Raw genomic sequence first — 144,179 nt, forward strand, 5'->3', positions numbered from 1 at the left:
CTTCGACCATCATCAGTTATTTTGCTCCCCAAATAGCAAAACTCCTTTACTACTTTAAGTGCCTCATTTCCTAATCTAATTCCCTCAGCATCACCCGACTTAATTAGACTACATTCCATTATCCTTGTTTTGCTTTTGTTGATGTTCATCTTATATCCTCCTTTCAAGACACTGTCCATTCCATTCAACTGCTCTTCCAAGTCCTTTGCTGTCTCTGACAGAATTACAATGTCATCGGCGAACCTCAAAGTTTTTATTTCTTCTCCATGAATTTTAATACCTACTCCGAATTTTTCTATGGTTTCCTTTATTGCTTACTCAATATACAGATTGAATAACATCGGGGATAGGCTACAACCCTGTCCCACTCCCTTCCCAACCACTGCTTCCCTTTCATACCCCTCGACTCTTATAACTGCCATCTGCTTTCTGTACAATTTGTAAAGAGCCTTTCCCTCCGAGTATTTTACCCCTGCCACTTTCAGAATTTGAAAGCGAGTATTCCAATAAACATTGTCAAAAGCTTTCTCTAAGTCTACAAATGCCTTTCCTTAATCTTTCTTCTAAGATGAGTCGTAGGGTCAGTATTGCCTCACGCGTTCCAACATTTCTACGGAATCCAAACTGATCTTCCCCGAGGTCGACTTCTATCAGTTTTTCCATTCGTCTGTCAAGAATTTGTGTTATTATTTTGCAGCTATGACTTATTAAACTGATAGTTCGGTAATTTTCACATCTGTCAACACCTGCTTTCTTTGGGATTGGAATTATTATATTCTTCTTGAAGTCTGAGGGTATTTGTCCCGTCTCATACATCATGCTCACCAGATGGCAGAGTTTTGTCAGGACTGGCTCTCCCAAGGATGTCAGTAGTTCTAATGGAATGTTGTCTACTCCCGGGGCCTTGTTTCGACTCAGACCTCTCAGTGCTCTGTCAAACTCTTCACACAGTATCATATCTCCCATTTCATCGTCATCTACATCCTCTTCCAATTCCATAATATTGTCCTCAAGTACATCGTCCTTGTATAGACCTCTATATACTCCTTCCACCTTCCTGCTTTCCCTTCTTTGCTTAGAACTGTGTTTCCATCAAAGCTCTTGATATTCGTGCAAGTGGTTCTCTTTTCTCCAACGGTCTCTTTAGTTTTCCTGTAGGAAGTATCTATCTTACCCCTAGTGAGATAAGCCTCTACATCCTTACATTTGTCCTCTAGCCATCCCTGCTTTGCCATTTTGCACTTCCTGTCGATATCATTTTTGAGACGTTTGTATTCCTTTTTGCCTGCCTCATTTACTGTATTTTTATATTTTCTCCTTTCTTCGATTAAATTCAATATTTCTTCTGTTACCCAAGGGTTTCTACTAGCCCTCGTCTATTTACCTATTTGACCCTCTGCTGCCTTCACTATTTCATCTCTCAAAGCTACCCATTCTTCTTCTACTGTATTTCTTTCCCCCATTCCTGTCAGTTGGTCCCTTATGCTCTCCGTGAAACTGTGTACAACCTCTGGTTCTTTCAGTTATCCAGGTCCCATCTCCTTAAATTCCCACCTTTTTGCAGTTTCTTCAGTTTTCATCTACAGTTGATAACCGATAGATTGTGGTCAGAGTCCACATCTGCCCCTGGAAAAGTCTTGCAATTTAAAAACTGGTTCCTAAATCTCTGTCTTACCATTATATAATCTATCTGATACCTGTTAGTATCTCCAGGGTTCTTCCATGTATATAACCTTCTTTCATGATTCTTGAACCAAGTGTTAGCTATGATTAAGTTATGTTCTGTGCAAAATTCTACCAGACGGCTTCCTCTTTCATTTCTTAGCCCCAATCCATATTCACCTACTATATTTCCTTCTGTCCCTTTTCCTACTCTCAAATTCCAGTCACCCATGACTATTTAACTTTCCCTTCACCACCTGAATAATTTATTTTATCTCATCATACATTCCATCAATTTCTTCGTCAACTGCAGAGCTAGTTGGCATATAAACTTGTACTGCTGTAGAGGCGCGAGCTTCGTGTCTATCTTGGCCACAATAATGCATTCACTATGCCGTTAGTAGTTGCTTACTGGTACTCCTATTTTTTTATTCATTATTAAACCTACTCCAGCATTACCCCTTTCTTTAACAACTGGAAAACTAAAGGTTTTCATACATGTCTTTATATGAACTTTTTTCTTGTTTTGCCCAGAGTTTATAAAGGAATTTTTGAAACACCCTGCATTTTGAAAGAAGAAAAACATTTTCGAGGTGTCGAAATCTTAGAACATCTTTAGAAATTTGTTGTTCGGCACTACATAATTTTCATTTGGATAAGGGAAACTCAACTAACTGTTGCATAGTTTTTTTGCCAGAGCCAGTAAGGATTTAGAAAAATAAACTGTTTCAAACAATGCTATTTATTTAATATAGAACAGATAGAGATTTTTCCTGTTCGTTATGTGCTCTGTTTCGGAGGTGACAAACTAGCATTTCTATGATATCTGAGTAGTTAATTGCAACTGTATACTTGAACAATGGAAGACCCATTTTAATGTGTGATTCTAATCTCAACTTACAGCAGCTAGATTTCCATGCTACGAAACTAAGCAGCATTTCCACGCAGATCTCCACAAAGAAACCCTAACGAACAGAAAAGCATGTATGTACGACGAGCTGGATGCGAGGATAGAATCAGCATCTATGGCCACACGTCAATTGTTGTCTGGGCTCCGTTAAAAAAAAAAAAAAAAAGGATAAGGCGCCCGTGGGTACAAGGCAGATACGAGTGATATTTCATAAGGATTCTGACGGCATAAGACAGATAAGATTGTTACTTCACGTTTTAGTAATGTCAAATCAAGATTGTTTTCCAAGAAATCTCCCCAATAAATTATTTCTGTATGTTCCTATATTTACTATAGGTTTATACAGTTATTACTTACACACCTTCCTGACTCATCTGATAGCCCTATTTTCGGCATACGTTTGGAACTTGACCGTAAAAGCGATAAAGTTCCATGACAGCTTCAACTGAGAAGAAACCTCAAACAAAAAGACAGAGAACAGTTTAAAATGCCAATGAAATCCACAAATATCACACCTAAATCAACGTACAGACATAAAGCACCGTATGAAACATACACAAACGTCATATCTGCAGCGTTATTGCCCAAAATTTACACAAAGAAATCAATCATCAAACTGTAACCCACGTCAAGCATACCTGATAGAATGACTGCGGCCAGAGACACGTGCGTTCGATGCTGTGGAAATGGAAATGCCGTGTGGCTAGCGCCTCCCGTCGGGTAGACCGTTCGCCTGGTGCAAGTCTTTCGAGTTGACGACACTTCGGCAACTTGCGTGTCGATGAGGATGAAATGATGATGAAAGACAGACAACACCCAGTCATCACGAGGCAGAGAAAATCCCTGGCCCCGCCGGGAATCGAACCCGGGACCCCGTGCGCGGGAAGCGAGAATGCAGTAGAAAGATTACTTCTTCTTCTTTTTTTTGAAGTTTAATCTCTTTCCTAGCTTTTTTGTTTGAATGAATACGTTTACTTGTGAGGACAGTAAGTTGTCAATTGAGCTTCGCTGTATAATATACTCTATTAACATCTATCGATATGTAATGTGCCTTGCAAGGGAATTCTGCCAAATATTATAGTCGAAACGCATTGAAATCCTAAGCAGTCGGAAGTAACAGACAATAAATAAATCAGCTGTTAAGAATATGGCGGCTATGATGGAGCAAAGATGGACAATGGCGCGCGGATCGTGCACTTGGTGCGGATCAGAATATACAGGCGGGTTGTCCATAAACTCGGCCTTCGCTGCCTATTGCTATAATGGTGATGGCTCTAGCTGTAAAAGAGTGAAAACTTGTGCTTGTAGGCGGCTTATGGCGAACAGAGTGGTCCACGACCAGGAAAATGACCGTTGACAATATAGCCAGAACTCGTGTATATTTGGCTAATAGTCGTGCAGGCAGTTCCACGATTGCCAGAATTTGAAAACGTTATGAGTTCAAAATGTCACGGTATCAAAAGGTGATCATAAATTGACGACTTTACAATAGTTTCTGTACTGTCACTATCGTAATGATGTCAGTCAAATTCAATTGCAAGACGATTTTCCGTTTCTTACCACCTTCGAAGCAGGAATATTTCTGTAATACGGTGAAGTGGGCTTTTAAATTCTTGACTACATCGAAGTACTGTTATTCTGTTCATTTGAGAAGTTATGTGTATAGAATCGTTTCTTTTGTTGTGTGTATAGCTAGTTAACTTCAGCGTGTTGCTTGACATTCCACGTTTGTACATTCGGTACAATCTGAAAGTGTGACTTCTGATTGGCAGAATTTATGTCAATTACCAAAATATTATATGAGTAGATGACTGTCTGTGTCTAATAGTTATTCTTGATCGTATGGCTAGGGGACCATGCACATACTTACATTGCTGTCCTTCAGAAGCGAAAAGCAGGGACGAGAGATAGAGAACCCACAACCCCAAAAGTCACCTTTCACTCACAAAGCCCGTATCTAACTGTTTTATTACTATCGTTATTTGATGCATATTGATTTGTCCGCTACAGTAAAATAGTTACCACACATGATGCTTAATTTATATTGTATTTGTAGTGACAAAATAATTTATACATTGTAAATCATTCTAAAAATATAAGTCAGTCCTGTAGTACATAGCAGTACCCTAAAAGAGCAGTTCATATATTATCACAGCCTTTAATTCTGTTATCTCCTTTCACTGTCCTCAATTACTTATTCATTTTGCCACTAACGTTTTCGTGATTTTCCCCGCTACGAGTGATCTGATACAGTTTCGTTGCAATTTACTACACCACTTCTAACAGTTATTTCTGATTTCAAATAAATTCACGTTTCATTTAACGAAGCCTGGGTTCACAAAGGGACATAAAAAATTAGAGCTTTATAAAAAGCTATATTTCCAGAGTGGACTCATAGAAAACGCAAGTGACCGTGCTAAACAGAAATTTTGAGGAAGTGAACTTTACCTCCGATAACCGTCATTCCAGTGGACGATTGGGGTGTTGCATGAATGTCTTTGAATAAACAAAATGCCAGCAACAAAAAGAAAACGTTGCGTCCTTCAATAAGGAAAATGAAGGCAACAACATTATCTCGCAGTAGTAATATAAGTGATCCATTTCTCATATTTCGCTAATATGTCATGACGTTATAATCTATAACACTATCATAGTCGGAATCTGTGGTGCTGGTTGTTTTGAGGCTGACAGTTTCAGTCACGTCTTTTTCTGTCCTGCCAGTTTGAGAGGTATTAATATCAGAGGTAGTATCTACAGGACTGGAAACGGTTATGTCAGCAGCTGCACTGTTGTTGGTGTCATTTGTTGTGCTGTAAGTAATCCGCCCAGAGCCTTGTTCACGAAGATTAACTTCGTAGTCTGGGTCTAGAAGTGTGTCCGGTTTAGTGCTAGATTCTAAAGGACTGAGACTCCCAGAACCTCCACTTGCTGGACTAGTGTCTGTGTCACCGCTTCTGGTCCCTGACGTATCAGTTTCGGAAGTCCCAAGAGGGTCAAATTGGGAGTTACTGATATCTGGGGTTGTAGTTTCACTATAAGAAGTACTAAGGGTTTCATTTTCAGTACTGCCAATTGTTGAGGTAGCTGTTTCAGAACTGTAGGTCACAGGGGCACCGGTTTCAGAGCTACTAACTTCGGAGGTAGTGGTATCAACATCAGAGGAGTCAGAGGCACTAGTTTCACCGCTTCCAGTCTCTGGGGTTGGAGTTTCAGGACTGGAAACATATGGGGCGCCACTCACAGATACGTCGGTCAATGAAGTAGCCGTTTGAGAGATGTTATTACCAGGTCTCCAACCTACAGCACTAGATGTTGCACTTTTAGGCAGTGCGTCACTAGAAATTTTATCGAAAGTTGTTGAAGAAGGGCTATGAATAGCACTGGAGGTTGTAGCGCTGCCGGCACTGGACGTGATGGAGATGTGACACTGGGAGACGCCTTCTTCGATGACGAGCCGACGGTCGTCATGGTCCTGGTAGCAGAGCGGTCGCTGCTGGAACCAGCGCAACTGGCGCACAGAGGCGGCCTCCCTGAGCACTGGCTCCAGCGAGCAGCCGCAGCGCCACCTGTTGCCGTCCAGCCAGACTCGCGACGAGCCGAACACACCAAAGTCCTCGACGGTCTGCAGGTGGTTCTCCCTCAGATCGAGCGATATTGGCCGCTCCGGCAGAGTGCCGGAAGGTGGAACCACGCGCAGTCGGTTGTCTCTGAGCAGCAAGTAGCGCAGAGACGTCACATTGGTGAACAGTCCTGGAAATACAAGGCGATCGTTGTATGTAAGTGCAGAAAACGAGGAATAACGAAAATTAGAGGAGCACGATATAATAACGCTTCAAGCCGCTGGGTCGGGTGGTATCAGATGTGTTCGTTCCTCTAGATAAGTACAACTCGATAAGAAACTGTGTTCTTAAGTGTAGCAAAAACTAACTAGGTCATATTGCATTTCAAATTACTATGCTTTGTTTCATTGAAATAAATCGTTTAAAATGTCTTCGTGCTGAAATATTACGGCATGCCCTTAAATTTATTGACGTTTTGAAGAACGAAAGAGCATCAGCACCGACAGCCCATTCGATGGAATGTCCCTAGTGTTATCGTAACAGAAGACGAGGCGCGAAGTGGAAGGATAGTAAAAAGCGACTATTACCCTCAAACGCGAAGAAGAAATGTGCTCAGCACAAGTATACCACTGACGCTAAGCATAAGTGTGATGTTAGGAGTTTATATAACATTACGAAGAATCTAAGGAAATACTAAGATTATGAAAGCTTAACAGTTTTAGTTGTACTTCATGGTTAGCAAAGATCGGAAAAAAACATCGTCTGATGGATTTTCTTTTAAAAAACACAACATCAAATTAATGGTTATGTGTAACACGACATAAATTAGCTATTAGAGAATATTACAGTAGATTCACCAAAAAAAAATTGCATATAGGAATCCAGAGAGCCCGTAGTGCACTCTTGGGCATAAATAAGACGATATCTTCATTCTAGTGGTGTCAGACATCCTTTACGAGAATGGGATGGCCACACACACACACACACACACACACACACACACACACACACACACACACACACTGTGCGGAAAATAAAAAAATACATTTTCAAATATTCAAACACTCATACCATTATATAGTCTGATAATCTGCGTGTAAATAGGATTTTTGAGGAATTTCGTGGTACAAACTTCGTTTATTAACACTTCCTTTGCGTGTTTACTTTTCTGAATGAAATTATTGAAAAGTGCGATCATTGTACTACTTACTGTTAAAGAAACGATGTCCATTTTTGCTCCATTTTGTCGACTACTCAACTTCTGAGACTGTGCTGACACACATATTAGCGACTGAAACTGTTCCGGTCACCAACTGCATCTGTGTGCTGTGTGTATTCTGCAGACCAGATCTAGTTTTCTATAAACCTAGCCCCGCGGACACACACGATTATTTGAGCTTCTTTGTGGGCAGCGGATTTCTTAATTTACATGTGGAAACGTCAAATTGTTTCAATCGATTAGAGAGTTTCTTGAGTGCTAAATATCGGCTACATGTACGAATAGCAAAGAATGGACAATATTGAACGAATCGAAATGAGTAACAAAGAGTTGGTAGGCAGACTTCAAGTGATGTGTGATGCTGCAGCAACACTTTATCTCCGCCAACAGTCTCGGCTGAAAAACTTTCACTCCATCAGCAATTGTTGATCATGGGGCTTCGTGTTTCAGTATAGTGTCTTCCACAATGAATTTGTCTATCTCGGCTACTTCGGCTATTTTCGAAACTTTTGTAGCGTAAACAATAATTCACTTATTGCTGCTAGTAAAAGTCAGAAATTGTCCGAGCAGATCAGTCCAATTAGCTGGAAAGACATTGCAGCTGATGGAATTAAGACCCTACCAGGTGGTTTCTGAACAGCCGCCTTCCTTCTCTGGCACTCTCAGCAGTGCCGACACTTACGAAGAGAACACGTCAAGTGCCATCAATCGATTACCCAGGAACTTCGCTCAGTGGAAGAGAGGACAAAATAAGCGAACACGTGTCTCGGCTTATCCGTAGATACTAAACCGTTTATGGAGCAACAAAGGTCAAAGTTCTCCACGTAGTTTGGAGATACTTTATGTGTCCTTTGTCCTGCGATATCCTCAGACGAAAGGGTGGCACAGTGTTTAAGGTCGCGGCTTCTTAACTTTGCACCCCGTGTTCGATATTGCCTTGCCGCAGTGGATACACCGGTTCCCGTGGGATCACTGAAGCTAAGCGCTGTCGGGCATGGCCGGCACTTGGATGGGTGACCATCCAGCCACCATGTGTTGTTGCCATTTTTCGGGGTGCACCCAGTCTCGTGATGCCAATTGAGGAGCTACTCGACTGAATAGTAGCGGCTCCGGTCAAACAAAGCCATCATAACGACCGGGGGAGCGGTGTGCTGACCACACGCCCCTTCTATCCGCATCCTCAGCTGAGGATGACACGGCAGTCGGATGGTCCCGATGGGCCACTTGTGGCCTGAAGACGGAGTGCCGTGTTCGATATCAAATTACTATTTCAATGTATTTTATTTGATTTGGATTGTTTTCATATACCTACTCATAGTTACTACACAAATGTTTCTTATTAAAGAAGGGAACATAAGGGCGTTATACTAATTGTACAGTTGCAACTAGATTTCAGAGTAACTGCAACACATTTATTATACAAGTGTGTATGGTATATTGTGGGGTTGCAATTTTTTCAAATTTTCATATTCTGTTATTAAGCCTCATATCAATTCTTATACACTCATGTTCAGAAAAAAACGGAACATCTTGAACAACTAGAGACAGAACATTCATACTTATAGGACATACACTTAAGTATATTCTGCAGAAATGATTCGTATTTGAATCATTCGTCCCGTAGGTTCAAAGTGAACATCGATATTGCGACACCACACCACCTACAGGTAAAATGTGCCTGAGGCTCTCGTTGTCTCTATAAACCGAAGGTAATGGATCAGTGTGACTTGAGCAGACGTTTAGGATGCCTCGCAGATGTATGCAGGAACCCTACCGTCCAATAAGTGAGTTTAAAAGCACGCGCATTATTGACGTGAGAGACTGTGATGCATCCATTCTGGAATATGCTGCTCGTGTGCGAGTTTTTCGGCAGTGCAGCGAGTATGAGCAGAATACTTCATGGAAGGTTGTAGAACACGACGAGATGAACAGGTCGCACCACCCAGACCACCCTCTGAATAGATCTACACCTCGCCCGAACGACATTTCAGGGCAGATCTGCGTCGTCTTCGACTTTGGCGCAACAGTGGAACCATCTGACACGTCGTACACCTATCAGGGGTGAGAGTCCGACGCCGTTTATTACGCATGGGTTCATTGTGCGTCGTCCACTGCTCCTCCTACCTATGACGAGTGTGCAGAAACATGATAGACGACAGTGGTGTATGGAACGACGACAGTGTGGGCAGGAATGGCATCCGGTAGTGTTTTCGAACGATTCCAGCTCCTGTTTGTTTGGAAATGATGGCCGCATATTGATTCGCCGCAGACAGGGCAAGCGGACTCATAGTCACTGCTTTCCCAGAACACTTTCAGAACCAACTCTAGGCTTTATGGAGTGGGGAGCTATTGGATACAACCACAGCTGACAGTTGGTGCGCGTCCAGGGCAGTGTGACCAGTGTGACCTACGCGAATGACATCTGCGACCGGTAGCCATATTCTTTCTACACAACACTCCAGACGCCATTTTTCAGTAATACAACGTATGACCACTTGTTGCTGCATGAACACGTGCCTTCCTGGTGTCACAGGATTTCAGCTCTTTGGCCTGGCATGCCATATCACCATAATTGTCGCCAATCGAAAATATGTGGGATATGGTGAGACGAGGGGTGCAGTGCTGTGACCCAATGCCAAACACCACAGATGAAGTTTGGAACCAGGTGAATGCTGCTATAGCACGGAACGCCATTCGCGCATTATATGCTTCGATGCCATCACGCATGGAACAAGTTATCAGGGCCCATGGCAGACCTTGTGGCTACTAGGCAACTGGACACATGGTGAACCGAGGTGACTGAAATACTAATCATTTCTGCAGATCATACTGGTGTACTTGTTCTGTCAATATAAACATCCTGTCTCTAGTCGTTCAAGGTGTTCTGTCTTTTTCTCAACATGAGTGAATTTTATTTACGTGTTTATTCTTCAGAATAAGCTTGCACAGGATAGAGTAGCATGGAGAGCTGCATCAAACCAGTCTCAGGACTGAAGACCACAACAACAACAACAACAACAACAACAATTCTTTAGAAAGTTTTGGCGCATTCCCTTGGATGGCACCGATCGTAGATACATTCCAGACACACGTATTCTGAACGCCACGAGCAACGCGCGAAGGCGGAAAAGCCACGGTGTCACTTCCTCTTATTAATCTCACTCGGAACAGAAACGTCGTTAACATTGGCGGAGATTTCGCGCATTAGCAATAATTTCTTGGCAAGTCATGCACACCGGATCATTTTTCCGAAAACGAGTTCTTGCAATTGATTATGAATGAAAATACAGTATAGGAATTTTACCGGAAACAATTTCGAATTTTTTTCTTTTTTTCAGTCAGTCATCTGACATGCAATTAGTAAACGAACAAGGACAGCTTTGTATCAACATACATTGGAAAACGTTAGATCAGTAAACTTCTACAGACATGGGTATGAAAAACTAAATAAATGTAATAATTGGGTTTCGAACACGGGGCACAAAATTAGTTACCCGCGACGCTAACCACTGGCCCACCATTTCGCCTGAGGATATCACATGGTAAAAGACAGATAAAGTGTCTGGAACATACCTCGAAAATTTTGACCGTCGTTTTTCTCAGAGACGGACGAATATTTACAGACAAGTCAAAACAAGTTTTCGCTTATTTTAATCGTTCTTCCCCTGAGCAAAGTTTCTGAAAAATCGGATTATGGGACTTCTAAATCTACATCAATACTTTGCAAATTACATTCAAGTGCCTGGAAGAGGGTTCAGTGAACTGCCTTCACAAGTCTCTATTATTCCAATCTCGCATAGTGGGCGGAAAGAACGAACACCTACATCTTCTCCGTATGTAGGTCGGTATCAGCAAAATACTTTCGCATTTGGAGGCGAAAGTTGGTGATTGGAATTTCGTGACAAGATTCCGTCGCAACGAAAACGACTTTCTTTTAATGATGTCCAGCCCAAATCCTGTATCGTTTCAGTGACGCTCTCTCCCGTATTTCGCCATAACACAAAACGTACTGCCCTTCATTGAACCTGATGCGGATTCCAAGCCGCAGAGCTTAACTCCAGGATAGGGCGAAAGAGCTTGGTGTAAGCAGTCTCTTTAGTAGACCTGTTCAAAAAAAGGTTCAAATGGCTCTGAGCACTATGGGACTTAACATCTGTGGTCATCAGTGCCCTAGAACTTAGAACTACTTAAACCTAACTAACCTAAGGACATCACACACATCCATGCCCGAGGCAGGATTCGAACCTGCGATCGTAGCAGTCGCGCGGTTCCGGACTGAGCGCCTGGAAGACCTGTTACACCTTATAAGTGTTCTACCAATGAATCGCAGTCTTTGATTTGCTCTACCCACAACATTATCTATGTGATAGTTTCAATTTAGGTTATTTGTAACTGTATTTGTTTTTTGTATTGAGTTGAATTGTCAGCCTTCAGATTTGTGTGACTTATCGCGTAATCGAAATGAAGCTGATTTGTTTTTAGTACTCATGTGAATAACTTCACACTTTTCTTTATTCAATGTCAATTGCCACTTTTTGCACCATACAGATATCTTATCTAAATCATTTTGCACTTCTCATCAATTGCGTGGGGACTTTCCTCAGGCCAGAAACGCTGATTACCAAAATCAACGCTATCGCTTTTGACTCCGCCTCATCAGTAAATGAAATTTATACATAAACAATGGGTCGGCACCACTAGTTTTCAGCAGCCATTGATCGAACTAGAAGATCTCAGTGTTGTAGTACTAGGGGTTGGAGTCATTGAGGTACCGTCTAGATAAGAAAGAGGTTAGCAACTGGTAACTGTCGCGTATGAGGGCCAGTAACAAAATTTTAATCATCGCATCGTAGGAATCCAGCAGCGACCATGAAATTTGATAATGGAGTTGGTGCTTCTCTACATCTTTACCCTTCAAACTGACAAATTTTCCATACGGCGGATGACTTGCTTGAGATCTTTCTGGTAGATGTTCACATTTTGGCTGCTCAGGAAACTTCTCATTGCGAAAACACCTTTTCCTCATTGTAGACGTGCCTACCACGCAATGTTGTCTTTATCCGAACAGAGATAGAGGTCACTATGTACCATGTCACACGTTAGGGCAGTACAGGGATTCTGATAGCCAAAACAAGTAGAATGTGTGCTGCGTCCTATAGAGAGCTCTCGTGGAGAAAACAACGCCTTAAACTCCTTCCCCGATGCTTTCTCTTCACAGCCTTCCGTAACTTCGACAGAAAGTTTTGGTTGTATGCCCCTGTGACAGTTTTCCCCTTACAAGCACAATCTATTAGTCCAAAATCCACTAAGCATCACCATATCCGACGACGATCTGCGCTTTTATCGGAGTTGGTGATTCCAAAGATTCCCCTGTTTGCTACTTTGTTCCTGGATTACAGCGATACCCGCAGCACTCAGTCGTGTTGCCTAGATGGCAAAAATATCGCTGTGTAGGACTGCCCCAGCTGCAACCGGCCAAGCTGCCAAGCTTCGGACGTCTTTTTCAGTGGGTGTGTGCAATCGTAGACCTAGCGGAAGGCTGCTTTTGTGATATTCATAATTTCATCTAACATGCTTAAAATTGATCCAAGACTCGTTGTCGGTATTCTGATTACACCACTATTTCAGCATCAGGGCCTGCTCTTCTCTTGTGGTTCTCGGTTCTCCGCGGAGAGATGGTCTGTCACAACGTTCTGCGCTATTCAGAATGTTTGCCCACAGTGGAAGTGTATGCGTCACCTAACCACTGTGACATATGATAGCGCATTGTGGTCGCACACTTCCACCAACTTAGCATCTATTGTTGCATCGTTGATCCCCTTCAAAACGAACTACCGCACGGTACTACACTCTGGCCCAGTGGTTCACAACCTGAGGGGTAAAATGAAATTTTCTGAGGAGTAAAAACTAAACGATTCGATTCTGTTTCAGTCACGAAACTAAATTATTTTAAAAAACTTGTTACTATTATCATAATTTTGCAAGACTCTAATACTGATTACTACGTCATCAATAACTACTTTTTCTCAATTAGCGTCATTAATGCGATGGAGGTTACGGGTTCCTCACGTAGTCCGTCGTCTACACACATACGAGTATGCTGTGATTTGTCTCGTACAATGCTGACAATAAAAGTGAGACACATACGTAACAAATGATAAATATTTCAAGAAAATGTCTTCTAGCTGTAGATAGTACCTGCAGTAGTCTATAAATTGTTTCATTAATCGCTTCAAAACAGATAAATGAATTAATTAACAGCACGACACGGCAGTAACTACATAAGGGCTATTACGGCGCTATACACAGGTTTATTATTATTACTATTAGTGACTGTGGTCAGACACAAAGCAGCAACAGCCTGAAGACTTCCAATTTCTGCCAGTTCATAAGTAAGGAGTATAGCAGTCAAGAGATTTACGAACAGTAAATATAATGGACACCTTTTAACTTTGTTGATTTTAAATGGGTTTGTAGGTGCACGTCAAAGCAAGTGCGGCAATGGAGAGGTGTGATGCAGGGGAAGTATGTTTTGTAACAAGTGTTTACCCTCCTTACTGATGGTTAGCTTTCTTATCTGAGAAGGATTTGTCGATAGCACTTGCTATGCATAACCAATTCCTCAGTCATTGATTCTAACACACACACACACACACACACACACACACACACACACAAACTATCACTCATCAGTCATCATTTTAAAAATAAAAGTGTTCCTAAAAAAGTCTTTCATTCTACAGTTTAATTAGGTGCTAAAGTTGGTGATAATGTGGGGAAGAGGAGGAGTGGGGCAGAAACGGCAAGGGGTGGGAGTTCTGCACAATGTCTAGTTGCGCTCAGGAATAATGGCCTAAGAAGGGTTGGGAACCATTGCTCTAACCCAAGCTTACACAACTGAATCTAGAGCACAGTACAACTAGAGGCACACATATGACTGTAGAATAGACCTAATGAATACCTAGTCCACTGAGGTACCGAAAGACGTTAAAACAAATGTTTACACTTATCTCACAGCACCAATACAATGATTGTGCTCATTTCCGCAACTAAACTCGTTCAAACCCCTCTTCTGCTCAAGAACTGAATTTTCAGAAAGTACACATTTGCGGATCCATTAATAATAAGCTTGAATGTTTTTGTTCTTTATTAGTACTACCACCTCTCAACAGTCAAATTTACTAATCCACTTTAGGCCTATAATACCTCATCTTTTCTCGTAACTTAATATGTGGGGCTGGCAAAGCAACACAATGTAGTTAAAGGCACAGATGTGAATCAGTCAGTGTGCAGTTACAGTGCCCGGAGACAACATTTGTATGGCTACACGCGGGAAATATTCGTCGGGAAACTGGAAGAAGAAGCGTTGTTTCACGTGCATGGAGAGCATTTCGAACCACAGACACTGCTGCTCGATGGAGAGGAGGTGGCCGACTGTCAGCTACAGCAGCAGATGATCGCTACTTTGTGAAACAAGCCAGAAGGAATCACCTCAAACAGCGGGCTCCATTGCAAACACATTAACAGGACTGCAAGTCACGTAGTCCAACGTTCTACAGTGGCACGGCGACTGCATGGGGTGGTCACTTTGCCTGAAGACCAGTACGTTGTATTGTGTTGACACTCACAAATCGCCGCCATCACTGGCGATGGTCCCAACAGCATAGTGACTGGACCATCAAGGAATAGGATCACATACTCTTCTTGCATGAGAGCAGATTCAGTGTGAGTTGTGATTCTGAACGTACTCCCATATGGTGAGGTGGGAAGACCTTAATGCATCAAGGAACATTGTCCAACATGATTATTTTGACGGTCCAGACGTTATGCTGTGGGGAGGCATAATTTCGCATGGGCGGACTGACGTCCACATCTTTGAACACGGTACGCTCAACTGTCAATGTTTTTGTGGCACTACTCCCTTTCCCTACGTGAGTCTTTGCGGGGAATCATTTGTCCCCCACTTCATTTTTATGCATGACAATGCGAGGGTGACTCGAACAACGCTGTTGGAGGAGATCTTAGAGGATTTTGCCTCCCCACTACTTAAACCCCATCGAGAACGTGTGAGCCCCGTTAGGGAGACGTGTTACAGCACGGCCTCATGCACCAGCGTCCATGCAGTAGTTGTCAACCGCGCTGGTGGAGGAATGAAACACACTACCGCGAAAACTCGATAGCAACCTTGTGATCAGCATGGGAGCATGTCATAAAGGCATGCACTACCGTAAGTGTTGATCAACCACACTATTAAAAACCACATCTCGCCTTTTGTGATGTCCAGGAATCACCATAGAACGTAGTGACTTGAGCGTAATTTTTGTATTTCAATAAAAGTGTCGTTCCTGTTCGTCTCATTGGGCATTTCTTTAAGTAAACTACTATAGTACACTGAAAAGCCAAAGAAACGGGTACATCTGCCTAATATCGTGTAGAACCCGCGCGAGCACGCAGAAGTGCCGCTACACTACATGGCATGGACTCGACTGATGTCTGAAGTAGTGCTGGAGGGAACTGACGCCATGAACTTTGGAGGGCTGTCCATAAATCCGGTGGTGGAAATCTGTTCTGAACAGCACGTTGCAAGGCATCCCAGATATGCTCAGTAATGTTCATGTCTGGAAAGTTTGGTGGCAAGCGTAAGTGTTTTAAATCAGAAAAGTGTTTCTGGAGCCACTATACAGCAATTCTTGACGTGTGGGGTGTCGCATTGTCCTGCTGGAATTGCCCAAGTCCCTCGGAATGCACAATCGACATCAATGGCTGCAGGTGACCAGACAGGATACTTATGTACGTGACACCTATCAGAGTCGCATCTAGACGTACAAAGGTCCCGTTTCACTCCAACCGCACACGCCCCCACCACTATAGAGACTCCGCCAGCTTCGACGGTGTCCTGCTGACATACAGGGTCCATGGATTCATGAGGATGTCTTCATATCCTCACACGTCCATCCGCTCGATACAGTTTGAAATGAGACTCGTCCGACCAAGCAACATGTTTCCAGTCAACAGTCCAATGTCGGTGTTGACGGGCCCAGGCGAGGCGTAAAGCTTTGTGCCGTGCAGTCGTCAAGGGTACGCGAGTCGATCTTCGACTGAAAGGTTCTCACGCTGACATTGTTTGATGGCCAAGCACTAAAATCTGCAGCAGTTTGCAGAACGGTTGCACTTCCGTTACGTTGAACGATTCTCTTCAGTTGTCGTTGGTCCCGTTCTTGCAGGATCTTTTTCCGACCACAGCGATGTCAGAGATTTTATGTTTTACTGGACTCCTGCTATTCACAGTACACTAGTGAAATGGTCGTTCGGGAAAATCCGCACATCAGCGCTTCCTCGGAGATGCTGTGCCGTGCGCCGACTATAACATCACGTTCAAACTTACTTAATTTTGATCACCTGCCATTGTAGCACCAGTAACCGACCTAAGAACTGCGCCAAACACTGGTTTTCTTATATACGCGTTACCGACCGCAGCGCCGTATTCTGCCTGTTTACATACTCCGTGCCGCGCCTGGTAGCCGAGCGGTCCGGGGCGTCTTGTCATGGTCCAAGCGGGTTCCCCCGTCGGAGGTTCGAGTCCTTCCTCGGGCATGGGTGTGTGTCTCGTCCATAGCGTATGTTGGTTTAAGTTAGATTAAGTAGTGTGTAAGCTTAGGGACCGATATAATCAGCAGTTTGGTCCCATAAGACCTTACCACAAATTTCCAAAAAAAAAAAAAAAAATGGTTCAAATGGCTCTGAGCACTATGAGACTTAACTTCTCAGGTCATCAGTCCCCTATAACTTAGAGGAACTTAAACCTAACTAACCTAAGGACATGACACACATCCATGCCCGAGGCAGGATTAGAACCTGCGACCGTAGCGGTCGCGTGGCTCCAGACTGTAGCGCCTAGAACCGATCGGCCACTACCGCCGGCACAAATTTCCAAATTTACATACTCTGTATTTGAATACGCATGCCTATACCAGTTTCTTTGGCGCTTCGGTGTATACTGTAGCATTTCTTTCTACGTATGGTCAAAATTCCAACGCCCTATGTTAGCTGATAGTGACACTTAATGCGAAAGTTACTTCCGTTGTTAAGTTTCGCACACCACTGTGAGACAGACAAAAGGACGCATCACGAAAGAATTGCACAAACGGGACGGAACACGTTCCACGTACAGACAAACAAATGAACAGAATTCCTGAAAAATTGGATGATTTATTCGAAAGAAAGAGCTTCTCAAACTGAGCAAATCAATAACGCGTTAGTCTTCGTCTGGCTCTTAGGCAAGCAGTCATACGTCTTGCCAATGACTAATAGAGCTGTTTGGTGTCCTCCTACGGTATATCATGCCAATTTTGTCCAATTGGCGCATTATATCCCGAGCTGGTTGGAGGGTCCCTATAATGCTCCAAATGTTCTCAATTTGGGGAGAGATCTGGCGACTTTGCTGTCAAAGACAGGGTTTTGCAAACACATAGACAAATTGTAGAAGCTTCAAGAAGTGTACGTCTGCACAAAATATGCACTTTCTATGTATTATCTTTTTCTTGGCTAACAATACGAAGCCGTGATTACCAATGCATTCTGTGAAACAGAATTGTAAACGGCAGATGGCAGGACTTATAGAGATAAGACATTTTGCTGCATGTTAAATCCTTTCAACTTTTATAGCCACGATATAGAAACAATATACTTTTAATGCTATTCGAAAACTCCTGCAAACAGTGATATAATGCTTGTTAATTCTGTCAGCTAACCGTTTTCCAAAATCATCCTAAAAATGTGCTAAAATTGGAAAGCAAAGCGGCCAGAATCTGCTGTTTCGGTGTGAAGAGAGCCCAATGGGGATCTCTTGCGAGACGTCGTTATAGGCTGCAAGTTCTTGACCCTGCTTTATGAAATATAGGTACAGGGTCGCATATACATGGGTCACCTGCGGTTTTTTTTTCTTAGCTGGATGTACATTTTAACTATAATGATGACTGCCAGACAACGAGAAGGCGCTTCAGAAAATATTTCAGATATGTGTACATGCTCACGTTTACGTGTACATCTTTTGTGGAAGCTTGATACAACGGCAAAGCCTGTCAGGGGAGTCCCACTCAGCGATGTCTTCATCAGACTAGTCCATTCCGGTTGTCTTGGCCAGCATATTTAGCGCATTTCTAGAATAATTTTGAGAGAAATTTCAACGTCAATATCACCAACCTATGTGTGACTGCACTTGTGTTTGCTAGAGTTTTCGAATGGCATTAAAGAAGAGTATATCGTGCGAAGTACACGCTATAGGCAGTGCTGGATGTGACTACCGAGCAACTTAACACAATGACACATCCTTCTGTCCTTCTTCGCAGTGAATAACGCACTCTGCCTTATACGCCGTATAACAGGGGCCTATGCTACCGCTAACCACAGATGAAATTTAGCATGCAGTATTGTTTCTCCAGAATTTTGAGCTCTTTGTACGGCAGACGCGATGATAAACCCACGAACCGTACATGAGGTACGTGTTTGCTTACATTTGGTACAACAGAGCGGGCGTTTGAAGAAACTCTTCTACTGACGACGGGACAGTGGTTTATGGCGCTGTTATGTCGATACTATTCGAGAAAGTGCCATACATGTTATGTAGTGGAAGATCTTTTGAAAGCTTTCTCCAAAAGGCACAGGAAAAGGTATATAGTTCCATTACAAAAAAAAAGAGAATTGTTGCTGTCCTGATTCGGCGACTACAAACATTAAAAATTACCTGTGAACGTCATGAAATTCGGCCTATTGCCCGCTATAACTTAGCGGAAACGACGCATCGATATATTGTGATACTTCGGGTGGTGGCCTTTTTCGCCGACACAGCGCCTGCGGCCCAGCAACGGGGAGAAAGCCGGACTCCGTAGAGAGAGCGCCAGAGACGTATGCTGCAAATCCGCAGGGGGTAGCCTGGCGGATGCCCTAGCCCCTCTTAGGACGGGACACACTGCAAAGAGCTTTCCCGATGATGCGAGTCGTGCAGATAACTGAGATGCCGCTGCAGAGAGTAGGATAGAGCACAGACATAAAGCATCAAAAACTCGTGCAGGGAGACGTGTGAAACTAAAGAACTGCGGAAGAAGTCATCCTGCTTGGAGAACAGTAAGGAAGTTGTATATAATCACGAACGCCAGAAGATTCTTAGACAAAGCACAAACATGAGACAGTGTGGACCTCACGCAGAGGAGATAACCCTCATAAAGAAGCGTTGCATGGCTGCTCTCACACCAACGAAGGAAAGCAGAAAAACATCGGAACAAAACTCTAGGAACAGTCTTGACAGTGAAAACGTGAAAAAGACGACAATTCTCGAGTCACACGCCAGCCCACACAAGACAGAAAATTTCCATCATATACTGGGAGGCGTGGTCATGTAACCGCGATCATTCATTGGGCGGAACTGCAAATTTAGTTCGCCAATGATAAAAGCCGAGAGGAGAAAAAATTCGGTGAGCTTATAGAGTGATGAGAAGAGGACAGTCGGGGAGACTGTGCGGAAGAAAGAGGGTACGGGAACTCTTCCATCCGCCGCCTGCATTCGCCTCGTGACACCGTGATATCACAGCCCACGGATACCTGTCAACGGGGAGATTGATCTAGACGCTCGCTACACAGCCGCATAACACCCGTCCCGATCCAGCGCCTGCCGCCGTCATCACCACATGACAAATGATATGAAGAACGATGACATGATTCATTCACCCCCCCCCTTCCCCTTAATAACTGAGTCATATCCACGCCATTCTCGGCCCTGAGATTCATAACTTTTCGTGTGTAGAAGGTACTAAAATTAATACAGTCATTTCAGTCATGTTGTTGTTGTTGTTGTTGTTGTTGTTGTGGTCTTCAGTCCTGAGACTGGTTTGATGCAGCTCTCCATGCTACTCTATCCTGTGCAAGCTTCTTCATCTCCCAGTACTTACTGCAGCCTACATCCTTCTGAATCAGTGTATTCATCTATTGGTCTCCTACGATTTTTACCCTCCACGCTGCCCTCCAATGCTAAATTTGTGATCCCCTGATGCCTCAGAACATGTCCTACCAACCGGTCCCTTCTTCTTGTCAAGTTGTGCCACAAACTCCTCTTCTCCCCAATTCTATTCAATACCTCCTCATTAGTTATGTGATCTACCCATCTAATCTTCAGCATTCTTCTGTAGCACCATATTTCGAAAGCTTCTATTCTCTTCTTCTCCAAACTATTTATCGTCCATGTTTCACTTCCATACATGGCTACACTCCATACAAATACTTTCAGAAACGACTTCCTGACACTTAATTCTATACTCGATGTTAACAAATTTCTCTTCTTCAGAAACGCTTTCCTTGCCATTGCCAGTCTACATTTTATATCCTCTCTACTTCGACCATCGTCAGTTATTTTGCTCCAAAAATAGCAAAACTCCTTTACTACTTGGAGTGTCTCATTTCCTAATCTAATTCCCTCAGCATCACCAGACTTAATTCCACTACATTCCATTAGCCCCGTTTTGCCTTTATTAATGTTCATTTTATACCCTCCTTTCAAGACACCGTCAATTCTGTTGAACTGCTCTTCCAAGTCCTTTGCTGTGTCTGGCAGAATTACAATGTCATCGGCGAAACTCAAAGATTTTATTTCTTCTCCATGGATTTTAATACCTACTCCGAATTTTTCTTTTATTTCCTTTACTGCTTGCTCAATATACAGATTGAATAACATCGGGGAGAGGCTACAACGCTGTCTCATTCCCTTCCCAAGCACTGCTTCCCTTTCATGCCCCTCGACTCTCGTAACTGCCATCTGGTTTCTGTACAAATTGTAAATAGCTTTTCGCTCCCTGTATTGTACCCCTGCCACCTTCAGAATTTGAAAGAGAATATTCCAATCAACATTGTCGAAAACTTTCTCTAAGCCTACAAATGCTAGAAACGTAGGTTTGCCTTTCCTTAATCTTTCTTCTAAGATAAGTTGTAAGGTCAGTATTGCCTCACGTGTTCCAACATTTCTACGGAATTATTCATCTAAAAATCTGTTCCATTCGCCTGTTAATCCACTAATCTCATAAACTTTTGCTTTTCGATTTCACTTAATTATTGATGACACTTAATTTTTGGCAACCAACGAGGGGCGATACAATTAGTAATCTGCATGTCATTGTATGTAAGAGATCAAAGGATTATCAATTCACGACAATATTTGGGGTGACCACTCTTAGTTGCTCCACCATGAATGTGCGATTTTAACTGTCGAAAGCTGCCATTTGTTCGAACCTGACGGTAGCGACGTGAGACGATTGCTGGAGAGGTCGACGACGCGCAGCTGCTGGTTGCCCTGGAAGGCGGCGGCGTCCACGCCAGCTACCTCGTTGTGGTCCAGCCGCAGGGCGCGCAGGCGGGGCACCGCGGCCAGCAGACCTGCTGGAAGCCGCGCCAGGCGGTTCCCCGACAGCCACAGCTGCCGCAGCCCGCTACACTTCGCCAGCAGCTGCTCCGGAATACTTACGAGCGAGTTTCCCTGCAAGAACAACAACAGTGTATTAAATGCCTACAGCGGCACCTAATTTATGTGCGACTGTGATATAATTCCTTCCCACACGAACCACACGGAAATTGAAACTGATTTGAAATACCCCTGTATATGCTAACACGGTCATTATACAGAATCTAAGGCTGTTAGAAGTTATTAGACGGCAGTTTACTCAACCGCACCCCATGTTAACAATTCGGGTCTGCCCCTCTGATCATCTTCAGCACTGTCCTGCTCACCATCCTCCTTGAGTTTTGAGAAGCTACGAAGTGGTTTGAACTTTTTTTTTTTTTTTTGAGTCATTAGTCTCCTGACTGGTTTGATGCCGCCTGCCACGAATTCTTCTTCTCCTGTGCCACCCAACCTCTTCATCTCATAATAGCGCTTGCAACTTACACCCTCATTATTTGCTGGATGTACACCAATCCCGGTCTCTTCCTCCACAATCTTTACTCTCTACAGCTCCCTCTAGTACCATGAAACTTATTCCGTGATGTCCTAATATATGCCGTCCCTTCCTCGTTTCATTGTTTTCCATGTATTCCTTTCCTCTCCAATTCTGCGGAGAATCTCCTCATTTCCTACCTTATCACTTCACCCACTTTTAAACATTACTCTGTAGCAACACATCTCAAATGCTTAAATTCTCTTCTGTTCCTGTTTTCCAACTATCCTTGTTTCAGTACCATGCAATGTTGTGCTCGAAACATACATTCTCAGATATTACATTCTCAAATTAAGGCTCATGTTTGATAGTAGTAGACCTGTCTTGGGCAGGTATACCCTTTTTTCCAGCGCAAGTCTGCTTTTTATGACCTCCTTGCTGCACCCATCGTGGGTTATTTTGGTCCCTAAGTAGCCGAATTCCTTAATTTCGTCTGCGTTGTGGTCTCCAATACTGATGTTAAGTTTCTCGCTGTTCTCATTTCTACTACGTCTTATTACTTTCGTCTTTCTTCGATTTACTCTCAATCTATATTCCGTACTCAGATTGTCCATTCAATCAGCAGATCCTGTAATTCTTCTTCATTTATACTGAGTATAGCAAAGTCATCTGCGAATTTATCAATGAAATCATTTCACCTTGACCTTTACTTCCACTCTTGAAAGTTTCTTTTGGTTCCGTCATTGCTTCTTCCAAGTATGTATTGAACACTAGGGGCGAAAAACTACATACCCGTTTTGCACCATTTTCAATCTGAATACTTCGTTCTCGCTCTTCCACTCTATTGTTCCCTCTTGGCTTTTGTACATACTGAGTATTACGCATCTTCCCCTATAGCTTTTTCTCACAATGTCAAACATCAGACATTGCAGAAAGCTTTTTCCGCGTCGACAAATCCTATGAACGTGTCTTGATTTTTCTTCTGTCTTGCTTCTATTATCGGCCGCAACGTCAAAATTGCGTCTCTGGTGCCTTTCCCTTTTCTAAAGGCAAACTGATCGTCATCTAACATATCATAAATTTTCTTTTCCATTCTTCTGTATGTTATTCTTGTCCGCTACTTTGATGCACGAGCTGTTAAGCTGACTCTGCTATAGTTCTTGCAGTTGTCAGCTCTTGCAGTCTTCGGAATTGTGCGGATTATGTTTTTCCGAAAGTCAGGTAGTATATCGCTAGACTCGGAGATTCTACACACCAACGTGAACAATCGTCTCATTGCCACCTGTTCCAATGATTTTAGAAATTCAGATGGGATGTTTCGTATCCCTACTACCTTATTCGATCATAAGTCTTATATATCGACCCCTGTTTCTTCTTCTATGATCGCATCACACAACTCTCACAGAGGCCTTCAACATAATCTGTCCGCTCTCTACTATGCATTTAACAGTGAAATTCTCATTGCACTTTTAATGTTACCGTCCTCGCTTTTAATTTCAGCGAAGGTTGTTTTCACTTCTGTACATACTGAGTCAGTCTTTTCCGATTTCTTCCCACATCCATTATAAATAACTTTCCACTTTTTTTCTTATGCGTAGACAGGGCCTTAGCTGGACGTCACATTGAGCCCCTCCTGCGTACAAGTCTCAACCAATATTCGTCGCTTTCGAGCCCTTGGTTATTGAACACTAAAAGAAAACGTCGAGTAGCTTCGAACGCGGTAGACAGATTAGCAGTCCGCTAGGTGAAACTAAGTAATTAGCGTACAGCTGGGGCTCGCGTACTATAGGCAGCGTCACTTGGATGTTCTGTCTTGGTGGTCCGTGGCCACTGTATTTGAAAAACCTCACCTGTGCTGCGCTCTTTCTGCAAACGACTTAGTCACAGTGACAGTCGCGCCTGAGACGTGTCCCTCAACTGCTGAAATATGTATTTGACGACACAGTTAAGGATTTATTTAAGCAGTTTCATACGTCATCGTATTTCCTGCTTGTTGGAGAACATTTGAAACATCACCTCCAGCTGCCAACAGTCTGCTCAAGAAGCACTTTGAGGACATCACCCTAGACACAGCGAAGCCGTCTGGTGGCACGAACGTGAAAAGCAAGGGCAGTTATTGAACCGCATTAACATCATCCATGACCACATCATGTTTACATCACAGGTAGAGACGGATGCTGCCTTTCCGTTCCTTTATGTCCTTGTCTGCTGAAAAGCAAGGTGTCTCACCCTCGATGTTTTCCAGAATCCCACACGCAACCCCACAACTAACGGTATCTACACGCTTCCAGCAACCACCACCCACCACAGAAACGTTTTCTTATGAGGATCGTGATTCATTGAGCGGTTGCAGTTTCAGAGACTGAAAATCTGCCAGAATAACTGAGCCACTTACGGTAAATATTGAAGGAAAACAGCTGTAATAAGTAACAAATTCCGGAAGCCGTTTCACCGGAAACATGCAAGCTGAAGATACTCAAGGAGGATACGAACGAGCTTAAGTTTTTTTTTCTTATGTAACACAGTGGCAGGATGGCTATACTGGCTTCTAAAGGGGCATAAAATCCATTCATTCTTCAGGCCTGCAACAAAAATTCGACAACTCATGGAGCCGATGAAAGATAATGTAGGCCTCAGAACGCTCGCGATATACAAAATACGTTCTTGATGTGGAAAATGTTGGACTGACTGAGCGTACAGTTGTATAGCGACATATACAAAACGAGAAGCGTACACATCGCCCGTCGCTCTCATTATTGATTATTCTATTTTATTATTTTAAGGTAGCTTCAATTTAGATGAGATAAGTCGTAACATAGCATTCTCTCAGATTAACAAGAGGGTCATATGGTTTAAAATCAAAGAGGTTTCGACAGATACTCCTCGTCCATTGTCACGTGGTGACTTTCCTATGGGTGCTGCTGCCGGCGTTATGTAGAAGCGCTGTCGCCTGTTACGTCACATCACACGACGGTCATCACTTCACAAGGCCTGATGGGTACCCTTTCGAAAGCTCGTGGACTTTAGGCCCCTTATCACGGGTGGAAGCCAGAGGAAATTTTGTAAAATATTTGTCGTTCGTCCTCCTTAAAATAAATCCAGGGATATTTTTTTTAATCACACTTAATCACAGTCAGTTTGTTTCTAGTGTAACAAGCAGTCGCCTTGTGTAACTATCAAATTGGCTACAAGCCTCACCATTTCTGTGAATTTTGCCGACCCACATTTGGTACTGTTATAATCATCATTTCTTCATCCTAGTTTGTGCTCAGCAAGTCTCTTCATATCTGTATAGTTACGTCCACTTGTAGCTGCTTACTGTAGTCAACCTTAGTCTTCATCTATAAATTTTACTCCCCTCACTGACCCCCCATTCGCCCCTCCATTACCAAATGAACTGTGCCTTGGCGCCCCAGTATGTGTCCTGACCGGCTGTTGAACTATCCCTTCTTTTAGTGTTTTCCTCCAAGATTCAGTACCATGGTTCAGCATCTCTCCGCTCCATCACTATTGGACTTCATTCGATGGCATTCCATTGCCCTTCTTTTATTTTAGTGACATTCATGTTATAGCCTGTTTACATGATACTATCAACTCCGTTTAACTGATCTTCCTAGCGCTTTGGCGTCTGTGCCTGACCTGCAGTGCCATCAGTAAAACTTAAAACTATTATTTTTTCTCCATATACTAATTCCGTTTTCACAGTTCTTCTTCGTTTCTTCACTAGTTGCGCAATTCGCTAATTAAATAATATAGTCGGATAGGGCTTTCGCTTCATGTACTTCGACTTTTAAAAACGTAATCTGATTTATGGACAAACTGTAAGTAAACTATTTTGTACATCATGACAACTTCAGAATTTGCGTAATGGGGCTGAACCTTATCCTACCTTAAAGAAGTTATTAGCTAATGTTATTACAATTTATATTACATAGTCTCTTCTGATTTCGTTTTTACCTTAGTGTACATCATAGTGTGTGTGTGTGTGTGTGTGTGTGTGTGTGTGTGGATGTTCCACATCTCTTCCTGAACCCTGGACTGATGTCAACCAGATTTGGTACACATATCCCACAGTGTCAGTTATGGAAATGGAAATGAGCGTTTGGGGTCATTGGCCGGGAGGCCCATTACGGGGCAACAGTGTCTGGTAGTTTCAGGCAACCATCACTGTAGGGGTAAGAACCACCTACCTGTCATACTTCAAAACATATGACGTCACAATGAGATGCGTGAAAAACTGCTGCATCATACATGACGTTTATCACTTCTGGGCTACTAACTATATTCCCAATAAATTCCACAGGCAATGCCCACATTTGCTGACGGTACCCACATATGCCGTGAAGTGCACTTACAAAATAGCATGGGACCACAAATAATTCAGGAGACATGACGTCATGAACACTTAGATGCGGAAGAACTCCTGCATTGTGCTTGACATTTAAGCTTACTACTTCTTTGCTATTAATTCTGTTCACAACACACTGTGCAGGCAGTATCCACATATACCGCTGGATCTACTTACAGAACTATATCACTATATGACAAATAGATGTGGAGATATAACGTTGTTGCGTAGAAAACAGTTGCATCGTGAATGGCGTTTAAATTTATTACTCTGATTACTTTCGCAGTTGTGGATGGTTGTAGAGGCAACATTGCTCAATATTTCTGCAGGCTTTCTGAGTCCATGCCACGGTGAGTTGCTCTACCACGCCGAGCCAGAAGAGGCACGATGTTAGGAGGTATCCCATGACTTTTGTCACTTCAGCGTGTAAATAACAGTCAATTCTGGTCGACTTTAAGCAACTCCCACCCCAGACGAACAACCAGTGAAAATAAAAAAATTAAAAAATGTGCCAGTTAACTTATAGGTCTTTTCATTATGGCACTGTGGTCATTATCCAGAAATGTGCACATGTATTAAATGCTGTTTGTAGCCTATGAACCGTTTTTCGGTTACGCGCTCACAAAATGCGAAGTAGGTCGAGAAAAAATAAACCTATGTTCACATAGAGCGTACTATTGTTTTCTCTGTAAGAAATGTCACACAGCCCTCTTTTCACTTCAAAAGTAAGAGTTGCATCGAAGATGGCCGCACGCGAAATGGCCTTCAGGCTCGTTACGTAGCCTGAAAAGTTTTACCTCTCTCCTGTATCATACTACTCGCTTTTATGGTTCTCATTATCGACCTTCTTTTGATATATAATGATCGCTCCACACTTGCATACCAACCAGTATAATGCTTTACACTTTGGCCAGGTACTCATATCTGCAGCATGCTTACCTGCAGGTAGAGCTCCTCAAGCTGAGTGGTCGTCTCCAGAAATGTAGGTGGCAGCTCCTTCAGCCGGTTATGACTCAGGTCCAGTTCCTGCAAACATGACACAAAATGTAAGGATATATGTTTTCTTTCCTTTCTTTATCCCAGAATAGCAAAGTCACCCTACGCTCTACCCCTACACAAGTATGTTTGATATATTCCAATCTCTGCCTCCTCTTGAGGTTTCTATCCTCTACAGTATAGGACCATGAAATTTATTCCTTAGTGTCTTGAAACGCGTTTTATCACGCTGTGTCGTCTTCTTGTCAATATTTGCTTTCTTCACCGATTCTGCGGAGAACCTCAGGATTCAGTATATTATTATTCCATCTGACTTTCGACTTCCTTCCATAGCACCACATCTCAATCGCTTCGGTTCTCTTCACTTCCGTTTTCCCCAAAGTCTAAAATTCGATGCTAGAAATGCTTTTTTCCAAATGTGCATTCTCAGAAGTTTGTACCTCAGACTAAGGCTTGTGTTTGATACTAGTACACCTGTCTTAGCGAGGAATGCTTCCTTTTGTCTGGGACAGTCCGCTTTTAACGTTCTCCTTGCTTCTGCCGTACCAACCGAGGTGGCTTAGTGGTTAGCTCACTGGACATCCATAGGAAAGGATGACTGTTCAGATCTCCATCCGACAATTCAGATTTAGGTTTTTCGTGAGTTCCTTAAACAACTCTAGGCAAATTCAAGGATGCTTCCTTTGAAAAGAGCACGGCCACTTTCCTTCCCCATCGTATCGTAACTCGAGCCTGCGCTCCGTCTTTAGTTACTGCGTTGTCGACGGAAAGTTGATCTCTAATCTTCCTTCTTTCCTTCCTTCTGCTCCTTCCATCAGGTATTACTTTGCTTCCGCGCTAGCAGAGCTCCTTAAACTCATCTGTTTCGTGGTGAAACATCCCTAATTTTATTTATGATATAGTTAGCGGTCTACTTACATAGCAGCCTAACCTTTACTTTAAATGACCGTGACCTAATGCGTAAGCACTAATCGGCTTTGACCGCCAGGTGAGATGTCTCAGTCGGATTTTGGCTACTCAATAACACTATATTCAAACAACAGGAGTTTTTCCATTAATCAAGGTCGCGAAGTTCGTACTAAATAAAGCTATATGCTTTCATTAAAAACAAGCGGACACAATCTCTGCCATTGTCATACATTTCTCTTCAAGGCTAAGCTCGACACATGTCAAATAGATTGAAAATACTGTCACGTATTGTCGTAACAATTTTCACACGTTATCCTCATTGCAATCCATTGGCCGGCGTGGTTGACACGAACACGTAATATCGGCACCCCATATTTGTTATCACATTCACGTAAAACACTTTATTACAGTTCGGTATGCATTTTTACGATTTCCCGGTGCTCAAACCGCGAAGATGGAGACGCAGACTCAGCCAGTACAATATTCCTCCTTCCGCTACGCCGTTATAGCACTCCTCAACTGCATCGCTCGCTGGGCATACATGGCACTTGGCTATCGATCCTTGGCCTATCCTCGACCTGTGGGAGTAAAATATGCTTATCTTCAAATAAGGGACCGCGGATCCCTTACAGTGGTCACCACTTCTGATGTCGAGTTTATAAATAACCTCACTTCTGTTACTCCTTGTTACATTCGGCTTGCTTCAGCTTAGTCTGAATCCATCGACTGTGCTCATTGCACCCATAATTGCATTCAACACCTTCTTTAATTCGTCCTAACATTCGCTGAAGAGAGCATTGTCATTAGCGAATCGTTGATGGTTCAATGTGATTGTGCGACAATTCTCGAACTTACTCCCATTGCTGTCTTCGAGATTATGTGTATGATATTTTTCCAAAAGTCTGGTGTTACGTCTCCAGTCACATAGACTATACACACCAAGTTCAGTAGTACTTCGGTCGCCACTTCCCCCCAGTGCTTAGATAAATTCTAATTATCTATTCTCCCTGATTTCATCGCGTCTTCCAAATCTTTGTTAAGCTCTAAGACTGGCCCCCTACGATCTTCCATATCGACTTCCATTTGTACGCTCGTCACGTCATTATATATTCCCACTCCCTCGAAAACGCCTTCATTGTATTCTTTCCACCTATCACCTCCCTCCCTTGCGATTAACATACATGTTCCCGTTGCACTCTTTATGTTGCCGAACTTGCTTTTAATATAACCGAAGGTTGTTTTGATTTCCCTATCTGATGAATCAGTTCTATCAGTCTATATCTTCTCCTGCTTATGCCTTGTTATCCAATAACTGAGTTTGTAATCTGTGTCTGACGATGATGTAATGCTTTTGCAATCTTCCAGTGTCCCAGGGCCTTTTCCAAATATACATCCTCGTCTTGTGGCTTTTGAACAGTGTATCTGCTATTACTAACTGAATTTATTGCAGAACTAAGTTCGACTATGAACTACATATTCTGCGTGACGCTTGTCTTCTAATCCTTCTCCCTTCTATTCTTTCTCCTATAACCGCATTCCCATTCCCCATGGTTAACTGATTATCTTCTCCCTTCACATATTGAGCGTCCATTAGCCTCTCTACCACTTCACCTACTGGTTATAATCTTAACATGAACCATAGTTGTCACGCAATTTCATTGTAATAGCAATGAGGTTGCATAATACACACGTCCACGAGATCAAATAGGATTTTTGTCTTCCAGAAGCACAGTGAATGCAGTTACAAATACGCGGAAGGATCTATCTACCGCTTATTCACTGTTTGCGCACAGGGATTAACTGTAAAATTGATGATAATGGCTCTTATAAACTGTGACTATTGTTAGTATTGAACATTTTGTAACTGATGAAATGAGTTTCCTACGAGATAAGTACACTTGCAGGAAAGAGGGAAGCAACCACACAGCACGGTAGTACCCATTAATTCAAAACGACGCGAAATCCGAATTCAGTGCGGGTTAATTCTAGTATTTCCAATGAATGGTAGGAGTGCAGCTGCTATTGCCGTATTATTTCGCATGCGTTATTCAGTGAGACATTTATTTCACACGCAGGTAATCATGTGCTGATTGAAAGTTCCGCAGTCACACAGGAGATCACTAGAACTGACTCGAAGTAAGGCAATGTCTAAAAAGAGCAGTCAAGTATCTAGGAAAAATATCGATTTAACTTTAATCATAGTGAATAAAGACACTATGCCAAAACTTACAAGAATATATTCAGGAGCCAGAATTAGTCCTTAAAGTTTTTCAATAAAATGACGCGAGTCTTTTATATATGACTCAGTTTTCCCACTATATGCTTGTAAACGAATTGCTAGATGTCTCGCTATTTCATACGTGGGAGAATTGATGGCACTAACTTTGTGTCTCAAAGGAAAATCAATTTTATGAATTTTGGGTACACCATACAGTCTAGAACACAGCTTCACTCTTCGACAAAGCTCTTTTATCTTCTTTTTGAATAGAGTTAGATGACTTAATCACATTATTTGTTTTCCTCAGTACGCTGGCTGAAGGGTCCTTCGTAAGTTTTTTGTACTTTCCTGAGGTTAAAAGTTTCAAAATTTTGCTTCGATAATCCTCTGTATTAATAACAACAGTAGCATTCCCTTCATCAGCAGGGATAACCACTATCTTTTCATCTGCATTTAAATCTCTGTGAGCCTTCCTCTTGCCTTTTGTTAAATTACTTTCCAGGGGTTTACTGTGGCGTAAGACCCTGGTGGTTTCGATTCGTATTGCATTTGCAGTTTCCTTTCGTATACCTGCTTCTATATCCGCAATAATATCTTCAACTAGTATTCTGTTACGTGTTACAGCGTCATTTCCTGCTTTTCCAAGGACAGATATCTCGTCTTGAGATAACACTCTCTCCGACTTGTTAACAACAGTATCAGACATCGCCGAAATGATTGTGGCTGCTACATCAGTTTGTAACTTTCCGAATGTTTTCTTGTGTTTACTAGTAGTCGTTTCCATCATCGCTCCCATCGATGTAAACGTAGGGGTATCTATTTTATTCCACAGATCTATCTGTACCTTAATATCAAGGAAGAAATGCAGTTTCAGTAACTTACGGTCAACAGAATATGTTTATCGTCTTGTGTAAGGTATCCTTTCTCGGATTAATGATCTTTACGCACAATCACAAATACGATGCACCCGAGCTGCTTAGTAGGCAGATACGCTAACGAGTACCCAACCCGGACACTGTGGTCACCGCACGGACTACCCTAGCATGCCTCTCGTCAGACCCAAATTCTCAACTTGCATCACGTACTACTGAGATAGTGCCTCTAGTCATTGGCCTAATTACTCGCGGCATCTCACATATTCCCGTGAGAGTTTGAGGAGATAACGGTTGCGTTATAAATGTTGTGCTACACAAAAATGTCGAAGATTAACTGGATAAATCTAGTAACTAAAGAGGAGTTACTGAATAGAATAGGGGAAATATGAAATCTATGACACAATTCGACTAAAAGAAGAAATCAATTGATAGGACTGGTCACATCCTGTGGCATCAAGCAATCGTCAGCTTGGTACCGAAGTACAGTATATGAGGAATGTATATGAGGAATGATGGCCGGAAGAAGAATTTGTGGAGAAGACCTGGGTTTCAATATACACTCAAGCGTCAAAGAAACTGGTATAGGTATGCTTATTCCAATACAGAGACATGTAAACAGGCAGAATACGGCGCGGCCGTCCGCTACGCCTACATAAGACAAGTGTCTGCCGGAGTCGTTAGATCGGTTACTGCTGCTGGAATGACAGGTTATCAATATGTAAGTGAGTTTGAACGTGGTGTTATAGTCGGCGCACGAGCAATGGCACACGGCGTCTGCCAGGTAGCAATGAAGTGGGATTTTCCCTTACGACCATTTCACGAGTGTACCGTGAATATCAGGAATCCGGTAAAATATCAAATCTCCGACATCGCTGCTGCCAGAAATAGATCCTGCAAGAGCGGGACCAACGAAGACTGAAGAGAATCGTTCAGCTTGACAGAGTTACAGCCCTTCCGCAAATTGTTGCTGATTTAAATGCCCGGCCATCATCAAGTAACAGCGTGTGACCTATTCAGCGAAACATCATCGATGTGTGTTTTCGGAACCGAAGGCCTACTCGTGTACCGTTGATGACTGCACGACACAAAGCTTTACGCCCCGCCTGCACCCGTTAACACCGACACTGGACTGTTGATGACTGGAATCATGTTCCCTGGTCGGACGAGTCTCGTTTCAAAATGCATCGAGTGGATGGATGTGTACGGGTATGGAGACAAGGTCGTGGATCCATGGACCCTGCGTGTCAGCAGGGTGCTGTTCAAGCTGGTGGAGGCTCTGTAATGATACGACTCAGACAGGTGACAGTTACGCAAGCATCCTGTGTGATTACCTGCATCCATTCATGTCCGTTGTGCACTCCGACGGATTTGGGAAATTCCAGCAGGACAATGCGACATCCCACAAGTCCATAACTGCCAGAGAGTGGCTGCAGGAACGCTCTTCTGAGTTTAAACACTTCCACAGGTCACCAAACTCCCCAGACACGAACATTATTGAGCATATCTGAGATGCCTTGCAACGCGCTGTTGCTAAGAGATCTCCACCCCCTCGTACTGTTATGGTTTTGTGGACAGCTCTGCAGGATTCATGGGTTAATTGCAGCACCGCTTCAGACATTATTCGAGTCCATGCAACGTTGAGTTGCAGCACTTCTGCGTGCTTGCGGTGGTCCTACATGATACTGAGCAGGTGTACCAGTTTCTTTCGCCATTAAAATTGCTACACCAAGAAGAAATGCAGATGATAAACGGGTATTCATTCGACAAACATATTATACTAGAGCTTACATGTGATTACATTTTCACACAATTTGGGTGCATAGATCCTGAGAAATCAGTACCCAGAACAACCACCTCTTGCCGTAATAACGGCCTTGATACACCTGGGCATTGAGTCAAACAGAGCTTGGATGGCGTGTACAGGTACAGCTGCCCATGCAGCTTCAACACGATACCACAGTTCATCAAGAGTAGTGACTGGCGTATTGTGACGAGCCAGTTACTCGGCCACCATTGACCAGACGTTTTGAACTGGTGAGAGATCTGGAGAATGTGCCGGCCAGGGCAGCAGTCGAACATTTCCGTATCCAGAAAGGCCCGTACAGGACCTGCATCATGCGGTCGTGCATTATGCTGCTGAAATGTAGGGTTTCGCAGGGATCGAATGAAGGGTAGAGCCACGGGTCGTAACACATCTGAAATGTAACGTCCACTGTTCAAAGTGCCGTCAATGCGAACAAGAGGTGACCGAGACGTGTAACCAATGGCGCCCCATACCATCACGCCGGGTGATACGCCAGTATGGCGATGACGAATACGCGCTTCCAATGTGCGTTCACCGCGATGTCACCAAACTCGGATGTGACCATCTTGTTGCTGTAAACAGAACCGGGGTTCCTCCGATAACATGACGTTTTGCCATTCGTGCACCCAGGTTCGTCGTTGAATACACCATCGCAAGGCGCTCCTGTCTGTGATGCAGCGTCAAGGGTAACCGCAGCCATGGTCTCCGAGCTGATAGTCCATGCTGCTGCAAACGTCGTCGAACTGTTGGTGCAGATGGTTGTTGTCTTGCAAACGTCCCCAGCTGTTGACTCAGGGATCGAGACGTCGCTGCACGATCCGTTACAGCCTTGCGGATAAGATGCCTGTCATCTCGACTGCTAGTGCTACGAGGCCGTTGGGATCCAACACGGCGTTCCGTATTACCCTCCTGAACCCACCGATTCCATACTCTGCTAACAGTCATTGGATCTCGACCATCGTGAAGAGCAATGTCGCGACACGATAAACCGCAATCGCGATAGGCTACAATCCGACCTTTATCAAAGTCGGAAACGTGATGGTACGCATTTATCCTCCTTACACGAGGCATCACAACAACGTCTTACCAGGCAACGCCGGTCAACTGCTGTTTGTGTATGAGATATCGGTTGCAAACTTTCCTCGTGTCAGCACGTTGTAGGTGTCACCACCGGCGCCAACCTTGTGTGAACGCTCTGAAAAGCTAACCATTTGCATATCACAGCATCTTCTTCCTGTTGGTTAAATTCCGTGTCTGTAATACGTCATCTGTAGCAATTTTAATGGCTAGTACTGTAATAAGCAGCTTCAGATAGATGTAGATTGCAGTAGTAATGCAGAAATGGAGTGTAATGTACAGGACAGACTGAAGATCGTAGATACAACTGAAAAGAAAAGGTGATGGATGTATTCTGGTGGTTGCAGATGTTAGCCTATTTTGCATATGACTTGACTATAAGAACCAGTTTTCCGAGATTACGAATGAGGCGTGCCACGGTCGACGAGTCAGATACGTTGACCACTTGGCGTATTTGCAAGCGGGCTGCGTAGGGCTTAATGTTTTGGGGTCTCACGGACGCCGCTGTACGTACCTGCAGCGAGGTGGCGTTGTGCAGCAGCCGGGGCGGCAGGCTGTCCAGGCGGTTGCGGGAGGCCTGCAGGCGGCGCAGCCTGGAGGCGGCCGACAGCAGGCGGTCGGGGAGCCGCCGCAGCGCATTGTGGGACACGCTCAGCTCCTGCGGGCATCAGCACACCAACATCACTCTGAAGGCCTTATCCCTCCTGAACGGAGTTTACTGCTTTTCCTGATATGGCCATGACGCTGACACAAAAAGGTATTCATATAACTCACAAATTAAAAGATCTGTGGAAAGGCCTTACTAAGTAAAGAAGGGAAGACTGGAATGCGAAAGGAGTATGTGGCCAAAAGTGGCCTTCACGAGACAAACAAATATAATGGTAACATTATGTACACGCAAAAGGAAGCGGAAGATGATGGGATAGGATATATAACACAACACAAAGAATTTAACATAGCTCTGAAAGACCTTACATCTATATTTACATGGATACCCTGGCGGAGGGTTCATCGAACCACCTTCACAATTCGCCATTATTCCAACCCCGTATAGCGCGCGGAAAGAATGAACACCTATATCTTTCCGTACGAGCTCTGATTTCCCTTATTTTCTCTTGGTGATCGTTCCTCCCTATATAGGTCTGTGTCAGCAAAATATTTTCGCGTTCGGAGGAGAAAGTTGATCTTTGGAATTTCGTGAGAAGATCCCGTCGCAACGAAATACGCCTTTCTTTTAATGATGTCCAGCCCAAATCCTGTATCATTTCTGTGACACTTTCTCCCATATTTCGCGATAATACAAAACGTGCTGCATATCTTTGAACTTTTTCGATGTACTCCGTCAGTCCTGTCTGGTAAGGATCCCACACCACGCAGCAGTATTCTAAAAGAGGACGGACAAGCGTATTGTAGGCAATCTCCCTAGTAGGCTTGTTACATTTTCTCAGTGTCCTGCCAATAAAACGTAGTCTTTGGTTAGAATTCCCCACAACATTTTCTATGTGTTCCTTCCAATTTAAATTGTTCGTTATTGTAATATCTAGGTTCTTGGGGGAAGCAGTTACGAAAAAAATATTTTGCCACTGTTGAAAGATACACGGGTTCTTGGGGGAAGCAGTTACGAAAAAAATATTTTGCCACTGTTGAAAGATACACGACACAGGGCGAAATACCCTCACCTCAAACAGAAAGGAATTGTTTCGATTCAAAGAAGGCACACTCTGACAGGCGTGAATATTACCGAAATATCAGTTTAATACGTCTTACAGAAGATTGAAAGTACTGGTAGAAGCCGACCTCGGGTAACATCGGTCCATCTTTCAGACAAATGTGACAACGTCCGATGCTTTACTGAACCTACAACTTGGACTGATGAAGGACAACATACATTTTAGCGTTTGTGGATTTATTGAAAAATTTGACAATGTGACAGGAAGTTACTCTTTGAAAGCCTAAAGGTAGCGGCGGAAAATATAGCGACCGAAAGGTTATCTACAACCTGTAAAGAAACCAGACTGCAGTTATAAGAAACATATAACACGAGAGGGAAGCAGTAGATGAGAAGGAATAAGGATTGTACCCCATCCTCAGCTGTATTTATGCGTAGAGTCGACAAACAGTTCAGGAAACCAAAGAGAAATTAGGACATGCCATTAATGTTCAATAAAACTGTTATTTTACCACAGACGCGAAAAATTTAGATGACCAGTTCAAGGTAATGAATGGTGTCTTGAAAAGAGATAATACGATGAAAATAAACGAAAGGCCGGTCGGGGTAGCCGAGCGGTTCTAGGCTCTACAGTCTGGAACCTCGCGACCACTACGGTCGCAGGTTCGAATCCTGCCTCGGGCATGGGTGCGTGTGATGTCCTTAGGTTAGCTCGGTTTAAGTAGTTTTAAGTTCTAGGGGACTGATGACCTCAGAGGTTAAGTCCCATAGTGCTCAGAGCCATCTGAACCATAAATAAAGGGAAAATAATAGTAATGGAAGGTGCTCCAATCAAATCAGGAGGTACTGAGGAGACTAGATTAGGAATTGAGATAGTAAATGCAGTAGATGAGTTTTGCTAGCCGGGCAGCAAAACCACTGATAATTGTCGAAGTAGAGAGTATATAAAATGCAGACTAGCAATAGCAAGAAAATCCTTTATGAGTAATAAAAAAATTTTAACAAGTAATATAAATTTAAATGTTAATAAGATTTTCAGAAGTTATTTCTACAGAGTGTGCATTTAAATAGAAGTGAAAAATGGACGATATACACTTCAGATAAGTATAGAGGACAAACATTTGAAATTTGGCGCTACTGAAGGGTACTCATGGTTAGATCGGTCTATTCGATAATTAATGGAAAGATGCTGAATCGAATTGGGCAGAATAGATATTTATGGGGTGACTTGGAAACCTCAGGAACCATGGAATCGTCAATTAGATGGTGGACAGAAGTGCATCGGGTTAAATTTGTAAAGCGACAGCACAGAATGAGTACTGTAGTCAGGTTCAAATGGCTGTAGGTTGCAGCAGTTAAACAAAGATGATGGAGATCAGCTCAGAACGGACTAGCACTGGTCAAACCAGCCTTTTGGACTGAAGTGCAGAACAACACTAACAACTACGTTACAGATATACTACGACTAGCTAGTTTCAAACAACTGTTCATACGTCAGAAACAAGCAAGGAGTCTTCTCAGTGGATTAGGATCACATCTTCCAATACCAGGGGTTTCCCAACAAAATTGGTACCTTGTCATATCACAGTATCAAGTACCTAAAAAAGGCAAATTAAGAGTCTTTTTTATATGTTTTCTATTTTCGGTACTTAGAAAAAAATGACATATTCATTATTGAAAAAATATTGAGCGCCCAAAACAAAAAATCTGTGATCATACGAAATATACTTAATATATTTTTTATTGTAACAGCATCTTGTGGACCCCTCTGGCACAGATCGCGGACCCCTGGGGGTCCGCGGACCACCTGTTCGGAACCACTGTCCTATACCATTTATTATTTGATAAAATACAAGCAACCTCATTTTCTGTTCTATTTGATCCATGCAAATATATTTTAATATTTTCCTGGAAGAACACTTGTGTACGACCTTCGTCATTTCTGCTGTCATACCCAATGTTCGCTACACTTCTTTTATTTGTACCAAGCGAGATGCCGAGGTAGTAAGACTTTGGAAGTGTTTATCCACTAAGATTTAGTTTTTTCCTAATTCGCTCACGACGAATATAGAGATGGTTCCTTTCAAAGTAGTACTCAAAATTTTCTTACCTAGCCTTTCGCAACACTACTTTCTGCTCAGTGTCAGAGTGGACTCATATTTTGGAAATGTTTATCCATTCAGATTTAGGTTTTTCCTTAATCACTCATGGCGAATACTGGGATGGTTCCTTCAAAAGTAACGCAACACCACTTCCTGCTCAGTGTCAGAGGACACCGTCGTCGACGGAACACTAAATTCTAATTTTCCTTCTTCCTTAGTATTTATATTTAATTTTTTTTTTTTTTTTACGTTTTCATTTAAGTCCCTCATCATTATATTACAGAGGCCATTAAGTTCTGCAAATCTGTAGACAAGTCTTCCACCCCCTCATTATAATAGAGCTTGTGGGTGTATATGAGCGCATGTTCTATTAGCTGTGTGGCACCATTCATTTCCGGCAACGCAGGACTACCCAGCTGCAGAGAGAATTTTTTCTGCTTCAGAAACGCCAATCAGAACAGGCACAAGATAAGTGATTTAGATTTTCTCCAGGGCGACCCGAGAGGTGGGACAGGTATGTAGTCAAAACAGATTGTGGCCGTTAAACAGCACGATTACAACTCAGAATGAAGGAACTGCTTGAAACACAAAGTGATACTAATGGCTAGGGACAACACTTTACAGATATCGAAGAATGGATTAATTTAAATTAGTCGTTACTGTGTGGCTTTTGGAGGAATGGCAGCTTGCAATCACCAAAACTAATGCAGCATCTGATGGACACATATGATTATCACTAACAACGTGTCACTCGAGAACTCAAGAGCAAACTGTTCAAGACATAGCCGAACAGTCCGCTATCATTCGTAAATTTCTGAGAGCTAGAAAACGCCACTTGTTATGTCCATAGCACACACTTCGCACATGGTAGCTCAACACCATGTTGTAACCAGTAGTTTAATCTAAGTTTTCCAGGCTGGGCACCAGACTTCGACTAATTCCATTCCTGAAAGAACCTGTCCATGTTCTTCGTTTCCTTTCTCCGGTGACACCGTACTTGAGCCATTAGACCGACCAACAACTAAAAATAATCCTGAGCAAATATGGAGCTTCATGATGGATACAAGGATTAGTGACCACAATGCTGTTGTAATTAGACCCAATACCGTAACATCCAAACCCACCAAAAATAAACGCAAAGTACATCTATTTAAAAAGGCAAATCAATCTCCGCTTGACAGCTTCTGAGAGACAGTCTCCACACCTTCCGATCTCTGTAAGCACAAACCAGCCAAATAAGCCAAATAAATTAATAAGTTATGGTAAAAGTTCACATGGTACACAAAACGACTGAGACCACTATTGCAGAATCAACGAGAAACCATGTCAAAATGAATCAAGATCGGCGAAATTTTACGGAAGCTCGAAACATAGCTTTAAGTTCGATGTGGGGTGCTCTTAATAGTTTCCACTACGAAACTATGTCTCGAAATCTGCCAGAAAACCCAAAGAGATTATGATAAAGTACACAAGGGGCAATACGCAATCAGTACCTTCACTGAGCGATGACAATGGTGATGTCAGCGATGCCAGTGCTACTAAAGCAGAGTTAATACGCATTGTTTTGGCAACTCCTTCACCAAAGAAAACGAAGTAAATATTCGAGAACAACTGCCAACATGAGTAATTGAAAAAAAAATATCCTCGGTGTACCGAAGCAGCTTAAATCACTTAATAAAGGCAAGGCCCCTGGTCCAGGTCATATCACTAACGTCGCTTTGCAGTGGGATTTTGGAACATATGCTGAATTCGAACACTACGAATCACCTCAATTTATTCTAAATAGTCAGTGCAGATTCAGGAAACATCGTTCTTGTGTAACAGTACTATCATTATTCTCACGAAGTAATGAGTGCTATCAATAGCGGATGTCAGATTGATTCCACATTTTTATATTTCCAGAATGCTTTAGACACCATTTCTCACAATCGCCTTCCCATAACATTGCGTACCTGTGGATTATTACGTCAGTTGTACGACTGGAATCTTGAGTTCCTGTCAGGAAGGTAACAGTTTGTAGTAACTGAAGAAAAGTCATCGAGTGAAACAGAAGTAATATCTAGCGTTCCCCGAGGAAGTGATACAGCCACTCTGCTGTTCCTATTGTATATGAGCGACATAGGAGACAATCTGAGCAACCCTCATAGATTTGCAGATGATGCTGACTAGATCAAAACTATTGTAAAATGATTTGAACAAGATATCTGGATGGTTCGAAAACTGACAATTGACCCTAAATAATGAAAAGTATAAAGTCAGCCATATGAATACTAAAAGAAATTCGCTTAATTTCGGCTAGACAATAAATCACACAAACCTGTAAGTTAGCTAAATACATAGGAATTACAATCACGAATAACTTAAATTGGAACGATCATATAGATAATACTTTGGAGATAGCAAACCAAATACCGCAATTTATTGGCAGAACACTTAGAAAGTGCAACAGGTCCACTAAAGGGACTGCTTGTACCCCACTTGCACGCCTTCTTCTGGAGTATTTCTGTGGGATCTGTATCAGATGGCAGTGACGGAGGACGTACAAAAAGCTCAAAGACAGGCACCTGGTTTCACATTATTGCGAAATAGGGGAGCGAATGCCACGGACATGACACTTGAGTTGAAGCGGCAATCATTATATTAAAGCCGTTTTTCGTTGCGGCAGGATCTTCTCCTGAAAGTTGAATAACCAGCATTCTCCTCTGATTGCGAAAATATTCTGGTAGCGCCCACATGCATAGGGAGAAACGATCATTATGATACACTGAAAAGCCAAAGAAATTGGTGCACCTGACTAATATCGTGTAGGGCTCCCACGAGCACATACAAATGTTGCAACACGACGTGGCATGGACTCGACTAATGTCTGAAGTAGTAATGAGTGCAAAGACACCATGAATCTTGCGGGGCTGTCTTTAAAACCGTAAGAGTACGAGGAGGTGGAGATCTCTTCAACACGTTGCAAGGCATTCCAGATATTTTCAATAATGTTTATGTACAGGGAGTGTGGTGGCCGGCGGAAGTGTTTAAACTCAGAAGAGTATTCCTGGAGCCACTCTGTAGCAATTCAAAACGTGTGGGGAGTCATATTGTCCTGCTGGAACTACCCAGGTCCGTCGGAATGCAGAACGGTCATTAATGGATGCAGGTGATCAGACAGAATGCTTATGTACGTGCCACCTGTCAAAGTCGTATCTTAGACGTATCAAGGGTCCCACAGCACTAAAACTACACGCGCCCCACACCGTTACAGTCTCCACCTGCTTGAACAGTCCCCTGCTAACGTTTAGGGTCTATGGATTCATGTGGTTGTCTCCATAACTGTGCACGTCCATGCACTCGATACAATCTGAAACGAGAGTCGTCCGACAAGGGAACATGTTTGCAGTCATCAACAGTCCAATGCCGGTGTTGGCGGGTCTAGATGACGCGTAAAGCTTTGTGTCATGCTGTCATCAAGGATATACACGTGGACCTTCGGCTCCGATAGCCCATATCGATGATGTTTCTTTGGATGATTCGCATGCTGACACTTACTGATTGCCCAGAACTGAAATCTGCAGCAATTTGCGAAAGAGCTGCACTTTTCTCGTGGTTAACGATTTTCTTCAATCGTCGTTGGTTCCGTTCTTGCAGGATCTTTTCTGGTGACAGCGATGTCGGAGATTTGATGTTTTACCTGATATTCACGATACACTCGTGAAATGGTCGTACGGGAAAATCCCCACTTCATCGCTACCTCGGAGATGCTGTGTCTCATCGCTCGTGCACCGACTATAACACACCGTTCAAACTCACTTAAATCCTGATAACCTGCCATTCTAGCAGCAGTAACCGATCTAACAACTGCGCCAGGCACTTGCTATCGTATATAGGCGTTGCCGACCGCAGCTTCGTATTCTACCTGTCGTTGTATTATACTTGTTTACATATATCTGTATTTAAATACGCTTGCCTATACCAGTTTCTTTGGCGCTTCAGTGTAAAATAAGAGAAATCAGAGCTCACATAGAAATATTTAAGTGCTCATTTTTCCTGAGTGCCGTTCGAGAGTGGGACGGTAATAAATAGCTTAAAAGTAGTTTGATACACCCTCTGACAGGTACTTAGTTGTGAATTGCAGAGTGATCATGTAGATGTATATTTAGATATAGCTGCAGATGGTATTTATGATGCAATACTAAACTTAAAAGCTATTGGACTGTCATCACTGAGAAACAGGTATACATGCTGAAGAACAGTGAAAATGTGCTATAAAATAAATTGTGTGTCCTAGTAAAAAATGAAAAAAACAAATCTCTCGCGAAATTTTTCTAGTAAGTCAACAAGCAGTTTTCATGTGCAGGGTCAGATGGGTGTCTGGATACGTGCGGTGGAATAGATGGCAAAAATGAAAGTCGCAAACTAAAGCACAGTGAGTAGACAGCAGGAAACCAACAAAGTAGTTACCTCGAGGTGCGGACAGTGCAGCAGCCAGTCCTCTGGAATGTCCGTAATTAGGTTCCTGTGGACGAACAGCCCGCGGAAGGAGGGGCAGCAGGGCGGCGCCACGCGCAATTGGTTGACGGCCAGGACGGCGACCGCGGCGCCGCTGTGGCACGGGTCCTCCGGAGGCGGCTGCTGCAGGGGCAGGTCCAGCCTCGACGCGCACACTGCTGCCAACAGCTGCAGTAGCACCAACAGCCGCATGCCGGCTTCACGGGGGCATCTACTGGCTCCCCAGGCGGTACAAAGTGGTCGAAATGTTGTCTGAAAGTTACAGAACGCAAATGTTTTCGAACTTTGGGACAAGGGACGTGCAGTAAATTATCATGCAGAGTCCGCCCGGTTGGCCGTGCGGTCTAACGCACGGCTTTCCGGGCGGGAAGAGCGCCTGGTCCCAGGCACGAATCCGCCCGGCGGATTTCACAGTCTGCGTTCGGCAGGGCAGCAGTGCGCACCGCGCTCGGCCGTCCACGCCGCTGAGCGCGCGGAGTGTTTTGTTTACTTCCTCGTCACAGCGCTTCTCAGTCGAACAAGCTCTAATGGCCAACTCTTACAGGAAGAACACTCTTAAGTTCACCTTCTCAAACGAATACGCACGACCCAAAGCACTGGCCGTCGAACGCTTCCTACGCGAAGACGTAAAGATCCCGCGTGACGAACTCATCGGCATACACCTATCGATCATTAGCAGCGTCGTTTATGTTAAGATGACTTCCGACGCTGCCTGCAACGAGATCATTCAAAGGACGCGACATGGACTAAAATTTCGCCACTCCGACGGAAACGTCGGGCCTGTGGATGTCGACCATGCAGGACTTGGCCTTCGGACGATCCGTGTATTCGAACTGCCTTTCGAGGTGACTGAAGATGAAGTCATCGCGGCGCTAAGCCCGTTCGGAAAAGTCCAGAGCCACGTAGCCGAGACATGGGCACAGTTTACGACGTATCCGGTGCTTAATGGTGTGAGACAAGTCCGAATCGATCTCAAACGGCACGTTCCATCGTACATTTTTATCGGCGGCTGCCGTGCGGTGGTCATTTACGACGGACAACCTCGAACATGTTCCGGTTGTGGCAAAGAAGGCCACGTCCGTAATGAATGCCTGCAACGCCGCATCACACAACTAAGGCCCGACGATACGAACACCGACAGAACCGCGACCACCCTTCCAGTCACCTATGCGGCGACACTGCACGTCCAGCCCTCACAAGGCGCCGTTCATGAACGTCTCTCTGGTCCGTTACACCCGGAGGCGTCCCAGCACCTTGACACCGGCGATGCCGCCCGTGAACATGTCCAACAGCCGGACACACCCACGCTAGAAGATCACAAGGATACCAATGAGAGTGTTCTGGAGAATGAAGACCGCATCATAGCACCCGCGGCTTTTGTACCGAAACGACGTGAATCTCTTCCTTCCTCAGACACCGAAACTCATTGCCGAAAGCAGAAGTCGCCCAAACGACGAAAAAAACGCCGCAAGACATCAGACTCGACCATTGAGCCCCCTCCGCAGGACGAAGAGATACCACATCACTCCGACGGAGAACACGATAACACTTTCTCCTCTGCCACGGAGACGCGTCATCCACAAGACGGTGAACCGTCCGACAGAGATCGTGCGCAAGCCCCGCGCCCAGAAGCCATGGAACATAGCACGCCTGTTGTCACCGACGCCATTGAGCCGACTTGGCCAGCGCTGCCACCTCTCGCCGATGTCAAACCTGTCGGACACCTTTCATGGGCGGATGACACGGATTTCCCGCCTCCATCTGATGCGGAAATGAGCTCTGTTTCTCCGTTAGACCAAAACTAAAATGGGGGAAGTTTCTACGGCGAATCCTGCGACTTCTATGGACTTCCAGCATCCACCACAACAATCTTCACCAGCTACGAACCTATCAACAGCACGGATCTCCCATCAGGCGTACCGAATAGCTACTATCAATACTAACAATATCGGCTCCCACGCTAAACTTCAACTGCTCCGTGACACGCTCAGAGCAGCGGACATCGACATCGCCCTGTTACAAGAACTGCGGACAGCGACTTGGACTGGGTGTTATGGATATGAGACGTACGCCGCCCCTGCAGCTATGGAACACACAGGCGCAGCCATCCTCCTCCGAGAAGGAATTGCAGTTTCCGATGTCGCATACCTCCCAACAGCGCGAGGGGTGGCCATAACAGTTGAAGGACTCAAAATCATAAATCTCTACGCCCCATCTGGCACTGATAAACGGAGGGATCGCTCCCAGTTTTACGCAGAAGATATCACGCCTTTATTCCTCGGTCGATACGATCATCTCATCGTAGGTGGAGATTTCAACTGTGTTCTCGAGCGCACAGACCAATACCCCCATTTCACCACATGTCCCGAACTTCGCTTCCTCGTCCGCCGCCTTCGTCTCCTCGACACTTGGCGAGTGGTACACGGCGACCGCCCGGGGTATACACACATCACGAGCCACTCCGCCAGCCGACTTGATAGAATATACATCTCTAACGCTCTAAAATCAGTTCTCCTCGACGCGGGACGTTGGCCATCTGCCTTTTCGGATCACGACATCTATATCTGTACCATGAACCTACGTCGACAATCTATATGGCGCAGTGCAGGACCTTGGAAACTCAATGTCGCGCCACTGCGGGAGCCTGAATGTCGACAACAGGTCACCGACACGTGGCATACCTGTGTTCAACGCATTATGCGTTACGAGACCACACTGCAGTGGTGGTTGCTGTGCGCCAAACCGGCCATCCGACGCACATTGACACACTATGGCAGAGCCAAAGCCAGGTGGAATCACCATACAACTGATTTCTACTATAGCGCTCTACGTGAACTCATGGATCATCCTCCATCCCCGGATCGCCTCAAAGAAGCTCAACGCATCAAGGCAAAGATTTTATCCTTGACCAGATGCCGTCTAGAGGGAGCCATTGTACGAGCCCGCAGCTAAGACAGGATTAATGATGAAGAACCTTCTATGCATCATATTGTTCAAAATGTTCGTCGACGCCGACAGGCTTTAATGACAACTTTAGACTTACCTGATGGACAACGGCTGACTTCGCAAGCTACCATTGCGGATGCATTCACAACGCACTATAGACTTTTCTATCAAGAAGTACCTGCCGGTGCAGAGGCCATTGCTGAGGTTGCCCATGAGACACTTGGTACTCTAAACGCAGCAGCTGCAACCCTCCTGACTGCTGAAGTGACCACCGACGACGTCCAAGGCGCTGTGGCCAAGGGGTCTCTGAATCGATCTCCCGGGCCGGATGGTTTACCTCTCGAATTTTACAGAACCTTTCAAGATTTGATGATGCCACGATGGAGGGACATGTACTGGGAACTTTTGTCCGGCGCGGCGAACCCGCCACCAATGTTCATGGAAGGCTTACTTGTACCAGTCCCGAAACCCGCAGGAGGAACACGACTCGACAGTTATCGGCCGATCACGTTACTCAATTCGGACTTCAAGATTTTCACACGCCTTCTAGCAGTGCGACTCAAACATGTCTTGCGGGACATTGTTTCCCACGAACAAACATCCTTAGGTGGCGATCGTAATATACAGACGGCCCTCAGTGAATATCGAGATGTGATCGCTGTGGCAACACACTCGCGACTGCCAGGCGCTTTAATCTCCATCGACTTCAAACAAGCGTTTGACCGCGTCAATCATGCATTCCTCGACGCAGTGATGGACCGAATGGCAATTCCCCCGACGTTCACGCAAGTGATTATGCGGCTCCTTCGTGGAGCAACGTCCAGACTTCTCGTCAACGGCAGACTTACAGAACCTATACGGATTGAACGCTCAGTACGGCAGGGTTGCCCTTTGTCGACGGTACTTTATGCCATTGCGATGGAACCACTCATTTGCGGATTACGGCGACGTTTGGCAGGTATTCCACTCCGGGATCATATGTTCCGCTGCCGAGCTTACGCGGACGACTTGGCCCTCGTCGTACGTTCAGCGGCTGACGTACAAGCTGCGATGCAGTGGATTACCCGTTACAGTGCAGGGGCAGGGAGCGCTATGAACGTGGCAAAATCATGCACCATGAAGATCGGCCGCGGACTTCCCGCAGACAGCATAGTTCCATTTCAACTGGTGGACACCATTCGTTGTCTCGGATTGGTGTACACGCGAGACATTCGCCGCACCTCGGCGATCAATTTTCGGGCGCTGCTGCAACGCATCCGGGCCAATATACAAAATCACATACTACGCCCGCTGAATATGTGCCAGAGAGTCACCTTCGTCAATACCCATCTGGCAGCTCGGATACCCCATATAGCGCAGAATCTGCCCATCACTGCGACAATGGCGGCCAGGTTACAGGCGGCATTCGGCTATTTCATTTGTTCTGGACACATCTTCAAAGTCCAGTATGAAGCTCTCACCTTACCGAAGCGGGATGGTGGCCTCGATCTGGTTAATGTGAGAGCCAGGACAACGGCACTTTACACCAATACTATGCTCCGGTTATGGAAAAGCCAAAATGCTAGTTTTACTGGAATGTTGACCACCGAGCTCGCACCTGTATCGAGACGCCCACCGACGTCTTTGGCACACATCCCACCTCCGATGTCACATATCGGCCGTTTCTTTTTGGAGTACAGCTACATATGCACCGAGCTCCCCAGGACCAGGAAGACGACCACCCGCGACATCTACCGCCTTCTCCGAAAGTCTCCACCCCGCAACCCCGTCGAAACACGTCACCCCCAGGTTTCATGGCCTACAGTTTGGAAAACGATCCACCAACCATATCACACCACTGACACCACCTCTATGTGGTACCTTCTCGTCAACGGCAAGTATACTACAAGACAGAAACTGCATCCCATCGCACTGGTGGACTCACCCCTGTGCCTCAAGTGCAATGTCGAAGATACAGATTTACATCGTTTTGAGTGTGGGCCAGCAGCAGCTGTCTGGACCCTCGTACAGAAGATTGTGGCTTTCTACCTCCGAGTACCACCACATCACGTTTCTCCCACTATGATGATATATCCCGACACGACCTACTTTCCATCAGCTAAGTGGCACGCCATCACATGGATCAGTGGCATGGCTGTCAACTACCTCTTCCGGGACGACATCGTCGGTCCGGCGGACCTTTGGATACGCCTCCAAGTACATCACCACACCCTTCGCCGGCATCGACACTATCGGGCCACTTTCGCGAACTATTTACAGAGCATTTTCACCAACCCGCCTCAAAGCTGGAATCTCAACGAACCGTGCCAGCCAAGGCTGGACAATCCCACGTTCCCCTTCAATGGTCAATGATAGACTGCAATTTGTTCTGCTGGCGCGCCAAAGTGGAGCATGGCGCGGAAAGTATTCCTATTTTATTTCAGTTCTCTTTTCTCCTCCTCTTCTAAGTTTTTTTTTATCTCCTTACACATGTTTATCCTTTTCACACATAGCTCTCTATCTGCACCCTATTTGTTTTCTTTCTCTTGTGCTCTCAAACAAAAAAAAAAAAAAAAAAAAAAAATGCTGCTGATGGTGAGAAGACTGTATACTCATTTATGTTAACAAAAAACATACCAATGCAAAAGAAGGCCGTTGCGGAAATATAGCTAACTTTTATGTTTTACGTTTTCACAGGATATTGTGTTATTTATAAAGAACGTCGTCTTTTATTTTCATACCCAACAAGAGGTTTTTATTTGTTTTCTTAAAAAAACAATTAGTAGAGCACTTATAAAAAAATAATAAAAAAATCACCGCAACACAGCGCTGTTGTCGCCCCTTCTGACAGCTCATTCACTAATTAAAAAAAAAAAAAAAAAGATGGTAGAGCACTTGCCCGCGAAAGGCAAAGGTCCCGAGTTCGAGTCTCGGTCGGGCACTTCTTTAAAATAAAATAAAAAAAAAAAAATAACAGTGGCTGTCGGTGAGAGATAGGCAACCACCACTCACCTCAATGCCAGTTTACAGCGTTTTGTCTCCTTACAGTTGCACCGCCAACCACAATCTTCCTACAATACGATTCGTCAACAGACACATGGAGCTCCATTTCTTCCAGAATGATATTTTGACTGTTTTGTGGATTACGGAATAGCTCTTGGTTGGTGCCGTTACGGTTCGTTCCCTGTTGCGGGTGAAAAGTTTCGTTCATACTGAGTGGTGGACAACACGTTAAATGCAAGAGTATCAACGGGTATGTCGTAGAAGTTGTGCTGTAGCTACTACTGACATTTCTTTAAAGTCAGTACCGCCACTGGACTGTTGTTTGTTTGCAGTGTTATATTTACACTTACACAATGATGAGTCAAGATGGTGCACTCAGTAATGAAACAAAGCAGTAGGGTCTGCTACAAATATCGGCACTTAAACAATGAGCCTAATAGTGTATTTTAATACGACAGTATGCCATCTCAGGCAATCTAGAACACTTAAAACACTTGATAATGCCACTTAGAAGCCGAAATCATGATTGTGTAAGTGTAACTGTAGCACTGTGGATGAACAACAGTCTGGTATCGGTACTGACTTTAAAGAAATATATTATGACTGTGGCCCCACATTATGAAAAAATTATTACTACTGACATGTTAAGTAATCGAGTCTTCTCTCTGTCGGTTTTAGCGTCGTTCTCACTTTCTTCTTCAGGGACACCGAGCGAGGTGGTGCAGTGGTTAGCAAAAAAAAAAATAAAAATAAAAATAAAAAAAATAAAGAAAAAAAAGGTCCGGTGAACCGGCCAGTCTGTTTTTTAGGAAGTTTTCCATCTGCTTCGGCGAATGCTGTCTGTTTCCCCTTATTCCGCCTCAGTTACACACTATGTCGGCGATTGCTGCGCAAACAAGTTCTCCACGTACGCGTACACCACCATTACTCTACCGCGCAAACATAGGGGTTACACTCGTCTGGTGTGAGACGTTCCCTGGGGGTTCCACCGGGGGCCGAACCGCACAATAACCCTGGGTTCGGTGTGAGGCGGCGGTGGGGTGAAGTGGACAGCCATAGTCGTCGTGGGGTTGTGGGCCACTGTGGCTGCGGCTGGGTCGGAGCCTCCCCGTCGTTTCTAGGTCCCCGGTTAACATACAATAAAAATACAATACAAATTATCTTGCTGGACATACAGTGATGTGAGAAAAGTCATGGGATACCCAGTTATACAGTGACGGACCACCCTTTTCCCTGGGTAATATAGCAGCTCCACAAGGCATGGACAGAATGAGTCATCGGAACTGCGCTGCAGAAAAAGTGAGTTATGCTGCCTCTACAGCCGTCAATAATTGCGAACGTACTGCCAGTGCGGCATTTTCTGCACAAACTATCTCGATTATGTCCCATTAAATGTTCTATGCGATTCATATTAAGAGACCTGGGTTCCAAAATAATCGCCCGAATTGTCCACAATGTTCTTCAGACCAATCGTGGACAGTTCTGGCCCCGTAACATGGCGCATTGTCATCCTTAAAAATAAAGTCCATAACAGCTTTCCAAGCAGCCGAATATAACCGTTTACAGTCAGTGATCAGTGCAGTCGGATTAAAGGACCCAATCCATTCCATGTAAACACAGCCTATACCATTGTGGACCCACCACCAACTTTTGGTATGCGCCAAACTCGAACACTGCCTCTACACTACACTACAGAGAGAGAGAGAGAGAGAGAGAGAGAGAGAGAGAGAGAGAGAAAGAGAGAGAGAGCCCTTAGAAAATGTAGTCCATTAACAAAGGAGGTGGCTTACAAAACACTCGTTCGACCTATACTTGAGTATTGCTCATCAGTGTGTGATCCGTACCAGGTCGGGTTGACAGAGGAGATAGAGAAGATCCAAAGAAGAGCGCCGCGTTTCGTCACAGGCTTATTTAGTAAGCGTGATAGCGTTACGGAAATCTTTAGTAAACTCAAGTGGCAGACTCTGCAAGAGAGGTGCTCTGCATCGCGGTGTAGCTTGCTGTCCAGGTTTCGAGAGGGTGCGGTTCTGGACAAGGTACCGAATATATTGCTTCCTCCTACTTATACCTCCCGAGGAGATCACGAATGCAAAATTAGAGATATTCGAGAGATCACGGAGGCTTTCCGGCAGTCGTTCTTCCCGCGAACCATACGCGACTGGATCAGGAAATGGAGGTAATGCAGTGGTACGTGAAGTGCCCTCCACCACATACGGTTGGGTGGCTTGCGGAGTATAGATGTAGATGTATATGTAGATGTACACTACACTACAAACTGAAATCGGGACTCATCTGAGCAGGCCAAGGATTTCCAGTCCTCTAGGGTCCAACCAATATCGTCACGAACCCAGGACAGCCGCTGCAGGCGATGTCGTGCTTCTAACAAAGGCACTCTCGTCGATCATCTGCTGTCATAGCCCATTAAGGCCAAATTTCGCCGCACTGTCCTACAGGATACGTTTGTCGTACGTCCCACATTCATTCACGCGGCTGTTTCACACATTGTTGCTTGTCCGTTAGCACTGACAACTGTATGCAAACGCCGCTGCTCTCGGCCGTCAAATGAAAGTCGTTGGCCACCGCATTGCCCGTGGTGACAGGTAATGCCTGAACTGTGGTATTCTCGGCACACTCTTAACACTGTGGCTCTCCGAATATTGAATTCCCTAACGATTTCCGAAATGTAGTGTCCCATGCGCCTTGCTGCAACTACCGTTCCGTGTCCAAATGTCCGTCTCGCGGTCATAAGCACGTCGGAAAACGTTTCACATGTGTCACTCAGAAATGACACTTTCACCAACACACTCTCCTTTTGCATCTTGTGTATGCCATGCCATCTATATGTGCATGCCGCTTTCCTATAACTTTTGCCAGCTCAGTGTAATTCGTTTATAGTGTTAATAATCGAGCTGTTGCCTACAGCATCACATACGAGCTTCATAAACTATAAGGTTCGCTAATAATTTCGCAAATTACCCCACAACCTTCCACGCAATGAGATTTCGTAACAAAGTAAAACTCCTCTAAACTTTGCAGTCAAGGCCGCAAAGCCCGCATGAATGAATATCTGCACACAGTTCTCGACATAGCTGAGTTTCCGATTGTCGGACCGCGCTCTTACATTTCAGAAGCGGGCTGTTTCGCTTTCTACAGGCTCAATCTAACATTGCAGGGTTCAGATGTATTTTTTTGGCTCCCTCTTTATTCACTCAGACTTCTATATGTACAATTTTCATGTATTTATATTTATTTTTTCTTGTAGATTTTACTTCTGACACCTGTTTATGCTGATTTCTTTTACATGCTGAGTTACAATACGTAGCATGTTGATATGCTGCTTTCGCCTATTATGCGTCGCTATCATATTTGTTCGTCCTTATTTGTTTAGCCTTTAACCAGCGCAAATGACCATGGGAAAAAGATCGAAAAACTAATGATTGGGTAAAATTCCCTGATTCGGAGCGTAGAGCGTCTTAAGTCTCACTGTAGTAGGGACTATAGAAAATCTGAAAGCGGAAGTTCAAAACCTAGTACTATATGTAGTAGGACAAATGAAGTGAAATCGAACAAAGCTTCAGATATCTGTTCAGATGGATATAGGGAAATGTCAGCTACATCTGAAAACGCCATAACATCGGTAGGAGTCGTTATGAATAACGAGATAGACCCTTCATGATTAGGATAGTTTTCAACACAATCGAAATCAACAATTATATTTTCCGTATGCAGACCAATGCCACAAGCAGAAACTGATGAGATGCAGAAAATTTATTGAGGAATAGAACGTCTTATACAGTATGTTAATGAGGTGAAAATCATATAAATATATAGAATTGGAATGCTATGCCTGGGACAGACGCGAAGGTCAGAGTTACTGGAGAATATGTGCAATAGAAATCAGAGAGGATAAATGCTCCTTAACATCAGCTAGTAGTAGCAAAACTCATTGGGCAAATCCTCAAGCTTACTAGTACCAAATGTAGGCCTTAGCTTGGCGAAATTACTGAGAACGTGCGCCAGGAACACAGATATGTACAGAAATGGATCATCGGCTGCCCGAAAACAGAACAGGATCGAAATGTTTGAGACGTGTTGGAAAAGATGTTAAAATTTAAGTGACCCAATTAGATTTAAGGAAATGATGGAAACCATTGATGGTGCTCAGAGGAGCAGTAGAGGACAAAAACTGACGAGAAGAATTAAAGTTTACCCTATAAAGAATTGAGGAGTTTTAGTGTAAATGAGGATTACGTAATTGTTATTTTAAGAATTTCTGATTTCCGTCTAAAAGGGTTACATTTGGCCTACATAATATAATACGTATTTGCCTTGCGTTTTCATTCCTTTTCTTAGATTTCTTTACAAGTTACCCACTACCTTTCCGACATAAATGACGATAACGTGTGACGTAGCAAATATTTCTTGCGGCAGCCGAATCGGAAGTGGTGGAAAATACCGGATACTTGATTGCGTCTCTTCGGTAGATTTTGCGATTTCCTGTAACAGCGACGTGTTTTGCGGATGGGACGATCGCTGTCACAACAAATGGCGCGACACACAATGCCTCACGCATGTTTGCGACATCACGTTACACACATTGGGTGTAAAGCAAACTTCTTACCTGCTCAAGCTACATTTTTAGGCTCTTAAAGTGCACCTGAGGACGGAGCGTTTAGCAGTTATCAACAGCGAGCCACTTATATCATTTTGACAGTAATAAAGGCTAAATCTAAGCACAGAAAAATTTCGTTGTATTTTTATTCTAGTATCCTTATTAGGCAGGAATGTAGGACACTGGGTGCTCAGCACAGAATGAGGTTAGGCGTTGGTCCGCAGTACACCGTAAAGAAAACCGCGCAGAAGTGTTTGCGATTTAGAGGACCACATTTTACGAAGCTAAAACCTATTGTAAATTATCGCTTATAATGGGAGAGAAGGAGGTAAAGGCGAAGTTAGATCAGCTAGTTATAAGTGAAATAACATAGAAAAACATTAAATCATTTTGCTTTGTCGACTAGATGACAGCAATCTATCAGTTACCGAGGGACTTCCTAGTCAGGCAAACGTGAATGTGAAATGAGACAAAATGAATATTAAGATGAGCTGTGACCGGATTACTTTCCACGCGTCACAAGCGATGCACAGGTTCAAATCAGATTTCCGGGAAGAAGACTACTAGATTATCTCCTAAATTGTGAAACCCGATATGAAAATTCAATTGAAGATGGGTATGACCATTTAAAGCTGTATTTGCACAGTCAGCTACAGCGAAGAGAGCAACCATAATTCACAGACGAAAAAGCTGTACTTGGATTCCGAACTGCTAACAGTATCCAGCAAAGACAGTTTGAAGAGAATTTTTAATGAATTCAAATGGCGTGTCACAGAAATTTATTTTCAGTTAAAGACGTGACGAAATGAGTGTCTGATTTTCAGTAAACGTAAGTAATGATCATCGCTATAGGCTACTTAGTGTGTAGGGTTTTCTCATGCAAAAGACAAAACTAAATAAATAATTCAAAAGCAACATGAGGAAATATACACATTACTGGAAAACATGTCTCTTTAAGTTTAAAATATGAAATAAAAACAGATTAAGACATCACATACTAAGGCTAAATACAGCTTTGAGTGATTGGAAAGGCGTTATCATCAAAACCGGTGTTAATTCAGTTGGAGTAACATTATTCTGAAAGCTTCTCAGAGAGGTGAAAATTGTTCAGTAACCTCCAAGAGGAAGTTACTCAGCTGCAGTTCTGAAACAGAGCTATACGAGGCTCAGAACGACACTGGTAGTCCAATAGAACTGTAAGAGAATGTATGATCTGAGAAGGAAAACAATGTTGTAATCAAAATCTGTATGACAAACAATTGACTGTTGCAGTTATCACATTAAGAGAGTCGTTTCACGAATAGAAAGTTGTTCTGTGGTAATAACAGACGAGTCGAAGGGATATTAAACGTTTACTAGAGCCGCGGTAGCCAATGCTTCCTTATTTCACAATAATTTCTCATTTCTAAAGTTATTACTCAGAGGAAAATATCAGGTAAGAGAAAATCTCGCTTTATTTGTGGATCATGTTTTGGAACGCTGGAGAGAAGTGGAGTGTCAGAATAATTATTAGTCATAGAAGTTGTAGGTACCAAACGTCTGTATGAAAGGAAACGTGAATTCACGTATAAGAAGTAGATATTAAAAGGCAGTGAGCGATGAAGTAATTGAATTCTATTACTGTTCAATTTCTGTGGAAAGTCGACTACAAAGTAACTGAAAACATGCCATAGAGCAAAATGATAGGTAAAATGTACATGGAATGCCTCCGACTGTAAGGCTGTTCTGATTGTAATTAAACGATAAGAAGGGAAACGTCCATGTAACTGATAATCTACTTGAGCACAGAGTTCGACTTCAAGATAAAAAAAGGTCATATTAACGAAATTCTCAAATGGAAGTTAATACCATTTTTCTGTCTTGATAGCTTCTTATTTTATAAACGTGGTTTGGCTAAAAACAGTATCATCGTAATTACATTAAAAGAACGTAGGTGCACAGTATAGCGTTGGGTTTCCTTGTACAACTGTATCAAAGATCACAGCTAACTGTCAGAATAAAGGCAGAGAAAACTACTGGAGAGAAGCGAAAGAAAGTTGTTACCTGGTGACTAATTTACTGTATAACCTTAAACAGGTACGGAGACCTACGGAACTGGATAATTTACTAATGTAGGAACTGAGAAGAATAAGGGACGGGTAGATGACTAGAAAATTCAATTGAAACGAAGTTCTGAATTTCTCAACTATTTCAGGTTTTCTTGGGAGACAACGCTTATCACGTGACAGAAAAATTGCTAGTAACCGTTTCTTATTTGAGGTATGCGTTACGAGCTTAATTCATTTTACATAAAAATAAGAATTTAAAGTTTTGTTGTAGAAATTTTATATACGATACGTAAAAAAAACTTGTTGTTACTGTTTGATTCCATATAATCCAAATTCCACATCATCTCAGAAGCTACTTATCGTCTTGAAGCGCTTAAATGAGCGGAAACTAATAGCACACATTAAATTATAACGGTCTTGCTGTGATACCAGATGTTACTTTTATTAGAAAAAGTGGAAGGCTAACTCTGTGATCTTCTGACAGTTTTATAACTGAAATAAAACATGATCAGTTGCAGCTATATAAAATAATTGCAGTTATTTATATTAAGCATAACGTCCTCAGTTCCGGTGCTAATCTACGACAGAGACACCGTACTCATCAAAAACATTCGGCGACGACCTTTGCTTGCTAAAAACGCGGAATGCTGTAGAAAGAAATTACACCAAACTTATTGTAATAGAAAGAGATGTAAAGATGGTTTCGCGACGTTCAGACTATTACAAACGCACCATTATCTGCGAATGGACCGGGATGGAGAAAGAAATCATCCATGACAGCATTCAAAAGTACCATCCCGCCATTGACATGAAATGATTTAGACCTGAAAGATACCATGGTAATCAAAATCTACGTGACCAGACACGAGCCTTGTGTCGTACATAGTGCGCCACATCGATCTAATTCTTGTTACAGCTATAAGGTAGGGTTAATGGCTCAGTACTGTTTTATAGGTTAATACAGGAGTTGATTACAGAAATAGGAGTTGTCAAAAATAATCACTTTTCATAGATGCAAAGTTACTTTAATATAGTTCTGTTTTCAGTTGCATTTTTCTTTGTTTCGTAGAAGTACTTGAAATGATCCTGTGACAAGCTGGTAACGTACATTGTAGCGTAACAAGACTTTTATATAAATTTCAGTCCTAGTTTCAAAGGCCATTTCGTCAGGAAGTCGGTATGGAAAAAAATAATTCACAATAATTTCTCTGATTGCACCTCATCAACGTTGAGATATCATTCTATCAAAAAATACTAATGAAATGACATTAGAAGTGTTGGTAAATCCATAATGGTTCCTTCGGGTTACTGTTGCTGGATTTAATCACATCCAAGTACAGTCGGTCTTCTTCCTCTCGCAAGGAGATGAATGTGTTTTCGACTGTTCCTCATCATGACAGGAAAATGAGGCTTTTTGAGATCTAAGGCTTTTGAATTTTTAATCTTGATTCTGTCGTTATAAATCCTCTAAAGGTTAGCTCTTGTGGAAACTTTACTTTGCTTCGGAGTGCAATCACAAGACAACGATCTACATCTCTGATGCACGTGATAATGTAGCTTCTACAGTATTTGAATAAATACCTTTAAACGTCACTATTGACCTATTTCGACCACATGTCATTAAAAAAAAGATCCCGAGTAAATGTAACACATACACTGAGACGACAACAATCATGGGACAGAGATATGCACATACACAGATGGCGGCAGTATCGCGTGTGCAGAAGGTATGAAAGGTCAGTGGATTGGCGGAGCTGTCATTTTTACTCAGGTGATTCATGTGAAAAGGTTCCCAACGTGATTATGTCCGCGCGACTGGAATTAACAGACTTTGAACGCAGAGTGGTAGATGGAGCAAGACGCATAGGGCATTCCATTCCGGAAATCGTTAGAGGCTTCAATACTCCGAGATCCACAGCGTCAAGAATATGCCGAGAATATCAGATTTCAGGCATTGCCTCTCACTATGGACAATGCACTGGCGATGGCCTTCATTAAGCGACCGAGAGCAGCGGCGTTTGCGTAGAGTTGTCAGTGCTAACAGACAAGCAGCACTGCGTGAAATAACAGGAGAAATCAATGCGAGACGTACGACGAACGTATCGGTTAGGGCAGTGTGGCGAAATTCGGCGTTAATGAGCTATAGCAGCAGAGGATCGACGCGAGTGCCTTTACTAACAGTACGACATCGCCTGCAGCACCTCTCCTGGGGTCGTGACCATATCGATTGGACACTAGGTGCCCGGAAAACCGTGGCCTGGTCAGATGAGTCCAGATTTCAGTTGATAATAGCTGTGGTAGGGTTCGGGTCTGGCGCAGACTCCACTGAGCCATGGATCCAAGTTGTCAATAAATCACTGTGCAAGCTGGTGGTGGCTCCATAATGGTGTGGACTGTATTTACATGGAACGGACTGGGCCCTCTGGTCAACATGAACCGATCATTGACTGGAAATGGTTATGTTCGGCTGCTTCGAGGCGATTTGCTGTCATTCGTGGACTTCAGTTCCCAAACAACGATGGAGTTTTTACGGATGACAGTGCGCCATCTCAATATTTCTGCAGGGGACCACTAACCACTTGTTTCTTCCAAGCCACTTCGAGTTGCTACACTACGCCTGTCAAAAGGAAGTCCAACACGATATCAGGAGGTATCCCACGATTTTTGTCACCTTAGCGTATACGCCCATTTTTATGTTCAATTGAAAAATTCAAATAAATAACAAAGCGGAACCAGGACGTCGTTTTCTCAAAGGGATTTCTCATAAGCAAGTCTGGAGTAATGATCGTTTGAAGTAATGATCTAGAACTTCTTTCATGTTGAATTTCAATTACTAGATTAATTTTCGTGGCGGATGTTATCGAAAAGCGCAATCCTCGTTTCCTGTCCCTGCCGGCCAACGTGTTTTTACGACCATTGTTATTACACTGTATTACGCGGTTGCAGGTGGTACAACGTTTCTTATAGACACGTCGGACATTTAGGTTTGATACACAAAAAAATCTGGCAACTGAATTGTTGTAGTGAGGGTCTCCAGATCTGATACACAAGACGCAGACTGAAAGAGTAGAAACGTACGAAGATAATTGACTATAACGTGTGACACATTAAACATCGCACAACGGTGTCCGTAGGAATTTGTTGCATAGCTATTAAACTGATTCGGTACCATCCGAGAACACCAAAGCAGCTGTTTCCACGAAAGAAGTTCGTCCTTCCTGCACTTGTGGTTTGAAGGATGTGGTAACGCATCCTCTCTTGTCGGTAACATCTGCGCGATAAGAGAGATACCAAGAAGAAACCGTCAGATGTCTCATGCACAGGAACTGCAAGAAAGGCGTCTTCTCGGAGAAATACGACGTGTAACTTTCTACACAATTGCTTTAAAAACGGAAGGTTACATAACATCACAGACCGTAAATGACTTTAAATGATATTCTATGAAGCACCTCAGAAACAGTCTAATGATTTAAATCGTTAACGATTCTCTGCCTGACCTTCATACTTTGAAATCATACGCACGATTTCTGTCCATAAAACGACATGCATTAATGTTATGTAGTAACAGGCAGCACAGACGTGTTTAGGAAACATTGAATTTGCTTCCCTCGCAACAGCACTGGTTCATTAAATGAAAAAGACGCTGATTCTCCAGTAGTAACAGAAAAACATACATCAGGATGTAATCTGATGGAGAGAGCTCAGTAGTCATCCATAACCGCTCGTTCCACGAAAGATCCGTACGAAGCAACTGAAAGTTGCACGAGTCACACAAATACTCAAGAAAGAAAATAGGAGTAATCCGATAAATTACAGACCCATATCGCTGAAGACAATTTGCATTAGGATTTTAGAACACATAATGTATTCGAATAATGTGAATTACCCCGAATGTAACGGTCTAATGACACGTAGCACGGATTCCGAAAATATCGTTCTTGTGAAACAACTAGCTCTTTATTCACACGAAGTAATTATCGTTATCGACAGGAGATCTCAGTCTGATGTTCTGTTTCTAGATATCCAAAAGGTTTTAGATACCGCTGCTCGCAAGAGACTTTTCATCAGATTGCGTGCCTAGGTAGTATCGCTTCAGTTGTGCAACTAGAATCGTGATTTCCTGTCAGAACGTCCACGGTTTGTAGCCGTCAGAGGAAAATCATCGAATAAAACGGAAGTGGTATCGGATGTTCCCCAGGGAAGTGAGATAGGGCCTCTGCTGTTCCTAAACTGTATAAAAGATTTATGTAACAATCGGAGCAGCCCTATTAGACTTTTTTCGGGTAATGCTGTCACCATAAAATCAAAACCAATCGCGAAATGATTGATACACGATATCGGTATGATGCGAAAAGTGGCAATTGTCTCTGAATAACGAAAAATTTGAGGTCATCCACATGGATACTAAAGGAAATTTCATAACATTTCGGTTACACGACAGAAAACAGAAATATACAGACTGTTACTTCAGCTAAATACCTAAGGTTTTTAATAATGAGTACCATAAATTGGAATGTTCACATAGACAACATTGTGAGGACTGCGTTCTATTGGTATCCACTTATGAGATTCAACAGAACTACTAAGGAGGCTGCCTACACTACGCTTTTCCGTCCTCTGTTATAATACTGCTATTCGATATGGGATCCTTAAAAGTTACGATTGACGGAGGACATCGATAAAGTCCAAAGAAGGGCAGATAGTTCTGTATTTTTACAAAATAGAGGAGAGAGTGTTACGTACATGATAAGCGAGTTGGGTTAGCAATAATTAAGACAAAGGCATTTTCCATTATTTTCACAAGATTTCCAACTTCTTCCACTGGATGCGGAAATATTTTATTGTCGCCGACCAATGTAGGGGGAAATGATCATCGTAATAAAATAAGAGGACTCAGAGCTCATACGGATAGATCATTTTTCCCACGCGCTGTCATGGAGTGGAAGAGCTGGGAGCCGTGGGTATTAGCCGAGCAGTCAGGGGCGCTGCAGTCATGGACTGTGCGGTTGGTCCCGGGGGAGGTTCGAGTCCTCCCTCGGTCGTGGGTGTGTGTGTTTGTCCTCAGGATAATTTAGGTTAAGTAGTGTGTAAGCTTAGGGACTGATGACCTTAGCAGTTAAGTCCCATAAGATTTCACACACATTTGAACACTTTGAACAGCTGGGAAACAATTTGAAGGTGGTTCGAAGAATCCTCTGCCAGGCAGTTAAATGTGAATTGCAGAGTAGTCCTGTAGATATAGATGTAGGACCTGTGACTGTGATTATTATACTGCTTCTAGGTCCAAAAACGAAAAAGGGGCAGTAACAACCTGTTAATCTTTGGAAGTACAAGCTTAGAAAATTTAGCTTCTCGAAAAGTCGCTTCTTCTCGAACATATTATGTAGCTGAGGTCTGTTCAATGTAATTCACTCGGTCCTAAAGTTTGTGTTCGTATGATACGTTACACGCTATTCGTAGTTCACATAAACCAATTTCAGTACACCAGACACTTCAGGCTTGCTGGTCTGTGAATATAGGGTGGATAAAAGTAAGTGCTTCCCAATTACTTAAAATTGCACCCTTACTTTTTCCTTTATGTATCCTTGATAATTAGATTTCTACTATCTGTATCTACCTCCCTTTATGAGAGCAGTAGTATCAAGAGCAAATCGTTTAAACAAAGCGAATAACATGCTTCGAAAGAGATTTTGCTTTTCATTGTGAGATTTCAACAGCATTTCATTAGCCCTCTGAATAGCTTCTGTTTCCATCTCATCAGAAATCTGCGACAGTTAAACACGTGAACCACGTTCAACACGAGTTTCAGAGGAGAAGAAGTACCATATTCACCTCTGCTCGAGTAGTCTATAGCGTGCAGCGATCACAATATTGCTATTGCAAGAAACAAATGTTTATCTCCCATGAATAAGAGCAGCTCACACGCACAATATATGAACATTAAAGACCATTTGAATTACAACATCAAGAGCTTTGAATACGAAATTTTATTTATTGCGTGTATACTGTATTGTGGGAAGAATAAATGATTAAATTTTTAGGTTATTATGGGATGTAAAGAGTACGAGATTTAGTATATGGACCTCCCACCTACGCAGCAGCAATGGCTCTGACCCGACTGGGAATCAAGTAGCAATCAAACTGGCTGAAAGAACACGGCTACGTCATTCCATGCTTCATGACAGAGTTAATCGACTGCAGTGGCTGACGAGTGGCGGCAAATTATTACCAAATGTTTTCAATGGGTGAGAGACCTGGCAAATGTGCTTCTCAGGGAGGCGATACAACGACCTCTGTGTGTCGTATTTGTTGATACCAACTCCCATTTCGAACGCCGTTACTCCCAACTATCAAAACTGGTGGAAAGGAACAATCATAAGGATGCATGTAACAGTCAGGGTTTAAATGATTGGATTTTGTATCTCTGTATGTAGTCTCTGGTAACTCAGCTTGTACTTGTCTGTTGTGAGGTGTTTTCTTACTTATTATAAAGGTGCCTTTTGATTAGTTTATTTAGCTATGTAAGTTATTTGACAGCAGTCCTGACGATACTTATTCTCCAAAAACTACACAAAGACGTGTCCCGGTGGCTCATTGCTGCATTCGATTTGTGGTTCGATTCAAGGTCAGACTTAGGTTTACTTGGTTTCACTTCTGACAAATTTTGTTAATATATCAAACGCTGTGTTGCATCTTGGTTTAGAGTACGTGTTAAACTGTAGCTCTTCACATGTGTCAATAAGTAAGTCTGTTCATAGATCTGAACAAGGCAGGCGTATACACCCTCCAGTTGGACCATGCCCAGAGCAAAGTTGGTGAATGCTCTACTCAACCAGACAGTACAAATGTGTACCTCTTCTATTCTCTGCGCCGGTAGCTTCTTTAGTGTTGAGCAACAACGGTTTTAAAATCTGGAAAATGTTGAAAGTTTCGTCCACACAGAAAGGCTCCTAAATCCATGACGGTACGTTTGGATCATGCTCAGTATATGTCTGGAAGTCTTACATGACGCGGCGATCGTCTACAGTTCGCACAGACATCGGCCGCGCCACATAATGGCGAACGCCATTGACCGTGAATTACTAACTGGCGAACGATGTGTTCTCTACGCCTACCATAGTGGTTATAAGGGTAATCATGACAATATTAAGTTTTTTTTTAAATTCCCTTTCCATTTACCTAGTACTCTAGGGCAGTGTGCTGGGAATCGTTCTGATGTTTGACAATTTTGATGTTTTTATGATGTAGAGAAGTTACTTGAGGAATCTGAAAGGTTTCTTCTCCTTAGTTTCCTGTAGCTATACAAAACGAAACCTTCAGAAATAAATACCCTTTATCTACAACATACGATTAATATCTTTGATCGAAGAGCGATAATCACGTCAGTATTTGGTTCTCAGCGGTGTTTTCAAATGTGTCTCGCCCTTAGGTCAAGTGTTACACAATATAGTGAATTCGTCAGCTGCATTGATTTTCTGAAGATCAAAACTGACCCTCACCCAGAAACCTTTATAGATTCGGCCTTGAGTATGCATTTTCAAAGTTACGTTTTAGCGAGACATCGTATTATTGACATCATACTTGCAGTGATGTCATTAAGAGAATCTTAGCTTTCTAAAAGAGAAAAATGTCAAAAACTTTAAGCAGTTGCACCTTAAGGGGAGTTGGATCGCCCTATCCCGACAATGTTAAATTTAGTGACTTGGCTTCCCTGTAATTCAGGAACCACTGCAGCCATTAACATGAAACTTTTACAGGACATTGAACTGTATGTTCGGAGTCTACTGAACTACAGTAAATGCATTTCAGCCACTGCTTTCTGAAATTCAGTTTTTAAACAGACAGTTAAAATTTTGTGTACTTTTTCTGTACATTATCCTAAATAATTTTACTTATACATAACATTATGTTCTTCTTTTAGTTCATTAGACTAAGGATATGTATGTTATTACTCCCAGAAAATTTGAATGCTCTACTCTTCTTTTTTCTGGACTCCTTAGTGGCCAACTGTGCTGCATACTCTGGCTTATCAATGCAAACATTGGCCATCTGTTTAAGTCCTCTTATGCAGTTCGCTCCAGGATTAATTCCCATATGCTGTAGCACTTTCACCCTACCAATGTTGCCATCATTTAAAGCAATAACAACATCAGTGACCCCCCTCTTTCGTATCTTCATTCCAACAAAAACTTTTTTGGAAGCGAGTCCATATAAAATATTTGAACGACTCATTGGGATTTTGAGTCTTACCATGCAGACACTTCTTCAGTAATTCGGGATTTTCCAGGTCTCTGTAAATAGGTTTTATGATATCCATGACTGCTACTAGGCTGGAATGTTTATGGCTGTGTGAACTGTTTGAGTACTGGGCATTGCAGTAATTGCACCATGAATCAGGTCCAGGAGGGCAAAGGTGGTGTACTAGTTTTTCATCAGTTGACATTCTGTGGAAGAAGGGAGCACATACCCCCTGCTTTATTTTCAACAAATCCTCAGTATTTTCTAATGGTCATCCCATAATACTGCTTATTGTTCATCAATCATTTTGTCTGTCACCCTGTCTCTTGTGGTTTTAAGATCAGAAAGTTTGTTGTCTCTCAGACTTTGTTTCAACTTCCTCAACCTGGTGCCTATCCTCTTCTGGACATGACTAACACGTAAGTTAACCTTTATAACACAGCAATACACAGCCTTCTATACAAAAGTTACCGATTTTATTAGATCTTGAAGTAATGCACATAACTATTTTCACATTTTCAACTGGTGTAGATTATATTAAAAAAATACTTTCCATATGAGTTTATAAGTGATTATATATATATAATTTTATTCAGAGTATTGCAAATTTTATAATGAGATAAAAATCCTAAAACGTGGAAAAAAAGTTCCGTTCTAACTCCCCTTAACTGATTTCTAACCAATGTTATCGGCAAATTGGCCTCTGCATTAAATAAATCTAAATTACATAAATTTAAAGAAAAATATTTTTAATTATTCCTACGCTCTGAAGAAATAAAGACAGGAATAATTATCATAGCGTCCCCTTATCAGTTAGAGGGCCCGCACGACAGACAAGCAAGGTGGGCTGAAGACCTCTCTTCAAGGGCTCAGATTAAAACGTCGCCAGTTGATGTAAACATCAATATACTTTCCGCATAAATACGGCACTACTTCGTGAAAAGTCATGTGACTGAGATTCCCCAATTGAAACTAAAGTGACTAGGTTTAGCACTCGCTATAAGCACGCCAGCAGAGTCAGACCGGCAATGTGTACCTAGCAGAAATACGGCACTACTTCGTGAAAAGTCATGTGACTGAGATTCCCCAATTGAAACTAATGTGACTACGTTTAGCACTCGCTATAATCACGCCAGCAGAGTCAGACCGGCAATGTGTACCTACATTTAGGACAGTTACGGCCAGTACCTACGCCGGCTCTTGCCTAGTAGACACCCACCATATCTTTCAGTAGAAAGTTGTATCATTGTAGTGCTCCTTGTTGTTCTTGCATTTGGAAATTAGTGCAAGCGAAGGAGGCGTTTTAGTTGTAATCCAGTCTGAACACACTGGATTGTTAGTTCTTTCCTGCTGACCACAGGACAGTACAATAATTTCCGAACGAGGTCGTTAAGTGGTGATCGCAGTGGACTTGTTGTCCGTGTATTTCGTAAATTAAGAGAATTGTTGGTGTTCTCGATCGTAATCGAATTTTTGCTCTGCCTCTAGTGACGTCATCGTGGACGGAACATTAGATCGCTATCTTCCTTCCTCCATCCCGCCCCAGCGTAGAGTGTTATATGACGTATACAGGATATTGCCAAATACAGTCTTGAGAATATCACGACCCCGAGTTCATCTGCAGGAAACAGTAGGCCAGTTGATGCTTATAACATCATACTTAAACAAAGACGATGTCATACATATACGATAACTGTCAAAGGTCACCACTCAGCAATATGTGCGATTATGGGGAGTTATCCTTTTGTTGAAATGGCTGAAATGTAGCTAGCATATGGCGCTGCCAATGGGAATAAGAGCGCCAAGAGCGCTTCTTGAAATGGCAAATTCCACAACAACAAACATTAACAAGTGCGCGTTAACATTTGCAAGAAACCCTTGCTTGTATCAGGCAACCTAAGTGGCGCACGTCTTAACCGCATTACGTATCCTCTCGATGTGGGAAAACTTCCACTACGGATTGAAGCCACCTCCCCCACTACAGGTATTGGGTACCAGCTTGTGGAAAGGTCTACTTAAGTATTACATCTTCTAAATCTGCGGAGGGTAACATTGTTCAAATCTCAAGGTTTTCGCACACTAATTTTCCAACAGATTTACTGAACCCTTTATTTCAGTCAAATGTGAATCTTGCTGTATTCATGAAGACTATCAATAGACAACGTTCTCATGTCAGCACAGTCCGTAATTCCTGAACTAAAGAACGCCACGATTATCGAGAAGGGTTCGCATTTAACGTGTTAAAAATTTCCATAGATTCATCCGGCTCGCTAGGTGGACGAGGCTAGGAGAACCTGGAACTCTTGTCCGCCTCTGCCACTATTTTTCGAGTCACCAGTACACCTACGTCCGTGAGCATGTGCATTACTTTTCTGCCATAAGGGCTCACTGTGAGAGTTAGAAAAACCAGCAATATAGCTCGGAAAACATACTCACGTGAGCAGTTGTTACAATACAGTGATATGTGTGAGCAAGTGTTCTGACAATAGTCAGTCGATCTGCATTATCATCAACAAGTCCAGCTCTGGACAGATACACCAGAAGCAGAAGTCGTCGCCTAGAACTAAAAACTGTTTAATGAATTTGAGAGGATAATAAAGCAAAAGCTTTTTACAACCACAAGACAGTGAATAACGCTGAAACGTATCATAAGAAAATAAAACATGTCACATTTTGTGTAACTTTTGAAGAAAAGTCAAACAATGTATAGTGAAAAATATATTCGTATAAAACCTGTAATGTATGTAAAGGACATAGAATACTCTGTAGTGCATAAACATTGTAACAAAATAGTTAGACTAAAATGTGTAATAGTTTCAAATTTTCTAAAACAAAATACCGTATAATTATCCAGAATTCCTCTGGTATGACTTACTTATGCTCATCTTGTCATAGAGAAAACAGCTTGTGTTTTGTTATCCTTAGCTAATAATAATTCATATTTTGATAAAATAGTGTCTACAAATCATTTGTAGACCCCTAATTTCTATGTCAGTTTCTTTGTCATGTCATGTTGTCTACATATTATTTACATCCAAAGTTCTTTTCTTGGAGTCAGAATTTATACTTGTAACCACATTTATTATGTGGAAATTAACGCAATGTCCCCATGGTCATACAAGCTTTCAAAAAACTAAGATGTGTAATAGCCTCCATGGTCTGATACATTCTGCGATGGCACTGCATTGCTAAGCAAAACTACGTAAAGATGTATGTATGTGATGTATGTTACTCTGATAACTGCATCGTGCCATCGCACTTGTAACGTACTTTCCCAGGGTGCACCATTCCTAAATGCATTGCATCCGCTTTTGTTATATCTAAATATTTTTTCCAAATTTTATTCTGATGGGAATGAAAAATTACTTCACAACTGGTGATGCTCTATATTCCAATATAACAAGAGAAAGAAGAATGACCGCAGATGCAACCCCAGGTATAGTAACTGTCAGCTGATAATGGAAACCCCAGCCGCGCGGGATTAGCCGAGCGGTCTAGGGCGCTGCAGTCATGAACTGTGCGGCTGGTCCTGCAGTCATTGACTGTGAGGCTGGTCTCGGCGGAGGTTCGGGTCTTCCCTCGGGCATGGGTGTGTGTGTGTGTTTGTCCTTAGGATAATTTAGGTTAAGTAGTGTGTAAGGTTAGGGACTGATGACCTTAGCAGTTAAGTCCTATAAGGTTTCACACACATTTGAACATTTGGAAACCCAGGTAACGCATGGGGTCGTAAACCGCGTAAATAACACGGGTCCACCCCATATGAACAACTTAAACACAAGAGCCAGGCGTACGCCCAATCCTGAAAATAACGCGAAATGGACACAACACGGCAACCAAAACTGGTCACGACCCCTCAACCAAGCTTTCGGAATAGCGGCGGTGATGGATAGCTACACTGTACCAGCCCCTAATAGACAACAAATAAGACGCGACCTTATCCAGTATCCTGATGCATGTTGTAGGAGAGGGTGAAAGCAATAGATATGATAGCAATGCAAGCACCTTACAATACAATGATGGATCAGATACTTAAGAAGAGTTATGTAGTGACATCGAGGCATGTAAAGGCCATATGGAAGAGATAGTGCACGCGCAGCTGTCAGTGTGATAATGGAAGGAATTGCTACTGTTGTTCTGGTGGACACAGGTGCCATGACTATTGTTATGGATATTAACTTTTGCAATAAAATCAGTGAGACAAAGGAGATGCCCACCTTGCTGGAGCAGAACTACAAGATTTCAGGAGTTTTCAGGAGTTGTTGGCGCGAAATCCTGTAATGTTAAATGGCAGACACGGGTCAAGTTAAATTTAGGAAACAGAGAAATTAAGTGCACATTACTTTTAGCGAAGGGACTATCTGCATCCTACATAATATGGCTAGAGTTTTTGCGTGAGAGGAACAGTGTAATTGACCTCTGAGTGAGGGGAACAGTGTAATTGACCTCTCTCATGAAAAGCGGATTTTGACAGTTAATGGCAAAGAATTCATTTTGGAACTGTTAAAAACGAAACCAGTTAAAAACTATGGCCATAGAAACAGGGTGAGGAATATACAGAAGAAATTTCTGTAATATTAATGACGTACAGTACCACTATTTCCATGGTCTGAAATCATGCACAAGTGACACGAATGTGGAAACTAGCATGAATCGGATTTCTAAAAAAGGTATTGCAATCCCATTGCGTCAAACCAATGCAAAGAACCGAGCTTACGGACTTGTTAACAAGATACAGTGACGTTATTTCAGAAAACCTGGAACTGTCAAGGGCTGGCAATCGAATATGGACGTAGTTCTACACGAAATCTGCTGCACTCGCACGTACCCTATTGTGTGGTAAAAGTGCGAAGTGACGTTATTTCAGAAAACCTGGAACTGTCAAGGGCTGGCAATCGAATATGGACGTAGTTCTACACGAAATCTGCTGCACTCGCACGTACCCTATTGTGTGGTAAAAGTGCGAAGCCGTGAGGCAGGAGATACGAAAAACGTTAGATTGGAACGTTATTGAAGAGTCTTTAACGCAATATAGTACTTCGTTGCTGGCAGTAAGCAAACGTAATAGTCAAGTGCACTTAGTCCTCGTTGCGCAAGAAACAAGCCAAATAACTGTAGTACGACATTTGACTAGTACAGATCTTCTTGAATCATGAAAGAAGGTTGTATACGTGGAAGAGACCTGGAGACACTGGAAGGTTTAAGATAGATTATATGATAGTAAGACAGAGATTTAGGAACCAGGTTTTAAATTGTAAGGCATTTCCAGGGGCACATGTGGACTCTGACCACAATCTATTGCTTATGAACTGTGGATTAAAACTGAACAAACTCCGAAAAGGTGAGAATTTAATGAGATGGGATCTGGATAAACTGAAAGAACCAGAGGTTGTAGAGAGTTTCAGAGATAGCATTGGGAAACGATTGACAAGAACGGGGGAAAGAGATACAGTAGAAGAAAAATGGATAGCTTTGAGGGATGAAATAGTAAAGGCAGCAGAGGATCAAGTAGGCAAAAATACGAGGGCTAGTAGAAATCCTTGGGTTACGGAAGAGATATTGAACTTAATTGATGAAAGGAAACAAATATAAAAATACAATAAATAAAGTACGCAAAAAGGAATACAAACGTCTCGAAAATGAGATCGACAGGAAGTGCAAATATGCTAAGCAAGGAAGGTTAGAGGACAAATGTAAGGATGTAGAGGCATATATCTCTAGGGGTAAGATAGATACTGCCTATAGGAAAATTAAAGAGACCTTTGGATAAAAGAGAACCACTTGTATGAATATCAAGAGCTCAGATGGAAAATCAGTTCTAAGCAAATAAGGGAAAGCAGAGAGGTGGAAGGAATATATTCAGGATCTATACAAGGGCGATGTATTTGAGGGCGATATTATGGAAATGGAAGAGGGTGTAGATGAAGATGAAGTGGGAGATATGATAATGCGTGAAGAATCTGACAAACAACTGAAAGGCCTTTCAGTCGAAACAAGGCCCCTAGAGTAGACAACACTCCATTAGAACTACTGATAGCCTTGGGAGAGCCAGCTCTGACAAAACTCTATCAACTGGTGAGAAAGATGTATGAGACAGGCGTAATACCCTCAGACTTCAAGATGAATATAATAATTCTAATCCCAAAGAAATCAGGTGTTTACAGATGTGAAAATTACGTAATATCAGTTTAATAAGTCACAACTGCAAAATACTAACACGAAATCTTTAAAGACGAATGGAAAAACTGGTAGAAGCCGACCTCACGGAGGATCAGTTTGGATTCCGTGGAAATGTTGGAACACTTGAGGTAATACTGACCCTACGACTTACACAGATCAAAAAAAAAAGTTTCGAATCACCTCGGTTCTGAGAGTTCCGGAACATGTACAGAAAATTTGAATTGAGTTCAACGTAAACATAATTTCCGCCCATTTTATGGCTCATGAAAACCACACATTACATATTGTACCACCGCACAGCGAGACGTTCAGAGGTGGTGGTCCAGGTTTCTTGACACACTGGTACCACAAATACCCAGCAGCACGTCCTCTTGCATTGATGTATGCCTGTTTTCGTCGTGGCATACTGTCCACGAGCTCATCAAGGCACTGTTTGTCCAGATTGTCCCATTCCTCAACAGCGACTCGGCGTAGACCCATCAGAGTGGTTGGTGGCTCACGTCGTCGATAAACAGCCCTTTTCAATCTATCCCGGGCATGCTCCATTGGGTTCATGTCTGGAGAACATGCTGGCCACTCTAGTCGAGCGATGTCGTTATCCTAAAGAAAGTCATTCACAAGATGTGCACGATGGGGGCGCGAATTGTCGTCCATGAAGACGGATGCTTCGACAATATGCTGCCGATATGGTTGCACTATCGGTCGGAGGAAGGCATTCACTTATCTTACAGCCGTTACGGCGTCTTCCTTGACTACCAGCGGCGTACGTCGGCCTCACATAGTGCAACTCCAAAATAGCAATGCACATCCACCTTGTTGCACTCGCTGGACAGTGTGTCTAAGGCGTTCAGACTGACTTGGTTGCCTCCAAACACTTCTCCGACGATTGTCTGGTTGAAGGCATATGCGACACTGCCACTCATCGGTGAAGAGAGCGTGATGCCAATCCTGAGCGGTCCATTCGGCATGTTGTTGGGTCCATCTGTACCGCGCTGCATGGTGTCATGTTTGCAGAGATCGACCTCGCCTTGGACGTCGAGAGTGAAGTTGGGCATCATGCAGCCTACTGCGCACAGTTTGATCCGTCACAGGACGTCCTTGTGGCTGCACGAAAAGACTTATTCAACATTGTTGCGTTGCTGTCAGGGTTCCTCCGAGCCATAACCCGTAGGTAGCGGTCATCCACTGCAATAGTAGCCCTTGGGCGGCATGAGCGAGGCATGTCATCGACGGTTCCTGTCTCTCTGTATCTCCTGCATGTCAAAACAACATCGTTTTGGTTCACTCCGAGACGCCTGGACACTTCCCTTGTTGAGAGTCCTTCCTGGCACAAAAGTAACAATGGGAACACGATTGAACCGAAGTATTGACCATCTAGGCATGGTTAAACTACAGACAACACGAGCCGTGTACCTCCTTCCTGGTGGAATGACTCGAACTGATCGGCTGTCGGATCTCCGTCTAATAGGCGCTGCTCATGCATGATTGTTTACATCTTTTGGCGGGTTAGTGACATCTCTGAACAGTCAGAGGGACTGTGTCTGTGATACAATATACAAAGACAACGTCTTTCTTCAGTAGTTCTGGGAACTGGGGTGACGAAAAACTTTTTTTGATGTGTGTAATTCAATAATTGCCACCCTGTACATCACCACTGCAGGGTCACATTCTAACAATACCACCATATGCAAAGTAGGTTAGAAATCAGATTAATAATGTTGCTCACGCAGCATATGTTCGCTTTATCGAGCAACAACAAAGTTATTGACTGTGGATGGTATCGTCAGAATGGAAATAATGAAGTCACTGTAAAAAAGTCATTAATTTTGGCAGTTATCTTGAATGGATTCCCACGTAGATTTCGTCGAAGTTGTTATGGCTCATCTTGTTGATTCTAGGGTCATTCCACTTTTACTGCTAGAAGGTCCAGATCTGTATTTTAGCAATATTTGAAGACCTAACAAATTCGTTTTTCAGAAAATTCTTAATAATCAAACAATCCCACATCAGAACAATGGTATGGTAGAAATAATTTTTGACTTGGTGTTCACGATCCTCATTTTAATTGAACTTCTTGTAAATTCGCATATCCTTTTTCTTAATTGTCACATCATCAAGAAAACAGTTTTGTATCAATCTTCATATATTTAATCTCCACTTTAACCAAACACAAGACTTGACTGTTCTTTTACAAAGCGAAATAACAACATCTGCAAAGTGAAACAAAGACTGCTCTGTGCGCATTCGCACCAAAACGGTTACAAGTAAGTCAAAGATTATGACAGTCTCACAGAAATGAATACACACAAGAACCATATCACTGTAATATATCGATACATCGGAGAACCTATACATTAATAAAACCAAATGCGAATATTGTCACAAGAATACACTCCTGGAAATTGAAATAAGAACACCGTGAATTCATTGTCCCAGGAAGGGGAAACTTTATTGACACATTCCTGAGGTCAGATACATCACATGATCACATTGACAGAACCACAGGCACATAGACACAGGCAACAGAGCATGCACAATGTCGGCACTAGTACAGTGTATATCCACCTTTCGCAGCAATGCAGGCTGCTATTCTCCCATGGAGACGATCGTAGAGATGCTGGATGTAGTCCTGTGGAACGGCTTGCCATGCCATTTCCACCTGGCGCCTCAGTTGGACCAGCGTTCGTGCTGGACGTGCAGACCGCGTGAGACGACGCTTCATCCAGTCCCAAACATGCTCAATGGGGGACAGATCCGGAGATCTTGCTGGCCAGGGTAGTTGACTTACACCTTCTAGAGCACGTTGGGTGGCACGGGATACATGCGGACGTGCATCGTCCTGTTGGAACAGCAAGTTCCTTTGCCGGTCTAGGAATGGTAGAACGATGGGTTCGATGGCGGTTTGGATGTACCGTGCACTATTCATTGTCCCCTCGACGATCACCAGTGGTGTACGGCCAGTGTAGGAGATCGCTCCCCACACCATGATGCCGGGTGTTGGCCCTGTGTGCCTCGGTCGTATGCAGTCCTGATCGTGGCGCTCACCTGCACGGCGCCAAACACGCATACGACCATCATTGGCACCAAGGCAGAAGCGACTCTCATCGCTGAAGACGACACGTCTCGATTCGTCCCTCCATTCACGCCTGTCGCGACACCACTGGAGGCGGGCTGCACGATGTTGGGGCGTGAGCGGAAGACGGCCTAACGGTGTGCGGGACCGTAGCCCAGCTTCATGGAGACGGTTGCGAATGGTCCTCGCCGATACCCCAGGAGCAACAGTGTCCCTAATTTGCTGGGAAGTGGCGGTGCGGTCCCCTACGGCACTGCGTAGAATCCTACGGTCTTGGCGTGCATCCGTGCGTCGCTGCGGTCCGGTCCCAGGTCGACGGGCACGTGCACCTTCCGCCGACCACTGGCGACAACATCGATGTACTGTGGAGACCTCACGCCCCACGTGTTGAGCAACTCGGCGGTACGTCCACCCGGTCTCCCGCATGCCCACTATACGCCCTCGCTCAAAGTCCGTCAACTGCACATACGGTTCACGTCCACGCTGTCGCGGCATGCTACCAGTGTTAAAGACTGCGATGGAGCTCCGTATGCCACGGCAAACTGGCTGACACTGACGGCGGCGGTGCACAAATGCTGCGCAGCTATCGCCATTCGACGGCCAACACCGCGGTTCCTGGTGTGTCCGCTGTGCCGTGCGTGTGACCATTGCTTGTACAGCCCTCTCGCAGTGTCCGGAGCAAGTATGGTGGGTCTGACACACCGGTGTCAATGTGTTCTTTTTTCCATTTCCAGGAGTGTAGTTCGATATTACTGGTATCGAGAACTGAGGTTGCAGTGCCGTAATGGTCACGTAAACAAAGAACCATTACAACATGACAGCCAGAAACCACTTCCACACTGTTTACAGCTTCTCAAAGTGACCGCAGTGACTGTTTGTCATCACACTCACAAAGCTTTTCATTGGGTTGCGTAAACGTGAGCTTGTTAACAACTAAATCGTGTTTCGGAAGTAAAAAGAAGACGCCGACTGGTTGTGTCAGATCCTTAGAAACTTTCAAGGAGCATCACAACTGTGTTTGTCGACGCTGCAGTTGATATATCGGATGACTTCTTGTCATGACGACACAAAAGGGCTATGTTTTCGTATGAAGGATGGAATGAAATGAGTACCGTTCAACAGGCGCGTGGGCAGTTGAGAGGGCAGTATGCCATTCACGAGAAATGCGGTGGTATGCTTTAGCTCGCCCTGTGTTCTCTTGGGACGCAGTGTATGTGCGGCACTACAGAGCAGAGCAAGCGCGCGGCTGCCGCCTTACCTCAGATCGGGATTCCGTGCTGTTGAGTGCTCGCTGCTGCCGGAGCGACCGCCTGTGTCGGACTGTCGGTCTTCGATTACGGCTGCGCGGATGGGTTGTGGTCTGGCCGCGAATTCCGCTCGCCGGTATCTCGTCGGCTGGGGAAGACGCGACCTCCTTCTGCTTATCCGAAGCGCAACGTTCCGCGTACCGCACTGTGCAAGTGGGCCAGTAGCCCGGGCGATTAAAGCTGCCTTAAGCTGCACAGAGCACTCCATACTGCAGCTGAGCAACACTAAAACATATCTGACACACACAGTGTAGTATACTATAAATCCACCTCCCATCTTACAGAGACTGTTCGCTGATGCCTTCTACACTACTGGCCATTAAAATTGCTACACCAAGAAGAAATTCAGATGATAAACGGGTATTCATTGGACAAATGTATTATACTAGAACTGAAATGTGATTACATTTTCACGCACAGATCCTGAGAAATCAGTACCCAGAACAGCCACCTCTGGCCGTAATAACAGCCTTGATACGCCTGGGCATTGAGTCAAACAGAGCTTGGATGGCGTGTACAGGTACTGCCCATGCAGCTTCAACACGATACCACAGGTCATCAAGAATAGTGACTGGCGTATTGTGACGAGCCAGTTGCTCGGCCACCATTGACCAGACGTTTTCAATTTGTGAGACATCTGGAGAATGTGCCGGCCAGGGCAGCAGTCGAACATTTTCTGTATCCAGAAAGGCCCATACAGGACCTGCAACATGCGGCCGTGCATTATCCTGCTGAAATGTAGGGTTTCGCAGGGATCGAATGAAGGGTAGAGCCACGGGTCGTAACACATCTGAAATGTAACGTCCAATGTTCAAAGTGCTGTCAATGCGAACAAGAGGTAACCGAGACGTGTAACCAATGGCACCCCATACCATCACGACGGGTGATACGCCAGTATGGCAATGACGAATACACGCTTCCAATGTGCGTTCACCGCGATGTCGCCAAACACGGATGCGACCATCATGATGCTGTAAACAGAACCTGGATTCATCCAAAAAAATTACATTTTGCAATTCGTGTATCCAGGTTCGTCGTTGAGTACACCATCGCAGGCGCTCCTGTCTGTGATGCAGCGTCAAGGGTAACCGCAGCCATGGTGTCCGAGCTGATAGTCCATGCTGCTGCAAACGTCGTCGAACTGTTGGTGCAGATGGTTGTTGTCTTCCAAACGTCCCCATCTGTTGACTCAGGGATCGAGACGTCGCTGCACGATCCGTTACAGCCTTACGGATAAGATGCCTGTCATCTCGACTGCTAGTGATACGAAGCCGTTGGGATCCAACACGGCGTTCCGTATTACCCTCCTGAACCCACAGATTCCATATTTTGCAGTCATTGGATCTCGACCAACGCGAGCAGCAATGTCACGATACGATAAACCGCAATCGCTATAGGCTACAATCCGACCTTTATCAGAGTCGGAAACGTGATGGTACGCATTTCTCCTCCTTACACGAGGCATCACAACAACGTTTCACCAGGCAACGCCGGTCAACTGCTGTTTGTGTATGAGAAATCGGTTGGAAACTTTCCTCCTGTCAGCACGTTGTAGGTGTTGCCACCGGCGCCGACATTGTGTGAATGCTGTGAAAAGCTAATCATTTGCATATCACAGCATCTTCTTCCTGTCGCTTAAATTTCGCGTCTGTAGCACGTCATCTTCGTGATCTAGCAATTTTAATGGCAAGTAGTGTATTTTAGTAATAGCTACCCACGGTCTCCAGCGGCTTGTTGCCGAGTAATCATGTAACTATGATTTATTCGGTTTGCTACCCCAGTTACCTTTGTTTCTATGAAAATAGCTTGATAAAATAATGAAAATTACTGTAACATGCAACGATTCTAATATTTAAGGGGCCGATTTCTCGTAGGCGTCTATGTACAGCTGCAAAAGTGCTGTGATCAGTTTGCCGCCCCTGCAGGAACAGCCCGGCATACCGTCGTAGTGTCGCCCTTCCGCTGTAATCGGTGACCCACACACATGTCCTATTCTTAATCATTGAATCTATCCCATCTGATGTGCATCACTGCTAACGTCAACTAAAACTGCTTAAAAAGCAAACGCGATGTATAAACTATCAGCGCTGTACTAATGTGTGAATTTTTTTCCCAAGTCTGAAGAATACTAAAATTCAGTATAATAAAAACTAAAGTCTAACATTAATTACAGAGAATTTCATACTTTGTGTGTCCAATATGCAGCACCCAGAATGGAATGGTTATTCGCTGCAAACAAGTCTTCCATGTCATAGGGTTTGCTGAGGTTAGGTCCTGACGCTGCAGTCCGGAACCGCGAGGCTACTACGGTCGCAGGTTCGAATCCTACCTCGGGCATGAGTGTGTGTGATGTCCTTAGGTTATTTAGGTTTAAGTAGTTCTCAGTTGTAGGGGACTTATGACCTAAGATGTTGAGTCCCATAGTGCTCAGAGCCATTTTTTTGCTCAGGTTAGTACACACCAACAAGCGCCCAGAGTCCTGCCTTGCCCCACATTCACAACATTCATCATCGCTGATACCCCATTTCTTCAAATAAATCTTGCACTTCGTCACCCCTGTTCTCAACCTGTTGAGGATTTTCCACGTCCCGTACTGAAGATGGCAACCTGATGGTAGCTGTTCTGCTGCCCGTAATTCTACAGGAGACTTTGTTCTCCACAGCTCAGTTTAGCGGGCTTCTGCTGAATCTGGCACTGGTGCAGTTGTAAGTAGGAAAGGTGCCAGTTTCCAACAATGGATGTTTTGTATCTGTTTCTTGCTTCTTCTTTTCATTCTCTGCTCCTACTTGTCTTTTTACATATGGAGGTGCTAGTTCCATAAGTGGAAATATATTGTTGACCGGGGTTGGTCATAGGCAACGTGTTACTATGCGGCCAGCTCATGAAGAGCCACATTAACTTGTTTAGCATGAGCAGATTTTCTCCAGATCGTTGCGACGTACAAGAACTATGCCTCCTCGAAGATTGCGAAACCGTCGGGCGTACCATGGACAATGTTGAGGACAACCCCAGTGGCTGAATCTTTCGCCACTAAAGAAACTGGAATGTTCCACTTAGAAAGTGGGAATTGTTGTAGTCAACAGCCAGTTCCGCGAGTGAATGAAACAACTACGTTTCGAAATAAGACAAAGATCACATATCGTCATTTTTTGCAGTGTTTTCCACTATTTTCAGAGTGAAACAGATATGAAACTAGCTGGACCAAGGAACCAAACGAAATGCAGTAACTTTGTAAGGAGACGTGGAAACCATGCCTACGCATACAAAATACTCACAGGATATCCCTGAACAACCGCTGAAGGTTACACTAGCTGATAAGCCAGACGTTGTCCATATATTTGTTTATTTCATCCCCACAAAATTTCTTTCTAGACAGTAGCATGTGGACAGTGTTTGATTTAGATCGATGCAGGGGATACGTAGGAGATGCAGAACATATGCCTATGTGACATATGCTGCACACATATGTGTCTGATTCTCTTCCATTTTAAACCGTACGACTCTAGAGAGGATGTTAAATTCATCTCTGGTATCCAGCTGGGTCGTTGGATCTTAGGTTCCGCAACACGTTGACAAAATTATTGGCTCGCCACAGTGTTCAGTCCCGCGACCTGGTTACCGCATTGCACACAGCTAACAAGAGGCAAATTGCACTTCATACTTCAACAGCATTTTTGTACAAATAATAAGTCATGTACGTAACAAATTTGTCTGAAGCTTCTGCAGATGTTCTGGAATTAAACTTCAATGTCACCCCCTGTTCATTACCACTTCTACTGGATGTCTGTGATTCTTAACCCGTCAGTGCTTCTTTCCATATAGTAAGTAAATAGCAAATCCCCGATTCTTTAAAGACAAGAATACCCTGGACAAAATAGCTGTGAACATCTGATCACAAATGAGCTATTGGCTTAGCTACTTCACATTATCGCGACGTTACAAGCAAGTGGTTTGACTGCCTTAGATCGAACTGAATCTGGCAGGTTGGCTGTTCGCCGCTATGTTGTTTGTTGGGACGATTGCGAGAGTCGAGCTGAGAGGAAGTAAAGGCGGCCAGCAAGCCACGGGGCCCAGTGGTCATGGAAGTTTCTTCAGGCAGGAAGACGGCTGTGTTCCGCCGACATGGTCGCGGGACGAGCTCATATGGAGGAACCCGTGACTTGAATTGTCGTCGCTAATATTATTTTAATAAAAATAGATTAAGATTTGTTAGAAGCATGGTAGATAAAAACCAATGACAGTTTTGGAACGACGGCAGTGGAACAAGCTCATTGAATATAAACACATGTCTGAAGCTTTAGTAGTTACAAAGTTACTGACATTATTCAAATGGTTCAAATTCCTCTGAGCACTATGGGACTTAACATCCGTGGTCATCAGTCTCCTAGAACTTAGAACTACTTTAACTATCCCTAGTCATCACAAGGCAGAGAAAATCCCTGACCCCGCCGGGAATTCACACAGAGACAAGTGATCTTAGCAACAGCCGGCCGGAGTGGCCGAGCGGTTCTAGGCGCTTCAGCCTGGAACCACGCGACCGCTACGGTTGCAGGTTCGAATCCTGCCTCGGGCATGGATGTGTGTGATGCCCTGGTTTAAGTAGTTCTAAGTTCTAGGGGACTGATGACCTCAGCTGTTAAATCCCATAGTGCTCAGAACCATTTGAACCATTTTTTTGATCTGACTATCGACGTGTATTGAAGAGTAGCTGTTTATAAAATAGATAATGTTAGTTTTGACTAGGGTACCGAATATGGCGATTTATATGTTCGAGATTTGTCTAAAATTTTTGAAATAATAGATAAATGAGTTTTTAAGAGATTGAAAAATGACTGGAAAGATATTCATATGTTTTACCATAAGTTGGTTGGTTGCTTGATTTGGAGTGGGGAACCCATCAGTGAGGTCATCGGTCTGTTAGGGAAGGACTGGGGAGGAATTCGGCCATTCCCTTTCATATCAACTATCCTGGCATTTGCCTGAAGCGATTTAGGGAAATCACGGAAAACCTGAATCAGGATGGTCGGATGCGGATCTGAACCGTCGTCCTCCCGAACGACTCTCCAGTGTGCTGGCCACTCCGCCACCTCATTCCGTAATCAGAAGTAATTACATGAAATTGTTGTGGTAATTACGAATGGTGGTCAGGATAAAAGTATCTGCTCCGAATAGAGGAGTGTTCATGTGACCTAAACCTTTAAATAAGCGTTGCGTGACAGAGCTCGTGGCCTTTCGCCTGTCGTCTTGCGTCTGAAGTGTTGGTGAGGCATTTAGTCTGGAGCCGGTAATGCTATGGGCGGTGGGTATGCGGCGAATGATATTTTCGTGTAACGGATTTGCATGTTGTGATTTAGCCTATGCTGCTGGGTGTAATGCTACCACTGAATAAAGTAGTACCAAAATTTGCACTGGTGATAGACACTCTTCAGTTATTCAATGAGATACTTGTTTGTGGCCACTATTCGCGTACGTTGTGCTTCTCTAAACAAAATTAAATGAAATTTGTAGAAAACTTAAAATCAATCTGTTTCGAGCAACGTTATTATCCTTCGGGATTTCGACCAACGGAACTAACCTCAGGACATCTTTTATTAAATTATTCGCTGTTGTATCAGTGCTAATGTAAGACATTGGTATAAACATTATTATGTTGTGTTGTTGGGCTATAGAGCGACGATGTATGGCCATCCCCTACTGATGTTAGCGAGCCACGCTCAAAGTTAATGGCCATATATTGCCCGCACCCTGTGGAACGGGTGAAAACGTATTATGAAAAAGTTTAGAAAAAGTTTGAAAGTTTAAAGTAAGTGCTCACATTGTCATACATTGTATAAATACAGATCCGTTTCAAGAAAACCTAATTTTTCACACATCTCACTGTTCCTGGCATCGTGCCTCCAGAACTATGTGTTACACAGTGATATAATTTAGCAGGCACATTTAGTATAGTATGTGCATAGTGTATGCAAAATGTGTTGCGGATAGAGTGATTAGAAAGGAAGTAATGAATTAAAACATTTTGCCTGAAGCGGTATTTTTACTGCATGAACAGCGCAAGGGTAGTAAGAAATAAACCGTTTTCCTTTCATCATTTTGCTGAAACGTTACAGCGAGAAAAACTTTCGTAATTTATGTGTGAAGTTCGTTGCAAGTCGCTACGTGCTCTCATTGTCAAATACTCGATGAATATAATGTGTGTATTTGTGAGCAATGAGTTACGTTTCTCTTTGACCCCCTACCTCTTTGAGAGGTAGGTGGTACTTACTCCCACAATGTTTCTTTCCAAATACCAAGTCTTATGTCATATGTGTACGAAGTTCGATTGAAATCGATCCACTAGGTTAAGAGATTTGGTGTCTCTCCTAAGTATCACCAGACGAATTTTCTTCTGTGTTTCGGCGGATATTTGCAATTTAAGCCCAAACTGTTCATCATATGTATTATGCGACGCGCAGAGTCAACGGAGAACGTCGGATGTTTGCAAAAACAGACATAATGTCTTATGGGATAACAGCAATCAGTGATTTTATGTTACTTTAAATCCGTCTTGATTGCAAATTTTTTATTATTCATATGACCGGTTTCGGTTCATTCAGAACCATCTTCAGATCTGTAAAAATAATTATACTAATTTACTATTTCACGAAAGCAAATCTTTTTCATCCTATCTTATCAACATCAAATGTACCAGAACGTACCTGATATTTAAGTTACAGGAGTAACCCGTCCAATTCAGCAACTTTCACATGCTACGTCACATAAAATTGGTTGGCAGAGTGCACGTCATTTATATTAATTATGACACTATTACCGACAGGTGGCGTCTGGTACATTTGTTACATTACATTTGCACATACTGTATTCAGTAGATCTTTTTTATATTAAAAATATTTAATTAAAATATGTAGATGTCAAAGCTAAAATCTGTACTTGTCAGGATTAAAAAACAGTAAAATTATCATTTTTATACGATCTAACAGGCATAGGGCGATTTATATATCTATGGTGCTGGTGTGAACTTGTTTTCTTCTACGGTCTGCTTCCGTGGTTCCCGCCACTTTGGTGTTGTGCCGCGGCCGCTCAGTCATCTGCTGTCCATCGCCGCGGGCAAGAGGGCCGCACAGGAGGGCCCCGTCAACGACGCCAGGCGTTGCACGCGTCTTCCGGCTTCTCCACCGCGCACCATCTCTCATCCCTCGGCCTGGATCTCCATACGCAACAGTTGTCATCTTAGTAGGTCGTCATAAATGCTAAAATAGGCGTTATGATTGAATTCGCTTTGTTCGTTGAGGATTAAATCCGGATCTTTGTTTTTATGGGTGTATATTTCGATCTCTTCTAAAATGTCAAGGAACCGTCCCTTGTGAGCTCTATGCAGGATGTCTAAGTTGTTTTCAATATTCGTGACTGAGTGCTTTGTCGCAGCCATATGCGCCCCAAAAGCTGTTTTGTTTTGAGAGTAGGTGTGCTCCCTGAATCTGGTTTCAAAGTTCCTACCAGTCTGCCCTATATATTGTTTACAGCAGTCATTACATTTGATTTTATATACACCTGAATCCTGAAATTTATTCCTACTATTACATATTCTATGCCGGAGCTTCAATTTTAACGTGTTATTTGTTCGGAACCCTATTTTAACGTCGGATTTACGAAAGCATCTTTCAATTTTGTCTGCAATTCTTCCATTGTAAGTGAGAGCTACATATTTTTTCTTGTTGTTCCTCTTAACTGCTACTTGCCTTCCTTCTGTTTGTTCCATTTGCCTCTTCTTTATCTTCCTATAAATATTCATCACCTGCTTACACGTATATCCGTTCGCTACGGCCACTTGTTTTAAAATACTTAACTCCTTTTCTACTTCGTGTTGGCTTAGTGGCAATCTTAGTAGCCTGTATACCATCGAAGTAAAATATGCCCATTTGTATCGCGGTGGGTGACAAGAGCGCTCGTTGATAACTAGATCTGTACACGTAGGTTTTCTGAATATGCTAAATTCATGCTTCCCATTTTTCTTTATTAGTGTTAAATCTAAGTAATCTATACGGTTGTTTTCTTCAAATTCCATGGTGAATTTAATTTTCGGGTGTTGAGAGCTCATTTTTTGTGCTAAGTTTTCGATATCATTTTTATCTCCTTTGTATAATAAAATGGAGTCGTCCACATATCTCCTGTAATATACAATTTTCTCAGCGATATTGGGATTTTCATCAAAGAATTTGTTTTCTAAGTGATTTACAAAAATGTCAGCCAGCGTCCCAGCTAAACTGTTCCCCATTGCCAGCCCGTCTTTCTGTTGATAAATTTTACCATTGAAAGTAAAGTAATTGAACGACAAGACATGTTCCAACATTTCCACTAGTTCAATCACTTCCCCCAGTGCCAATTTACCATGAGTGAGGAGATTGTTCTTAATGATCTCAATCGTTTCTTTTACGGGAATGTTTGTGTACAGATTGGTGATATCCAATGAAGCTAGTGACGCATTCTGAGGTATAAGTACGTCTTTAATTTGCTCGGCAAATTCGTAGCTGTTGCTAATGTTGAAAGTCCGACGATATGTATATGCGACCCTCAATCTGTTATTTAGCTCTTTATTTAATTTATAACTTGGGCTGCTGGTGTTATTAACGATTGGGCAAATCGATTTTTCAACTTTATGGAGCTTTATTTGTGATCGTAATTCGGGGATTCGCGGATTCATTACTTTCAGTTTAAACTTTTCCTCCTCTGTGAATAGAAACACACTGTTATCTATTTGTTTCCTTATTTCTGTTTGAAATTTCTTGGTTGGATCTTTCTTGACTTCTACTATTCCGTTTTCCATAAAGAACTTTTCAGTTTTCTCTATATAGTCTGTATCGTGTATTAAAACCATAGTGCCGCCCTTATCTGCCTTTGTGACGATAGCCTTACGTGATTCTAACTTCTTATTCAAGCCCTTAAGAGTTAGTAGTTCGTTTCTGTTCTTGTGAGCAGAGTGCATTTCATCTATAATCGACTTCTTTACTTTAATTGCCGTGTTTGTCTGTTCGTATCTATTCATATTTGCGATATCACATGCAATTTTCACTTCTGCGACAGTCTTTTTTATTGTATTTGAGTTAATTGCGGGATTTAGGTTATATTGCAGGCCTTTATTTAAAAGATTCTGCTCATCTTTTGTTAATTCTATCTCAGTTAAGTTCACGACCCTCTCACAAAAAGTATGCAACTTTTTATACGCCGTTTCGTTATCAGTATTAAAATCTACACCTAGGTTGAAAAGCTTCTTCTGATGTCTGTTTAGAGTTAATTCTCGCTCCCTGCCAATTCTATTTTCAATCTCTCTGCTTACGTATGTGAACTGTAATGGAGATAAAATGTTCCATAAAGTTGAAAAATCGATTCGCCCAATCGTTAATAACACCAGCAGCCCAAGTTATAAATTAAATAAAGAGCTAAATAACAGATTGAGGGCGGCATATACATATCGTCGGACTTTCAACATTAGCAACAGCTACGAATTTGCCGAGCAAATTAAAGACGTACTTATACCTCAGAATGCGTCACTAGCTTCATTGGATATCACCAATCTGTACACAAACATTCCCGTAAAAGAAACGATTGAGATCATTAAGAACAATCTCCTCACTCATGGTAAATTGGCACTGGGGGAAGTGATTGAACTAGTGGAAATGTTGGAACATGTCTTGTCGTTCAATTACTTTACTTTCAATGGTAAAATTTATCAACAGAAAGACGGGCTGGCAATGGGGAACAGTTTAGCTGGGACGCTGGCTGACATTTTTGTAAATCACTTAGAAAACAAATTCTTTGATGAAAATCCCAATATCGCTGAGAAAATTGTATATTACAGGAGATATGTGGACGACTCCATTTTATTATACAAAGGAGATAAAAATGATATCGAAAACTTAGCACAAAAAATGAGCTCTCAACACCCGAAAATTAAATTCACCATGGAATTTGAAGAAAACAACCGTATAGATTACTTAGATTTAACACTAATAAAGAAAAATGGGAAGCATGAATTTAGCATATTCAGAAAACCTACGTGTACAGATCTAGTTATCAACGAGCGCTCTTGTCACCCACCGCGATACAAATGGGCATATTTTACTTCGATGGTATACAGGCTACTAAGATTGCCACTAAGCCAACACGAAGTAGAAAAGGAGTTAAGTATTTTAAAACAAGTGGCCGTAGCGAACGGATATACGTGTAAGCAGGTGATGAATATTTATAGGAAGATAAAGAAGAGGCAAATGGAACAAACAGAAGGAAGGCAAGTAGCAGTTAAGAGGAACAACAAGAAAAAATATGTAGCTCTCACTTACAATGGAAGAATTGCAGACAAAATTGAAAGATGCTTTCGTAAATCCGACGTTAAAATAGGGTTCCGAACAAATAACACGTTAAAATTGAAGCTCCGGCATAGAATATGTAATAGTAGGAATAAATTTCAGGATTCAGGTGTATATAAAATCAAATGTAATGACTGCTGTAAACAATATATAGGGCAGACTGGTAGGAACTTTGAAACCAGATTCAGGGAGCACACCTACTCTCAAAACAAAACAGCTTTTGGGGCGCATATGGCTGCGACAAAGCACTCAGTCACGAATATTGAAAACAACTTAGACATCCTGCATAGAGCTCACAAGGGACGGTTCCTTGACATTTTAGAAGAGATCGAAATATACACCCATAAAAACAAAGATCCGGATTTAATCCTCAACGAACAAAGCGAATTCAATCATAACGCCTATTTTAGCATTTATGACGACCTACTAAGATGACAACTGTTGCGTATGGAGATCCAGGCCGAGGGATGAGAGATGGTGCGCGGTGGAGAAGCCGGAAGACGCGTGCAACGCCTGGCGTCGTTGACGGGGCCCTCCTGTGCGGCCCTCTTGCCCGCGGCGATGGACAGCAGATGACTGAGCGGCCGCGGCACAACACCAAAGTGGCGGGAACCACGGAAGCAGACCGTAGAAGAAAACAAGTTCACACCAGCACCATAGATATATAAATCGCCCTATGCCTGTTAGATCGTATAAAAATGATAATTTTACTGTTTTTTAATCCTGACAAGTACAGATTTTAGCTTTGACATCTACATATTTTAATTAAATATTTTTAATATAAAAAAGATCTACTGAATACAGTATGTGCAAATGTAATGTAACAAATGTACCAGACGCCACCTGTCGGTAATAGTGTCATAATTAATATAAATGACGTGCACTCTGCCAACCAATTATATGTGACGTAGCATGTGAAAGTTGCTGAATTGGACGGGTTACTCCTGTAACTTAAATATCAGGTACGTTCTGGTACATTTGATGTTGATAAGATAGGATGAAAAAGATTTGCTTTCGTGAAATAGTAAATTAGTATAATTATTTTTACAGATCTGAAGATGGTTCTGAATGAACCGAAACCGGTCATATGAATAATAAAAAATTTGCAATCAAGACGGATTTAAAGTAACATAAGAACGTCGGATGGTTTCCCGTTACAAACAGTATTACATTGAAAGAGGAATTTTACGCACCTGTTGTATAGAGTGGTCCCAGATTAGTCTATTACGATATTGGGTTTAGCGGTGTGTATTAATATGGGCAGTAAAATACGCATAATATTCGATCTTCCAGTTGCAGTAAAATACGCAGAACAATCGATCTTCCAGCAGCGACTGCGTCGCGCTGCTGCATGGCCACGGCAGACAGCGTGGAGCAGGGCAGCACACGGATAGAGGCAAATTTGCTAAGGACTGTTGTTGGAGTAACGAATATTTTTCGTGTTTTCCTCTCACTGTTAACGTATACCGATAAATCGAATATTGCGCTAGAAAATTTTTTCGCTATAGAATGGGCACTTAAAATTCCGCTTTAGAAATAATTTTGTTTCTAGCGGGAAACAAACCAACGCTTTTCGTTAGCACTGGACGTCGTTTGAAAGACGTGACGAGCAGTATTTGTGTGTAATGAATTAATTTACTCAATACAAAAGCAACACTGAAAATAACTGTGAAAAGAACAGAGATATTTCGTTCCAATGGATCAAATGGCTCTGAGCATTATGGTACTTAATATCTGAGGTCATCAGTCCCCTAGAACTTAGAACTACTTAAACCTAACTAACCTAAGGACATCGCACACATCCATGCGCGAGGCAGGATTCAAACCTGCGACCGTAGCGGTCGCACGGTTCCAGACTGAAGCGCCTAGAACCGCTCGCCCACCCCGGCCGTCCAGATATTGTGTCTGACGACTTTTAGAAGAGAGAGAGAGGGAGGGAGAGAGAGGGAGAGATGAAGAGAGAGAGAGAGAGAGAGAGAGAGAGAGAGAGAGAGAGAGAGAGAGAGGGAGAGGGAGAGGGAAACGAGTGGGGTAACCAAATAGGAATATAGGATGCTTTTTGAAAAAGACGTGGTGCTTTTCATAGCTTCGCAACGAATAAATTTCCACGAAAGACATTCATGCTGGTTAACGTAATGTTATGTAATGCTGTCAGTAATATAATATGTATTTTTTTAAATCATTTATTATACAGGGTGTAAATTTTAAGTTGACAAACCAGAATAATTCGAAAAAGAAGCTTCACTCGAAAAAATGTGTAGAATTCAAAGTTGATTGTTTCGAGGAGGACATCTGCTGGTGCTAAAATGAGCCCGTTACCCCAGCCCCCTTGGGGGTGGGGCGGGAGGCAACTATAAAATTTAAAATGGGAACCCCCATTTTTTATTGCAGAATCAGATTCTACATAAAAATCTACGTACATTTTGTCTTAAACATATGATTTGATTCTTGGTAGTTGGCGCTGTAATTCGAGAAAATCCATGTTCTAATTTTTGCGTGGAAAATGGTTACGGACAGATAAAAAATGCTTATTTACTTCGTAAGTTTTGATTCGCTAAAACTAAAACTCTCCCTCTCTTCCCATAGCGTCGGTTTGAGAGAGAGGAATTAGAGTTTTACAAATATTAACCCAAACACCAATTTTTTCCGCAGATTCGGATAAGTTTTGTTTGTTTCGTTGTCATGAGGCCACACAACTTTTAATTATCAAACAATTAATTTGAGTCCTTTAGTTTCGGGTGGAAGAACGTAGAAAACGACATTTCTATATTTATCCGTAACCATTTTCCATGCAAAAATGAAAATATGGGTTTTCTTGAATTACAGCGCCAACTACAAAGAATAAAATGCTTAAGACAAAATGTACGTAGTTTTTCATGTAGAATCTGATTCTGCAATAAAAAGGGGGGTTCCCATGTGAAATTTTGAAGTTGCCTCCTGCCTCGCCCCCCAAGGGACTCGGGTGGCGGGCTAATTTTAGCACCAGCAGATGTCCCCCTCGAAAATAATCAACTTTGGTTTCTACACATTATTTCGTGTGAAGCTTATTTTTCGAGTTATTCTGATTTGTCAACTTAAAATTTACACCCTGTATATATATTTAAAAAAAAAACCTCTATGGCTGATAATAGTTACATTTTGCTGTCAGCACAAATAAAGTTAAGACATTCCAAATGGATGTAGCTGCACCATGCAAAGAACAAAATAAATACCCAAGAAAGGAATCATTTGGCTCAGCAGAGTAGCGCACAGAGATGCACCCGGAGTGCTGCGGCCGCACTGGACTACAACAGTCTCGGATGAAGCCATAAAGTCACTTTACCGGCCGAGCAGTGCGGCATGCAAGGATCGGTGTGCTATGGAATAAGGTGATGAGCGCGTAGAGACGCATCCGGCGGTCTGCAGACCGACTGAGCTACAACAATCTCGGACAAAGCGAAGCCATGAAGTCATTGCATGGGCCGAGCAGTGTGTCAGTAAGGTACCGGTGTGCTACGGTTTCAGCGCAGTGGCGCGTAGAGACGCATCCCGCGGGCCGCGGTCGCACTTCTCCTCACTGTGGTGTGCCTACGGATGGCTGGTAGTACTGAGCCGCCATCTACAAGCGGTGAGTAGAGCAGTGCCAGGAGTGGCGCGATTGCTCTATTTTTATTTTTTATTTTATTTTATTACTATTATGTTTTTTGTTAGCGCAGAAACTGAGCGCGGAAACTAAATGTCGTTTCTAGTAGAAAAAGAGAATGTCGAGTAAAAGGGAAGTAAAAGAAAAACTAATCAGTGGTGAGTATGGAACCACACAACCTGAAACAAATCTTCGAAGTTCAGTTTGGACGGTATCTAAGACTATAGTGGATGGCGATGGGAAAAACGTTAATTTTGTTTGTGTTCGCTGTGCAGTGAAATCTACGCCCATGCTAATGGGTCATGTGACATTTTGCACATTTCTCGCAACCATGCATGTCTCATGAACAAGGGGCTCGGGAGATAATTGTCGATAAGTGCGTGGCAATGTGTGCATGAAATATAAGATCGTCTAGAACAACAGAAGGTGAAGGGTTTTTGGGTCATGTTCAGACGCTAGTAGACACCAGAGCGACTTAAGTATCCACATATCTCATCCCACAACCGAGTCCTGGCCCATAGCAGATAGTACTAAAAACCTAAGAGACAGCCGGCCGATGTGGCCGTGCGGTTAAAGGCGCTTCAGTCTGGAACCGCGTGACCGCTACGGTCGCAGGTTCGAATCCTGCCTCGGGCATGGATGTGTGTGATGTCCTTAGGTTAGTTAGGTTTAATTAGTTCTAAGTTCTAGGCGACTGATGACCTCAGAAGTTAAGTCGCATAGTGCTCAGAGCCTAAGCGACATAATTATGCTCGAAATAATTGTCCATATCACAGTAGGTGAATGCTCAGCAACTACAGACATGTGGACATGCAGCACAAGAAGAAATCATCATATGGCATGTACTGTCTCCTATTTTGTTGATTAGAGTGTCAGATCTCGTGTTTTGTTCACAACCCAGTTTCCAGATGAACCAAAACAGGGCGATAACATTAGAAGAGAACTATTGAGATGATTTATGTCTCTTGGTAACTACGTCTCCTGACTATCTAACCTATGATAATTTAGGCAGTTATTTGACCCATTTCTGAAAAATTATTTAATGAAGGACCTTAATATTTTTACTCTATGTTATTGTACTAAAATCTACTTTATCCATTTTATAGTTTTTAAGAAATGCTTTTTTAAAATTTATTAAAAAATATATAATGTTTTTTCTGCAGAAACAATTTTTTGTGGACTTCCTAATAGGGGAATATTAATGAATTTAGTACCAGGCGTTTTACTCGTATGTTACGCAAAGTCTCTGAAAATTTCATTCATTTATCTATGATAGTTTCTGATATAATGGGGCATATGTATTGAAAATTTTGGTTTGCGGGAAATTGGCTTTAAAGAAAAACTTCAGAAATTTGTTAATTACAGTTAATTAAAACTGTCCTGCTGTATATGATGGCCCTTCTTTGGCCTTAGCAGGTCTTCCAGCTTCTTTATCACCTTCCTGGATGTTTGTCTTGCTTTCTTGGCCATATTAGATGCAGACCTGTCTGCATCGGCTATCCTCATTTTATCGCAATGTTGCAGGCCAGTGATCATATTTTCACCAGGATTAATTCCTAGCTTTTTCAGTACCCAACACTTTCCAATACTACCACAATTGAATGTAATAACAGCATCATGAACTCCTAGTTTCATTGCATGCTTGCCTACAAATACAGTTTTAGGAAGGCGGTTCCAAATTATGCTGTTGAAACATTCATTTGGGTTCTGTGTCTGCCTATGCAGACATTTCCTTCGAAGGTCAGGATAAGCCAAGTCTCTGAAAATATGTTTAATTGCTGTAATAACAGCAGCAGGAAGAGAATGCTGGTGAGAGTAAGATTCTCCAGTTTCCTGAGCCGTATTGTATTTTCACCGCGAATTTTCTCCTGATGGACACAATCCATGACATGGCTTATCATCAGTAGAGGACTTATGGAAGAATATGGCCCAAACATCTCTCATAATTGCCTCCAGATTTTCTTTATTTGCCCTAATTGCCTGCCCATAGTATACCTGCAAGTTTTCTATTTCGGTTTTTGTTAACTGACTCTGTCCGGTCAACAATTTTCCATCTTCTAATTGAAAACGTGTTGTTTACAAACAGCGGAAACAAAAGAATACCGACCGTTGCATTCCAAGGATATCCAACACACAAGGGAGTAAAAAAAAATCCCTAATGTGCAATGTAGGGGATATAAAGATCTAAAATACATGCAGGAAAGTGGGTGACAGAAAAGTAGGCGTAGCACATCAACACACGTGGTAGGAAAATGCTCTTTAAATGCTCGAAAAAAAAAATTCAGCTAAATCCCTTTTCAGAGTGCTTAAATTAAACCTTAAGCTATAGAAATATGATGAAAATCGAAAATCTATTTTTTTCGACCTGACGGTGTGGTCCCCTTGAAGACATGCATTTTACGACTGATCAACGTCCCAACATTGTCACTTCACTGTGCGATTATTCGCGACTGATTTGTTTCTGCCACATGCCTTTTACATATCTACGAAATTCTTTTAATGCTGAGCATATATGCATCAATTGTCCACAAGTTCACGGTCTTTAGACTGCGGGAAAGAAGTAGTCATTTACTCAAAGGAAAGTAGGCTTCTTAATGTCTTGATAGGTCATTGGAACAGTCCAACAATACTCGCTAGAATACGCGGTTGAGAGTGTTAGAATGGGTAGAAAACCAATATTCGGCTTTGTGCGAAATGATCTCTGAGAGAGGAGAAACAGCTCGAACTGAAGGAATTGATATCGCGCTGATGGACTAACTGGTTTGTCTTTTCATGGCATGCATGCTATTGTTACTGTAGTTCTTACACGTTATCGGTTATTTTATGAGAATTTTTCCATCGCTCCAAGAAGACGTCCAAGGAATTATAACTGGAGAAATCACCTACACTGCACCTTTTATTGCCATAGAAGATGACACTACTGCAACATTTGAGTCAGACGCCCCAGGACAGAGAAGCCTCTAAAACTGGACTTTTACGTAAACACCTCAAATTATACGAGTATTTAAAGTTAATTGTCCAGAGGTGCCATGAGGTAGCAGCTTTTCTCTGGCCACCATTTCATTTAAAAATGATATATCACGATGAGATGCGTGAAGTCACGGCAGAGGTAAGATGTTGCTATGTTATTACTTCCAAAGGGAACTGACGGCGCTCAATCGAAACCAAGGTCAGCCACGTAATCGAGTATAGACATACTTTGAGTCGATGTTCCCTCGCCTAAGGAACAGCTGAATATATGAGAATGCATTATCAGATCACCAGATAGACTTTGTGAGCGACCTTGGCGGAGCTCTAAAATTGAGTGAAATTGTCCAAGTACCTTCAACAACAGAATATTTAGTTTTATTTTTCATAAACTTTCATATTCAGAGTAGGGCTACCATAGGCACGGATATGCTTAACGATGTATCAAGGAGCTTTTGTTTTTCGAAACAGACAAAGAACGGTATTATGAGAGCCGTGTACAAACCATGAAGAGGCAATCCATTCATCAAATCTCTCAATAACTCCATTTCTAGAAAAAGTAAAGAAATTTGCTTTGTTGGCAGATGTCGATGATAATCCTACTCTAACAGACGAGTTGGCCGGCCGGTGTGGCCGTGCGGTTCTAGGCGCTACAGTCTGGAAGCCCAAGACCGCTCCTGTCGCAGGTTCGAATCCTGCCCCGGGCATGGATGTGTGTGATGTCCTTAGGTTAGTTTGGTTTAAGTAGTTCTACGTTCTAGGGACTGATGACCTCAGATGTTAAGTCCCATAGTGGTCAGAGCCATTTTGAACACATGAGTTGGAAAACTATTTAAATCAAAACTGCAAAATGGAAGAAAATATAGCTTCTTACTGGAAAACGAGCAGCCAAAAGTTTCGGACTCTTGAAAAGATTGCCAGGAAAATACTGTGTATACAAGTATGTAGCTGTCCTTCTGAAAGAAATTTTAGTCCTGCCGATTTTATTCTCGACGCAAGACGGTCACTTTCACACCCAAACAGCGTTGATTTTTTTGTTTTTGTTTATAGTAACTCTATCCGAGACAAATGAGTTAAAAAGTATTCTGAAACTTTTCCAACATAAAGTTTTGTTTTCCGTTGACTGAAAATGGGGGAAACACTGTCCAATGGACAAGTGTTTGGAAATGCATCGTTGCCACGGTAGATGGCGCTGACGAATGAAATTGCCTCTGTGCACGTTCGTGTATTCCATTTATGTAGCAGGGTGTGTGACTGACGCAGCATACTATAAGCAACAGAATGTCGGCAACAAGCGGAAATAGTGTTTGTGTACGGCCAAGCAGTGGCAGCATGGCTATATCCAAACGAGTACCCTCACACACATCAACCGCATCACTCAATATTTCAAGCACAATTTGGGCATTTGTGTGATCATGAGGCCTTTCAGACAGACGTATGCACAGGAAGGCGGTGGACTGTGTGTACACACCAGATATGGAGGACTGGGTTTGGTGGGATTATGAGTCGAACCCTAGGCAATTGGTCTGTCAACAAGGTGTCAGTGTCTATGAGATATAACCTGTAGAACCCGGTGCACCAAATCTAATGTAAGCACAGTCCGCCACCTCCCAGGTCGTTCTTCCGTCTGAAAGGACCCACGATTACAAAAACGACCGAAAAGGGCTCGAAATGTTATGTGATTTGTTTTCAGTGGGGGTACTTGTTTTGGTATAGCCGTGCAGCCTCCAGACTGTTTCCGATCACTCTGCTCTCAAAGTATGCTGTGTCAGTCACAAAGCCTGCAACGTGCAAGGAACATACGGCACATAGTCAGAGGAACTTTCATTTGTCAGTGCCATCTAACGAGGCAACGATGCATTTCCTGACACATTTTCATCGGAACTTTTTCTCCTGCATATCCAATTAGCATTCCGTCCCCGCAGTTTTTCGACTTTATTAATGTCTACCCTGTACATCCAAAAAATAAGAGCAAGACATCTGTGAGTAAAAAAAAATCTTTCAGTGAGGGCAGGTGACAGTGCAGTGGGAAGTGCATGCCGCTGGTAATAACAGTGTTCGGTGTGTCGCGAGTAGCATGTGTCCTGTTGGTAGTGCGGTATCGTCCACATAGCGTTGCCCTGCTGTGACGCAGCGTGGGCAGTGCGTTGTCAGTGGCGGGCTGGGGGCAGGCCAGAGCCTCAGGCCAGGGGCAGTATTCTGTTCTTTCGGCCGCTCTTCCAATTGGATCGGTAGGCGAGCGCACCGATCGGCGTTGTTTTCGAAGGAGAGCCCCAACATTATTCTGTAAGCATTTCGAGAGCGATGGCGAACGGTTCTAGCTAACCGAACGCTGTTGTCAGTTCTCCTCACGCCAACCAATCGAAAGCAATCTGCCTCAGATCTGCTCATACGCACTGCAGCGCCACAACGGCATGAACCCCAAGTAGCTAGAAGCCGACATTGGCATGCTGTTCTTCACAGTGCCAGAAAGTGTGGTTAGAGTATGTAACACTGTCCAAATTTTGCTGATCACGTGCTTCCATGCATAAATAATAACGATAGGATATTTGACTGTGTTCTGGAAAATGTCATAAATGACACATTATCTCATTTTATTCCCATTCACATCGACGTCTTGCTTTGGATTTTACGTTTCGGAATGTGAGTTAGGAACGGAGTGTAGTCCACAATGTACGAATACATCTATAAAAACAACTGAAAACTTCGTCATTTTTTCTGTTTTCTGTCGTTCCTTAGTTCCTTCAAAATTCATGGAGGTACATTCCGTCCATGCAACTAACTGAAGGCAGTCTGTTTATTGCCTTACTCGTTTCGCTTCTTTCATTTGTGAAGATCGCGTATGACAATAAACAAACCGTCCTCAATTAGTTGCATAGACGGAACATTCCTCCATGAACCCTATAAATTGTCTAAGAGAGTGTCAAAGAATAAGAACATGCATAGAATGTGGTTGTGACTCGCTCCTAGAGATCCAAATGATTACGTATCCTGCTTCCCTATACGATACATCAACGATTTGGTTCTTAAAAACAAAATTTAAAAAACGCCTTTTCGAGAGCTTTTGGCGAGTGCAGTTTTTGAAGTTCGTCGTAGTTTACAACATGAACCTGAAGAATCAAGATGTTTCATTTATGTCTAAAAATAATATGGTATGGATCTTTCTTCTCTGTCTATTATTGTTAAGGATTCGATGGCAGATTAATATTTGTGACAAGCAAGAGTATAAAGACGATTGCTGCTAGTTTTATTTGTAGTAATTTAAGTTGTGTTCTTAGATTCCCGTCTGACCACACACACGGAAATCGCTACGTATTCAAGAAAAAATGGACAGTTATTTGTGACAAGAAAAAATATAAATGTCGTCAGTTGTTTCATGCACAGCAATTTCATTTTTCATTTCCTAAACATATGGAAGCTCCAAAATCGAAGATACTCATTACTGAGAAAGCACGCTCTTACGTGTAAATAACAACGATGGTTAACGAAGTCTCAGAATGTGTTACAAACACGAAGAGGACAAAAGTTCGTTGCCTTACCCCCATGGGTACAAGAACTCGCATGCCTTCAGCGCTTTATTCCACATAATTCCGGTCGAGAGAGACACAGGCTGACTTAGCTGCCGAATGATGCGGGCTTAAGCCGTAAATGTATGAAATTCTGTTCTATTGTTACTTAAAAATTTTAAATGCATTTCGATAGTTAATAAGTAAACCATTTACGGAAAAAAGTACGCAAAGCCACTAATAATTTCAACTAACACTCATGTGATATACGTAAACAGAGCCGACCTTTTGAAATTTGATGATTTTTTGAACTCTTAATTACATAAAAGAAACAGATATTTTTTAATAATATTGAACGAAACTGTTTTTTATGTTATAATCATTCACAGTAACAACAATACAAACATTATTTCTAACAAAGGAAAATGGTCTATTATGAACTCACTTTCCACCTAGATGCATCCTGGTGATTCTTCAGTGACACAATCACTAAATCCAAAGCTGAATCCGCTCAATATGTCTAAAATAACAAGTTCTACGTGTAAATAAATCATATTGAACTGAACGAGTGGGCCATACTAAAACCTAAAACCTCTCGGTACGGTTGTCGAAAACCCGGCACTACCGATGGGTAACAGGTCTCAGAATCTCACAGAATAGCAACTGCGGATAAACAACCGAAAATGACGTCACTACCGCCGGCCGATGTGGCCGTGCGGTTCTAGGCGCTTTAGTCTGGAACCGCGTGACCGCTACGGCCGCAGGTTCGAATCCTGCATCGGGCATGGATGTGTGTGATGTCCTTAGGTTAGCTATGTCTAAGTAGTTCTAAGTTATAGGGGACTGATGATCACAGATGTTAAGTCCCATAGTGCTCAGAGCCATTTGAACCAATTTTGACCTCACTACCGAGGCTAACTTGCTGCATCGATCGGTATGAATTACACAGAATAGGCCCCCAGGCAAGGAAGTCAAGTGGTAGGGCTGCCAACATATGCGCGTGGCCCACACGGGACTGTGGTATGCAAGCGAGAGCGCTAATACGCTTCGGGAACGTCGTCTGTAGTTGCTGAAAATCACCATGTTTGTGACAGTCGCGTCAGCCATACTGGTATCAGGCGCCTGCACTCACGCGCATACAGGCTGCATATTTGTAAATTTGTGCGAAATTTTTGTGAATGTCGAATAGCGAATACAAATATCAATTATTATTTGTTATTCGTGAATAGCAAATATTATTCGAAACATTATTCTCATACACGAATAAAAACACATGTTCTTCATCTGTGAATAAAAAATGTTACCAATAATAGATAAATCTGAAATCCAACTGCATTTATAGCTCCAATTCTTTGTCTTGTATTAAATGAATGTACACTTCGTTTCTTTTAAATTAGTTTTCAGGACAACTCTTCTTTTGAAATCCCTCATCATAAACTTTATTTCAAGTATATAGGTTTATCGTTGTGATACTATAGGAAATACGTTATGCATGTGCAATGCACTCCTGAATTCGTCACTGATCATGACTTCGATGTATGACTTTCATCTCATAATCTTCTTCAGCATAACCTGAGAAGTCATCAAGTTCGCTGTAGGTTTTGACAAATAATTCCATGTGATTCCACTTAACCTTCACTTCTCAAATCACATTCCAAATAAAATTGTCTTCTTTACATCATAATGTCATTCGAAACTTGTGAACCGAATGCTTTGACATTTCTTTGGCAGTTGTATGTCTGCAGTTTGTTGTAAGCCTTCCTTGGTCATGGACGGCAATAGAGGTGAATTACTGTTTTTAAATTGTGGATAAGAATTTGCTGCAGTAACTGCAGTTGGTATAGAAAGGTGAAAAACGTCTTCGAATCTTCTTTTCACACATCACTATACACAAGTTGCAACTGTGCTGCAGTATTTCGAACTTTTCGAACCCCGTGCCCCTTCCGAAATTTTTTAATCTCAAAGCTCTACGTAACTGCATAGACGTACGTCGGACCAGAAAGGTATCCCAGTTTCCAACGGCAAGCTCACTCAGAGTTAGCCCCAAACACTTTGGGTGACTCTGGACGTCTAGCAACAATCCATAAATGTCTTACAAGTGTTCATATAAAAAGTCTGGCGATATTAATCGTTAGTTCACTAATTTTGTATCACTAGAACCACTAATTGTTGAGTGATTATACTAAGGAGACACGCATATCCGATAGTATTAGATCTAAGAATGGGTTTGAAGGCTGAGAGATTTTTCGGCTGCATTGTCATCGTTGGCTGCTTATGTAGAGTTCTTGCGCCATGTTAGCAGTGCGAGAGGGAGGCGAATTGGCAGGTGCGTATAGCCCAAACTACTGAGTTCGTCCGCCTATAATTATTTTCATGTTTCATTTGTTATGCTGTAAATCAAGTAAAGCAGTGCTCAACTTGAAATATGGTTTCAGCACTACAGTGCTTTATTAGACATGTTGATGTGTCGTTGGGTTCCTCCCACCTCTGAACAGATACAGCCAGTGAGAAGAGGATCTAAATTACCTCCAAAATATAAAGCAACTTGACTTGGCGTTATTGTCATTGTTATAGATGAAAGAAGCTATAAGAACAGAGAAAATCGTAGGACCACCCTGAGATCGAACCATAAGTCTAAGTTTTGTAGTTAGGAACCTAAGCCACTCAATCACAAAGACACATTGCTGGACAAACGATTAATGTATTATTCATATAGCAGAAACTGCCCTGAGCCAAGGGAACAAGTACTCTGCACGAGACGTAAACAAAGTGGCATTAGATGTTATTCGTTATTTAACATACAGATAACTTATTGGCGAATAAATTTGTTTGAATGATCTACTTATTGGAATAATTATCCAGACAGAAGTTTATTCGAATGATACCCATCTCTTTCTATCACTACACTTTACGCTTCCTTTCTCTTTTCGTTCGTATTAACAAATGTAATGAGTCCTACTAATTCATTTGCTCGGACTGAAGTTTCTTCGTTAACTGCAATCAAAGTCGACAATTACAGTGTATTGTCACACTCTCAACGTGAACCTCTTTAATTTGTTCTGTTTAAAACATGTCTAAACGTCAGTTCGATTTTAGTATCTGTTAGCAGGCATTAATTCATCAGCCACTTCTTCACGATAGTATACAGTTCCACAACTGAAACAATGACCTTCAGTACCATTCAATATTCTTCGATCTCTTTAATTTTCGTTATCCTGTTGTAACATTTGGTGAAGTTCAGGAACACAGTGTATACTTTCTCCATAGAAAACATGGAAGATGGACAGCTAAAAGGAAATTCTAGTCCTGACTGTATTTCAACGCCTGTCGGACACATTAGTGCCACTACGTTCTGTCGGAGCTGTATAGGTAGAGTCTATTTTTCCTTACCTGCCTGGCTAGGCCACGTGGCTGTCGCTCGTCACTCCGTGAGTGGGCGCCGCGTAATACCACGTGAGTGAACTGTCAGAGGCGTGGTTCCGCGTGCTCATGCATAGCGAGTGATGTAGACAAGCGCTACTCAAGCAGATCCGCCGCGCGGATGCAGTTCTCTCGGTGCCACCCTTGGGTCATCTGCTGCACCTGGTTATCTCGTAATGGTGTACTCCTCCCGGGAAGCTGGCTTCAATATTCCACTAGAGCCCTTTGTGCCGTGTGCTGTGGGATGCTAAAAAAATGGTTCAAATGGCTCTAAGCACTATGGGACTTAACATCTGAGGTCATCAGTCCCCTGGAGTTAGAACTACTTAAACCCAAGGCAGGATTCGAATCTGCAACCGTAGCAGCAGCGCGGCTCCGGACTGAAGCGCCTAGAACCGCTTGGCCACGTCGGCCAGTGCTGTGAGATGCCCGTGCTGGTAGGTACGCTTCCGTTGCATTAGCCCTCGACTTCACTGAAGCTCTCAAACCCTTCCGCCCAGCACTGAATGTGCTTTCGTTCTGATGGTGTCTCCCCAGAGGTAGAAGATCTGTTACAATTTTAATTTGGTGAAGGATACCATTTAGTGGGAAAGTGGAGACATTCAGGCCTTTATTTAGTGACCAGTTTCTGTCACCTAATATGGTAGGCTATACCAAGAAGGTCAAAGGGCCAACATCGTGAGTTCAGGGCCGCATGGCGTTTTTCGGAAGCTCGTTTGAGAAGAGATTCAGTGGACATGAGATGCAGACAAATATTGCATAATTTCTTTGCCAAAACATCTCCTGGGAGGGATGAGGCCACCTTGTGTCCAGAGACAATGCGCTCTGCTGCTCCTCATTATGAAGGATCGGAATGGAAAACATTGTTTGAGCTTTCCAAGATCGCCGCCACTAGTAGCAAATTTTAGACCCAAGACTGAATGAACTAATATAAAAACCAGAGAAACCTATGAACGTGACAATCCATAATTTCCCATTCGAAGATAGGAAGAGAATGAACTTCAGGGTTAACGAAAGGAGTCGCACGTGTTGCGTTCGCGCTAGCTGCTCTCCCAGGCCTTGCATCTACAAGGAAGTAAGATTAAGGTTTAACATCCCTTGGAAAACGAGGTCATTAGAGATGGAGTACAAGATTGGATTGTTGCAAGAATGGAGAAGATTATCGGCCGTTGCCTTATCTCAAGATTCATGGCGGCATTTGGTTTAAGAGATTTAGGGAAATCCTGGAGAACCCCTGCGAGTGCATGCCCAGTATGCTAACCACTGCGATGCATCGCTCGGCCTTACACCTACAGATGTGGCGAGCACTACAAACAGCTATAAGTCTGTCGCTGCTACGGACTTCACTACTGAAGTGTAGCAAACAGCTTTTGAGCTCGTTTGAAATACCTATAATCCTTCCAGTATTTGTTTAATGACCTACTGCCTAAGAGCAAGGGCCTTCAGTTGCATGCGTAAGTATTTGCAGTCCAGTACGGCTACATTTCAAATGGTTTATGATGAAATTCACTAACAAGGGGAGGCCGCCAATTGTGAAATTCAGATTCGATTCATACTGCACATAATAAAAGCTCATGGCCAGAGGTGTAATGTGGCAAAGCACCAAGATGCACTTCTCAGCCGATGACGAGAAAATCTACAGTTAAAAGAAACCGTTGTGGTGAAATACTCTCTACTATTAATAATCTTCTACAGCGTCGTGGCGCAGTGGTAAGCGCTCGGGTTCGTAATCCGAAGGTCGCCGGATCGAGTCTCACGCTATGCAATTTTTTTTTTATTATTAGTTTTTTGTAATTCATATATATATATATATATATATATATATATATATATATATATTAATGAATGGCTTATGCATGTTGGTGAAGGCGGATCGCTCTCCAATTGTACCGCCTCCAGTTTTACGTTTTTTTAACAGGTTGTACCAAAGCTCTCCCGTCCGCACTGATTTTCGACGATGTTATAAGTTGCGCTAGGGACCGCATCTACCTTCTTTCGAAGCTAGCAGGTAACTACGCTGTTATGCGGCGGCTCGTTTCGGCCCATTCAACATCTGTCCTTCAAGTGTAACGAGCGAGTAACGGAGTTTATATTTCATACCCGCCACGGCAAATTTGTGTTCGTGGGGTCTCTATTCTAATTCGAACGTTTCACTTACGCTATACGTAATCGTTTCGGGAATATCGTCTCTACGTCTTCCGTTAACTATACGTGGGTAACATTATGAAGACAATTAATAACATTTGTGAAATACAACTTTGTTTGCGGAAAACATAATGATGTTCGAAGTCGTCAGTTTTTCCACGACAAACGACTTTCAACAACTTATTATATGCATAATTGTTGCAACTGATTGCCGGGAATTATATATATATATATATATATATATATATATATATATATATATATATACATTTGAATTACAAAACACAAATACTAAAAAATATATATACACACATTTGAATTACTAAAAAAAAAAGTTACATGGCGCGAGATTCGATCCGGCGACCTTCGGATTACAAACCCGAGCGCTTACCGCTGCGCCACGACGCTGTAGAAAATTACCAATCGTAGAGAGTATTTCACCGCAACGGTTTCCTTTAACTGTCGATTTTCTCCACAACGGCTGAGAAGTGCATCTTGGTGCTTTGCCACATTACGCCTCTGGCCATGAGCTTTTATTATGCGCAGTATGAATCGAATATGAATTTCACAATTGGCGGCCTCCCCTTGTAAGTCCACGTGGCTGAACCTCAAAAAGAATAAATCTCTCTCTCTCTCTCTCTCTCTCTCTCTCTCTCTCTCTCTCTCTCTCTCTCTCTGTGTGTGTGTGTGTGTGTGTGTGTGTGTGTGTGTGTGTGTGTGTTTATTGAAAAAAATACGAGCTTATCAAGAATCGAATCTATCTGCGACTGAATTCAAGACTTTCTTGCAGATATGACTCAACACTCAGCACTTCCCTTTTAACTGAACAGAAGCCAATCTTATTTCCGGAGCACCCTATGTAAGTGTGATAGGACCGTTACTGTTTACAGTCTATGTAAATGATAAAGTAGAAAAAACGTCGGAAGCTCTTCAAGACTGTTTACAGATGAAGTTGTCTGTAAGAAAGTAGGGACGATTTGCAGAATGACCTGCAGAGGATTCACGATAGTGCAGGCGCTGACAGTTGACCCTGAACGTAAATAAATATAACATTTCACGTATGCATGGGGAAAGAAATGCACTTCTGCTTAACTACACAATTGATGGAAAATTGTTAGAAACAGTATCTACCGTAAAATATATAGGAGAAATTAAACACAGTGACCTTAAGTGAAATGACCACAGGGAGCAAATAGCAGATGCCAGATTGACTTAAAGAAATGTAAGACATCCACGAAGAAAGTGACATGGAAGGTGCTGGTTCGATCGATTCTTGAGTGTTGTTCATCTGTCTGGGGACCTTAGCAGGTAGGACTGATAGAAGAGATAGTGAAGGTCCAATAAAGGGTGGCGCGTTTCGTCAGGGGATCGTTTAGTCGGAGCGATAGCGTCACAGATATGCTCAACAAACTCCAGTGGCAGTCGTTATAAGACAGGTGTTGTCCACAAACGAGAGGTTTACTATTGAAATTTACTATTGAAATTTCGGGAGGTCAGTTTCCGGGAAGTGTCTGACAACAAATTTCTTCCTCCGACGTACATGTCACAAATGGCCACGACGAGAAGATTCGAGAAATTAGGGCTAATACGAAGGCTTACCGACATTCATTCTCTCCACGCGCCTTTTGCGGGTGGAACAGGGAAAGGGTAATCAGTTGGTGATACCAGAAGTACCCTCCGAAACACACTGTTAAGTGGCTTGCGGAGTATGACTTGAGATGTAGGTGTAGATGGCAGCTGACTCTCGGCAGAAACAAATGTAGTGAATTGCACATATACACGGTCGGTCGTTAACATAAACAACCAGGGTATCTAAAGACCACTGCTTCAAAACTATAACCCATTAAATCACATCGCAGCTGCAGAGCATGGGCACGTTTGTGGCATGGCGATCCTCAATAAGCTTAGGCAAACCGTTGGAGTCACTTTTGCGAGAAGATGTAATGCAGCCCTCTTTGAAAACCTCTTCACTGGATTGCGTATCTGGAGGTGCGAACTAATTCGCTGCGACGGTACGCTACGGATCACTTGGCTGCATGTTCAGACATGCCTGGCCCCTAATGAAACTGCACCGCGGCTCTTATTACGAACCGGAACTTGGTGAGATGAACTACCCGCTGACATGTTAGGAAGTCGGGATTAGTATGGAAGGTCAAGGTCTCTATAATGTCACTCCTTAAACACAACAACTAGCAGTTCAATAAATTAATGATTTATTCAAGACCCCATTTATAAAACAGCTAACATACTATCAACACGTGGCCGACTGAAAACAATATGCAAAATGAAAAATAGCTTCCTCCTCAAGCAAACAGCAAATTAGAATTACTTAATGAACAATTTCAAAAGTAGGATCAGATAAAAAAACATTTTTTGAGGCATAACTAAAACAGCACAACACGTTACACCTAATATAATTCATTGGCAAGCAAATTAATTTTTTTCTTTTTTTTTAAAAAAATATACACGGGAGATGTTAAATGTTTATCAAATGGTTAGTGACGCCAGGCTGCCCTGGGCAAAAGGTGACTTAACTTAAAATGCCGGAAGCAGCAGACCAGCCGTCCAAAACAACACCTAAACGCCAGGGCCCAACCGAGAGTCACTTCTCATTAGACGATACGTCACAGCTTCTGTGCACCGAAGCAGAACGTGGCGCCGCTCCCTCACACCCCAACTTACAGAAAACTGGAACAAAAACAGACGGCAGAAAACACGGCAAACAGCAAGCAAACATCAATTAATAAAAGTTAAGAGATCAATAAACAATTTAAGTTTAAAAAAACAATAAGCGCTTTCAATAGAAACGACTTAAATTCCACGAGACGAAGGCACCAAAACCACTTACACCTTCGATGGAGTGCGTCGTTCGAGACGGTCTCGAGGAATGGTTCTGTCCGAGAAAACAGGCACCAAAGCAATGCGACGAGCAGCGCCCGGAGTTGATATCAGGCAGGTACACCACAAACTCCCGACCATCCAACAAGGTAGACCAGCGGCGACGGTGCTTGCTGAGCCCGCGTGTTTTGCTCCTTCGTTCCCTCAAGCACTTCCTGGTGCCTCGTAGCGAGCCCAACGACCAACTCGCCGACCGCAAATCACAACAGGGGCAAAGATCGTAGTACAGCTGGGTAATCGATAGTCGTGCCAGAAAAGCGCACCACGGCTCTCATGTGTCATTTTTGTGTATGTCTATTAGTTTTCACGTAATCAATTCCTGAAACTCCGAAGGTATTTACGAATATTCCTGTATAAAACTAAGTTCTGCAAACACACAGTTGCCAATTAGTCACTGGAAGCAGTCCATTAATTAAATATCTGGGAGTGTGAGTATTGAAGTGTCGTAATTAGTTAAGCACACACTGAGGTGGCAGAAGTCATGGGATACCTTCGAATTTGAAGTTGAACCTCCTACTGCCCGACGCAGTGCAGCAACTCGACGTGTCGTGGACTCAGCAAGTCGTTAGAGTCCCCTGCAGAAATACAGAGTCATGCTGTCTCTATAGCCGTCCACAGCTGCAGAAGCGTTGGCGGTGTAGGATTTTGTGCACAAACTGACCTCTCCATTATGTCTCATAAATGTTTCATGATATGCGTGTCAGCCGATTTGGATGGTAGAATCACTGGCTCGAACTGTACAGAATGTTCCCCAAACCAACTGCGAACAACTGTGGTGCAGTGACAAGGCCCATTGTCATCCAAAAAAATAAAGTCCGTGAATGGCTGCCAATGCTTTCCACGTAGTCGAATGCATCATTTCCTTGAGAATTTTTTATTTGGTACAGTCTGTTGTTTTCAAGTTGTCTCAAGTTAAAACAAACACCTTCTATAATTTCCTATCGAATGGTCCAATCTAAAGTTTCCTTAAGTCACCAGAAATTGCAGGGATCCAAATTAATAGATTCAGAGTGGTGATTAATTAAACTGGATTCTCTGGTCAAAATGAGCCTGGCGACCATTTTCGAAACATATTTATAATGTCAGGTGCAGAGAAATAGAACCAGGACTAATTAATCAGAGACTCACACGCAGGGTGTCTCGGACATAAAGTGCGCCACAAGGGTGAAGACAGCCGATCTACACTGAGGTGACAAAAAATTGGCATACCTCCTAATGGACCTTCTTTTGCCCTGCGTAGAGCAGCAGCTCGACGTGGTATGGGCTCCACGAGCCGTTGAGTCCCCTGCAGAAATACTGAGCCTGCTGCCTCTACAGCCGTCCATAAATGTGAAAGTGTTCCGGTGCAGGATTTTTGTGCACAAAATGACCTCTCAACCATGTCCCATGTTGAGCGATATGGACGGCCAAATCATTCATTCACACTCTCCAGAATGATCTTCAAACTAATCGCGAACAGCAGTGGCCGGGCGCATTGTCATTAATGAAAATTCCATCGATGTTTTAGAATCCATGAATAGCTGCAAATGGTCTCCGCGTAGCTCAACATAACCATTTCCAGTCAATGACCTGTTAATTTGGACCAGAAGTCCTTCCATCGATGTTTGGGAATTCGAAGTTCATAAATGGCTGCAGATGGTTCAAATGGCTCTGAGCACTATGGGACTTAACAGATGAGGTCATAAGTCCCCTAGAACCTAGAACTACTTAAACCTAACTAACCTAACGACATCACACACATCCATAACCGAGGCAGGATTCTAACCTGCGACCGCAGCGGTCGTGCAGTTCCAGACTGAAGCGCCTAGAACCACTCAGCCACTCCGGCTGGCGGCTGCAGATGGTCTCGAAGTAGTCGAACATAACCATTTCGAGCCAGTTGTCGACTGAAATGTGTCAGAGGATCGACTCAGTCCGCAGCTCGTGGTCGTGCGGTAGCGTTCTCGCTTCCCGCGCCCGGGTTCCCGGGTTCGATTCCCGGCGGGGTCAGGGATTCTCTCTGCCTCGTGATGACTGGGTGTTGTGTGATGTCCTTAGGTTAGTTAGGTTTAAGTAGTTCTAAGTTCTAGGGGCCTGATGACCATAGATGTTAAGTCCCATAGTACTCAGAGCCATTTGAACCATTTGAGGAAATCAGTAAAGTGGTGGCCCATCTCTGATCCTCGTGCAAACAGTTATTCGGCTTGGAAGTAATTGACAGAGTTTTTGGATGTTTGGAGCCATTTGAACCGTTTGATCCACTCCATTTCCTGTAAACAGGGCCCACACCATTATGGAGCCACCACTAGCTTGTCTCGTTGGCACCTTCCGCCTGTAACTTCGTGGGATCTGTACCATGCTCGAACTATATCAACAGCTGTTACCAACTGAAATCTGGACTTATCTTCCATGGATTTCCAGTCGTTTGCGGTTCAGCCGATATGGTCATGTGTCCGGCAGAGGCACTGCAGGTAATGTTATACTGATATAAAAGACATGAACGGAAAATTCCTCCGCAATCTCCTAACGGGTACGTACATCGCATATTGATTTCTGCGGATATGTACCGAGCGAGGTGGCGCAGTGGTTAGACACTGGAGTCGCATTCGGGAGGACGACGGTTCAATCCCGCGTCCGGCCATCCTGATTTAGGTTTTCCGTGATTTCCCTAAATCATTCCAGGCAAATGCCGGGATGGTTCCTCTGAAAGGGCACGGCCGACTTTCTTCCCTAATCCGATGAGACCGATGACCACAATGTCTGGTATCCATCACCAACCAACCAACCAACCTGCGGATACTTCACGGAGTGGCTGCTTGTCTGCTAGTACTATCAGCTCTACGCAAACGTCGCTGCTTTCCGTCGTTTACTGAAGGCCATCGGCCAATGCGTTCTCCGTAGTGAGAAGAAATAATTGAAATTTGGTATTCGCGGCACACTCTGGACATTGTGGATATCGGCATATTGAATTCCCTAACGATTTCCGAAACGTAATTTCCCATTGGTCTAGCTCCAACTACCATTCCGCGTTCAAAGTCAGTTAATTCCTGTCGTGCGGCCGTAATCTCGTCGGAAACCTTTTCACATAAATCACCAGAGTACCAGTGGCAAGTCCGCCAATGCACTGCCCTTTTATACCTCGTGTACACGATACATATGTGCATATCGTTGTCCCATGGCTTTTGTCAACATAGTATATAATATATCAGTATCATATTAACTAAAGGTTAGCAGTATTGTTGCACCTTAAATTGGTATGGTTCAGCAGGTCGGTGTTATTTAATTCTACTGGCCAGCGAGAATAATTACAATACCTCTGTCGCAGCAGCAGAGGTTAACCATAGGTTATTATCTCGAAACCTAAGAGAAACTTTTATTTGTAATGACTTGGCGTTGGGTTTTCCATGCCTATCAATACATTCAAAGATCAAGACCCAAGTCGACAATCCAGTCGTTTCTTCCTACAATAAGAGCAATTGTAGGAGCACTCTAGGTCACACCCACGTCAGAATAACTTCACAAGACAAGCGCCAGGACATGGACTCGCACCAGGGATGCAAAGTCTTACAAAACATCGTCAGGAATTGGATGCAGATCTATAGAGGTTGGTTAATAAAAAAACAATTTCCCAAAAAAAAACTTCATTAATTTAAGCAAAATTGAAGTCAATACTGCAGCAGGAGTGATTTAAAGTGGAGCGACAGCTTAAAATTAGTCGTAGGAAAGGAAGATGTCAGACAAATTCATTGGAAAAGACGTCATGAAGTGTAACCCACCCACGAAGGGGATAGTTTTCAAAACCTTAGCTCGACTGATACATGAGAACTGCTCGTCGGTCTGGAATTCTCGCCACGGATCCGTAGAGGAGTTATAGATCAAAAGAAGCGCAGCTCATTTCGTCTTCAGAGGCTCAGTTTGAGAGTGCGAAAGCTTCAAGTAGAGGCGGACGGTTCTAGAGCAGCATGGTTTACTGTCAACGTTCTCAGGGAGTACATACCCAAAATAGTCAATCAATATACTCGTTTCTACTGTGTATGTCCCGCAAAGAGACAAAGTAAAGTTAGAAAGATTCGAGCTGACAATCGACCCGCGCACCACTCGCGGATGCAGCAGCAAAGAAGGGAAGTGACTCTTAGATGAGGCATCCCCCATGGCACACCAAAAGATATCTTGCGGATATAAATGTAAATTGTTTCTATCTGTACGACTTGGACAAGATATCTTGTGCGTTTGCTCAGACAATGAGGAGCGACAGTACTGGAAGTCGTCACAATACCTTTTCGAAATTTCACTGATCAACTTTGGCTGAGGTGCCCTACAGGAAAACGGCAGGCCCAACCTTGACGTCTGCCCGTTGAGGTGACGCGCCATCAGCAGTAAGGTGGTGATGAGAGGACAAAACGGTGGAGTGTGTTTCACTCAAACCCGCGCCTCTCCCCATCCACCCTCCGACCCTCAGCATCCAGTTGGTACTAATGGAGCGTCCGGCGGTCGGGCGGCTGCTTTCATTCCACTGAAACAGAAAAAAGTAAAAGCCATGCACACACACACACACACACACACACACACACACACACACACAGGCGCGGGCGCGCTCGCACGCGTGTTCATTAGGCGGCAGAAAGGAAGGCGGCGACCAGCGGCACTCCGGAGATCGACCGGCGGCCACAAAGGCCCTCCCCGTGGTCTGCTGGCCAGTCATGTTGGCAGGCCTGCGGTGAGCGGGGCTTCCCCTAATCACAGCAGCCCGCTAGGCGGCTCACGTACGTCGTCCAGCTCCTGTTTCGCTCGGCGCCAGAAATGAAAAAAAAGGAAGATAAAGAAAGATGAAGGCGTTATACTCACATCCGACACCCAGGGTACATTCAAAGACACATCTAGTAAATAACGAATTTAGTCTCGTTAATCTGAAATTTTCCTCTAATTTGACTCTCAGAAAGAGTTTTGCGTGGGAGTAGAAAGAGGGTGGCGATCTTAACTTACAATCCCTTCAGCTTGATGAAACAGAAATCATAAGGTCGCCATGACAAGGATGGGGGGAGAAATTAGCAGTCGTCTTGATACATACATTCCTACATGAGGAGTCTAGCGCTCTCAGTTACCACACAAGACGACGTACATCAGTTTTTCTTCTGATGTATCTTCCAACGCAATCAAGGTTCTTCTTTTCTCCTACACCAAGTGTCACAAAGAACACGACTTGGTTATTGCACCTGATGATGCAGCTAAAATGCTGCGGAAGCGGTCGTGCTTATAAATAAAATACAATTGAAGCGGTCTTATCTTCAAAACTATACATCCAGGCTGCGGCTGCCCTGTCTACAAAGTCTTCTGCACTAACAAATAGATTTCTGATCATTAATAATACTGAGACAACATTATCAAGGTTGTCAGTTTGAGTGGTTCTAAGTTAGCAGTTTTCACCTACGTCAGCTGAGTGGTTTGACTATATTTTTAGTGATAAGAATTTACGAGACAAAAGTACATTTTAAAAACATCTGTTGCTTCTCCAGCGAATTGGAAGATGCACCATGTTTATGGTACATTGGCATGCTCCCTAAAAAAACTTCGTCTACAATGGTTTCAATGCATATCCTATCCATTCTCCGCCGGGAAATACGAAATTATTCGTGCCCCCTCAACGGTTTCAATGCAACTGTTCAGAGTCATTTTGAAAAATATTCTGTAATCAGAACTAATGGAACACCCTCGGCCGGGTTCCGCTATACAGTAAAAACTGTATAGCGAACTTCACTCACTTACTAATTCGCGAAGTGAAACGCTACTCTCCCTTCTCATTCTAGACTCCTAGCCTATAATGACTGACGTATGGACACAAATATGCAACAAAGTTGAAGTCCCTTGCTGAAACCCCCTCGACGAATCGTGTTAAATTCCATCATGTAATCACTTAAGTGTATTAAACTGTTAGACAGTACAATACAGTAACCTATATTGGTATTAGCAGTAAATTAAAATAGTTAATAGGAAGGAGACGAGATACTGGCAGAAGTAAAGCTGTGAGGACTGGGCGTGAGTCGTGCTTGGGTAGCTCAGTTGGTAGAGCACTTGCCCGCGAAAGGCAAAGGTCCCGAGTTCGAGTCTCGGTCCGGCACACAGTTTTAATCTGCCAGGAAGTTTCAAAAATAGTTAATGTTGTAAGACACAGTGCAAGCTGGTGTTTATACCCAAAATGATATGAGAGAGTTTTGAATTTCTGAGTCGAATTATTACGACATTAAGAAGAGTCACAATAAAACGGGCCCTCGTGCTAAATCATGACGAACTGAAGGAAAATAAGAACAGAAAACTAGGTCAAAAGAGAGTTGCAGATAAATAAGGTCGAACAGATCTCAAGGCTAAGTATAAGATGGCTGTTCAGATTCTATAGTCGGTGTAATATCTCAAACATAAAATAGCTTGTGGAAAGTTACACTATGGAGATTGTAAATAATGAGTCACTTCAAAAAAAGTTAGACATTGTTATAGATGAGAGACATTGAACAAGTTTGCTTTCAAAATCTTTCTGTCACAATTCCTAGTAGTTGGAAGAAAGCACAGCTTACACCTCACTACAAGAAGGGAGTAATGGGGTTCTGGAAGCATCAGTGCAATTTTTATATCAAAGTGATATGCAAATTAATTACATTGACCAATTAATTACCCCAACCACGCCCCACACCCACCGAATGGCGTCATGTGTTTTTCGTCAGCCTGCATGAGGGTCCCTGCACCCTCCCCCATCCCAACTCCTCGCCCTCCCCCACCTATCCTATTGTCGGAAGTTTCGAATTCTGATAGGAAATTCGAATTTTGATGGGAATTTCTTTGTCCAAGAGCTGTTATGGCGTCCCACCTCGCCCACACCTTTGTTTTGGCTGGAAATTAAAAAAAGGCGGTACCCTTTACGGGACTCAAAGTCTGGTCCTCCTGGACAGAAAACTAGTGTGCACCCCACAACATATGGAAACTGCCCAGGTGCAAGAGAGGAAGGTTAGGTTAGTTGATTTATTTTGATTGGGAAACTGACATACAGCTTGGTCCTGATCACGTAATTAATCATAAAGATTGGCCATAATTACACAACGATACCCATAACACTACACAAGGAACGCCTAAATTCGCAATACATCTCAAAAATTGACGACAGCATACAACTGGTATTATCCTGTTGGAAAAATTTCGCAGTACCACGTGAAAATAGTGACAGACACAGTCAAACTCTATCCTTCACTTACAAGCTGGCGGGAATAAGACCAGGATATAAGGTACTATCTGTATTATTTTAGGTAGAAAATATGTTTAACAGACGAGATGCTAGTTTTAGACAAAGAGGAGTTCAATAAGCTTATTAACTGTGAGCATACAGTTGAGGACAGGATCTATTGTTGACTGACGTCAACACACACATGCTCAAGAATCACCCTCAGCCCAGGAAATCAAAACCTAGACACGCTCCCTCAACTGATGGAGAAAATGCATCACTGTTCTATTAAACTTCGAAATTTGTCGTGAAAAAACCAGCACTCATAATGAACGGGACATAATGCAACACATGCAAAAGACTGAAGAGGGGACAGTAGTTGAACCTGCGTTCTCCTTCATGGGCACTCACGAACTAACCAACTCAGAAGCAGTCTTATCCCCCTTCCACCCTTCACCCCTCTGGCCCTCCCTCCCTCTCCTCACTGTAGGTATAGGTAGAGGCTGTTCTATCTTGTCACTGGCGGTTTACAAAGATTTCGTTCTGGAAGTATTGATATACTGTCATGCAGTCTGTTAAACGTATTTCTCAGAAAGACTACAGGCCTCTGGAACAACAATGTAATTACCGAGAACGCTCCAGGTGGCTTTTACAAAAGTTGGCTGCTTGTAAAACAGGATGCCTCCATCTATAGTGACCACAGACCCGAGTGCAGCCTCACGCCACAGTGTGTTGATTACAATGCATCCCCACAAGCACGTGGCTGGGCAGTCAGCCTTATCGACCCTGATAAGAGCTACACATACAATAGAGCGCGACACTGGTATCCCTCAGAGCAAAATTCTGACAATTGAGGTCTCTACTCATCATGGGTTGTCTGTCTAAACGGACAGCCGCGACCTCCTATGCACTGTAACATTTGTTTTTAACATCAACATGTCTCCTACAATGAAGAATCTGTTAAAAAAGGAAAACACAATCATGTTGATTATAAATGTCCTCTTTCCACGAAAATAAGCACAGCCCATTTTCTTTTAGTTTTATGACCAAATTCGGTATAGTATCTGCTTTCAATAGCAGGATAAAATTCGCATCTCATTATTTTGCGACATCCAACTAAGTGAACCGCCGTCGATTACGAATGATCTGCAGAGACATGTCTATCCGGCATAAAATCGTCAGAAGCTTCTACTATTTTGATGGAAAGTCATTGACCACTGCAGAGTATCCTCATTGTTTCGAAACCATCAATAGAGTAAAGAAAAAACGAGAATTTAAACTACAAAGAAAAAACATCTATATTAAACAATTTCTTTCAGCTTGATAGACAAATTACACGGCCTGAGGGCGTTTCTCACACTCCATTCAGTGTCAGTAAACGATCTCTCATGCACGTGTGTATTACAAATATTTCGGACAAGTGAAATAACAACAGACAATACAGTCCTTCACACCATTGGCTCACATGTTGGAAGAAACACAAACGTTTTATGTTCAACCACAACAAGCTATAATTCAAGAGAACATAGCTGCTTTGTATACTGTGACAGCAGATCTCGTTTTACCAATGCAATGTTATCTTACACTGAAGTTTATGAAACAAATGTTGAGAGTCTGTCTTGTGGTACCTGCTGTAAGATAATACCACGTGTCTCTCTCTCTCTCTCTCTCTCTTCCATTACATCGAAACCAATTACCGTCTGCATGCTTACATTTGATATTTTTGATGCATAACTCACCTCTACCGGCATGTCTGTAAAGTTTCTATCATACAGCAGCATATTCTCGAGTTCTACTTTTGTAAGCAATTTGATCATCACAGCCTGTTTCATGCAATCTACTCATATGTTCTGAAAAATGCACTATCATTTCTAGGTTCCACAACAAGCTATAATTCAGATGTTGTCTATATTATATTTAGAGATTATTAAGTATGAAATGATACAGGTCTTGCGGTAACGCCTGGTTTTTAAACACGCAATCGTGCTTATAATAATGAAAAAAGTTACGATTTCACGAGAATACAAACAGCCGATTCCTAATAGTTTTATCAGCAAAATCTGTGTAGTTTTGAGAGAACTATCTGCATCCAACCAGGTATAACACTCATTGTAACAGAACCTCCTACAAGATTTTACCACGTCTCTCTCTCTCTCTCTCTCTCCTCCGATACATCGAAAAACAATTACAGTCTACATGTTGTCATAGATCATATGAAATATACATGTATCGTTCCATTGAAGCTGAAGGACAGCGTGCATAGTCGTTTGCACTGATGTGCACAAACTTTTGTCGTCTGTACTGGAGGAAGACCAAATGCAACAAACTATCAATCACAGAACAGGGTTCTTGTACTGTCCCTTCATAAGCAATTTAATAACCGTTATTTCGTTGTAACACATCCAATAAGTGTACACCGCCATACACTTTGTTTTTTTCTGCCATGACTTCGAGATCTTTGTCAGCTGCTCCTAAGGAGATATTAACACGTTTCGATCCTTTGGTTCCCGTAGAAAACTTAACATCACATGGTGTTAACTATGAAGCTCCCACAACACACAGGTTGGTAGATACACAATACAGAGGCGATGTTTCTGGTTCAAATGGCTCTGAGCACTATGGGACTTAACTGCTGAGGTCATCAGCCCCTAGAACTTAGAACTACTTAAACCTAACTAATCTAAGGGCATCACACACATGAATGCCCGAGGCAGGATTCGAACCTGCGACCGTAGCGGTCGCGCGGTTCCAGACTGTAGCGCCTACAACCGCACGGCCACACTGGCCGGCCGATGCTTCTGATTGACAAAAATATGGAGGACATCGCAACATATAGAAACTGGAAGAGTCTGTGGCATTGTAGAACGTTTCCAACAGTTATCCGAATGTGATGATGTGATGCACAGTTAATGTCATCTTTCCCAGCGACACGGTAGCGGATGTTACGGTGTTCAGTTTCGAAGTGCATTGTTTCCTCATTTGCAGTCATGTACATGATTACTGTTCCGCTGTTGACCATACCCGGAAGGTGCTGTTCACAACATGCACGAGGTACTACAAATAAAAAGAGGATGTATTATTTTATTGGGGGAAAAAATAGAAAATAAAAAAATAAAAATAAAAACATGTGGAAGGAATCGCAGCATATGGAAATAGGACGACGCTGCAGCATTGGGAACATTTCCAAACAACTGTCTGAAGGTGATGCTCACAGTGATAAGTAAAAGATATCCAGTGTTCCACCAAGACTCCCTCCATCTCAACCAAGTGCTATAAGGCAGTCATTATGTGGTAATCAACAGCGTACGCAGTGGATGAACGAATGGCAAAGCCACCGCTGAAATAGGACGTTGTACTGTAATATATACCGCAGTTGATGCCGAGATCAATTTTAGCAATTTTATCAGTTGTTCCATAATTTCAACACCAATGATGCTGTAGAATGATTCCCAATTTCTGCTTCATTGCTAAATCACCGCCTCCTCTACTTTGCAAGTACCATATACTATCCGTATTGGGAAGGAGCCCCTGGTCCCCAGCACGAATATCCGCCCGGCGGACTTGTGTCCAGGTCCGGTGATCCGGCGAGTCTGTGGATGGTTTTTAGGCGGTTTTCCATCTACCTTGGTTCCCCTTACTCCGCCTCAACTACACTATGTCGGCGATTGCTGCGCAAACAAGTTCTCCGCGTACGCGTACACCACCATTACTCTACCATGTAAACATAGGTGTGTGAGGTTCCCTTGGAGAGGGGGGGGGGGTGAGGTGGTCCACCGGTTGGCGAACTGCACAATAACCCTGAAGGAGTGAAGGGATGAAGTGGACTGCGGTAGTCGTCGTGTGGTTGTGGACCAATGCGACTGCGGCGGGGACGGAGCCCCCGGTTAACATACAATACAATACAATACCATATACTAGATTGCGAATTCAGACAAATGACTGTGCAATACATCCATTCGACCACATACACCAAAATATACCAACTGCGTCCTACGGCGATGCAGAGTGGTTATCTACATATTTCCAGCACATCGATTATAATGCAGAATTTACGAATACGACTGGCCATCTTTCCCTGCGTGGATGGGGGCCAAGGAGTATTGTCGCATTCGTATGTTAAAGTCGAAGGCTGTCACATCCTTCTCACGTTGTCCTTGACCAGACCTACCTACAACACCAATCTTACCAACGGCACCCCTCCAAAAGCACAAGATCTCCCGAGATGCTTGCGTGTCGAGGAGGGTAGCACCTCTTATTGGTGTATAGTACACATGAGGGTGTTGCATTGGTATAACAGACGATTAAGAAGAAACGTGTGGGTTCCAGACGGATGGAGTTTGATACATTTCACTTAAATCAGCAGTGAAATCAATTCTGAAGAATTATTGCACTGTCCGGAGTCAGTACCAGGAAAGTACCAGCGTGAGAGATATGACCATAGAGCATAAACGCAAACTCCGATGATTACACTGTTCTCCATTTAAAAACCCATAATGTTAAAGCCATATGGTTTCCTAAGTTTTAGTCGTGCGGAATGCAACGCTCTTAATACTCTAATGCAAGATGCATTTTATCCAACATGATACATACAGCTACTATACAAGCTTCCTACTCCACACACTATGGTGATAAACCTTAAAATGATAAAACTACTTCCTTCTATACTATTCTGGTGTGCTAGGAAGGCATCGTCAGTGTGTATTGACAGCTCTAGCTGCTTATAAACCAACTAGAACGAAGTCTTGAGATTGTTGTTCTCTCTCTTAGGAAATTAATGGCTTTTGTATGTCTTTTTAAGTAGGAAACATACGTACCCTCAATCACACTTCCCATGTCAGTCGTGCATATCATTAGTAGTAATGGTATCGGTTTTGACAGATGTGGCTGTATCTCACTAGGAACTAGAGCGAAGAAAAACCGACTTAAGTGTTTTCAATAACTGATACGTTGAGGTACCACATCTACAAGACTGCAGCAAAATGCACACGAAGAAGCAGTAACTACTTACGAGGGAGTAAGCACCATGATTAGTAGACAAAGGGTATGTCTTATTGCTGTTTATGGTAGCATCACCACAGAGCTGGAAGCATTTCTCTTGTACTAAGAAGTCCTGGTCTCATGTTGGGCAGTTTTGCTCATGGGTTGGATAATTTAGTAATTTCATCCTAACACCACATTTCTCGAGTACACCCCCCTCACACTATTAAAGGTGATACATGTGACATCGCTTCACTCTCCGGAATAACACTGTAAGGAATGACTTAAGTCTGGTAAACGCAACGGTCTCTCTCTTTAAAATATAAGGAATAACATTGTTTGCTAGAACCAGCCGTAATTCGGAAATTCATTCATTCGACAGCGTGTGTGAGAACACACTTATGAATCAGGATGCACATATTTTACCTGCTTTAATATGGCACCTGTGTGTAATACTTATGTCACCTTTGTTGAAGTATGTGTTACGAAAATTCACATAGTTTACAGGGGGAGGGAGAAGGTTAAATGGAAATACGACAAAATATGTAAAACAGCGAAAAACACGTGCAAAATTATTTAAATCGACTGAGAATATACATAATTAGAGAAAACGTACCACGAAATGCATGGAATTGAGCTGGTTTGGTTGGTAGCCGGTCATTCAAGACAGAGAAAAGCTTAAAAATTATGCTCTGCTTCATTCACTCTTAACCCTCCCCCTGTGAACTACGTGGGTTTTTGTAACACATAGTCCAACAAAGGCGACATAAATATTACACAGAGGTGCCAAATTAAAGCAGACAAAACATGTGCATCCCGATCCACAACTGTGTTCTCACACTCGCCGTCGAATGTATATATTTCCGATTTACGGCTGGTTCTCGCAAACAGTGATATTCCTTATGTATTAAAGAGAGGTACCGTTGCGTTTACCACACTTAGGCCATTCCTTAGAGTGTTCTGTAGGAGAGAGACATATATCACCTTTAACAGTGTGGGGGGGGGGGGGGGGGGGCTGTACTCGAAAGACGTGGTGTTAGGATGAAAATGTTGTATTATCCAACCCAGGACCAAAACTACCTCACACGGGACTAGGACTTCTCTGTGCAAGGCGAATGCTACCAGAGCTGTGGTGATGCTACTGTAAACAGCAATAAGACTGCTACATCACCTTTGTGTACTGATCATGGTGCTTACTCCCTCATAAGAAGTTGCTGCTTCTTCATGCGCACTTTTCTGCAGCAGTGTGTATGTGTGGTACCTCAGTGCATCAGCCATCGAAAATATTCAAGTCGGTTTTTCTTCGCTCTATTTCCTAGTGAGATATAGCCACATCTGTCAAAACCGATACCATTACTACTAATGATATGCACGAGTAACATGGGAAGTGTGATTGAGGGTACGTATCTTTCCTACTTAATAAGACATATAAAAGCCATTAATTTCCTAAGAGACAGAACAACAATCTCCAGACTTCGTTCCAGTTGCTTTCTAAGCAGCTCACGCGGTGGATACACAAGGACAATGACTTCCTAAAACACCTGACTACTATAGAAGAAGGTAGTTATACCATTTTACAGTTTGTCACCATAGTTATTGGGGAAGATTGGGGTGGAAAACCTGCGGGGTGGTAGTGTGTCCCATGTTGGAGAAATGATCCTGCATTAGAGTATTAAGGGCGTTTCACCCGCACGACTAATACTTCGGAAAACGTGTGGCTTAAAGAATTCTGCATTTTCAGGTGCATAACCGTGTAATCGTCGGAGTGTGCGTTTATGCTCTACGATCATGTCTCTCATGCCGGTATCTTCCTGGTACTGACTCCAGACAGTGGAATAATGCTTCAGAATTGATTGTGTGGTTGATTTATATAAAATGTTTCAAACACCATCCATGTGGAGCTCCATCGTGGTATAACCCCACACGTTTCTTCTTAACCATCTGTTATACCAACAGAACACTCACATGTCTACTACACACCGATAAGAAGTGCTACCCTCTTCGACATGCACACATCTGGGGAGATCTTACGCTTTCGGATGGATGCCGTGGCTAAAATCCGTTTTGAAAGGAGGACTGGTTAAGGATAATGTGGGAGGGATCAGTTAATCACTGACTTTATCCTACGAATCCGAGAACACTCTGTCATACCCATCCACACAGGGATAGATCGTTAGTCGTCACCGCAAGTTCTGTACTGTAATCGATGACCAGGAAACATGTTGGTAACCTAATTGCATCGATACAGGACCCTGCATTTGCAATTTAGTATATTGTAGCTTCAAAGCAGTGGAGGGGTGATTTACTGACCTACAAACATTCTAGTGTGTCAATGCATAGCGTTGAAACAAAGGAACAAATAGTATAGTTTTATGAATGTAGTCGAATGGATGTACTGCACAGTCATATATCTGCATTCGCCATCTGGTATACGGCACTTGCAAAGTAGTGGAGGGATGATTTACTGATATTTTTTTAAATTTTATTTTACTGTTTTTATTTTATTTCACCAATACGACAACGGTGCCTCTTTATTTTTACTACCTCGCACGTGCTTTGAACAGCATTTTCCGGCGATGGTCAACACCAGAACAATACTCATGTACATGACTGCAAAATGAGGAAACAATGCTCTTCGAAACTTAACACCGAGGCATCTGCTACCCTATCGCTGGGGAAGACGAAATTAATTGTGCAAGTCATCACCTTCGGATAGCTGTTGGAAACGCTCTACAATACCGCAGACTCTTTCAGTTTCCATATGTTGCGATGTCTTCCATATTTTTGTCAATGAGAACACCGCCTCTATGTTTTATTTCTACCAACATGTGTGTTGTGGGCGTTGCGTAGTTTAGACCATGCGATGTTCAGCTTTGTATGAGAGCGAAAGGATTGAAGCGAGTTAATGTCGGTTTAGGAGCAGCTGACACAGACTTTGAAGTAATGGTAGAAAAAACGATGTGTATGGCGGTACACTGATTGGATGTGTTACAACGGAAAAAACAATTATTAAACTGCTCATGAAGGAACAATAGAGGAACCCTCTCGTGTGATGAATAGTGTGTTGGATATGATCTTCCTCCAGTATAGACGACGAAACTTTGTGCAGATCTGTGCAAATGACTTAGCACACTGTCCTTTAGCTCCAATGGAGAGGTAAGTGTATATGTGATATGCTCGATGACAACACACAGATGGTAATTGTTTTTCGATAAATCGTAAGAGAGAGAGAGACATGGTAAAATCTTGTAGGAGGTACTATTGCAAGGAGTGCTATACCTGGTTGAAATTTGGATGCTGATGGTACTCTCAAAACTACACTGATTTTGAATTATTAAGAATCTGCTGTATGTTTTCTCGTGAAATCATGACTTTTTATTATTATCATGATGTCGTGTTTCAAAAATAGGCGTTGTGGCAAGTCATGAGTTATTTCATACGTAACAACCTCTAATTATAATATGGACAGCATTTGAATTATAATTCGTTGTGGAACCTACAAATGATAGTGCTTTATGTTTCGTAAATGTCAGTATAATATAGCATAGCACTGGTAAAACGAGACCTGCCACATTATACAAAACACCTGAGTCCTCTTGAATCATAGCTTGTTGTTGTCGAACATAAAATGATTGTGTGTTGTCCGACATGTGAGCCAATGGCGTGAATGATTATATTCTCTGATGTTATTTCACAAGTCTGAAATGTTTGTAATACGCACATGCATGACAGTTTATTTACAGAAGTTGATTTGAACGTGAGAGACTCTCTCAGGTCGTGTTATTTGTCCATCAAGTTGAAAGAAATGGTGTAATATAGATTTTTTCACTGTAGTTTAAATTCTCGCTTTTTCTTTACACTTTTGATGGTTTCGAAATAATGAGGACACACTGCAATGATCAATAACTTTCGCATCAAAATAGTAAAAGCTTCTCACGATTTTACGCCGGGTGGAGATGTTTCTGCTGATCATTTGCATTCGGCGGCGGTGCACTTCGTTGGATGTCGCAAAATAATGAGATGCGAATTGTATCCTGCTATCGAAAATAAAAACTACACCGATTTTTTTCATAAAACTAAAAGAAATTTACTGTGCCTATTTTCGTGGAAAGAAGACATTTAGTATCAACACAATTGTGTTTTCCTTTTTTAATAGATACTTCATTGAAGTAGACATGTTGATGTTAAATAAAATTTTTATAGAGTAGTGCTCAGAATGGTGTGGTGACTCAGTCCCATAGGAGGTCATGGCTGTCCTTTTAGACAAACAACCCATGGTGAGTATAGCGTCATTTATCACAGTTTTGTTCTGAGGGATGCCAGCGTTGCACTCTGTTGTATGTGTAGTATTTCTCGGCGTCAATAACGCTAACTGCCCAGCCATGTGCTCGCAGGGACACATTGCACTGAAGACACTGCAGTGTGAGGTTGCTCTGGGGTCTGTGGTCACTTTAAGTGGAAGGCTTCCTGTTTTACAAGCAGCGAACTCTTGAAGAAGTCAGCTGGAGAATTCTCCAGAATTTGTTTGTTGTTCCACATGGGTCCAGCCTCCCGAGAAGTACGTTAAATAGGTTGCATGACATATACCAGTGCCACCAGAAGCAAGTTTTTATAAACCACCAGTGGCAAGATAGAGCAGGTCTCTATACCTGCCTATAGTGAGGAGGAGGGGATGAGGGGTGGGACTTCCTCCAAGTTGGTTAGTTCATTAGCGCCCATTGAGGAGAACACACATTGACTACACCCCCTATACACTCTTTTGGGACAACGATTTTCCCCAGTACATGTGTTGATCATGAGCCATTAATTACGAGTGCTGGTTTCTTCATGGCAATTTCAGAGTGTAATTAGAACAGTAAAACATTTTTTGCATCAGCTGTGATAGCGTGTGTTGGCTTCGATTATCTGGGCTACAGGATGGTTTACGAGCAGGCATCTGCGGCGAACTCTGACGTCAAACAACGATAGATGCTGTATGCTTTCAGGTAATGCACTTTTTAAATTTCTCTCTGTCCAACACCAGCTTTTCATCAGTTGAACATATTTTCCACCAAAAAGAATAAAGAGAGTTCCTTAGAGCCCAGCCTTATTCCTGCCAGCTTGTAGCTGACTGGGAGAGTTTTAGTGTGTCTGTTACTATTATCGAGTGGTATTGTGAAATTTTTTCCCAGCAGGATAACACCAGTTGTATGACATCGTCAATTTTTTAGCTCTATTGCAATTTTAGGCATCCCTTATGTAGCGCTATGCATATAGTTATGTAATTAGCCCGGTCTTTATGATTAATTATGTGATTAGGACCGATCTTTAGACCACTTTCCCAACCAAAATAAATAAAGTACACTAACCTAACCGTCCTCTCCTAAATCCGGGTAGTTGTGATGTGTTACAGGGTGCATTCGATGCTTCTGTCCAGAAGGACTAGGGTTAAAGTCCCAGAAGGGGCACTGCCATTTTTAATTCCCCACCAATTTCAAGCCCCTCTGATGGTATAACTGAATTATGGGGGTGCACTTGGCCTTTCCATTCAGAAGGCACTGTCTCTGGCTGAGCCAGATGCAGCTGCCTGCCCTGTTTCAGAGGATGATTCTCAGCCTTCAAGGTCCGGGCAATCACAGAGGGTGGGCTTATTGGTAGTTGGGAGCTCCAATGTTAGGCGCGTAATGGGGCCCATTAGGGATATGGCGGCTAAGGAGGGGAATAAATCCAGTGTGCACTCCGTGTGCATTCCGGGTCGAGTCATTCCTGATGTGGAAAGGGTCCTTCCGGATGCCATGAAGGGCACAGGGTGCAGCCAGCTGCAGGTGGTGGCACATGTCGGCACTTATGACGTGTGTCGCTTTGGATCTGAGGAAATTCTCTCTGGATTCCAGCGGCTATCTGATTTGGTGGAGGCTGCCGGTCTTGCTTACGAGATGAAGGCAGAGCTCACCATCTGCAGCATCGTTGACAGAACCGACTGCGGACCTTTGGTGCAGAGCCGGGTGGAGGGTCTGAATCAGAGGCTCAGACGGTTTTGCGACCGTGTTGGCTGCAGATTCCTTGACTTGCGCCATGGGGTGGTGGGGTTTCGGGTTCCGCTGAATAGGTCAGGAGTTCACTACACTCAGCTGGCGGCTACACGGGTAGCGGAGGCTGTGTGGCGTGTACTGGGCGGTTTTTTAGGTTAGAAGGCCTCGGGAAAGTACAGGGTGGGCTGCAATCTAAAAGGGTGCATGGCAAATACAGGACGTGCTTGGATCAAGGAACAGTCGGAATTGTAGTTGTAAATTGTTGTAGTTGTGCTGGGAAAGTCCCTGAGCTTCAAGCGCTAATAGAAAGCACAGAAGCTGAAATCGTTATAGGTACAGAAAGCTGGCTAAAGCCTGAAATAAGTTCTGCAGAAATTTTTACGGAGTCTCAGACGGTGTTCAGGAAAGATAGATTAGGCAGAATTGGTGGTGGAGTGTTTGTGTCTGTCAGTAGTGCTTTATCTTGTAGTGAAGTCGAAGTAGATACTCCGTGCGAATTGGTATGGGTGGAGGTCATACTTAACAGCCGAACTAAGTTAATAATTGGCTCCTTCTACCGACCCCCGGACTCCGATGATATAGTTTCTGAACAGTTCAGAGAAAATTTGAGTCTCGTAACAAACAAATACCCCACTCATACGGTTATAGTTGGTGGGGACTTCAACCTTCCCTCGATATGTTGGCAAAAATACTTGTTCAAAACCGGTGGTAGGCACAAAATATCTTCCGAGATTGTCCTAAATGCTTTCTCCGAAAATTATTTCGAGCAGTTAGTCCACGAACCCACGCGAATTGTAAATGGTTGCGAAAACACACTTGACCTCTTAGCCACAAACAATCCAGAGCTGATAGAGAGCATCATGACTGATACAGGGATTAGTGATCACAAGGTCGTTGTAGCTAGGCTCAATACCGTTTCTTCCAAATCCACCAGAAACAAACGCAAAATAATTCTATTTAAAAAAGCGGATAAAGTGTCACTAGAAGCCTTCCTAAGAGACAATCTCCATTCCTTCCGAACTGACTATGCAAATGTAGACGAGATGTGGATCAAATTCAAAGATATAGTAGCAACAGCAATTGAGAGATTCATACCTCATAAATTGGTAAGAGATGGAACTGATCCACCGTGGTACACAAAACAGGTCCGAACGCTGTTGCAGAGGCAACGGAAAAAGCATGCGAAGTTCAGAAGAACGCGAAATCCCGAAGATTGGCTAAAATTTACAGACGCGCGAAATTTGGCACGGACTTCAATGCGAGATGCCTTTAATAGGTTCCACAACGAAACATTGTCTCGAAATTTGGTAGAAAATCCGAAGATATTCTGGTCGTATGTAAAGTACACAAGCGGCAAGACGCAGTCAATACCTTCACTGCGCAGTGCCGATGGTACTGTTACCGACGACTGTGCCGCTAAAGCGGAGTTACTGAACGCAGTTTTCCGAAATTCCTTCACCAGGGAATACGAATGGAATATTCCAGAATTTGAAACACGAACAGCTGCTAGCATGAGTTTCTTAGAAGTAGATACCTTAGGGGTTGCGAAGCAACTCAAATCGCTTGATACGGGCAAGTCTTCAGGTCCAGATTGTATACCGATTAGGTTCCTTTCAGATTACGCTGATACGATAGCTCCATACTTAGCAATAATATACAACCGCTCGCTCACCGTTAGATCTGTACCTACAGATTGGAAAATTTCGCAGTTCGCACCAGTGTTTAAGACGGGTAATAGGAGTAAACCATCGAACTACAGACCTATATCATTGACGTCGGTTTGCAGTGGGGTTTTGGAACATATACTGTATTCCAACATTATGAATCACCTCGAAGGGAACGATCTATTGATACGTAATCAGCATTGTTTCAGAAAACATCGTTCTTGTGCATCGCAGCTAGCTCTTTATTCGCACGAAGTAATGGCCGCTATCGACAGGGGATCTCAAGTTGATTCCGTATTTCTAGATTTCCGGAAAGCTTTTGACACCGTTCCTCACAAGCGACTTCCAATCAAGCTGCGGGCCTATGGGGAATCGTCTCAGTTGTGCGACTGGATTCGTGATTTCGTGTCAGGAAGGTCGCACAGTTCGTGGTAATAGACGGCAAATCATCGAGTAAAACTGAAGTGATATCAGGTGTTCCCCAGGGAAGCGTCCTGGGACCTCTGCTGTTCCTGATCTATATAAATGACCTGGGTGACAATCTGAGCAGTTCTCTTAGGTTGTTCGCAGATGATGCTGTAATTTACCGTCTAGTAAGATCATCCGAAGACCAGTATCAGTTGCAAAGCGATTTAGAAAAGATTGCTGTATGGTGTGGCAGGTGACAGTTGACGCTAAATAACGAAAAGTGTGAGGTGATCCACATGAGTTCCAAAAGAAATCCGTTGGAATTCGATTACTCGATAAATAGTACAATTCTCAAGGCTGTCAATTCAACTAAATACCTGGGTGTTAAAATTACGAACAACTTCAGTTGGAAATATCACATAGATAATATTGTGGGGAAGGCGAGCCAAACGTTGCGTTTCATTGGCAGGACACTTAGAAGATGCAACAAGTCCGCTAAAGAGACAGCTTACACTACACTCGTTCGTCCTCTGATAGAATATTGCTGCACCGTGTGGGATCCTTACCAGATGGGATTGACGGAGGACATCGAAAGGGTGTAAAAAAGGGCTGCTCGTTTTGTATTATCACGTAATAGGGGAGAGAGTGTGGCAGATATGATACGCGAATTGGGATGGAAGTCATTAAGGCAAAGACGTTTTTCGTCGCGGCGAGATCTATTTACGAAACTTTCTCTTCCGAATGCGAAAATATTTTGTTGAGCCCAACCTACATAGGTAGGAATGATCATCAAAATAAAATAAGATAAATCATAGCTCGAACAGAAAGGTTTAGGTGTTTGTTTTTCCCGCGCGCTGTTCGGGAGTGGAATGGTAGAGAGATAGTATGATTGTGGTTCGATGAACCCTCTGCCAAGCACTTAAATGTGAATTGCAGAGTAGTCATGTAGATGTAGATGCAGATGTAGATGTAGATGTAGATGTAGATGTAGAAGGACCATGGTTCAATTCCCAGAAAGGGCACCGTCATTTTTAATTCCCAGGTGGGATGTGGGCTGGGACATCAGTACAGGCCTGGGACTAAGAAATTCCCACCAAAATTCGAAATCATTAGGGTATGTGAGGAGGGGGAGGTGTTGGGAGGGGAGGTGGGTGGGCCCACATGCAGGCTAACGAAAAACGCATGGCATCAACTTGAGGTGGGGGTATGTGCGTGTTTGGGGGATAGTTAATTCATCAATTTAATTAATTTGCATATCAATGTGACATCAAAATTGCGCTGAACTGCCAGTACTCCGCTACTGGAGGGTAGCAGAAGTGATCCACAAAATTACCGTCTAGTTCCTCCATGCCAACCAACATGGATTCCGAAAGTATCCATCATGTGAAACCCAGCTCACACTTTTCTCAGCTGTCATACTAAAGCTTTGACTCGAGGCAAATAGTTAGATGCAGCATTTCTTGATTTCCGAAAAGCATTCGACTCGATGTCATACCTACACTTATTGTTAAAAGTACGATCGTATGGGTTGTCAAGCGAAATTCGTGACTGGATTGTGGAATTATTGGTAGGGGGGAGATGCCACACCTACACTTATTGTTAAAAGTACGATCGTATGGGTTTTCAAGCGAAATTCGTCACTGGATTGGGGAATTATTGGTATGGGGGATGAAGTAAGGGAGAGTCATCTACAGATGTAGGGTAACTTGGAACGTACCTCAGGGGAGTGTGTTGGATCCCTTTCTATTTGTGTTGTGTATTAATGATCTTGTGAACAACATTGGTACTAACCTTAGACATTTCGTAGATGACGCAGTTGTCATTAGCAAAGCCCAGTTTGAAAAAGAAAACTGCGCAAATATTCAGTCAGATCTTGATAAGATTTCAAAGTAATGTAAGGACTGACAACTTGTGTAAATTTTCATGAATGTACAACTATGCGCTTCGAAAAACGAAAAAACGAAGTATCTAGTGAATACAATATCAGCGAGTTACAACTATAATCGGTGAATTCACACAAATACCTGGATGTATGACGGGGACATAAAGTGGAACGATGACATATGGTCAGTTGCGGGTAAATCAGGTGGCGGGCTTCAGTTTACTGGTAGAATAATAGGAACAGACTACCAGTTTACAAAGGAGATTGCATACAAATCATTCATGCAACCCATCCTAGAATATTGCTCAACAATGTGGGACCCATACCAGATAGAACTGACAAAGGATATTGAAGGTATACAGAGAAGGGTAGCACAAATAGTCACAAGTTCGTTGGATCCATGGGAGAGTTTCATTAAGGTGGTGAAAGAACTCAACTGGAAAATCCTTGGAGATAGACGCACACTATCACAAATAGCCTATTTACAATGATTCAGGAACCAGCATTCAATGGTGATTCTAGAACATACTACAAGCACCTACATATCGCTCCCACAGCGTTCGTGAGAACAAGATCAGCACACACAGAAGCCTTTAACCAATCATTCTTCTTGCGCTCGATAGTGAATGGAGTGGGTAAAAGCCCCAAGAACTGGTGCAATGGGACGTAAAACTTTGTCATGCATTTCACAGTGGATTACGGAGTATGGAAGTAGACGCAGATGTAGAAAACGCAGATAATAGATCAAACATTACACTGCGAAGCGTAAGGAAAATTTTGGGTACACTTACCAACGTTATTGAAATTACTCCAGAATGCTAGAAGTATTACATTACACTAAAAGAGATGCGACAGCAAGTGATAAAAGAACAGTGCACAATAGAGTCTCAACCCAAAATAAGTTCCATTTTTAAGCCATTACCAATAAATATTGGGGAGGAAATAATGCCTTCACATCATCAGGTAGTCGTGCTGTGGTGGGCCACATTATCCAGACGACAGCAGCAAATGCACTCTGCCTGGCAAAAAATGTGAATCATTGAGGCGACATGATCGGATCTCAATGTAACTTCGTACACGTACTCAAACTGATTACAGTGATAGTTCACTGTGCCATGTAGAATGGTCTCCGGAATGGGTTAGTGTTCTTTCTTTTCAGTGAGGGTATCACACATGGTAGATTACGAAAGAGGAGTCAGATTTCGAGTGATCTCAGTAAATGACACAGATGCCGTGTACTAGTGTGAGACAGGTTGATGCCATGCGTTTTTCGTTAGCCTCCATGTGGGCCCACCCACCTCCCCTCCCCACACCTCCCCCTCCTCGCATACCCAACTGATCGAATTTTGGTGGGAATTTCTTTGTCCCAGGCCAGTGCTGATGTCCCAGGCCAAATTCCACGTGGGAACTGGCTGGAAATTAAAAACAGTGGTGCCCTTTCTGGGATTTGACCCATGGTCCTCTTGGATGGAAAGGCCAAGTGCAATCCCCTAATTCAGTTATACCATCAGAGGCGCTTGGAATTAGCGGGGAATTAAAAATGCCAGTGTCCGTTCTGGGACTTGAACCCTCGTCCCTCTGGACAGAAATCTCAAGGGCACCCTGCACCACATGGCAACTGCACATATTCAGGAGAGGATGGGTAGGTTAGTGTACTTCATTTATTTTGGTTGGGAAACTGGTGTAAAGATCAGTCCTAATCACATAATTAATCATAAAGACATCTACATCTACATCTATACTCCGCGAGCCACCTTACGGTGTGTGGCGGAGGGTACTTATTGTACCACTATCTGATCCCCCCTTCCCTGTTCCATTCACGAATTGTGCGTGGGAAGAACGACTGCTTGTAAGTCTCCGTATTTGCTCTAATTTCTCGGATCTTTTCGTTGTGATCATTACGCGAGATATATGTGGGCGGTAGTAATATGTTGCCCATCTCTTCCCGGAATGTGCTCTCTCGTAATTTCGATAATAAACCTCTCCGTATTGCGTAACGCCTTTCTTGAAGTGTCCGCCACTGGAGCTTGTTCAGCATCTCCGTAACGCTCTCGCGCTGACTAAATGTCCCCATGACGAATCGCGCTGCTTTTCGCTGGATCATGTCTATCTCTTCTATTAATCCAACCTGGTAAGGGTCCCATACTGATGAGCAATACTCAAGAATCGGACGAACAAGCGTTTTGTAAGCTACTTCTTTCGTCGATGAGTCACATTTTCTTAGAATTCTTCCTATGAATCTCAACCTGGCGCCTGCTTTTCCCACTATTTGTTTTATGTGATCATTCCACTTCAGATCGCTCCGTATAGTAACTCCTAAGTATTTTACGGTCGTTACCGCTTCCAGTGATTTACCACCTATGGCATAATCGTACTGGAATGGATTTCTGCCCCTATGTATGCGCATTATATTACATTTATCTACGTTTAGGGAAAGCTGCCAGCTGTCGCACCATGCATTAATCCTCTGCAGGTCCTCCTGGAGTACGTACGAGTCTTCTGATGTTGCTACTTTCTTGTAGACAACCGTGTCATCTGCAAATAGCCTCACGGAGCTACCGATGTTGTCAACTAAGTCATTTATGTATATTGTAAACAATAAAGGTCCTATCACGCTTCCCTGCGGTACTCCCGAAATTACCTCTACATCTGCAGATTTTGAACCGTTAAGAATGACATGTTGTGTTCTTTCTTCTAGGAAATCCTGAATCCAATCACAAACCTGGTCCGATATTCCGTAAGCTCGTATTTTTTTCACTAAACGTAAGTGCGGAACCGTATCAAATGCCTTCCTGAAGTCCAGGAATACGGCATCAATCTGCTCGCCAGTGTCTACGGCACTGTGAATTTCTTGGGCAAATAGGGCGAGCTGAGTTTCACATGATCTCTGTTTGCGGAATCCATGTTGGTTATGATGAAGGAGATTTGTATTATCTAAGAACGTCATAATACGAGAACACAAAACATGTTCCATTATTCTACAACAGATTGACGTAAGCGAAATAGGCCTATAATTATTCGCATCTGATTTATGACCCTTCTTGAAAATGGGAACGACCTGCGCTTTCTTCCAGTCGCTAGGTACTTTACGTTCTTCCAGCGATCTACGATAAATTGCTGATAGAAAGGGGGCAAGTTCTTTAGCATAATCACTGTAGAATCTTAAGGGTATCTCGTCTGGTCCGGATGCTTTTCCGCTACTAAGTGATAGCAGTTGTTTTTCAATTCCGATATCGTTTATTTCAATATTTTCCATTTTGGCGTCCGTGCGACGGCTGAAGTCAGGGACCGTGTTACGATTTTCCGCAGTGAAACAGTTTCGGAACACTGAATTCAGTATTTCTGCCTTTCTTCGGTCGTCCTCTGTTTCGGTGCCATCGTGGTCAACGAGTGACTGAATAGGGGATTTAGATCCGCTTACCGATTTTACATATGACCAAAACTTTTTAGGGTTCTTGTTTAGATTGTTTGCCAATGTTTTATGTTCGAATTCGTTGAATGCTTCTCTCATTGCTCTCTTTACGCTCTTTTTCGCTTCGTTCAGCTTTTCCTTATCAGCTATGATTCGACTACTCTTAAACCTATGATGAAGCTTTCTTTGTTTCCGTAGTACCTTTCGTACATGATTGTTATACCACGGTGGATCTTTCCCCTCGCTTTGGACCTTAGTCGGTACGAACTTATCTAAGGCGTACTGGACGATGTTTCTGAATTTTTTCCATTTTTGTTGATGGTGGTCACTCAGATATTCTGCGATTTGTGCCCTATCACTCTTGTTAAGCAAATATATTTTCCTTCCTTTCTTGGCATTTCTTATTACACTTGTAGTCATTGATGCAACCACTGACTTATGATCACTGATACCCTCTTCTACATTCACGGAGTCGAAAAGTTCCGGTCTATTTGTTGCTATGAGGTCTAAAACGTTAGCTTCACGAGTTGGTTCTCTAACTATCTGCTCGAAGTAATTCTCGGACAAGGCAGTCAGGATAATGTCACAAGAGTCTCTGTCCCTGGCTCCAGTTCTGATTGTGTGACTATCCCATTCTATACCTGGTAGATTGAAGTCTCCCCCTATTACAATAGTATGATCACGAAACTTCTTCACGACGTTCTGCAGGTTCTCTCTGAGGCGCTCAACTACTACGGTTGCTGATGCAGGTGGTCTATAGAAGCATCCGACTATCATATCTGACCCACCTTTGATACTTAACTTAACCGGCCGAACTACACAACTATATGCATAGTGCTACACAAGGAATGCCTAAAATCGCAATACAGCTCAAAAATTGACGATGCCATACAATTGATGTTATCCTGCTGGGAAAAAATTTCACAATATCACTTGAAAATAGTGAGACACACTAAACCTCTACCATTCACCTACAAGCTGGCAGGAATAAGGCTGGGGTGTAAGGAGCGAAAGAGTCCTAGATGTGGGTCTCCACTTGACTGGCTGGTCGACTCGTACAGTATCCAGACTAGTGGTGCATTTGGATGTGACACTGGACCTCTGCTGGACTACATAGGAACATGAGGGCAAGAACTCATGTCGTCAATGTTCCAATGGACTAAGTCTGACCACCAGAGGCGTACTGTGAACCAAGCACATCGAACGCTCTGCACCTGCCATCCCAGAACAAGTAATGGACTCCCTGCAAAATTGTGTGTCATACCGCATTGTTAATCGGCGACTAGCAGCAAACGAACTAGGAAATTACCATCCCAGGCGTAGGATGCGTTTGGAGTCGTGCAAGCCGGCCAGGGTGGCCGAGCGGTTCTTGGCACTACTGTCTGGAATCGCGCGACCGCTACGGTCGCAGGTTTGAATCCTGCCTCGGACATGGATGTGTGTGCTGTTCTTACGTTATTTAGGTATAAGTAGTTCTAAGTTCTAGGGGAATGATGACCTCAGAAGTTAAGTCCCATAGTGCTCAGAGCCATTTGAACCATTTGAGTCGTGCAATCACGGAGAAGTTTGTACTGTTGATGAAAGGTGTCACATTGTGTTTATCGATGAATCGTGGTTGTGGACTACCACAGATGACCATCGTTGGCTAGTATGGCGGTGTTTTTGAGGTAAACCCGTGGCCAGCAAGAGCCTCAGATCTGCCCCCGATAGAAGATGTGTGTGACCATCTCAGACATCAAATCCGTTCTAGTGCCGGTATCCATGCTATCAAAGACCAGTTACGAGAGTTGTGGTTCAGCTTGCCCCAGGAGAGGATCCAATGGGTTTATGACATACTTCCCAACAGAAACAGAGCACGCATCCATGTCCGAGGGAGTGCAGTGTCACACGAATAAGTGAACACGTAATACCAAGTTCTTTGCTAATTTGACTGCATTTTGTACTCAATGGAATATTATCCAATATCCTATCAACTTGAGACGTTTCATTTCGTTTCCTCTCCGTATCTACGTGCTTCACTTTTTTGCCAGACAGTGCAGATTTCCAGTAGAGCGCAGACTTCCGTTTCTTAATAGATAAAGCAAGGTATATGTGTTGTTTGTATATATTAGCTGTGTTCACTGTTACCTCTGAACACGTACTGTGACTTCAATTTGTTTAATCATATTGTTGGTCGCTGTGATATCATTAAATTACTGCTTTTAAATAAAGTAAACTATACAGTATTCCACGTAGAAATACCGTTAATGTAGTTCTTATGTTTCCACAAAATGCAGCGTATATTATATTCCTAATTGTAGTTTCGGATAACTATTTTAGAAAATATTTTCAGAATTTGGACTTTCTGTATTTTGGACTGAGACTCGCCTTAATTGACTGAACTGGTTTCACCATATTCCCCAAGAGCAACGGCTATGCAATTGTGATATACTAATGTTCATCCTTTCCCTACTGTCATATGACAAGAGCACAACAAATCACGAAATGTAGTTGGATGTCAAGCGTAAACAGAAGGAGCACTGTAGTCCTCTATGACCCGTTTCGTATTGTGCAATTACAATCGAATTTCATATTTGCTCTGTCGCCTCTCCTTGCTGGATTCCGTTCTTCCAATATTCTCACATCTTTTATGTTGTCGCTTTGTACCTTCTATTCTGACCGTTCCTGTTTTCTCGGTTTTCAGAATGAATTTTTTCTCGTTTTTTTACTTATAATCTGCATAAAAATATTTTTTAATAAACTGATTTATGTTGCTGATCGTTCAGTACTATTCCCTTTTGAGTTCTCTGAAGAAAAACCTTTTTTTTCCATGCTTCCAGATTGATGTTAATTTTTTTTTTCAGAGATATTTCAATATCTGTTTGGTTTATCTATTCGTACTTATCCCATAAAATACTCAAATAATATCTGCTTCCGGTTGGTCACTGTTTCTGATATGCAACAAACAATATTGATATGGCTGATGGATTGGGACAATGACACAATTCCATTGTATATAATATCAATAATCCAGAGTGCTTGAACACAAAAGGTGGAATTTGGTTACGACAATATACAGAGACTGGGTCTGTTGACTCTCTAATTTGATTTCTGTTCAAGCAGAGATGCAGGGTACTTTTTATTTTATGACCCCATAGTAGTAACGATGCCAGTTGGGCTATTGTAAATAATGTTATGATATCTAAAGTTTGTACTGTTGAAATCTGTCGCAAATAAATAAGTATTTATCAGCAGCTTTCGACGTTATCGAAATACGACTTCCCCAGTTTTGATGTTTTTGTTTCTTTATAATTGTAAAAATTTCAGTTGGTGTTTGTCGCTCTCGAATTCTTTTTCCAAACGAAAGACAAGGAGATGGAGAATCCTAAAGAATGAGCTACTAACTGCTCAGTTGTGGTCATCATCTCGTCGAATCTATGTGCTCACGTGATGTTCACCACCACTTAAATTGAAGATACACTGAGGACAGAACACAAGTTATAAAGGGATGAGGAAGGAAACGAGCACCATTTTTGGAAAGAGACTATCTCTGTAATCGCTGCAAAAGGTTTTATTGGTGGAGAAAGTAGCACTGGAAACCAAAGTTTAAAGAGCTAAAATGTCCCTCGTCTACATAATCTGCGAGCCACAAAGCTGCGAGGGACTGATACACTCATTCCATTACATTGGTTGCCTGAGAAAACTGTTCAGTACAAATCCAGAAAAAGTCATAAAAATGCAAATGTTGGCGCTTGTAATGTGTATGTAATGTGTGTAACAGAAGCATCTTAGAACAACTTCCAACATGAGCTGCCAGAATACCCCTGAGGTCATGTAAACAACATTAATTGGAGCTTGTAACCGAACCCGCCTATTCCACGTAAGACTGGTTCACCCTTGTAAATTAAATATCCTAATCGCATGTAAACAAACTGTTTTTAACGTTACATAGCATGGAATGGAATGCTTTTTTAACTACCACCGTGACAATATTTAGCTGTATGACGCGCTAATATTGCTTGAAATGGAAGTTATAATGTGCAGAATACTTTCTGTATCAATCTGTAGCATTGACCGTGCTACGGAATGTGAATCCGTTTAGCTGTCGCGTTTACGACACCTACCTACCGTGAGTGCCTTACAAAAAAGAACCATCGTCCCTCCAGTGCTTTCTACATGTCGCTTCTCAGAAAAATACAGCTTTTAGTACGCTCAGTAGAGAATTTTCATTAAAACTGCACAACATTACACTGTTTTTACTAACATTAACAACAGTCTTTCACACAAATTTTGACACGTGTTACCAAAAAAAAAACCATTATTAGCAAGGCACCTATGTGTGTTTTAAACTTCTCTCCAAAGCGAGGTGAGAACAATGGAGTTCAATTTTCAGGATTGGTACACCCTCGCAGGTTGTTACACACACAACACTTTGTATGGCCTACTTGGATTTGGATTTATCCACACCTCCGTAGAAAACAACTTGCAGCTACGTAACATTACCTTACGACAGATCCACTGAAAGAAAATTGTATCTACGAAATTGGTTTGGTCGCTAGCACTGAAGGAGCAATTTCAGTACTTTATCTCAGTTTATATTTCTATAAATACGCCGGAAGCAAATTTACGTTAATGACTTTAGTGAAACAATTTTATTTCGATACAAAATGGATATTCTTACATGCGTTAATGGCTGCCTTGTTTACATTTAATTATTATGTAAAGTTAATATTCTGATAAAGCAGATTTAAGAGTAAGAAATCTCATTAAATCGAACTTTACTATGACATATCAAAGCGACCACACTTCTTGTGTCTTCAAATTGAAAGTAAAGTATTATTCTTGGAAGTGACTTCTATATGACACAGTAAGACTGTCTTGACACCATAATTAATTAACTATGACATACAATTTACATCTAACAAAATGGCAGGGAACTTTGGATCGGTATGTAACTTTGAGGCAATAATTCTATCAAATACTTTTAACAAAGCTATATTAGAGCTTTGGTAAACCCTGGGGTTGACTGTAACATTCAGATACACTGCTAAAGACTGTTAATACGAAAATATCTTACCTTTCTTATTGCAAGTTATTACTTGCTGTATGAAAATTTCGATAGGCTCTTCACGTCTTCGGTCATGGAATTAATTTATAACTATTACACACTTTCAGTAACCATGTTAAATTGCTGTATCATCGGCTCCATATTCCATCACATAAAACCGATCATATTCTTGCTTTCTGACACGAACTAAACTGGAGACGACTTCAGGAACCATAAACCACTGCCATACCAAATATTAAGCACTGTCACACTGAATTGTTATTGCTGAAGGCTTACATCGCCAGACATGGCATGCCATGATAGGTATACTTTCAAGGCTCGACTGTAACTGCTTCTGGTTTTCCATTCTTTTCCTTTCTTGTGGAGCTCGCACCAAGGTAATCCAAAAGACTGGCAGTCGCGAACCTGTAGTGGATTCCCCACCTTTATGATTTCATTTTGTTTAATGAATTACACTTTCTAATACCCTCAGGATGTTACAGTCGATCCATTTTTTGCTTACATTCATTTCTATATCTTATTTTTCATAAAATAATTAATTCTTCAGAAAATGCTCTCTCTTTCCAACGTACATTTATCATGGATATTATGCTTGTGCTTATTAATGTAGTTATAGAGATTTCCTTAGCATTAACTTTTGTATAAGATCAAATATTTTACTCGGTCGATTTTCACTCGATACTGTTTGGATAAACAAAAAATTTTTATGTATTGAAAAGCTTCATGTGAAAAGCAGCTTGGTATTGTCATACACCATCTGATTTTCGGAAAAACATCATCTACACAACCCCCAAGACTGCAAGAGCTGACCAGCGCGAGAACTTACGTGCAATCAGCTTAACAGCTCATGCATCCAAGTTGCTGACAAGAGTAATGCACAAAACAATGGAAAAGAAAGTTGAGTATGTGTTAGATAACGCTCAGTTTGCTTTTAGGAAAGGTAAAGCCGACAGAGAGGCAGTTCCGACGTTGTGTTGATAATGGAAGCAAACTGAAGAAAAATTTAAGACCCAATCATACATCTGTCGAACTGCAAAAAGCCAGCGAGGACAAATGGAACAAGATGTTCGAAATACTGAGAAAATTTGTGAAAACCTATAGGAAAAGACCGTTAACATACAATAAGTACAACAACAAAGAGGGAACAATACGAGTAGAAGACAAAGAACAAAGTGTTCGGATTAGAAATGGTGTAAGACAGGTATATACTTTTCCGTACATAACGTTCAGTTTATACATAGAAGAAGCAATGACGGAAATAAAAGAAAGGTTCAAGAGTGGGATTAAAATTCAAGGTGAAGGGATGTAAGTGATAAGATTCGCTAAAGGCATTGCTATCCTCAGTGAATGTGAAGAAGAATTGAGGATATGTTGAATAGACTGAACCATCAAATGAGTACAGAATATGGACTTAGAGTAAATCGAAGAAAGACGAAAGTAGTGAGAAGTAGCAGAAATGAGAACAGCGAGAAACTTAACATCGTAATTGATTATCACGAAGTAGATGAAGTTAAGCAATTGTGGCGCCTATGCAGTAAAATAACCGATGACGGATGGAGCAAGTAGGGTATAAAAAGCGGACTAGCACTGGCAAAAACGACATTCCTGGCCGAAGCAGTCTATCCCTGTCAAAAAGGGCATTCCTGGCCAAGACAAGTCTACTGGTATCAAACATAAGTCTTATTTTGAAGGAGAAATTTCTGAGAATATACGTTTGAAAAACTGTTCTGTGTGCAACTGAATCACGGACTTTGGTACAACCGAAACGGAAGAATATCGAAAATTAGCTGGACTGATAAAGTAGGAAATGAGTAGGTTCTCTGCAGAATCTGCGAGTACAGGACTACATGGAAAACACTGTCCGCCTCTGATAGCTCAGTGGTCAGCGCGACGGACTGTCTCACCTAACAGCCCGGGTTCGATTCCCCGCTGGGTGGGAGCTTTTCTCCGCTCGGGGTGTTGTGTTGTCCTTATCATCATCATTTCATCCCCATCGACAAGTCACCGAAGTGGCGTCAACTCGAAAGACTTGCACCAGGCAAACGGTCTACGCAACTGGAGCCCCTTGTCACATGGCATTGACATTTTTATTGAAAACACTGACAAGAAGAAAGTATAAGATTTAGGAAATCTGTTAAGACATCAGGAAATAACTCGCGTGGTGCTGGATGGAGCAGTAAAGGGTAAAAACTGTAGCAAATAATTGAGGACGTAGGTTGTAAGTGGTACTCTGAGATCAAAAGATTGGCACAGGTGGCGGGCTGCATAGAACCAGTCATAAAAGGGATGACTCAAAAGAAAAAAAAAGTCATGCAGTATTAGTGGGGGGGGGGGGGGGGGAGGGGGGTTGAGGGACCTTGCACTCGTGTGACCTGGATGCCAATCTGTAATTGCCACACAACTGCCACAGACAGACTTCGTTCGGTTTATGCATTAAAACAGCTCGTCCGCCTTCCCTGGGTTTCAGCTGAGCTGCCGACTCACTTCGCTGAACCCTCTTCTCCTGATTTACGAGCAACACGCGTGACTCTAGGGCTGAATCTCGGCTACTATTTTCGGCGATACTCCCCATATAAACTCAATTTCCGTTCCGCGGCGCGACGCAGTATCAGTTCTGTTACTCGCCTTTTTCGAAGGCGGTGGTCCACATCGCGACTGCCCATCCTGCGCGAGCGGAGTGAAAGACCTCGCGCGAAAAATGGCGTAAGGTACGGCCGCGCGGGATCGGCTGCCACGCATTCTTCTTGCCGCCTGGCCACTGCGAGTCGGAACGAATATTCCCCCGCGAGCAATCATTTTCCTCGCACGGAGCGCACACACGGGTTCCGCGCGGTGCTAACGTGCCCGGATGGGCTCCCGCCGTCCAGTATTAGCGACCAGAGATTTAGGGGGCGTGGCGGGGCGAGGCAGCCAAAGTTGCCGCGCCGCCCGGCACGCATTAAATTAAACGAGCCGCCGCCCAGGGCAGCGCGTCCAGCCGCCCCCTCCCCCAATAGCCGCGATTTATATCCCTGGAGGAGGGTGGGGCGCGAGCAGCTCCTCTTTGGTAGTTTTTCGGAAGGCCCGCAGGCCACCATTTCCACGCCGTCGACCGGGAACGAATATAATATTTCAAGGGAGGATGCCGACGGTGCGTTGCCTCCCTGGGGCCTCCCTGGCCGCCTTTGTTTGGTGAGCCCCCCAGGATTGTCTAGGGGGATGAATTACAAGGGCGCGGCTAACGAGCAACAGAATACGGCCGCCGCCCTGGGCCCCGAGCCTCGCCACTGCCCGTGTCGACCCCCGCTCGCGTCTGCCTGCTCCATCCGTCTTCGTCCGCACAAGTGCCCTACGTGCCGCTCCCAGCAGCCCACAGCTTCCTACGCCTGATTTCGGCTTATCGACCCCCGCCGACGCTGACAGGGCTACCCAGATGGTACGTTACCGTTAGTTCTGCCCCCTGATAAAGAGCTGTTATGCGACCTCTCACCACACGAGAGATCTTTCACAAGAAATTAGCATCTAAGAGGCACAGCAGAAATTACTTAAAAGGAAAGTACTACCTGGTTTCAGATCATTTGTCCTATCTTCAGGGGCATATTAATATGTCAGTCCACAAAGCTTGCATAACTAAAGGTTGAAGTAGGTTAACATTTTTAACGTATTTTAACCTTAGTTATGCATGCTTTGTGGACTGAAATTTTAATATGGATCTGAAGATGGAACATATGTCCTGAAAACGAGTACGGCTTTGCTTTCAAGAAATAGCTAGGTTTTACAGTAATATGACAACTTGAGTCCGCCTTCATGCAAAACACCTTGTTAATCGTTTATTTCTTTATTCTCCCAAGCTAGTTTCGGCGACAAATATCACCATCATCAGTGGGGTTTTTTAATCTAAAACATGCAGAAAATGCTATGGTTGTACAAACACAGCAAAACATTATTACATTTTTACAAATCGTCTTTTGAAATATAGTTTTATATTGATATTTTCATACTATCTTATATATTGTATGCTACAGCATGTTTTAAGCAATTATTGGCGCTGTTCGTGACATATTTTCTGTGCTCTATTTTTTCTTCCTGTTGCCGTCTTTTTACTTAGCGAACATCATGTCATCTGCAACCAAGTGAGCGGCTGTTAGTAAACAAATACTCGAAGGTGAACTTCGTATGTCGCTGAAACTAGCTTGGGATAATAAAGAAATAAACGATTAACAAGGTGTTTTGCATCAAGGCTGACTAAAGTTGTGATAGTACTGTTTTCTTTATGCAAACACGGACCAAATGGAAGAGTTCCAAGATAATATTATTGCCAAGTTTTACAACTGTAGCCAGTTTTATCATTGACAATGAATAACAGTTGTGGGTGTCCAGTGAAGAGAAATGCGTAGAAATTACTGTTCTGCATTCAGATCTTCTTTACAGATCGGTAGAGACATGAAGTGTGACGTCTATGCCTGTTTCATTCAATTTCAAGAGGATTTTGATATAGTATATCTTTACAAGAAAGTAGAATTGTAAAAAAAAAAAAAAAAAAAAAAACAGAGGGATGGTTGTCAAAGACTTCCGCATTATAATTAGTCTACATTCGAATATGTAAGTGAAGGCTTCTGCGGCCATTGTCGCAGTGAATGAAATTCTTCTTGGTATGTGACGACATTGTCAATTTGTATAACTTCCGACTATTGCAAATGGCCTTCCTCAGGATGTTTTTGCTAAACCACGCTGAGGATGGCCATTTGCAATAGTAGCCGAAACTCGGAAGTTTTGCACATTGACAGTGCGGTCACATGCTCACAAGTATTTTAATGACTATGCCAATAGAATAATTATGTTGCTGTGAGACTGGAAAGTATGATGCATTAATACCCTGTGCAACACAATTAGAGTATGACTTTTTCGAACCCATGTGATTGTCTTGCGTTACAAATTCGAAATATGGCTTACAGGTGCCCACAAGTTTCCCCTATGCAAAAGCGTGGCGCTCTGCGACGTCGACCTTGAGCTCGGCGAAGCTTGAAACAAGATGTCGACACATGCGAGAAAAAGACCAGAGTTCGAAAGTTCACGGGAGTTGCAAGGTGAGTTAGTGATGTCACATCGGCACAAAATTTCACGACAATTCTGCCAAATGGCACCTTGTATGTGTTACACCATGGGTGGTCGACACACCCTGTCTTACCCACAGTTTTCACTCCTTCTTCTGACGCTGCCGTGACTGAGGTCAAAACTGCGACGCCATCGGAGGATTTAACCCTTCTCTAAGGACAACATGGCTCAGCAACTCTATTTAATGTGATCGCACCGCTTTGGAGTGCAGTGTGACTGCAATTTTTGCTCTGATGTGGAGAGTGGAAAGGTGAAGTATCTTTAACACCATTCGACTAAATTTAACGTGATCCAAAGCAGCAAAAGGTGCTTATGGTGCTCCACTACCTTCTGTTGACTAATCATGGTGGGTGCAACATTGACACATGCATTAATAATACGGGAAAGGGCCCTCTAACATCACCCAGACCGACAACAGCCTCAGTGCCACCGACCCATCATTTGTTCAGCAGCATAAAAATTTATCTGTATAGAGACAATCATTGCCAGAGTCCTAGAGCCTAGCAGGCATACTCCACTGCTTCTCTATTTCTTTTTTTTTTTTTTTTTAATCATCAGTCTTTTCACTGGCTTGATGTGGCCCGCAACGAATTCTTCTCCTGTGCCAATCTCTTCTTTTCAGAGTAACACTTGCAACTTCTTAATTATTTGCTGGATGTATTTCAATCTCCGTCATCCTCTACAGTTTTTCCCCTCTACGCCTCCCTCTATAACCATGGAAGTCATTCCCTCAAGTCTTAAAAGATGCAAAACTAAAACAATTACAGCCCTCGGTCGCGAAAATAGTCTTTTTGACCTAGGTTTCGGCCACTTCTAAGAGCGCCTTCATCATAAACAACATATTTCAAACTGGCATGCCACGTATAAAATAAATATGAAGCTATAACGCTTTAGTTACAAAAAATTAAAATAGAAACAATAAAAGGCTGGTCACTAAGGGCTGCACCATATCGAGCTGCGGTAGCAAAAGGAAACCTGGAACTGTGGCTATTAGATAATAAATTAACACGCAGAAACTCAAGAAACTAAACTATTGAAGCACACAGGTGGTATTATAAAATTCGCTCCTGGTTAGGAACTGCGTGTGTCTGCCGGCCGCTGCTGCCTGACTTACTCCAAATCCATATTCTCTAAATCCGTATTCTGTACCCATTAGATTGTTCATCGCATTTAGCAAGTCATGTAATTCTTCTTCATTTTCACTCAGGATAGCAATGTCATCAGCGAATCGCTTCATTGATATCCTGTCAACTTGAAATATAATCCCACTCCTGAACCTTTCTTTTATTTCCATCGTTGCTTCTTCGATGTAAAGATTGAACAGTAGGGGCGAAAGACCACATCCCTTTCTTACACCCCTTTTAATCCATGCACTTCATTCTTTCTCTTCCACTCTTCTAATTCCCTCTTGGCTCTTATACATATTGGATACTACACGTCTCTCCCTATAGTTTACCTCTATTTTTCTCACAATTTCGAACATCTTGCACCATTTTACAACCGCAACATCAGAAGACCTTTCCTAAAGCCAAACGGATCGTCATCTAACACATCCTCAATGTTCTTTTCCATTCTTCTGTGCGTTATTTTTGTCAGAAACTTGGATGCATGAGCTGTTAATCAGGTTGTGCGATAATTCTCGCACTTTTCAGCTCTTGCAGTCTTCGGAATTGTGTGGATGATAATTGTCCGAAAGTCATACTCATACATTCTACACACCAACGTGAATAGTCGTTTTGTTGCCACTTCTCCCAACGATTTTAGAAACTCTCGTGGCATATTACCTATTCCTTCTGCCTTATTTGATCTTAAGTCCTTCAAAGCTCTCTTAAATTCTGGTTCTATTACTGGATCCCCTACCGCTTCTAAATCGACTACTCTTTCTTCTTCTACCACATCAGACAAATCTTCCCCTCGTAGAGGCCTTTAATGTACTCTTTACACCTATCTGCTCTCTCCTCTGCATTTAACAGTGGAATTGTCGTTGCACTCTAAATGTTACCACCTTTACTTTTCATTTCACCGATGGTTACTTTTACTTTCCTGTATTCTGATTCAGAGCCTCCAACAATCATTTCTTTTTCGATATACTCTCATTCTTCATGGAGCCATTTCGACTTAGCTTCCCAGCACTTTCTATATTTAATTCCTCAGTGACTTATATTTCTGTATTTCTTAATTTTCCTGAATATTTTTCTACTTCGTTCTTTTATCAATCAACTGAAGCATTTCTTCTGTTACTCATGGTCTCTTCGAAGCTATCTTCTTTGTACCTATGTTTTTATTTCCAACATCAGTGATTACCCTTCTAGAGATGTCCATTCCTTTTCAACTGTACTGCCTACAGAGCTATTCCTTCCGTATCGCACTTCTTTGCGTATGATCTCTTAAATTTCAGTCTACTCTTCATCACTACTATATTGGGATCTGAATCTGTATCTGCTTCTTGGTATGGCTTACAATCCAGTATCTGATTTCGGATTCTCTGTCTGGCCATTATCTAATGTAACTGAAGTTTTCCCTTATCATCCGGCCTTTTCCAAGTGTACCTCCTCCTCTTGTGATTCTTGAACAGAGTATGCGCTATTACTAGCTGAAATTTATCACAGAACGCAATTAGTCTTTCTCTTCTGTCATTCCTTGTCCCATCCCGTATTCCCCTGTAACCATTTCTTATACTCCTTCCCCTAAAGCTGCATTCCAGTCCCCCATGACTATTATATTCGGCCTCGCGGGGTAGCCTCGGAGTCTGAGGCGGTTTTTTACGGTTCGCGCGGCTCCCCCCGTCGGAGGTTCGAGTTCTCCCTCGGGCATGGATGTGTGTGTTGTCCTCAGCGTAAGTTAGTTTAAGTTAGATTAAGTAATGTGTAAGCTTAGGGACCGATGACCTCAACAGTTTGTTCCTATAGGACCTTACTACAAATTTCCAATCTATTAGATTTTTATCTCCATTTACGTACTGTATCACCTTTTCAATATCCTCATATACTTTCTCTGTCTCTCCGTTTTCGGCTTGTGACGTCGGAATGTATACCTGTACTATCGTTGTCGGTGCTTGTTTGTTGTCGATTCTGGTGAGAACAACCCTTTCACTGAACTGTCCACAGTAACTCACTCTCTGTCCTACCTTCCTGTTCATAACGAATCCTCCTCCCGTTATACCGTTTTCTGCTGGTGTTGATATTAACCTATACTCATCTGACCAGAAATCATTGCCTTCTTTTCATTTCACTTCATTGACCCCTACTACATCTACATTGCACCTCTGCATTTCCCTTCTCAGATTTCCTATCTTCCCTAGCACGTTCAAGCGTCTGACATTCCACGACCCGACTCGTAGAGCGTTATCCTTTAGTTGGCAGTTCAATCATTTTCTCATGGTCACCTCCCGTTTGGAGATCTGGATGGGGGACTATTCCGGAATCTTTTGCCAGCGGAGAGATCGTCTTGACACTTTTCCAATTACAGTCCATGTGCCCTTTGGATACACGTTATGTACATCTTTAATGCAAGGGTTTCCATTACCTCTGCATCCTCAAGCAGTTGATCATTGCTGATTCTTCCACCTTTAGGGGCAGTTTCCCACCCCAAAGATGAGAGAGCCCTCTTTGACAAGGCCGTCGGAACAATGAGAGTGACTTCTTACGTCGGAAGTGTTTAACCGTCAATGCTGATTATAAATCAAAATTTAAGTGGTTGCGGGTTTCGAACGCGGGACCAAGGGCGTTTTGAGTTCTAATCAAACACGCTATATAGCGAATATGAGTTTCAAGGGTTGCCCGCCTGCAGGCGCCTAGATCACCAAAAGGGCTCTGAGCACTATGGGACCGAGCGGGGTGGCGCAGTGGTTAGACACTGGACTCGCATTCGGGAGGACGACGGTTCAATCCCGTGTCCGGCCATCCTGATTTAGGTTTTCTGTGATTTCCCTAAATCACTCTAGGCAATTGCCGGGATGGTTCCTCTGAAAGGGCACGGCCGACTTCCTTCCCAATCCTTCCCTAATCCGATGAGACCGATGACCACGCTGTCTGGTCTCCTTCCCCAAACCAACCAACCAACCACTATGGGACTTAACATCTATGGTCATCAGTCCCCCTAGAACTTAGAACTACTTAAACCTAACTAACCTAAGGACATCACACAACACCCAGTTATCACGAGGCAGAGAAAATCCCTGACCCCGCCGGGAATCGAAGCCGGGAACCCGGGCGTGGGAAGTGAGCACGCTACCGCACGACCACGAGCTGCGGACGCCTAGATCACCGTCACGGGTTGTGTTGGACAGCGTTTATGCCGAGTAGTGAGATGGGTGTGTATTTTGTCGTCTCAGACTTAATCTTTATTCGGAACGTATCTTGAAAGAAGTTCTAGAAAGTGTCGCTGAAGAAGTTGTCTTGAAAGCAGAGATGATAAACAATGTCCGCTATCCTCATTTACTATTTGCAGAAAGCTTAAATAGTCTTCAGCAACTCGCAACACAAATATGACAGTGAGCGCTGGCCTAGAAATAAACGTAACTGAAAAATACCAACAGTTGTCATCAAGAGCTATCTATCCGACTGTCTTATAAACATTAATGGTAAACTTTTCGAACAAGCAAACAATCAGAGATCCACATTGAGAATGCCTGAGCAGAATTTTCTAATGTGTAATACCTTCAAAGGCCATCAATGGAAACGAAATTAAGATTTCTATGTTGCTACAGATTTTCCATTCTTTTTTAAGGAGCTGAGACAAGAAATTTAACTGAGGCAATGGGCAAACGACTTGAGGCGTTTGAGAAGCGGCTCTGCAGGAGAATACTGTGAGTATCACTGACAGCTAAAGTTACTGACGACGACTTCTCCGCAAAATGAATAAACGAGAAGAAGTCCTACACAAATTAAAACGCAGAAAACTATAACGATTCGCCCAGGCAGTTATGAATGGGAACAGGTATAGACTGCTGCAGAATATTCTTCAAGGACTAGTACCTTGTCACGATCGAGGAACTTCTGCGAACAATCAAAAGTGATATAATTATGTTGGTCACCAACATTCAGAACGGATAGGCAGCAGAAGAAAAACAAGAATTATAGACACAGACACACTAGGATCGTATTGATTTACCTGATCTGCGCCACACTGTCAGTTACTTACTCTTTCTCCATCAACAGCAAGCCTTCCTGTAATTAATTAACGTATACATAGGAGGGAAAGTGTACACATAGAGATTACTGACATGATGCTATGATAGAATTGTTCGTCTGCTAGAAGAAACAACATACTTCAGTGTAAACGTAGGCTTCCGCGGCCGTTGTCACAGTCAATAAAATTCTTCTGGGTTAGCAGTTAGCAGTGCACCCTGAGAAAGACGTCTTACAATAGTCGCCGAAACGCCAGAATCTTGTAGTTGACAATGCGGCCTCAAACCCAGAAGAATTTTACTGGCT

At 42.8% G+C, this 144,179-nt stretch overlaps 1 protein-coding gene across 1 annotated transcript; it reads right to left on the bottom strand.

The window, feature by feature from the left end:
* Positions 1-4,600: 4,600 nt before the first annotated feature.
* On the bottom strand, positions 4,601-74,144 carry LOC124544685 (leucine-rich repeat-containing protein 15-like). Its single transcript, XM_047123321.1, has 6 exons — positions 74,096-74,144; positions 42,714-43,013; positions 35,008-35,151; positions 27,554-27,640; positions 21,626-21,869; positions 4,601-6,322 (listed from the first exon to the last, which is right to left on the bottom strand). Exons 2-6 carry the CDS (start codon positions 42,951-42,953, stop codon positions 5,187-5,189), a joined length of 1,851 nt encoding a protein of 616 aa, XP_046979277.1. The 5' UTR covers positions 42,954-43,013; positions 74,096-74,144; the 3' UTR covers positions 4,601-5,186.
* Positions 74,145-144,179: the final 70,035 nt, after the last annotated feature.

Source organism: Schistocerca americana, chromosome 1 (genome assembly GCF_021461395.2).
Source record: "Schistocerca americana isolate TAMUIC-IGC-003095 chromosome 1, iqSchAmer2.1, whole genome shotgun sequence".
Lineage (NCBI taxonomy): Eukaryota > Metazoa > Arthropoda > Insecta > Orthoptera > Acrididae > Schistocerca > Schistocerca americana.

Coding starts and splice junctions, on each gene's coding strand:
- LOC124544685 (XM_047123321.1), bottom strand. CDS start 42,953: ATGCGGCTGTTGGTGCTACTGCAGCTGTTGGCAGCAGTGTGCGCGTCG. Junction 35,152..42,713: donor TGCACTGTCCGCACCTCGAG/GTAACTACTTTG, acceptor TGATGCCCGCAG/GAGCTGAGCGTGTCCCACAA. Junction 27,641..35,007: donor ACAACGCCACCTCGCTGCAG/GTACGTACAGCG, acceptor TCATGTTTGCAG/GAACTGGACCTGAGTCATAA.